Source organism: Cinclus cinclus, chromosome Z, assembly GCF_963662255.1.
Source record: "Cinclus cinclus chromosome Z, bCinCin1.1, whole genome shotgun sequence".
Taxonomy (NCBI): domain Eukaryota; kingdom Metazoa; phylum Chordata; class Aves; order Passeriformes; family Cinclidae; genus Cinclus; species Cinclus cinclus.
In genome coordinates this window covers 3,213,568-3,357,746 of record NC_085084.1, presented here as the reverse complement: position 1 = coordinate 3,357,746, position 144,179 = coordinate 3,213,568, and the positions used below count along the sequence as shown (strand labels likewise).

The 144,179-nt window shown below is 38.1% G+C and overlaps 1 protein-coding gene across 1 annotated transcript; it reads left to right on the top strand.

Moving 5' to 3' along the window:
• Nucleotides 1-85,637: 85,637 nt before the first annotated feature.
• SLC12A2 (solute carrier family 12 member 2) lies at nucleotides 85,638-139,978 on the top strand. Its single transcript, XM_062514080.1, has 27 exons — nucleotides 85,638-86,138; nucleotides 101,509-101,628; nucleotides 102,633-102,708; nucleotides 103,227-103,322; nucleotides 104,920-105,059; nucleotides 105,865-105,975; nucleotides 108,955-109,063; nucleotides 109,481-109,608; nucleotides 109,696-109,780; nucleotides 113,940-114,100; nucleotides 118,710-118,817; nucleotides 119,387-119,510; nucleotides 120,660-120,761; nucleotides 121,988-122,143; nucleotides 122,911-123,010; nucleotides 123,813-123,924; nucleotides 126,237-126,377; nucleotides 126,570-126,676; nucleotides 128,457-128,536; nucleotides 129,841-129,978; nucleotides 130,658-130,705; nucleotides 132,176-132,292; nucleotides 132,449-132,560; nucleotides 133,029-133,115; nucleotides 135,012-135,147; nucleotides 135,854-135,921; nucleotides 136,673-139,978. Exons 1-27 carry the CDS (start codon nucleotides 85,638-85,640, stop codon nucleotides 136,806-136,808), a joined length of 3,399 nt encoding a protein of 1,132 aa, XP_062370064.1. The 3' UTR covers nucleotides 136,809-139,978.
• The last annotated feature ends 4,201 nt before the right edge of the window (nucleotides 139,979-144,179 follow it).

The window sequence follows — 144,179 nt, the reverse complement described above, 5'->3', positions numbered from 1 at the left end:
TTCTCTGCTTCCTTATAGCTTGTTTTTACTGACCTGAATGACTTCAATTTCAAGAGAAAACTGCCACTCTGGCATCACTGCTCTTCCCAAATAATTTATTACCATGAGGAACAGCCTGTCCCGCGTTATTAGGACATATTCAGTTTGTTCATAGGAGTGTGAAGCACCTGTAACCCCATTTTCAACTCTCAGCAGGGAAAGGTCCTGAAATTCTCTCAGCACTGAGCTGTTTACACTGGAACAACTTCTTTCTTGGTCTTTACAAACTGAGCAGTTACCAAACCCAGCTGAAGTTGCACATGGTCCAAAAGTAACTTTTTTCCCTTAAGTATGTAAAGGAAGGATCACAGGAACTGAGGCCTTATCTAGCCACCACAATCTGTCTTATTATCAGTGTAATGGCTCTGGGAATCACTTTGCCCATAAAACACTGGCATAATTCAAACAGTCTCAAGTGTTTGATGCAAAACACACTTTGAAGTTTAATCATGACCATAAACGCTTATTGCTTCCCCAACGGTGCACGTGTTCAAAGATCACATATTCTGTGTGCAGTCCAGTGTGTGAAAGGACTGGCATAGGAGAGTTTTACCCACATTTTTATCTCATCTATGTCCTGCAAAGATTTCCTGCCCTAATAAGTTGTATTGATTTATTTTTGACTGTAGTACCCTTAAAAAAGTAGAATTTAGTGGTACTGGAAACTAAAAGCTTAAAAGGTGACTAGAGTGCAGAGGGAAGGCGGAAAAATCAGGGAGGAAGTGGTAATTTTACAATAGTAAGTTAATAACTTAAAAAAGCTTTAAAACTTATAACAGCCAAATATAATGCATATTTTAAAATTGTAATTATATTTCAGTTACAATGTGTCTAATTAAGTTGTAATTGCATAAATAAGGAATGTTTAGACCACTGAATAAGTATTTTAAACATTTGTTTTTTTCAAATATTAAACCCAACACAGGAACTTCAAAGAGCTGCCTTCTCTCACACATCCTAATGTATGTTACAAATTAGGAGTCTTTAAAGATCATGAATACAGTGGAACTGCATTTTCAACTTGAACCAAGTATTCAAATTCTTTTTACAATTTTTTTCAGCTCTGATGTGGTAACAAACTGGTAACTAAAGCACATGAGCAGAAAATACCCACAAAATTTTTAAGTTTTTAGTAGAACTTCAGAGTAGAAAGTTATCTACCTATTCACACCACCATTAATTTGTTTCTCTTTTCAAAGAGGAAACCTGGCTCAGGGCTCAGATTTGCAAGGTGGGCAGTCAGGATGATCAGAATAATATGGAGTATATATAAAATCTGGGGGCCTTATGTTTTACTACAGAGTGTAGAATTATGCATATCTCAAATTATCATAATTGTTATTAATTCCTACTTATTGCTGCTATATTTTTAACATACAAGAAGTTACAATTGGAAGAAATAATTATTTTTTGTGTTTGCAATCTACTGTTACAGTTGCTCAAATTTAATGGAAAGTCTGAGTGCAAACTGACTGACTGCATACCAGCTCAAAATAAATTTTTTCATTACATTCCCTTTTCTGAAGTTTCTTCTTCTCTAGACCTGTATATGCAGTCAACCCTTCTGTGTCATCAAGAATTTAGTGAAACCATGAAACCTTTTAGGAATTTTAAGTTAAACTTAATGTGTGCTAAGACAAAGCCACAAAACAAGTTAGTATATGACAGTAGCACACTTTTAAAATTCTATCACATAGAAACTCCTAAATTAAAAGCATCACAAGTGGATGGCAGGAGTTCTTAATACAAACTAAACAGGTTGTCTCTGTTGTCCTCCTGAAAGGCATGTATTCCATGAGGTATTAATCCAGGAGATAACTGGAAGTGTGCCATTCTGAACTACAAAGGTGGGACTTTTCCACAGAAATCCTCACTTCAGAGAGAAAAACATATTCTGGCTGAGAAGGATGACATTTTGATATACCTGTGGAGTGTCTTCCTTCACACATAAAATTCCTTCAGGTCCTCTTCTGTCCTACGAGCAAATGAACTGCACATTTTCCACCAAGTGTTCAATAAGAAGTATAATAGGATCCCCAGAGCTGTGCAAGTCTGCAGCACAAGTTACAAAGTTTTCATGAGAATGGCATCAAAACTGTCTTTTGAAAAATCCCCTCCAGTGTGTTCTCTCTGTGGCTTTTGCTGTCATGTTGCACTGCAGTGCATTTTTAGCTGAATTATCTGTGTGTGCCACACATACGGGAAGAGATGGGTCAGGAACATCACCATAGAAGAGAAGAATATGAAAATATAGAATTTGAACTACTTTCTGCCAGAAGCACATTAGAAGCTCTGCAGAGACACAATGACTTCAAACTGGAACAAAGCACCTTCATAACAGCAAATTTCCATATTAACAAATACTACTTTTATCAGTGTCAAAGAGCCCCCAGTCTTCACTATTTGCTGCTGCTTCACCATCTCTACCCTCTCAAGTGGAAAGCTTGAGACTACCAGACTACCAGAAATTACTGACAAGACTTACAAGACTACCAGAAATTACTTTGGGGAGACAAGTCTTCTTAGCATCCAGAAGTCATACTCACTTTCCTCTGAGATCTCTAGAGACCTGGATATTGTTTCAATTGCCTACAAATAAAATCTGGTTTATTTGGATTGAATGTATTGCATTACATGCATTAAACATATTAGCAATGCATGTGAAATTTTATGGGCTAATGACATTCAGATTTGAGACTCCTAGCAACCTGCTTTTCTCAATCCCTCTTCTTTTGAAGATTAAGTGTCTCTGCAGCACTATTTTATATTTCTTGTGGATTTGTGGGAAGGAAAGCTTTTAGCCACTTTCAACCACTCCTTTAAGCAGCAGTACATGAAACCATGGCCATTCATTTTAGTGTCAAAAATGGAAAGCTGCTGACAAATAGACCCTTTTGTTTCCTTTAGCACATTTATGCACAATAGGTTCTGTATTTCCTTTCATACTGTGATGTTTTGTATACATAGTGTTTATACCATGCCTTTGCTTTTTTTTACAGGGTATGGCTGGTGCAAGTGGTCCAATGCTGATCTTGTAACTTTGTGGAGTGGACAAAGTTATTTCCAAGCATTTTCCAAAATCTGGAAGTGTCAGTGGACAGTGTTGCCTGTTTCATTCATTCTAAAGGGCAAGACCCAGAATGTTGGGAAACACCCTGAAATTTGGGGCACTAATTTATAAATTGGATTCAGCTGCAGCCAAAGAAAATCACCCCAGCACAAAGTGAACATTTTGCACTGCATTACTTCAGAAAAAGGGGAATGTTGCTTTTGGAACAGAGGGCCATTAAAACTGTGCCAGTTAGAAGTCTGGCCTTTACATTATTTTTTGTGTTTTAGTGAGTAACACCTTGAGTTTGGAGGGAGCTGAATGTGGGGTCATATGTAAATAATGCAAGTATAGGATTCATTTGTTTGTTTGGTTGGTTGGTTTTGGTTTGGTTTGGTTTTCCACATAATAGCTATTTTAGATTGGGCCAGACACCCTGAAACCACTTTCTTGTCTCTGCATGCAATCTGTAAATTTTCCTTCTCTAATCTATGTAGGCGAGTGATTTTGGTTCTGCTTTTGTGTAGTTCCATAGTCATACTCGGGGTTAAACGCTGTGACTTTTAACACAAGACTAAGATTAAAATCCAGTGTGGGTATACAAACTGGGTCTTCAAGCTCTTTAAGCTAACAGGAACACTAAGGCAGAAGTTAGAGCTGTGCTGGACTCTGAAAAATCATTCTTGGCTTTTGTGACTTTACTTTAAGGACATTTAGAACAAAAGGAAAATAAACAAACTACTTCCAAAACATGTAAAAGTAAGGAGTGGATACATCCTGTAATGGAGATTCTTTGGGGAGGGGGGTTGGGGGGTATTCCTCTTTCTCACTATTTCCTGTTATGCATTAAAAATCTATATTGCTTAGACAGGAAAGAAAAATTGAAATATAAATATTGGTATATATCTTAGCAAAAGATCCAGATAATTATCTTCCGTGCTGAAAAGCTCTTCAATCTTTTTTTTTGTTGTTGTTCAAATTTACATGCTCCTAGAGAAAGGAAAGCTTATGTATTGTATCAGCATGTTTTAAAATTAATTTTCTTCTGATGACACACTTTACATGAATTACTAGAATCCACTAGAATTTTTCTGGAGATGCAGCATTGCCACTTTTACCTTGTTGTACCTAGACAACTTCAGCTTTAGAAAGAGAATGTCTGCACTAAATGTTGAACTGGTCTGCCTATGAATTCGGCAGTTTTCCTGTCATAAGTTCCTCTTTGGGAGAAAAAAAAAACAAAAACAAAAACAAAAATACTGAGTTTTAGCCTGTGATAAACTTACTGGAGAAAAAATTATGGTATATAATCCAGTGATAGAGTTTCTGATTTCAGGCTTTGGATGTATACTTTCCTCATTCCTCACACACTGTTTTTAGCCCAGCGCTTGAACTAAAAATTCTGTTTGCTTTCAGAATGTGGGGCTGTACCCCACAGCTTGATAAATATAAAGAGCTGTGATGCTTCAGCAAGGAAATTCCAACGAGCCTGGCCTAGCTACCAGGGTGTTGCCATGCCACTTCTGTGTTTCTTGAGGGTGCCATTGTAAAACACTCACATTACACAGGCTTCTAGCACTGCTGACATTTGATTTAGAACAACACTTATGAGAATTGGGAGGGGTTAGTAGCACACACAGCTTTCCCCCAGCCCTTCATTATTTGACAGAGAGGGTGTCCAATTGCAACCTAATAACTGCAATAAATATTCACCTGTTTACTAGTGGGTGTTGTGGCGCTCTGTGTGTTTGAATGCTTCTCCAAGCAGTTACCGCTTAGTTTTGCACAGCTGTAAATTACAGAAAAGCCATCTGAGTTATCAGATTATATCATTTCCTCTAATGCACTGAAATACAATGTCTGCAACATGTGGTGCAGAGATCCATGTTTTAGTAAGATGATTATATTGTGATTCTTTTGCAAATATTGCTCGGGTTTTTTTGCAAATATTGCTCGGATTTTTTTACAAAAATTTTTGTGCTGTTGAAAATAGGGAAATTGTGGGAAGGCACTGAAAATCTTTACTGCACATTTGGCTGAGTTAAAGCAGATCCTTGCCACAGTATTGTACAGCCAGTGAGACAAGTTAGCCCAGTTTGCAGTGCCACTTCACCTGGATATGAGGGTTTTATATGACAGTACAAAGACAAAAGGGCAGGATCTCTGACAGTATCGCTGAAATGAGAAAAGTATTCTCATAGCCTCTCCTTGGACCACAGATTACAATTGTTCTGTTTGATAACCTGCACCACAGCTGAGCAAACAGTGAACAGTGAACAGTAGGAAATCTTTATCAAGCAGCAGCTTTAACCACAGATTGGTTCTGCCACTGCCAAGAAGGAATATGATGGAAGAAAACAATTGGCCAGCTACAGCTGCAACAGGTTTTGACATAAAAATAATTGCTGTGAAGATACAGTGTTGCCTAAGCCATTTTCTCTGGGACTGGATATAGAATATATATTGATTTATGCAAATATAGGCATTTCACCTACGGCAGGGGCGAGCCCCATGTCACAGTGAAAAGATAGAACTAAGCTCTGTGAAGGAGACTCCAAGAGAATATGATAAGGTACTTGTAAGCTTTACAAAGTGTAAGGGTGGCTAAAAAGTATTTTTATAATACATATATAAGGAGATTCTGAGTTTTTGAATTTAACTTTGTGGTGATAATTCTAAACTGCAGCAAGCCAAGTCAGATCTAACATCTCATGTGAGTTAACATGCACAGGACATTATCCCAAATGCTTCCTTCATGGTGACAAGGATGTGTTGATTCATCTCAGGTTCCAGCAGTGTTTCTGCAATATCTGACACTCTTTGTCCCTAAGCACTGCTTTTTCTGTGAGGTTTCTCTTTGGCAGACACTCAATAACATTGACAGGATCCCTGAAACCCTTCAATAGCAAGAAAATCATAGGAGGCAGCCCAAACTGATCGTGTGGCGCAACAGTGCATGCAGGGGATTTAAAAAACAAAACAAAACAAAACAAATCAAACAAAAACCAAATGGTAAGATTTTAGGGAAAATCTTGATCCTGATCCATTTGAAATCATTAAGGCTCTTCTGCAGATGTCACTTGGAGGTAATGTGCAACCAGGAAGAGATAATTAGAAGATAATTTCTGAAAAGTTGTGCAACTGCTAAGCTATGTGTCCCCTTTTATTCCCCCCTTTTTCTTGTGTTCTTTAATCCCCTGTTCTCTAAGTCCAATTATATAATTATCATATACACAATTTTTTACTATTGCCCTTTTTCAGTAGAAATTATAATAATCACCATAATTTTGTGAATTATTTACTTAAAAATTCTTGTTTTCTATTTCCAAAACACAATAATTCAATATGCTTTGAACACAACTTTGTACCACAGTTAAAAGTGCACAGGAGTTTGCATAGGGTATGTTTTAATAGTGTTATGTCAATACTACTTGGATTGAAACCTTCGATTGTAAGCAAAAAAAAAATGTTTATTCAACTTAGAGATATCTTTTTATGTATAGTTTATATTAAACACATCCATGACTTTTCCATGACTTTTGACTTCAGTGTGAGCATAGCATCTTTGCTGTTTGAGACCATCAAAACTTCTTTCTTCTTGCCAGACAAATAATAATTCATTATGACAAATGGCCAATATCTTCTCTACTCCAGCTTGTGCATTTGTGTCATCTGAAGAATGCAAATTCCATCAAATCAAACTATTTACCTTCTTAAAGGATACATGTGCTAAAGTGCTTTACTGGTTAGTGTGTGTAATTACTTTTGATCTCTGCTAAGTTAAGGGAAAAAGCAAAGACTCTTCGCATTCCAGAAAAAATACCCAAAAACTACTAGTGCTCTTCCATTTGAACCTCTTTCTGTTTTCTGCTATTCCTTTCTTAGGAATAGGAATTTGTTTAGTCTGAAAGAAATCAGGAATAAATCAGATCAAAGCCCTTTTTTTTCTTGTGACATTAGACTAAAAGCCTGCCATTCACAAATTAATACATGTCTTCATCAGTGCTTACAGTATGCCAAAGACTGCATTCCAACTTGTGGCAGTAGTCAGAGATGTAAAATAAAATTGAGAGGGAAATGAGTAAAATTTTAGATTCTGTACCATTCTGTTCTATTCACTCTGATTAAAGACAGAGTTGTACCTTAATGAAAGTTTGGAGAAGCTCTTCTGCACTTACACGGTTAAGAGTTTTGTTATGTAACATAAATAAAAATTTGTGTTTTCCTGCTGACCCAAGACCATTCTAAGATGGCTCTTTGTCTCTGCAGAACACTACAGTACTCCATTTCACATGTAAGATTCATCACAACAAAACAAAGGCAAATAACATGGAAGTTCTTGATTAGCCACATTAATAGTAAAATCTAGGTGTCACAGAGAGGCTGCTTTAGGTGTGACTTACTTGTCAGTCTGATGAGGAACTAGACTTTGAGTTCTTTGAGCCTTAAGAAGTCTTTAAAATGTCATGTAGATGAGAAAGGCATACAGAGACCGTTGACATCCAACCCTTCTTCTCCTAAAAATTTAATCACTGTGAAAGAATTAGGTGAGGCTCGAAGAACTTGTTTGGCTGCCTAATGTCATCAACACAGCCTGAATTGTTACTTTTTGTCCTGGACCCAGACAGAAGTAATCTTTCATTAGAACAGGAATGCACATAATTTTGCAACAGCTTTTGTCAGTGACCTGACCTTTTCAGGTTGGTTTCTGTCTTCAGCTCAAAAGGTACTAGATGTTTTCAACCTATGCATTAATGTAGTTGTGCCATTTTATACTCATAGTGGGTCTTCATGCTGTTTGCCCTCTGGATAATTAATATGGTGTCCTGGCAGTAGTCTGTGGGCATGGGGCAGTTTCAGTGAAAAACCAAATTAAAAAATGACAGATCTGGAGCTGGTTACAGTTTATTATGAACTGAAGAGATTAATTTATAGCCATTTCCTCTCCTTCCTACTAAAAAAATCAAACCAAACAAAAAAAAAAAAAGGTAAAAATCGACTCAACCAACCAACCAACCAATAACAACTCAGCAAAAAAACCAAACCAACAAACCAAAACCCAAAGAAACAACAATAAAAAACAAAACAAAAGCAACCCAACAAATAACCCAACAAAACCCAAAAAAACAACCAAATAAAAAGCACCCCATGAAACAAACAAGCAAACAAATACAAAAGCAGGAGGTGAACTGTAACAATAATTAGTATAGTATAGTATAGTATAGTATAGTATAGTATAGTATAGTATAGTATAGTATATATGCAGTATATATTAAACCAATGTGGATTGATTTTGGTTTCTTTTCCCCCCAATTTATCATTCACTGAATTATGTCACAATTTTTTCTTCAGCAAAAAATGCAATGCTTCTTAGTTGTCTAAGTAAAACAGATGCAGCCCAAGGGACCCACAGGGGTTGTACTACTCTTTCTATCTCAAGAGTTGAATTTTTTGACACTACAGCCCCTCCAACGAGGTTTCAATTAAGTTGAGCTACATTCATATCCCTCAACTAGTACACAAAAATGCTTCCCAAGAAACTATGGGTCTACTGATGAAGAACTGTTTCTTGGAAAACAAACACCGACTCCCTCGACAGTGTAAGAAGCCTTAAAAGTCAAATTTTCTGGTCGTGCCATAGTAATGGCAGGACTGATTTACATTGTAATGCTTTCAGTAACACTCCAAATGTTTTGCTAAGGGAAAAGAATATACTTTGCTGCTTGTAGGCTCTGTGAAAATCATAGGAGAAAAGATCAGCCACCCTTAGTGCTAAAATTTTGGAGGCCTTGATTCTTCCTCACTACCTTTCAGGAGATATACAATTCCACAATGAATTCAGTAGGGATTTCCATTCTTTAAGGAGTTGTAGAAGTGATTGAAATGTATTATTGCAGCACAGCAGACAAACTGCCAGAAGAAGAAGAAATATTAATTGTGCTAGTATTTTCAAAGATGCCTTGGGTATTTTAATATTACATATTATCTGTTTTTTCACAGATCTTACTGTCAACTGCATTCCTACCCAGAGTTAATCTTTGTTTCAGCAATTACTGTCACTTACACAGTCATTTAATCAACTAATCTACTACATTTATTGCTGCTTAATGACTACTTTGCTAGTGCTTAATGCTTGCCCAAAATGGTATTGTTTCTTCACTGTAAAACCTTTAAAATTGGTGCCAAGTTCAATTTCCTGCATGGTTCAACCTTTCCTTCATCTCCTTGTTCTCCATCTCCCTTCAGACACCTGTAAATAAAAACACCTGTCCGAAGGGATATGCCAGACACATGAATTCAAGCTCAGCAATTTGTTTAATAAATTGTCAATTTCAAGATCTGGGCATGAAAAAAAAATTGAAGGACAACGTCAATTTCTACAATTTTAGCTGTAGTTACAATTCACAGTTCCCTTTCGGCAGGCTGATGAGGACCTAAACTGACAGATTTCTTGGTTATTTTTCTTTCAAGAAAAGGTGAGGAATCTTGTCATAATGTCCCTAAAAACATGTATCCCAGGTGCTGAGTTTTTATTTTATAGCATATCACATGCCATTCAGTTTTCATGCCACGCGGCTACATTTGCCTCAGAAATGTCACATTTTCCTTGCTTTTTCTGAAAAGTTGGAATACCAGCAATTTTTTGTTGGGCTGAAAGGGTAGCTGCATATTTGCTGAAGATCATTTTACAGACTTTTCTCCAGTACAGAGGTCTTCTTCCAAGCTTAAGGACTGAGTTTCCCATTTGGGTGTGATGGTTGAAACAGGTTTCAAAGTACTTGACTAAGCCAGGTCTTGTCTAAACTGTGCATTCAGCTGTCCCCTGCTCCACTCAACAGCTGCTTGGCCCTGAAATGCTGCTGCTTAGTTTCTTAGTTTCGTCTTTCTACCTTTCTTAGGGAAATAAATTACTTTTTTGGTGATTCTGAAGCTTCCAAATGGAGTCTTCAGCTCCTGTTTCTACCACAAGAAGGCCTGGAAGCTGCCAAGTATTGATATTTTAAATATGAATTGTTCTGTCCACAAAGCTCTTCTGCTGTAATTACTGCCCTAAGTGGTGGTTCCTCCAGCAAGCTTCTGATTCCACACACAGGAAATTAAAGTCATGACCACGTGCCACTGCTGTGGAAGAGAAAAATTAATAGACTCCTGCCAGAAATGTATGATGTTAAAGAATCTTTCAGAATCTTTGTGCTCCATAAAAACTGCACATGACATATATTTAAACAATTTCATTTTTTTTCATGGTGCTCAATCTGTGCCTGGGAGAGAGGAAAAATTGTTTTCTTTCAGTGAAGTGAACTTCTGCAGAGTGCACAAGGGATTGCTGTTCTTTGTGACTTTGGCAGCCACTTGGCAAGCCAACATTCCTATGTGTTTGCTTCCTTCATTGTTTTGTGCCAACAGTGATCCTGGTGGGTGAGTGGCTCACAAGATGCCACAAACACAAAGTCATTTTCAGGATGACAGAACTGTCAAGTTTGGAAATGACCTCTAAGATCACCAAGTCCAACCATGAACCAAGAACAGCTGTGTTCACCAGTAAACCCTGTCCCCAGGTGCCATATCCACACTTTTTTTTTTTAAGATTTCCAGGGATGGTGATCTGAATGCTTCCCCCAGGAAGCTTCTTCCAATGCCTCATCATCATTTCAGTGAAGAAATTTCTCATGGTGTCTGATCTAAATCTCCCCTTGCACAAGGAAAGGTCATTTCCTCTCATCCCTCGTTGTGGTTCCACTCTCCTGTCAGGGAGTTGTAAAGAACCAAAAGGTACCCCCTGAGACTCCTTTTTTCCATGTCAGGTAATGGGGTGGAGAGAAAGAAAAGGGCTCAAGAGTTGCCAGACATGATGCTATCTTTTTGCACTCCCCAGAACAGATTAAAAACAGAGGATACCTTTCTTTGCCCTGGTTGTCAGAACATCTTTTGCTTTTGCTGCATACACCTTCAGAAACCTCAGAAAATATTTTTCCCTACGTGGAAAGTTGATTTTGGAAAGAACTGGAGTGGAAGTATCCATATCCTTGCAATTCAGAGCTATATTTATATTTCTAATTGTGCTAAATTCTTGGCTAATAAAATAGTTTTGAAAATACAGCATACTCAAACATAGTCTTGAATTAAATTACAAAAGTAAACACACATTCATTATTACTTAATTTTCTTGTTTATCCAGCCAAGCTCATCAGATAGCTTACAAAGACAAGACAAATAGAAAGCAGAATATATTGTGTAGGCTTTACATTTTGTTTTTATCTAAAAATGCTTATAAAATTACTCCTGACCAGAAGGAAACTGTTTTACCTTTTGCCATTTTAAATTAACAGCAAGCATTTTGAATTTAAATTCATTAAATAATTTTAATTACTCTAAATCTCTTAAAAATTAACAGAAAAAAAATTTAAAGTAAAACGGCATCAAATTAGACATTTAAATGGATGAAAATTTCCCATACATGCAAGAAAATGTTTACTTGCAGTGTAAGACACAGGCAACATCTCTAGCATGCATAGCAACACTCAGTGAAAAGGAAAACATTTATTAAAGTCACTTAATGGTTTTTAGTGTGACAATTTTAACAGCTATGACTTTTCTGCTTAATTTCTTTTTCATCAGACACACTTATATAAAGGCTACCTCACCTAAATAATCTTCTAATTAGATGGTTATTGAAATACTCATTCTGAGTCATCATTAGAATGTTAACAGCAATGGTTTTGTTTTGGGGTTTTGGGGTTTTTTTTGTTTGTTGGTTTATTTTATTTTTTTTTTTTTAATAGAAAGTCCTTCAAGGTCAATATACAGTTCTGGGGTTTTTCTCTCTCCTGCCATCATCTGCCCAGTGCACCAGTAAATGACTCGGCTGACATAGATATTTCAGTGAGGGTAAGAGCAAATGAAATTTAGTTGGGAAATTTCTTGAATGTGAGAGAGACAAGTCCTGCTAAAAAAAAATCATAAGCCATTCTAAAGCATTTGTTCATCACAGAAATCACTCTGAATGTAAAAAAGAGCAGGAGAAGCCAGGAAAACTGGTAGGAGGAAAAAATGACCTCACAGTGATTCTGCAGCTTGGAGAAAGAAAGGGCTCTCAGTTCTTTCTCATGTGCACACTCCCACCAAGAAGCTTCTTATTAATCCTGATATGATTTGATGCTGATTTACCACCGAAACTTCAGTGAGGCTTTGATGCACCCAGTTTGCAGTAAATTGCATCTTCAGTTGGCTGACAGCTCAGGAACATTCACATTTTAAAATCTACCATAGGACTTCAAAACAGACTTTATGTATTTTATCCCCACCATTTTCAAAAGGGACCAATCTCACTTAAAAGTTTCTAGTACTGTAACTTTTAGCAAAAGAGGGGAAGCCTCCTTATTAGTTGCTGCTCATCAGGGTAAGGATCTAAGAATTGGGGTTTGGCCTCATCTTCTTGATTTTCGTCCTTAAACAGTGCTGATGCTTTCTAACAAAAACAGTTTGTCAGAAATCTGAATGTCTTTGAATATATAAGCATGTGATAATTTTTTTTAGTAAGTAATTTATTTTTTGTTTACAGAGAAGGTAAGATAATATTTTTTTAGTTGAGACCTCATTTTTAGGCATGTGTAATGAGATGTGTCAGGTCTTGATAGCCAAGTGGAAAAATGCCTTTAAAATTAGCAAGAAAAAAAAGAATGAAAAAGGAAAATAACCTTTGTGTGTTTCTGTGAATGGAATTCAAGCTGGTATGGGAAAGGATTCTACAGTACTTGTGATGTTTGTTTTGGCTACCATCACAGAAAATATTTCAGTGGTGAAACCAAAGGTTAAATGCAACCGGCAGGAAGTTATAAAGGTGAATTGCATAAGATGTTTCTGAATAACAGGAGTTTACAACTCCAGCTATTGCTTCTGTTCACAGTGCTTGGAAGCATTGTACAGTAGTAGTAGTAGTAGTAGTATATGAAATAAAAATTTAAGAGTTTAGGGTGAAAAGTTTTTCAGGGTGAGATGGTACAAATTTACAGGATTAAATTTCACTAATATAATAAAAGTTTTATAATATACTTACAATATAAATATAATATACTATTTAATTATAGTGTACTGTATAATTGTAATTATAATTAATATAAATTATGGCATTTCATCAGTTAGAAGAGTGAAGTATTATATACTGCTTTTACTTTTGCTAGACTTTCTTTTGAGATCCTGCTGTTGCAGCAGTTTGGGAAGAAGATAAGGGTACTTGTATATGCCTATTACTCTTGTTTGGAGCAGTAGAATGAAATGGCAAAGTGATTTTATTGACACTACTCTACCTCTGCAGTTTCCATGGTGAACACACAGCAGTGCTGCTGCTTTGTGGCTTTCTGCCCAAACCATTCCAGAGTTCACCTGCCACTAATTTAACTATTCAACTTTTGAAATCTGAGCACTGCCTTGAAAATACCCTGAATCATTGCTTTTATTTCATAATGTGAGTACAAAGAGAAGTCCTTTCTTCCAACATGGGCAGCCCTTAGGTTGAGTACTCACCAAGCTGACATTTAATGCACATCCTTGTTAAGGTATTCCAAAATGGGTGTATTCCATGTAGCTCTGTGAGTGCATGGAGGTGATATTTCTGGAGGTGACCAAGTTTATGAGCAGTGGAAGGATGAAAAGCCATGTCCCTGAGCCCATGAGAGGTGCATTTAGCTCACATGACAAGGCAATTTTAAAAATAAATGAGGTCCAGGAGTCACACTGGTTAAAGGGAATGCTTTTCAACAGTATGAGATGAAAAATTGCACATGGTGAGGTGTGTGACAGCTATTCAACACCTTAGAGGAGTAAGGGAATATTTTCCCACTGAAATTGGCAGAAGAAATTCTATCAAGCAGATTCAGCTTATTTCCGGGCCATCTGTAAACATAAATAAATAAACAAATAAATTATCACCACTTACGAGTCACTATAAACAGCAGGGAAGTAGTTTTAACTCTAATAATTTTTAATGTTTGGCTTAATTCTGACTATCATAGGCAGCTCTTCTCTGTTGTATTTAACATCTTTTTAATGCTAAGATTTTGCAGCTCTTCCAGCAAACGAGTGAGACAATCCTTCTTGGCATGACAGATCACACTGAAATTATACTGAGATTAATGAGGTGTAATCATGCAGATATCACATTTCCTATGGCCTTTTTCTCTCAAATACAAGGCCCGCTGGGTTTTCTACTTTGTCCTGAATCTAATATTGCCCATCATTTTACAACAAGGAAGCACAGGAAAACTAAAAAATATCCATGCAAAAGCAATCGTAAATAGCTGTATCAAAAGCTGTCACGACATGGTTGTCTCACAAATGTTGGTTCAAGTGCCTCATAATTTTAACTATCCTTTGATATATAAATTGATCCAAAGATACAGGTATAGATATACAAATTTCACATGGGCTGAATGAAATTGAGATTCTTGTTAGTTCCAGTGAGGATACTGGCACATGAGGATACAGTTGCACTGGCAGAAATTTCAATTTCAATCAGCAAGCTCAGATTCCAGAGAGGACCTTTTATTCAGAAATTATGCGCTGGACAGAATTACGTTTAGAATGCCACATTTTGTCTCCTGATGGGATTGTTTCCTATTAATTTATTTAAAGGTAAAAAAAATAAAAAATAAATAAAAATAGGTTCTTCCCCTAGAGGGAGGAAGGGAGGACCAGGGAATGGTCAGAACCCCAAGGCTCTAGAGCTCCAGGAACCTTTGGACAATGCTCTTAGGGATGCACAAGTTAGGATTTTGGGGTATTTCTGCAGGATCAGGAGAAGGAGATTCTGTGACTCTGTGTCTCCAGATGAACTTCAGAAAGAGGGGCCACAGCTCCAGGCATTTTCCAATTAAAATGGCTCATACAATGAAATAATTCCCAAGATTAAGTCATTGGGTATTTTTTTCCGCTGCTAATTTTTATGTTCTTTATGTGCAAATCATTGAGATGAATTTGTTCAATTTTGTTCAGAACTGGATTTGTCAAAAGCCACTAACTAGAAGAGTTGGTTAATAAGTATTTGCCACAAAGCACTTTGCTTACGTAGCAAAGTGTGGCATATGAAAACATAGTTTAACTAACCAAACAAAAAGTATTTATCACATCATGTATTTGGCATACAAATAATATCTAAAATGGTTTTATTGTCTATTTTAACTATATAATGTGTTGTTCTTTACTGTGTTTTAGCCCATTATCAACTAACAACTGCCTTTTAGTTTTATATAAAATAATACCTCATTTTACCACGTGAAGCTGTGAAAATGCACTTTTTTTTTTTAAGGTTTTAACTCTGGAGGCATTGCCAGGGAGAATAGTTTTCAAGCTGTTCATTAAATAGTACTGCTTATTACAACTTCTAATTCGGACCACAGCAACACAGGGAATTAGTTTTAAGCAGCACCTAGCAATGTAATGTTTAGAACCACTCACTAAATTCCTCTAATATTATCAGAAAGTGTACTTTTTACTACTGTTAACCATGGAGAAGTGGTAATTATATTGCTGCATTTCCATTCATCCATCATCTGGACATTCTGCAAATGGGTGTCCTTGAACCCATGGGTAACACCACCAGCTCTGAGTTTGGCTTTTGCTTGTGTTTGTTTGTATTTTTTGTTTTGTTTATTTTTTTAATTTGCTAAGTTGGTCCAATGTATTACAAAATCCAAACAGAATTACTTCTTCTGCAGACCTTTTCAGTTCAGGAAATACCATTTTTGTGCTTAGATATTTACTCTGCTTCTTGGAAGCCAGGCTTCTGCAGAGAAGCACTCTAACAGAGGCTCCTAATCTTGACAACACCAAGGATATTTTCATAGGAGCCCCACTATTTATGGGAATGAAACTGCATCTCTTTTCCTTAAAAGTAACATTCACCCCATTCATAGGATGATTTGGGGAAGTTCTGAGAGATTTTGCTTCTCTGGGAATGTCTTCTATAAGGTGTTCTACCAAAAAGATGCACAGGACTGGAGGTTTTTTAGAGGACTTGTAATAGATAAAAGATGATTGTGAATGATTCTGAAATTCAAAGGCTATGGTTAAAAATGGATGGAGGCAGCTGCATAAAAACCTTGGTGTTTGATAAGGCAAAGCAGAAATCATAAATCTCACAGAGGTGCTGGCCTGTCAGGAATTATTGCTTGTGCTTTGCTTGCCTGTTATCAGTGAGCCAGTTTGCAGTGAAAGAAAAAGATAAGGAATTACCAGCCATGTAGGTCTGGGGCCTGAACCACCCCAAGCATAATACAAAATAATTCAGGACAGAATGAGCCAGAGGATTTAGGGGCAGGACAGGAAATGGCTGTGAAAATATGGGCCTTCAATGAAATTGTAGAAAAAAATTAGGTATAAAAAGTCTGCATGGGACTGAAGGAAACAGAAGCCAAATTAAAAGCAATTTTGAAAGAAACTGAAGAAAGTAGACCAGGAATTTGAACCTGGTGAGCAAAACAAGACATGTCCAGTCCTTGACTGGAAATCAGCATTCCTCTCCAGGTGTAATGTTTTCTGATGTTTCTGCCTGAGGCTGTCTGGCATGCAGTTTATAAAACAGGTCAGAATTCTATCTTGCTATCATAGTAAATTCAAACTTAGTTGACAGCTAAGAGTCACCTGGTTGTTATATTTCTGCCCTTTATTTATTTTTTGCCATTTTAAGTAGTTGTTTTAGGGTTCTTATTTTTCTATACCATATCTAGTCCTGTTGATAACTGATACAATTTTTGCAGTGATATTCACCTTCAGTTCAAATTCATTGAATTAGGATTTTGTATCTTCCAGTTATGGATTTCACAATTATCAGGGAATTCCAGATAATAAGTGTAAGCAGAATTTTGGACATTTTTTGGGGCGGCGGCATTGAGCCAGTCTGCTTTTCCAAAATTAGATTGCAATTTTTTGGCGTTTGTAAGGAAAATATTTAAGAGAATCATTGCTCATTGTATTTTTAAGACATGTCACTGTCAGGCCTTGAAATTACTCCAAACTTTGTCCAAGACATTCTTCACCTCTAAAGCTGTGCTGAATCTTACCCGGTGCTCAAAAATCCGTACCTGTGTGCTTTTCTATCTTGTCAATTGCATGTTCACCTTATGGCTTTTTTTGTTTGTTTGTTTTTCTTTTTAAAAGAAATTGCAGTGTGCAAAACAAAAGTTAGAATATGGCATCACTGGGACAACTGAGCAGGGAACTGACCTTGCCACCCTGTAGCCAAAGTTAAAAGACTCTGTGATGGAAAGCAAACCCCTAGAGGTCACTATAATCATAAACATTCAGGGACAGATCTGGATTTGAGTAATGTCACGATTAAAATAAGCCATCTACAGAAAGGAGCTTACAGTCAGATTTCTAGCCTGTCCTGAAGCGACCCCTCCAAAGGCAGGGTGAATGTCACTGGTGATAGTCTGGCAGCACAATCCATCACTCTACATCAGGGCACAGCATCGAATTGACAAAAATTACCAGGGCAAAGCTGGAGCTCCGAGAGTTGGTCCTTGTGAAGGAAGGAGGGTGATGTGGAGGGGAAGGCAGGCTGGCTCTGCAGAAGGAAAACAGAAATAAGTGAAAAGTAAGCTGTGCTTGTCACAGTGGCTTGGACAAGATGGTAAAGTTTGCTAAACGTGATGGGCCAGCAACCCATATTAAATGGTTAAATGGGTGAAGGCTTTATATTAGTAACAACTGCAGAGCAGTTTTGCTCTGTGTTTTGTCTGTATATTCCAAACACTGGCTCAGAAGAGGTTTTCTCATACACCAAAAGGGAACTGGAATCTCATTCTGAAAATGTGGAGTAAAAACTCCCATAACTTGTAACAAATGAAAGGAGCAAGGGTAAAGCAAGGGTAAAGTAAATGTTACGTGATCTGTCTAAAACAGAACAAAATGCGTTTCGTAGCATAAACTTAATTGTTCAGTGTATCACTTTAATTTATAAACATTCCACACTACAAATGGCTGAGAAGCAGTTTATGATGCTGTGGTCTACCCTTGAGCGTGTTCATGGAAACAAAATCCAGTTTATACCTGTACTCAGAGATTGTATTAAAAAAAAAGTTTTATTCACTACCAATATTCACAACTATGATGTTGAACAGAAGCAACTTTGCAAATGCCACGGGGGCTGTATCTAATTATGCATCAGTTTATTTGGAGTTCTGGCTTTTACCTGGTTCTATAAGGTTCCACAACGTAGTTACATTTTTCCCCAGGGGAATGTTGTATAATTTGACAGCCAAGAGAAGAATGTGGCATAAAGATGCTGGGCCTTCACTGTTTTTATGTTTATGCTTTGCAGACCATGTGAAATTCATATAGACCACTTTCCAGTATATTGAAGCTTTTAAAGGGTGTGTCCCATATCAACAAAGTGTAAAGCTGATTTCTTTTTTTTTCTGGTGATGACAAGTGATGGATACACAGAGAGGTCTCGATTCAATTGGCTGAACAGAACTCTCCCATGTTATTTCAGACACTGGAGAATTTGCAGTCCTGTTAGATGTGATACCACAAGGAACAAGGATTTCTAGATTTGCATATCAATGCCATGTGAGAATTCCTAGGGTATCCCAAAAGTGTTTGGGCATCTAAATCAGACTTTTACTGCTCATACATACCCTTAACACCATGCTCGCTGATGTAGCATATATGAAATAAGTAGAGATTGTCCCTTTTGTTGGTGTGGACTTATTACCTCATTACAGTAGCTCTTTGTGTTAACTTCATTAAGTTTTCAACACAACTTCTGAAAACAATGAAAATTCCAAAACAAATTGTATAAGATCTTAGATAACAATGCCTTCAAAAGAGAGCATTAATCAAGACCTAGCCCCTGGTGCCTGAATAACATTCTAAAAGAAACAACAGTGTTTATTTTGCTTTTTTTTTTTTTCTCAGTTCAGGCTATCCAAACTGAACTTAAGCCTGGGGCAAAATGAGCTGGAAGAAAAAAAAATGTTGAAACTGAGTTTTGAAATGAAAAAAAAAAGGGAATAAGGAAAGAAAAAAATTAGATATGTAATACAATAACTCAGTCAAAAGAAGCAAGAAGACCCACACCAGGTCCCTCCCCATCTTCATAATGACATTGACTTCTGGAGAATTGTGTTGATCCAATTGGAAGAAGAACTTGTCCAGTGCATGATTCTGGCAAAGCCACTGAATTTACTTCAGAGGTGTTTTTAAATACAAAATTCTAAGAAATCTGATGTCTGGTTTTGGAAATGTATATTGCTGGCAATACACAGGAAAGGAAATTTTTTGTATTTAGAAACTTGCTTTCTTTTTTCCCATTCTTTGTGATTGAAATAAGTAATATTTGTGTTATGACATGACACTTGTTTCAGAAGCAAGTCAATATGGTTTCTATAAAAAAGGCTCAATAAGTGAACCAAGGGAATAAACAGCTAGAAAGAAAGCATTAAAACTGATTAGACTGAAATATTACTTAGCATGGGTAGAGGGCTCTTTCTATATACAGGCATTTATGCAGGGAAACAGTGATTATTTTAGATCTTCTAGCTGGGCTGCCGGTGAAATGGAATGAAAGACATTGATTAAAATCTCAAATTCTTCACTCACAATTTGAGTTATCAAAGAGTCCAAAGAATCTTATTTCAATATCTTCCTGTAAACAGCTATTGTATGTTACTACCTATTAAACTGCAGGGTGCTTTCTGATAATCTTTATATACAAAATAAATATACATAATAAGATTATAACAACAAGATATATTTCAAAATAAACAGAATTTTTTCACTGACATTATAAATCATGTACAGAGCTCTTCCTCTATCAGAAACACACTTTTTTTTCCCCTGAGAGCTAGCATTATCTTCATTCTGCCTTGTTTTTCTCAATAATTATTGCTGTATATAACAATTTTTCTTTATATATATATATATATAAAATTGCCCCATTTTACTAGGAGATTTAGAGTAAAGAATGCAAATAAAATGGCAACAAAGCCTGATTCCAATGAACTACAAACTTCAGTTTGCACATAAATCTATCAGGCAGAGTTAGAAGTCAACCTACTCTTTATATGTCAGCGTAAGAAACTGTGTCCCAGGCAACAGAGTCTGTATTCCTGTTATTTAGGTCCTGGCTTTTCCCAGGTGATTCCCTCTTTGCATGAAGCCCATGTTCTTTGCAAAGTTGTGCTTCCAGCAATATTGAAATGTAGACAGACAATTCCCTAAGTCTACTTCGACCATAATTTTTCTCAAAATATAGTATTATAATTATATATTATATTTTTATATAATATATCTTATATGTTGCATATAATATTTATTATTATTATTATTATTATTATTATTATTATTATTATTATTATTATTTATTTATTTATTTATTTATTTATTTTTCCCTTTTCCATGGAATAAAGAAAATAATTTGTCTTGACTATCTTTAGCAATCTTATAGGGTTTTAAAACTAATTGTTCTTGGCATTTATCAGGTAAATGTACATGATCATATTCGGATATGGTCTGATTGTACAGACAGGGAGAAGAGGCAGGAAGGCAAAGTCCTCTGTCACATTTCTTCATGGACAACTTTCAAACTCACGGCTGAGACCCATTTCAGTTTTCTGCTTTCCCCTCTATTGTCAGAATTATACTTCTTTCCTTTTTGGTGATATATATATATATATATATATATATATATATATGTATAATTTTTTTTTAAATCACATAGTTCCATTTACCACAATTTTTCACACACGTGATTCCTGCAGAAATCCCTCTCTTCCGGGTGCATCTCCCCATCTCCCTGGTGTTCTGCCTTTATTATTTCACAAGGAGTTTGGGCCTCAAGAGAAGGGAACTGACTGAAAACAGATGCACAAAATCTGAGTTTGCTGCTGCTTGTGAAGGTCAGTGACAACCACAGTGCCTGGGAGAGTTGATTCCTAGGCAGGACATGGGGTGACATTTCTTCGTTCCCACAGCTCATGGAATCGCTGGGAATACTGCAGTCATCTCCCCCTGTGCCTTAGGTCAAGTGCTCCAAAGGGAGCCCTTGGTGGCTGGTGCAGGTTGTTTTGCTAGGACAGGGACAGGGGTTTTGTTGATTCACACAGTGTGATCCAGCATGTGACAGTGGCAAAGTTCCAGGAGGATTTCAGGGGCACCGGCTGCTCCTGCCACTTCTCCTGAGCCTGTGACCTCTGCTGTGACAGGGAGACAGCTGAGTGCCTTCTGCTCTCTTTATCTGCACCTTTTCTTCTGCCTTCATCCCAGCTTCCTCTTGGTTAAATCATGTAAAAACTGTGGAGTCCTCATCATGGAGAATCTGCATTCATTGTTGATTTCCTGTAGTTTTTGTAGTACTGCTCTAGCAGTATCAGGATTTCATTTGCCATTGGGTAGGCTGATATCTTTTTTGTATTTGTCTATATCACCATGGAAGACTGGCAAATCTGACAAGAACCGCATCAGTGATCCAAGGCATTTTTCTCCCTCATCTCAGCACTGATGGTTCTGCTCAGGCAGAAACAGCAGAATTTCAGGAGCTCCTTACTGAGGATTTGTCATGTCCGTTTACTACAGACACTGGTTGGAGGGGGGAAAAAAAAAGAATAAATCAAGACAGAAGAATTTGCTGATTACTCTCAAACAGAGGTGTTTGTATTGACAGTTTGCACAAACCTCTCTCCACTTCTTTTGAGAGGAAAGATGGAGCCCTCCCTTGAGCACAAGTGAAACAATTGGTTCAAATAACATTTATTAGTTGTACAACTATAGAGGCCCTGATGCTGGAAAAAAATATGAGGCAGAACAAAATTTGTGAGGCAGTATATTCCATTAGACCAGCTAGTCAGGACATTTAGAAAAAGTCAACAAACTTGCAAGGACACAAGGCTTTCCCCTGATCTGAAACTGCAGTCTTGAGTTCTTTCCTGTGCCCATGAACTGTCCTTTAGCCACACTGAAACAGGCCTTGAATTTTAGAATATTTGTATGTCCCCTACATTTTCTGTTTAACTTCCATTTGATGTTTATTTTGTTATACAGTCAAAATAAAACCCAGAAGCATCATTATACCTACATGAAGATGCTTAGTCCAGGTTTGGGTTTGGGATTTTAGTTCTTTGCTTTATTGGGAGGGTTTGGTTGGTTGGTTGGTTTTTGGTTTTCATGGGTTTGGGGGGGGGAGGGGTCTTTTAATTTTTTTTCCTTTTCTTTCTTCTGATTTTTGGGACTTCTGCAGAGTTGAAAGGTGTTATAAATGGCTTCCTCCTGGGTTCAGTGTTCACTGAATAGGTTCAGGGATAAAAATTTCATCTCTTAATTATTTAGGATATTGTGTAGATATTTAACTGGAGAGAAAGTTCAGGCATGTGGGAGGACAGACTGTTCAGCACAGGGTGCTGGGGTACTTTTAAAGATTGATAATTTGGACAAGGAGAATTCCCTCCGCCCCTAAACTGGACTGCTGGATGGTGCTTTTTGGGGGTTTTTCTGCCCCCTCACAGTTTTCTTTTTGCTGAGGTAATCTGCTTGTCTTATACCTGTTTTAAGGCAGAAGTTCTTCACACAGGCTAGAAATCCCTGAAGTAATAATTATGCTCTTACAATGCCTGCAAACAGCTGTTGAAATAGGAGAGAGAACAGGTGAGGGTGCATGACATATAAGATTCTTGAGCTTGCTATTCCTCAGATTCCCTCAGAGCAGAATAAATGTTACAGCCCTGCTTATTTTTTTTTTTAATATAAGCTGAATTGCTTGTTCTTGTTTTTCCAGTGTTTTTTAGGACCTCTCCCAGAGGAAAAGCGTGGGTTGTTTAAATCTCCATCTGCCCCAGCTGTGATAACCTTCCTGCAGACACTCATAAGCACAGGACAAGAGCTGGGGACTGGGGGGACCTCAGGAAAGGCATTTGAAATCCTGCCAATTTACCCAGTTGCCTCCTACTCCTGAATTAAGCTGCAATCTTGTCAATCAAGGAGCTGGGCAGCATGACACTGCAAGAAACTGGGATTCAGGGAAGAAACTGATTAATCTGCTTTGAATTATTTGATTTGCAATTCTTTCTGCTAACTTTATAGGGTTACTTTTATGTAGGAGCAGAGGGACTAAAAAAGAAAAAAAACAAACCAACCAACCAAACAAACAAACAACAAAAAAAAACCCCAAAAAACCCTCACCACTTTTGAGTCATCTAGCCTGATCCTCCAAAAGAGAATTCTCAAGGCCTGAAAAGAGAATTCTCAAGGCCAAAAGCACTGAGCTCCACAGCAGTCTGGGCTCAGTTTCCAGCAGATGTTGGGATGAGTAGGAGGGAAAAGCTGTTTCCTTCACCTGGAAAGACAGCAAATATTGGAGACAGAACACACAAGTCTCCTCTCTCCAAAACGTTATTTTTTGGGGGAAAAAAAAACCCAACGAGCAAAACAAAACAATCAAACATACAACTATGAAAAGAAAGACACAAAAAACCACAAAACAAATGAACAAACAAAACAAAGCACAGAAAAAAAAAAAAAAAAACAAAAAGGCAAACAACCCCAACCCACTTCATATTTACTACTGAAAAAATGTTTCAAGAATTCAGAAAGCATCCAAGTGCCTATTACTCTAGAGTCTGAGGAAGTAAAGTGAGGCTTTAAATTACTCCTATTCAGAAGTACAAAATTATTATGAACATCTTTTGCTACCTCTGTTTTCTTGATGCTAAAACGGAAGCACAATGTGGCTGCTTCATGTAAGTCTCAAGTCCATAATTTGAGTAGGCAGAGCAGGGTTTGAGTTTCAGTTGACAGATGCTCAAAAGTCTGAGATCTGGTTAAAAACTTGATAAAGACAGAAGCTTGTTAAGATTTTTAGGGTTTTCTATCTTCATGTGAAGCAGGAAAGAAATTTTTTCATGTCTGTTCCCATTTTATCTGAAAATAATAGGCTACCTTTCCCTTCTTTGAGCTTTAGATTAATGCTCTTCCTTTTGAATTAAACCTTCTTCAGGCTGACTTTTATTTCAAAAGTTCTGCTATTCCATTTTAAATTCAACCGAAATCTTGAAAATATTCCAATCAATATAATAGGTAGATCAGACCAACATCTGAAACAACTCTCTTTCACAGGAGATAAAGAAAGCAGCATGATAAAAAGAATAATGCCTGCTTTTATTAGCTCTATGATATATTGAATATAATAAATTATTGCAAGGTAATGAAACATTCCCTTGGGAAGCAAGGAGAAATTAGATAATGTGGTTGTAAAATTGGCACAAGAAAAAATTGATACAAGTAATCACATTTTTTTTCTGTTCTGACATTTTAGATCTAAAATTGACATGTGATTTTTTTTAAATTTTTTTTTTTTTTAATCGAAGAACTGTAGAGATTTTGATGTAATTTAGGTGTCTGGCTATCTTCCCACTTTGTTGAAGAAAGAACAGAAAGACAGGTGTAGTGTTTCTGAGGTAAATGAGGTGGTAATTGGAGTAGGTGAAGTTGAACCACAACAATGTGGTTCTTGGCTTGTGGTAACCATAACAGATAATAAGGTTAAAGCTGATAGAATCATGTATATTTACCTTTGCTGCCTGATAAATGCCAAGAACAACTATTTTTAAAACCCTCTAAGATTGCTAGAGATAGACAGGACAAATTATTTTTTTTAATTCCTTAAAGAAAAAGGGAAAAAAAGAAAATATAAGGTTTTGTAATAAATCAATGTAGGGGATTTTGGGAAAAATTATGGTCTAAGTAGACTTAGGGAATTCTCTGTCTACATCTCAGTACCTCAGCATTAAAATAGACAATTAAATAATTGTGAATTGCATGGATGTTTTGTTTTGCTTTTGTTTTTTTTTAATATAACGGGCATCTAACTAAAGAAGTCTCAACTTTATTTTGGCATAGAAATGGGCTAAAAAGAATCACAGCACTACTTGCCAAAGTAGTGTCAGTTTTGAACTTATATTTGAGGATGGTAATTGAAAAATATGAGTTCAGAAATCCTATATCCCAAGTCCTGGACTCACTGTAGGATTCAGGAACAGATTAAATGGAGCTGTGAAGTGCAAGTAGTAAAAGACAATGGTCATATTACCAATTTTACAAATCTTCAGTTCGTATCTGGTAATCAGGATTTATTTTGAACAGGCAAAATCTGGCCCTGATTAGCTGAACCCATCACCAATTTTGAAACTTTGGTCTGGTGGGAAAGAATTAAATGTTGTTTTCCTGCCTGACAAAGACTGATGATGACTCACCCAACCCAAATTCAAGAGAGAGATAAGCAAAGAGGTGAGAAGAAGAAAGTTGGAGTGATTTGAGCAGGCCTGAGGCAAAAAGGTCTGGGGGCATTTAGGTCTGGCAAATATTAATTAGTTTTTGAACAAAGAAGAGCTCTAGGAAAAGGGCTTGGCAGTATTGAGAGTCACTGTGGGTGTGGCTTATGGAGACATGTCTCTATTTTCCACTTATTTTAGTGGCATTTAAACAGATGCTTAAATGTTTTGTTTAATATTGGCAACTTCCTAGAGCAGAGGCATTGGTTCCTTTATTTTAGGAAGATTTGGGGAAGAAGGTAGCAAGTTCATTTCTGACAGAAAACATTTGCCTCTGACAAAGGAAAGAAAAAAAAAAAAATTCCTCCTGACATTGAGTAAAGGGCTTAAATAGCTTTTTCATTAATATCTGCTCCAGGAGTCCTGGGTTGCATTTTCTTAAGGCTGCCTTGCCCTTCAGAACTCAAGTTCTTCAAAACCTGAGTTCAGAACACCTTGTCCCTACAGGCAGCCAGTGGGAAATTTTATGGAGCAAGGAGGAGTCTGGGGTGAGTAGGTGGCACTGGGACAGCTTTTTCATCAACAGGCAAAAATACTTTTATCAATAAAAACATTTTTCTGGTAAATTTTATGTTTAAGTTAGTTGGTCAAAAATCACAGAGTCATGGAATGGTTTGAGTGGGAACGGAACTGAAGTCCCACCTTGTCCAACACCTTCCACCACACCAGGTTTCTCCAAGCCCTGTCCTTGAACCAGGCCAGGTAAGGCTTAAAAAAAAAAAAAAAAAAAACCCTGAACATGGTAAAGAAATAATTCTTTCTGCTGTCAAAACAAAGAGTTGACAAGTTCTCACAAATTTCCTGTTGCCTGGATCTCCTGAGTGAACTTGTGGATATTGCAGATCCTTAAGGTATCCTGCTCAAGAATGAACTTGAGGAAAGAAAATAACAGTTTTATCAGGCAAAAATACTTAAGGGTAAAAGTTCTCAAAGCAGAACAAATTAATGACTATTTGTCCAAGCCCTCCTGGGAACTGCTTTTTATAAGTGAATGAAAAAAATCAGATGGCAGCAGATGACAGTAAATAAACAGAAATGCTCTCAAAAGAGCCAGGGATTATATTTTTTCCCCTATGATAATTGAAAGTGTTCAAAGAGCACTACAGATTATGATAAAATGATGCCATTGAAAAGGGTGGTAACATTATTGTTATTATTATTTTTTTTAAATTACTACATTGCATTTTTAAATTAAGTATTTATCTTTTTTTTTTTCATGAGAACGACATCAGGAAAAGATCTGCACTGGTCAAAATAGCTAAAATAAATTTGGGTATCACAGGCAAATTCTCATATTGAATGAAGGAGTAGGGTCCACTGACTAATGATTTATTACTGAGATCATTAAATAACGTGGATTCTTTTAGGAAGGAAGAGAAGGCTGAAAAAAGGAACCAAATATTAGTAGTTAAAATTAAACTTTAAAAATTTAAGGGAAAGCTTTTTCTTTGTGTAAATGAAAAATATTCTGTGTTGTGGTAGCTATTACCCAGTTACCCAGTGATTTAGATTTTTTTTTTTGTATTTTTATAAATAGATTGCTTTCTTTCAAAGAGTCATATCCTAAAGTATTGATTCATTATTCACCAGAAATAAATATGCATTGAAGCCTTGGCATGTTAAAAGGGTAAAATATTGGTGGAAGAAGAAGTGGAGAGATCTGAGAAAAAAATAACCCCCAAAGTACTCAACAATTTACTTTCCACTTTCAAGCACCGTTCATGTTTGATTTGCTGACACTGACACACCTTGCTGGACTCCGACCTCTACCAGTCCTCTCCCAGAATTTCTGACATTTTATCCTCCCAAAACTCATCATATTTGGCCCTGAGAGCTGCAAATGCTGCACCAGGTGCATGACACATGGCTGGGCTATCACACCATTCAGCACAGCTTTTGTATACATTAAAACCCCTTTATCTTAGAAAGGAAGGGGTGATAAGATTAAATGTCCTTCACAGAGGTCTAGAAAGGGTGTCTTTTCTGTGATTTCTGAGCCCTTTTCCAGGACTTGGCCCTTTTAGGTATTCATACAGCAAACCTTTCTCCTTGGTGTGCTGGGTGAACAGCTTCCAGACAATTGAACAAAAGCATGCAATCATTGTATTCTCTGGCAAGTCACACAATGAACCATCAATTTCAGAGTTCACAAGTGAGGACATCATCACTAACACACAATGACATCAGAGACAAATTGGAATTTATTTTTTTTTATTTGGTCCCCTAAATTACAGCAGTGCATGGGGTGTGTTGTATGTTGGTGCAGAAACATCTAAGTGGAATTACCTTAGTGCATCAATCTTAGTGGAGTTACCTCAGGAGGTATTTTTTTCAGAAAGCAGTGGCTGTAAGAGGAAAGGAGTATCTTGTTTTGGAGCCAAACTGTGTAATTGTTGCTTTTTCAGATATCTGGAGCATTGTGTGGTATAGCTGCCTTTGCCAAAGAGATGGGCTGCCCATTCCCTGGACTGTAGATTTGCATCTTAAAAGCAGTGGAAACTATTTCTAAATGGAATTTTACATCAGGAATGACTGTTCACATCCGTTGAACTGTTTTATTCTGTGGCTGTGGTGGCAGGAGATCCTCTCAAGGGCTAATTCTTATCCTAAATTTGCCATACACTGTATGGGTTATACACGTGTTTTATGTAAACATAGAGCGGTAAATGCACCTAAACACACAAGTATGTATATACATAAACATATATTCACTGAAAATGGGAAGAGGGGAGTGTTTGAGTCACCTTTCCTGTGAGTGCTCCAAAAATGTGCAGGTCTGGCACTTGGGGATGTGGTTTAGTGGTGGACATGGCAGTGCTGGGTTAGTGGCTGGACTCCATGATTCCAGAGGTCTTTCCCAGCCCAAACCATTCCACAATTGTCTGGAAAGCACACAATCACACATTTATATATTTATATACAAATATACAATTAGTATCTTGCATTTTGTATTTAAATTATATAGATTATGTGTACTTTAAAATTACACACACACATAGATGCAGGGCCTAATCCAATTGTCTTTATTTGAAAAAAACCTGGTGTGTTCTAAGCAGAAAAGGAGCTTTTTCTACAGTGAAGATAAAGAATTTTTGAGTTTCATGGATGACAAATATTTGCTAAGTGTGAATGGGAAGAGCAAGATACAACACTTAGAGCACCCACAGTTTTAACATTCATGGTGATTTTGAACCAGTAGATGCAGCAAATGCAGGACCACAATACAACTGGCAGGATGCATTCTTGAAAAGGTGCCTATTCCAGAAATTCCTACCTAGGAAAAAGCCACCTGAGAAACTCTGACAAAGGTTTTAAGTGCTCTCACATCCTTGTACCTCTTTGGCAGGAATTGAACCCACTCATGTCCACAGCTTATCTCAAACCCAATAAACTTCTTTTGGACAGTGCTGTTACCATCTGAAAATTTCCCTATTCCAGGTTCCTACAGGCTGACTACATTATTCACTTTATTCTTTAAAAATAATGCATAATTCATAACAACGCTTTCGAATCTGCTTTAATCTGCATTTATGAGATGAAGTATGTGCAGCTGTGAACAGTCTTTCATTTAGCTTCAAAATAATCTGGCATTAAGCAATAGTTTGCAGGGGTTTATTAACAAAAGTTACAGATGATTTTGATCAATTTGTTTGTCTGTTTATTACACAGTACTTTTTATTCCTTTAGTGTGTTATTTTCTTCTTTCTTTCTTCTGTACCAGGTGCAGAATTAAATCAAATAGCACATGCTATAAATAAATTAAAAAAAAAAAAAAAAGAAAAGAAATCTGCGTGCATTCCTTCATTGTTGCCTTCTTCCCAAGTCAGCACTGCCTTATTTAAACAAGTTTGGTCTGGTTAAATTCTTCCACTGTGAGCTTTGCAGCATGGACTGCCCATAGTGCTTCTTCATGTCATGCTAGTGCAATGTGAGAGTAATTAATGGCTGAACACTCTTGGTGTAACTTTACACCAGAATTCACAGGCCTTTTGTTTGTTGTGGTTTTGAACAGCAGTGGGAAGACAACTAAACCAACATCACAATAATTTATTCCTTGGTTCTGAAGAAATGACAAAACATCTGAGCTCTGGGGAGAGTGAGATTTGATTTTCTTTTTAAAGACACATTAATAGATGAAGAAGACTGCTAGTGATCAGCATATTATACTACAATCAAAGGTTTTCATCAGGGGAGAGGAAATCCTTAAAAGACTAAAATCAGTTACAAAGATGATTTTCCACCCTACTGAACATTATTTTATATCTAATTACAATATTCTTTGCCCAGATCTAAGTGCATCTAAGAGATGACGGTGTTTAAGGCGTTATCCATGGATATTCATGACAAAAATTTTAACCATTCCTGATGTTCAGAAGACAGCTCACGTATTCTGGGCAAATGCCTAATGTTCTCCCCTCTCCTCCTAGACTCTTGCAGAGACTGAAACTCCTGTGCCATGTTTCTAGTGAAAATAACACTGTAAGATTTTCTGAGCCAAAACCATAGAATAACAGCCTCATCTTCAGCACTGCAGCTTCATTTCTGTTGTGTCTTTGAAAATTAACATTCTCATTTAATTGGACTGATATTTGCATGTGCTGTGTGCTTTTTACCAGTAATGTTATTTCCTATTATGACTGGATGAAAATCTTCCATGAATTTTCTGCAGTTTCTCAGTGGAAAAAGGATTTCTGATTTGTTTTGTTGTTGTTGTTATTTTAAATCCTGTTGCTCATGAAAATATTCCAGTATCAAACTGCAAAAGTTCATGGAGGGAAACTCTTGGCAAGTGCCTGAGTTTTACTTTCAATAACCATCATGATTTCCATGCTAAGCTGGGCTTCCCAACCTGACTTCACTCTTCGTGACACATCACAGACTTGAGACCACCAGAATTCTTTTCCCCAGGATGAAAGACCAAAGTGAAGATTTACAGGTGAAACCCAAGTTGTCTTTAGGAAAGAAATGAGAAAGCTCAGCTTCTGAGCTAAAAGTGCTATGTGGAACACTGAAAAAAGATTGTTTTGGAGTTTTCCAGCCCAGACTGGAGATTTTCACCACAAATAAACAAAGAAGAAGCTGTCCTGCTCCCACCTAATCATCTTAAAGATAATATTATCACATTTTATTTCCAGCAGCACTGTTAAACAAAGGCAATTTGGGGAGAATGAGTGAAAGTTTCTTCATTTTGGTTCATCACCTCCAGACCAGTCTCATAAATTCTATGCATTTTGCAATCATCTGTGTAAAAGTTAATCCCATACCTTTGAGAAAACATGCCAAACCCAGTTCCATAGCTTAGCCTGATTGAAAAGAGTTATCTTTTCCTGACCTCTCAAAGGTCAAACAGAACACTAGAGATGCAATTAACAAACTTTTCATTCATAAACCAAGCCTCTGGAGACAGGTTAAAGAGAAATAATGCAGACAGTAATCCCAAACCTGTTTTTTTTTTTTTTTTTGAGACTTTTCAAGGCAGAAGATGAGTAGTGAATGACAGCAAGACATATCTTATGCTTCTGTGACTAGGACTTAATCATGACATCACAGTAATGTTAAATCTTTGATCTGTGTACACAGATGTGCCTGGTTGGAGCACCCACATGGTTTCTGCACTTCTCATATTGGGGAAGAGACAGAAACTTTGGTGTTACCCTCCTTAAATCTCCTGCTTTGGGGACTTTCACAAGGACTAGGAGTCATTTGAGTTCTGAGCTGGAAATAACTGTTGCTTGGCCATTCTGTGGCTGAGTAAAGGGAATTTTGTCTCCTTTCCTCTGGCACAGGTCAGCAGAGCATGGACTGGTATAGTGGCACTCAGGCATGACACAGCCTGCAGTGAGCTCCAAGCAGGCAGCAGTTCTGGCCTGGGAGGTCTGGCTGCTCCAGATTGCTCACTCCTGATTAGTTTTGCTCTGCTCTGTTTTCCCCATCAGAAGAGTTTTTTTGGTTAATTCACAACAGCTGACTCAAGCAAACTTCGCAGTTGTGTTCCCCACGCTCTCTCTCACACACACACACCTGAGAAGAAGGAGTGAAACAAAGTGCGGGAAGCTCAGGTACTGGTGCAGATCTAGATTGCATCTAGGCATGTGTGTTTGGAACGTTATTGCCTGCTTCAGCGTTTTAGAGAGTTTCATCATTGCTTCCTTTTGATGAACATGATATGGTCAACTTCCAATCACAGAGCAGTGATTTCATCACAATATAGCACAACATGACAAGGAATTAAAGCAAAGTTTATATTTCTCAAGTGCACATTTGGTTTTAGTTTTTTTCCCTCTGCATTTTCTTCTAGAAAGTTTTCTTCCATCTCATTGTCTGTGCTTTATTGATTTTTACTGATTTTTATCTGATTTTCCAACCTTTACTTCATGAGCAATAGTGAGTAAAGCACTGAATTTCTTTACTACTCTGTCTGGACCACAGACAGTGATAATGATCTCTTCTTGTGAAGATATCTCTTGCAGGGCAGCTGCTCTCCTTCGCTGTGAAATCTGCCATGCATTCCACCCCACCTGCATCCACCGGGTGATTAATAACATTTGGTGCCTGGCCATGGAACCTACACCTTGGACATATATCCCTCTCACCATCTTTTGTCTCTTTCACACTCTTTGGACAGTACTAGAAAAAATGTCTTATGGTCTCTTGTGTCATTTACCATACACCCCTCCTTTTTCTTTCCTTGCTTTTAAAATAAAAATATTGTCCATATGCTTCTTTTCTCTGTTCCTCCTTCCCACCATCTCTCTGTTGGATTTAGGGTCAGGAATTTGCTTTGGAACTTTCTGCCGTTCCCAGTCAGACCTCTATGTACATTAAATGGTATTTTTACTTTTTTTGTCATTGCGTATGCTCGCTTCACACCATTCTTGATGGCTGTCAGCCCAGACAGTTTTCCTTTTTGGTGACTTTTCTATCAACAAGCTGAATATGCAGTGGAAGCCTGGTACAGCCAATATGATACAGCTTCTGAGGCATTAAAACCTGTCCATTAATACTTTACCTTCACTGCTTTCACTAAAGCCCCCATTCTCTGAGGCTAAATGCCAAATGAAAATCTGAACTTTCATCTGCTGCATGTTCACACTTAGGAAAGAGGAGCTTGGAACATAAAGGTTACTGTAGGAGGGTAAAGACTATGATTTTTGTTAAAACTTTAGGTTTGAGAGTTTAGGAGGGTAAAGACTATGATTTTTGTTAAAACTTTAGGTTTGAGAGTTTAGGAGGGTAAAGACTATGATTTTTGTTAAAACTTTAGGTTTGAGAGTTCTGTTTCTGAAGGCATCTGACAATACCTTTGTCCTTGACAGAGGTTTCTGGAGGGCACTTGGCAACCCAAGCACAGCAAACACTTGTCTGTGACCGTTCCTGACACTGGTGCCTGAGGACCTCAAAGAAAAAATATCAAGGTATGTAAATAAATCATAGGAGCCAAAGGTTTAGATTAAAAAAAAAACATTGTACACTATAATAAAACCTTCCTCTTATGAGTGATGGGGCCCTTTCATATTTTATCCTCCTGAACTCCTGGTTAAAAGGGTAGCTGGGCCTCAGAAACATATAATGTACTTTCCTTCCTTTCTCTTCCCTTGTTCTTTATTAATGAAAATATTTAGATAAAAAAGGGGTCCTTATTTCCTAACAGTTCATCCGCCTCTCCTGTTTATTCTCTACCTGGTGTCACAGTCCTCTGAGCTTTGTGAGTGTAATAATTTCCATAGCAGTCCTGCTGGGATGTCACAAGCAGAGGATTAGGATTTCAGGTTCTTAATAAGCAAAAAGAGAAAGATGAATACTTAAACAAAGACTCCGTCTTCAAGTAAATATCCTCAATAATGTACAATAAGGAAAGAAAAACAGGGGAAATGTATAAAACCTACGCAGAACTGTACAAGAACAGTTTAGCTTTTTTAAACTTTTCCACAAACTCCCAGATGGGCTTCAGGAATGCCATTGCCTTTTGTCTTCATCCTCTGTTAGAAAGCTGCCTCTGTATTTTTTTTGGGCAGAAGAAAGTGCTTGGCCAAGTTTCAGACTGGACTGAATAAAATTTTAATGACCCTTTATTTGCACAGCTAAATGGCAGGATCCCACCTTAAATAAAGGCCTGGATTCCCAAAATAAATAGAGAGAAATCCTGTCAGATGGAGGCAGAGCAAGGTGGGTATGAGGCGGGCTGGGGAGAACCAGGCTGTGCTGCTGTTGGTCACATTGAGGGCTTGGGGCTGTGAAAAAAACATCAGATGTGGTTCTGAGGAGACCCTCAGTAGCATTTTAGGGTTATTACCACTTGCATGGTGGATCACACCAAAACAGGTACCTGGGTTAGACAAATTGGGTGGGTTAGACAAGCACACAAATAACTGAGCTTGTAAGATTTTAATCTGAACCCTACAAAGCAATTAGAGTTCGAAACCATGAGCACAAACCTCCAGGTGTAGCTCACCTACCTCAGAAGCAAGTTAAAATAATCACTGGGAGCCAGATTGTGCTGTCAGGATTCCCATGAGGAAGTTGTTTATTCTCCATGTAAATCTCCTTGAAACCCATCCTGTTTAGAACAGCAAAATCTGCTGTAAAGTAGCTACCAGCAAATGGCCATGTGGCAAAAAAGAATCCTCTGAAAAATTATGCTCCCACATCTTAGTTGTCTAACAGAGTTACTAAAATAAAGCTTTAGGTGATGTGCATTTTTACTGTTACCAGAATAATATTTCAGTGATATCCAATCACAGCATTCCAAGTCTTCGTAGGATGGTACAACTACAGTCCTTGAAAAACCTTCATTATTTTTCTGAGACTAAATCATACCCCAAAATGTTGAGACTTTCAAAAAATAGTGTGCTGTTTTCCATGGGAAATGTTCCACTGCAATTTTGCAAATACTGCAGGCAGATCATTTTATGCCTTGGTTAAAAGAAGCAGCACAGACTGGTATTTTAAACATTACATTTTGTTTTCCAACAATGATAATGTCTTAGGTTAAACACTTCTCTCCAAAGTGCTGGATTGCTTACCTATCTGTCTCTGAGGAAGTCCTAAATTCCTGAAAATAAAACCCAGAAATACAAGGTGGCCCTTGAGTACACTGGATAAACAGTCTGCTGCACTTTAGTGCAGGTTTTCAGGACTGCATCTGCATTTCATGTGTGTGTTACATGGAATAATTAGTAATACTCTGATGAGTCTTCTTTTACGTGCCTGCAGCAAGACATTGTGTAATTTGTTCAAACAGTGGTTTAATTTGCACATGCAGCCATTGCAGCTCTATTTGCAAATGAAGCATATATTCATTTACTACACAGGGGATAACCACAATCACTTCTTTCTTTTACCATTTGGACTATATTTGTATTTTCAGGTCAACATTTATCCAGTTTGCATAAGTCTTCCCCCTGGATGGGAACAACTGCAAAGTAATTACCTACCCCAGAAAATGAGTTTGCTGGCATTTTCACAGCTCCATCTCTACACCAAGTTGTAGAATATTGTGATGTCAAAAAACTCTCTCCACTACAAGTTCATTTCCTGATGGCTGGAGTGCAAAGCTCTCCTGAGCTGAGCTATTCCCTCTGGCAGTTCACCTGATGAAGCTCTGTCTAATCAACCACACATTTCCACAGCTTTTGGGGAAGATTTCTGGCTGACAGTGAATTCTGCTGGTGTAGGTGGATTTGCTAAATCTATACTAAAACAAGTTGCAAGCTATTCCCTTTTCCCCTACTCCATGCTTAACCAATCACACATTCAAAGACAGCCAGGAAAATTAGGAAAAATGAGATTTTAATGCCACTGGAGACATTTAGGGATTTGGATGGGTTTCTTTAGGAGGGGTTGTTTTTTGGGTTGTGGTTTGGGTTGGTTTGTATTTTTTTCCCCCCTTCTTTTATGAGAAATTAATTTCTTGCTGTGAGATGCTGTGTCAAAGGCAAGAGGAAAAATGGCAAGTGGGGTGAATAAGCAGCTCCAAATAATTTTCCCTGCTGTGCCAGGGTGGAACAATCTGTTACCTGTAGATCAATTACACATTGGCAAGTGGTGGCAGGTTTCAGCTGCAGGTATGGCCTTAAATAATAATAAAAACACTCTTCAGGCACCCACCGTGGATGAATTGTGTGTCACTCCTGCACTCCCTGGATTTTCAGGTGCATGGCCACCACTCATGCATTAACCAAAGCATGCTGTGGGATCCCTGGTGTGAAAAAACTCCTTGGGGTTGTTTCATGGGGGGAATTTTGGTAAAAAACACCTCCATTTCTTTTTTTTTTATTCTCTGCAGTATCCAAATTCAGGCAGCAGTAAACACTTCAAAGCCCCCATCCTTTCCAGAATCAGTCTTGGGAGACAGGATATGGGACCTAGCATGCTGAGTAGCAAAAAAAAAACAAAACCAAAAAACCAAAAAACCACCACCACCAACAACAACAAAAATAATAAAAAAAACCAACCTCCACTTTTATGTAGACAACATTAAAATAACAGGAAAGCCAACTTCTCATAGAGCCCAGGATCCCTAAGGATTTTAAACAGGAATTGTCTTTCTGCAGTAGCACATCTGCAGGTGCAGATGGAAACATCTTTGTGTAGGAGTCACAGAGTAGGTTTTTTCTCAACTATGGGTGATGGGAAAACTTGTGGTTTGAAAGCCAGAGGAGCTCCCATAGGATTTTAGGGTGTGTTTTGTTTTTTTTTTAACTGGATAACCTGCTACCACAAAATCCTACCCAGCTCAGGATTAATTTAATTCCTCTTTCCGGAAAGACTGGGCTTCAAAACTACTGCTTATGTCTCTGTGAGGCTGAGGGGCTACAGGGAACACAAAATCAGTTTAAGACCCCTCTGTAGGTCTGTAAGGACCTGCAAAGGTGCTAACAGGAATGCAGCTGCTGCAAGGATAAAATTGCTGCAAATATTTAATTAAAAAAAAAGAAAAAGAAAAAAAAAAGAAACAAAAAATCTAGGATTTCTGCAGGCTCATAATATAATATGCACCCCAAACTCAACTTTGCCTGCAGCTTCCACTATGTTAGCAGGCTGAGAAATAGGCAGAGAGGGGGATTCAGAGGGCAGGAGTCTTTTTGGAAAGTAAAATGGAGTTGTTACACGAGTAAAAGTTCAGAAGTTCTTTATTTTCTGACTGAAGAGTTAATCCTTGGACGGCCAAAGGAGCTGGCATTACAGCTGACAGCTCATTTTGGAATATTGTCTTTTTTTGTTTGTTTTTGGTTTTTTTTTTGTTTTGTTTTGATGTTGTTTGTTTTTTGTTGTTGGTGGGTTTTTTTGTTTGTTTGTTTTGGGTTTTTTTGTTTTTTGGTTTTCTTTTACTCCTTCTGCTCTCTCATCCCCATGAAGTCACATATTGTGATTGTATTGGAAATACAGCACCCCCTCTGTAATGGCTGGGTGGCTTTCATGTCTTTTTTTTCTTGTTCATTACTCATTTCTTCTCTGAATCATTGCCATAATTTTATTCTAAGCATATTTGGAGTTTGAGAAAAAAAGTATTTGTGTCTAAAAATTAGAAGACTGTGGAGCTTTACAGCATCAGGTTTGCTCTCTTTTATTTTAGGAGAAGAAACTTTTTTGTTGAATTTAGATGAATGAGAGATAATCAGGGTTCTGACATTTTTAGGATTCACTGAAATCCTTTCGTGGACTACAAGTTAATTTCTAGTACACACAACTATTATTTTATTTTCAAGCTTTTATCAAATGCACTGTAACTAATCAACCAATTTAATATCTTTACCATGGGAAGTTAATGGCCCCTCATTTTCAGCTTCAAACTTTCCTGAAAAAGTATTGGCTAAACTGTGGGTCAACATATCACCATTCTAAGCCATTTAATTGAGTTTTTATGAAAAAAATATATGCGAGATAAATACTTTCACAAAAATATTTTCTGGTGTTTTCCTTCGTGCAGACAATAAAATGTTTCAGCACTGTGCTGAAGAAGAAGATTTAGAAAACAAATTGATATTTTTTGTTTTCATTTATCAAGATGAAAGGAAAACCAAATCATATTTCTATAAAATTATAGGAATAACTGTTCAATTTCTCATGTATGTTTTCTTTTAAATTATCATTTGTAGAAGATATAGCTTTTTTAAGGCTTATGGGATGCATCTGGATTCAAATCTCACCTGCTGAGCTCAGAGGTAATATTTTGCTCTGTGGGAACAGGATCTGTTGCTACTGAGAAAAGAGACATTGTGAGTTTAGAGCTGGTTGGGAGTTCTTCTGTTGTGTGCAGATATTCCAGCTGATCTGAAATCACTAAAAAATACTAGAAAGATACTAACGATACTGGAAAATTTTAGCTTGGAATTTTCTTTTTTTTTTCTTTTTTTTTTTTCTTTTTTTTTTATTGTGTGTGGTTGACAGGCCACGTTGCTACTTTAATGTACTGTAATTCTTCAATTAGTCCTCTGCATTACCATGCAATAAAATGAAAGTCTGGACTGTGGCCAATATTAAAAATCATTGAAATATGAACACCAATTCATAGATTGTAGCTTTCCCTTACACATAGAAGATTTAAAAAAAAATTAAAATAAAAAACTCCCTCATGCGTGTTCAGTTATTCTTTTCTCCTGTAAAAAGTTTTATATGGATCTATTCAGATTAAGGCCTCTAAGGTACTGTAATTTTTTTGCTTTCACAGGTAAACAAACTTAATGTATTAAGAATTAAACTTATGATTAGAATGTCAGTGGGCTTTGGTGAGTTACCCATATATCCAAATACCATTCAATTAGATGTTTCACAGTGTGGTAAGAAACAAGTCATGCCTTTAGTAACAAAAAAAAATGCACTTTGGGAATGAATAATTTTATCAAAAGGAGGCAGCAAGAATACCAGACCTCTAAAGATAGTATTTTTGTAAAATAGGCAGAGTGTGTCTATCAGTAATTTACTTCAGTTGCCTACAGCGATGAAATTTTTAAAGCGTTTATTAAATTTTAAATGCATTTTAAAATTAATATATTAAACATTTTAAGTGTTTATTAAATCTGATGTGGAGGGACTGCTGAGGTTAGAAATGAATTAAGCTAGAGGAGTTACAAATGACCTCTGTGTGCTGACCAAGCTGTGATGGGGGTCCAAACACTTGTTTAACACTGCTGAATGAACCTAAATGAAACAACACATATTGTTTTATCAGCAGCAGCAGGTATGCAAGAGTTTGTCACACACTGCTCTGTTTCCCCAGCATTGTAAAGGGGAAGATAATTACTTATGTATTATTTATAGATAATAAGATAATTTCTCATATTGCCCTTTAATTTGGACTCTAACCTTCTCTTTTTCCTCATGTTTTCACTGTAACCTCTTCACTGGAAAACTGGATTTTTTTAATCTTAGAACTCCCTAATGATGCAAATAACAATACAGTGAAGGAATATCCAGAGCAGTAATTTTCTAATTTGTCTTAAAAAAGGGAGAAAGGGATCAAAGGCTGTAAAATAGCTTTAGCACACCAAACCACATAAGCAAAGTTACTGCTGCTGAGTAACAAGGTGGTTTGCACAGGTGAAATAAAACATGTATTTGACTTTGAGATTGTACTGAAACTTGATATTAGTGCAATCTTCCTTTGCACTTGTTGCTAACAGGGGAAATTGCACACAAAGAACAACAGTTTATTGCTACACAAATTTAACTCCACGTAAACAGGAAATATTTGCCACATAGGGACAGTGGTATGTTTGTATGTTTACTATAAAGGCTCAGTGCACATGGTGGGAAGGACACAGATCTGCAGCTTGGGGAAAGCCAGTTCCTTCTGGCAGGGTCTGGAGATTTCTAGGATGAGATTTTATAGCGTTGACTTTCATTTATGGTTTGCTGCCTTGTATCCTGTGTGATGAAATGTTCAGCATTTCTTCTCTAAAGCTCTGCTTCAACTATTGTGTTAGAAATAAAATTTTACCTAGAAAATTGCACAAATAATGTGGGTCTTTATTGAGTTTCCCACTGAAGCAAATTTATAGTGTAGATATTTGGAGGTTTTTTCAGGTGATATTGAAAAAACAAAGCATTAGTGAACCACACTGTTAAATGGTGAACTGAAGTCTACCATAATTGAATTATAGAAGGAATTGCACATGGAAATATAGGAGTAAAATATCTGAGGGAAACTGTACTTCTGTAGAGTATCCTTGAAAATATTGTCCCTTATTACCATGTGACTACTAGAGTAGCCTGTGACTTCAAAAATGAGTAATAATCTGGATTATGTTTTCTTCTTGTTATTGTGGTTTTCTGGGTTTTAAGATCCCCCAAGCATTTCCATTTCTGCTCCAAGTGTGTGAAACCTGTCACTAGCTCAAATAAATCATCACTCTTGTGGATTATCCAGTCCTGTCCTGGCTAAAACAAACTCTGATCTCACATTGATGTGGCAGGTCCATGGGACACTCCAGTGTAGCACCAACTAGTTCCACGAGATTCACAACATTCTTGACACTGCTCTGAGGAGCCTCCGAGTCAGAACTGGTTTCTTCACTTTTTTTTTTTTTTTTTTTTTTCAGGCAACAAACTTGTTTTAAAACAAGCAGGGAAAGCAAAACTTCAGAAATCCCAAGCATCAACCGATAAAGGAACTCACAAAACCCACCATGATAGGAACCATTTTTCAAGGTTATTCAGGTCAAGGTGGCAGCTAAAAAATTCTGTTACCCTCACTGGTTTAGGTGTTTAAGTCCCTTTAAAAATCTGGCTTACACCCACGTGTATTGTACTTAGACATCAGAACACTGGCAGTGATTCTTTTACAACCTACATTTTGTTTTTGAAGTTGTTTAGAATACATAATTTCTATGAAACCTATATTGACCATACTTCATGTGCTTTCCTTCCTGCTAGGCTTCCTCTTTTTGTTCCATAACTTTCCTTTATGAAATGAGTATGGGGAAAAAAATAGTTGGATACTGGATTTGAAGACCTTCACCTTTTTCATTAAGAAGCCAATAAATCATCAACTATTCAACTTCATTCTGTGGTAAACCTTAAAGGTTTGAGACCTGTTCCAAATTCCTCTCTCTCAGGATCATCATAGCTGTCAGCTGTTTGCAGCAGTGATAAAAAATCTGTCTTCACACAACTAGTATCAAAATACACAGTGCTAAAAATTATGGATAAAAGATAATTAGAACTCTTCAGACACAGCTGCTGTAAGTTTTAACTCAAGTTTTCCAGCAGGAACCCACACTTGTCAGCTTCAGTTGCAGCTCTTTAACCTGGGTTGTTGGGCTTTTTTTAACTTTTCTAGGAATATGAGTAGCAAAGTGGTTAGAGGAAAAGGAAATTTCTCACTTATGCCAAGTGAAATGGAACAGACCTGTTTTTAAAGTTTATTTTAAAGGAAAGTCTGCCAGAATAAGTCTGTAGAGATCTCACACTGGCCAGGGAAAGACATTAGGCTTTATTTCCTTCTGCTGTCATCTACTCAGATTTCACTGTAGCATTAGAAGATAAAGCAGCTGGAACAAGCTTCACAGCAAAGAGAAAAGAAGGTGCAGCAGCTGTAGCAGATTTGGAGTCCAAGGCTATTCCCCTTGCTAAATTCTCTTAGAAATATTTATTGGTTATACCACATGGTAATAATGGTAGGATAAATCTCACTGAAACTTCTGGGAAATTGAGGTTTCTTGTCTGAAAGTACCCACTTTATAATGTGGTATTAAGCCAGGTAATGTCCACAGAGTTCTCAGAATCAAAATATACAATAGTAATTGTATGTTGCATCCAGCAATAAACAGAACTTCTTCTGCTTAATTGGATCTTAGTTTAGAAATAGAAAATGGGAAAATTTCAAAGCCAAATCAGGAGGCTGAAGCTTAATGGTAAGTTTAATCATACAATTAGCAAGGTATGAATGACCTTGGGTGAGGGAGCCACCGTATCAGTGTTGGTTGAACTGAAAGGAATTCAGCCACCACACTCATTAGGGAAAGCACTGAAAAATAAACAGAAATTCTGGAGTTCAAAGTTACTAAGCAACTGCACTTAAAGGAAGAAATATTAGACTATGCATTTCTCTTTGTTTGTGCTACTTACTGGATTCACTGCAGAATTATTGCTAAGCAATAAACTAACCTGGGAAATTTTTTAAATATTATCTCAGTTTTATTACCAATGCCTTTTAATTTGCCTGGAATGCATTTCATTAACACTTTATAAACCTTAGTGACACTAAAAAAGACAATCTAGGAAAGCTGTGGTGTGATAATTCCAGTCAAGTGGGCAAATTCCATAAGCATGTGAAGACTACAAAACTGCATGAGAAAGCAAAAAATCTGTACTTTCTCTCATGTCTGTAGCTGGCTAAAAATAGGAAATGGAAATATCAATTACTGTTCTACCTCACTCAGACAGCATGGTGGGAGTAATACTTGTGGAGAGGGAAGAAGAAAAAAAAATTAAAAAAAGGAAAGAGAAAAAAAAAATTTAGAAATTTCAATAAATCCAGAACCACGCTGTGTCTGACCCCTGCGCAGAATGCCACGGGGCAGCCCAAGAGCCTCACAAATGTGAGGGATCAGCCAGAGCTGCTGTCTAAGCACTCTCCTTCTTTCCCTTGATGATTAAATCCCACAGGATGGACAGAGGTATGGTACTGACCACAGGTCATCAGCAGCTCAGGGTGGAAGAAAGGGGAGGGAAGTTACTTTTTGCAAATTAAGTGGGTTTTTTTGGTGAGATCAGGGAAGACTTTTGATTCTTGTTTCTACCATTTGGCTGAGTATAAAATTTATTACAGTATGAAATCTCATTCATTCTCTGAAGTCTGTCAGGACAATTTTTATCTCCAGGAGAGCAATCCTTCCTCACAACAACAGTGCTCTTTCTGCTGTACAGATAATTCAGGCTCCACAGACTCTCCTAGAGACTGAATTAATGTCTCCCAACTCCTGCTTGTGATCATATTTGAATCTTTTTTACTCGTCTACAAGTTTTTTAAGATCCGTAACTTATTTAATTGAATCACACAGTTTGGTGAGGAAAATCTAGGTAGACTTTGTATAATTTTAGGACACAGAAATTCAGTTGTGTGAAGGACATTATGAGGTATTAACACACTGAATGGACCCCATTCAAATGACAGTTCAATTTTGTCACATGCCATGAGATGATATGTCCCATTGGCCCCCTCTGGACTTTAGGAGGTTGCTGATACTGTATAGCATCAAATTGAAGGTTGGTAGCTGCTGTGACAGAAATTTCTTTGTTAAACAAATCATAGCACTTTTGATCTCTTGTTTGTTTTTTGGTTTTTTTTGCAAAAATAAATACTGGAAAATGTTTAAAAGTATCCAAAGGCCCATTTTTATATTTTAATGTATGTTTTATTCATAATTTCAAAATAAATATTTGCTTTTGGATTTTTTTTACAGTGTTTCAAAGGGATTTGAATTCCAAATAAAATGTTTTGCATTTATTAAATTAAAATACTTATGTTGATCCAGTTTGGTCTTTCCAGATATATGAAAGTATTAATTAACTTGAAAAATCAATTTTCTGACAAGGCATAACTATGATTTTAGCAGAAAATACGAATTCATATATAATAATGTAATGATTAGCAAGGTTAATAATCTTGCAAAAACCAGTGAGTCATTTCAGTTAGTCAAAGAACAAATACCCTGTAGTCATGTAAAAATTTAGTAAATTCCCAGTAAAGCAAGTTCAAAGCAAATTTACTTTCACAGAGAAGTAAAAACTATTTCAGTCAGTCCTTCTGGAGTGGAAAAAAAAATCATTTTCAAAGACACCGCCATCAGGTTATACTCAAATAGACAAAAAGATGTAAACTACAATTTCATTTGGTGGGTCTTGTATTGATTTCACCTTGAGCCTGAGAAAGCTAAGGCCCAAAGCAGGTGAAATGTACAGCACAAAGAGACCTTTAGGTTTCTATGTACTTGAGCAAGCATTAGGATTCCTGCTTGACAGACACAAGAGGTGGTGGCTCCAGTGAGGTGACACAGGCAGACTGGCAGCTGTGAAGCTGGGAACTGCTCTGGGAGGAGCTGCTCTGATGTTCCCATCAGAAATGAGCCAGCTGTAGCAGAGCTGAGGAGATGCTCAGGACAGCCTGAATGGGTTTGGTACAGCAACCCCACAAAAAAAAAATCCCAAAGCGCAATATTTAAAATTTTTAGAATGCATTATTGCTACTTATCACCTAGGCTCTGACAAGCACACAGTTTAAGAATCGTGTCTAATCCCTTTGACTTGAATGAGCTTTGACTCAGTTGCTTTTTTGTATTCATACCCTTTATTGTAAGTGTTTTCTGATGCAAAGTAGAGTCTAAGTTGGTTGTATTGCCTACTTGCATACAAATGCTGTGGTTGTTGTTTCATATGGTTATTTACCAAATCCAGAAGCATGGAACCTGTCCAAAGATTCCAAAGCAGCATCATATCACACTCCTTATTGGCCACCATCCCTTCTACACAGCATAATATATGTGAAAGTGTGATCCTGTGAGGAATTTGGTGTTTTAAAACATCTCTTACTCTCTGGTGCATTGCTTACCATTTGAAATATCTTTGGAGCAAAGAAATAAATTTTAAGAATGTTCATTCTGTTTTCTCACATGGTTTTAAAAAAAAAAATAAAAGGTATGAGTTTGTGACTGTGACAGCTTCCTCAGCAGAGTCCAGTGTAATTGCTTCATCAAGGAAAAATTCAGCAGGTTAAGCTAAATGCTTAGTCAGGTCAGATGGCTAAAAAACGACAAAACAAAACCACACAAAACCCCTCCTCCATCTTGATAGTCCCTGTATAGGGCATCTAGAAACTATCTTCAAAAAGAATTCATAAGAAAAAATATGTTAAGTTGAGCATTTCTGCACATCTATTTTATTTCACAGTCACAACTAGCTGAACGCAAGACATTAGGTTTTCTATGTTTAAAATAAACAATTGTTCTGACTATGCCCTACTCTTAATAATTTTTTCCTCTTTGTTCAGTGTGAAATGAGATCATCCCATACATACAGACATGCTAATGACTCATTTCAACACTTGAAGGAAGAAAATCTCAAATGAAAGCATTGCACAAAGAGAAAATACTTTGGCAGTAGGTCTCAACCACAGCAATGCAGCTATGAACATAATTTTGAGGAAAATAAAAGACACTTTTAATCAATATTTGGCTTATGATCTGAATGTTTTTCTCATTTATTTCATTTCTACGTTTTTACAAGGCAGTGAGAGAAAAAGTGAGAATGATTGTGTTATATCAGTAACCTTGGAAAATTAAGATAACTCATTAACTTGACAACTATTTTTTTCTACTTAAACATGATGGAAAAGTACCAATTCCCAAAGATGTAGCCAAATAAATGCTATGCAGAGGGGTTATATGGGAAAGGCAGTTGAGATACACAAGAAATATAAATGACTTTGCAAAACTTAGAAAGTGCTGTCTGAGTTGAAAAATTAGTGCTCTCATTAATACTGAGGTCCTAAATAGGGACCTCCTAAAGTTGCCAGATAAGTCTGAGAGCCACATAGAAAGTAAATGATTAAGCTTTTCCTGAGCCTTGGATAAAAGAACTGTTCATTTTTAAAGACTATGTCCCTGAAATGACATGTTTGTACAAGGGGACAAATAGCTTTACACTTTGCTTTGTTTTGTTTCCTCTGAAGAAAGTATATGCCAGTTGTGAGAAAACAGAACAAAAGCAATGCAGGAAGGAAGAGGAGACCCAAAAATGGCTTTGACGTGTGTAAAATTATCTGGTTTTTTTAATAAGCAAGCAAGTCCAGAGGAGGACCATAAAGGGGATCAGAGGGCTGGGGGTGTCCAGCCTGGAGAAGAGAAGGCTCCACAGAAAACTCAGAGCCCCTTCCAGTCCCTAAAGGGGCTCCAGGAGAGCTGGAGAGGGACTTGGGACAGGGGCTGTAGGGACAGGACCCAGGGAATGGCTCCCAGGGCCAGAGGGCAGGGCTGGATGGGATCTTGGGAATTAGGAATTGTTCCCTGGCAGGGTGGGCAGGGCTGGCACAGGGTGGAATTCCCAGAGCAGCTGTGGCTGCCCCTGGATGCCTGGCAGTGCCCAAGGCCAGGTTGGACACTGGGGCTGGAGCACCTGGGACAGTGGGAGGTGATCCCAACGTGGATGGGGGTAGAAACCACTGGAGCTTTAAGGCTTTTTCCAGCTCAGGTCAGTACATGATCCTGTGGAAATGATAGATTCACAAGGGTGGATTTCTGCTGACCACCAATGCCACTGACTATTTTTATACATTATTTATATTGATGTACTTACATTAAAGAAAATGGGGCCTGGTCTTTGGAATTTTGTAAATTAAGCAATTTTTTCCCTTTTTGTTTTGTATTCACTGGATTCATCTCATGGAAGGTAGAAGAACAACTATGGGGGAAAGCCTTGATTACAGGCTCTCTCCCAGACCCTTTCCAATTTTGGAGTTTTGCAAGCTCTTCTGGTGGCAAGGGTTTGCAATAGCTTTTTATAAATGTAATTTCCTCACTTTTGTATGCACAACAGTGCATCTCTTGCAGAACTCACAATGGAAAAGCCAATGCAGTAGCTACTACTACCCATGCTTTAGCCATCTTTATTGCTGTTTTTCTTTCAAGGCAACTATCATCTAGTTTTGTTTTGTTTTTAAGCCACTGAAATAACTCAAGATATGGATAGAAATCTCAGTGTGACTGTCAAAAGCTGACATTTTTCTTTAAATTAATTATATGTGCAGGGGGGTTGTAAATTCTGTGTAGGTGTATAATTTTTAGTTAATTTTTAGATGCCCTTAAAATGTCTCAATATCAGCATGTTAATAAATACCAGTATTGGTTTTCAGGGACATCTTTCCAGGAAGTAATAAGCTCTCCTTGTAGAACAAAATTAATTTCTATCTGACATTTATTGAACATGCTTACCAGTTTAAACCAATGGGTCATTTCAGGCCCTCTGAAATGTTCTTTTCCCAAAGTGGGAAAAACAAATAAGTTTGTAGGATTGCTGCCTCTTGCAGATTATGTAGAAAATAAAAATACATTTCAGAGGTGATTAAACATCTAAGCACTTAAGCCCTACTATCAAATGTAAGTTATTGAAATACATACACTGCCATTTGTCCAAATTAAAGCAATGTGGCAATGCATGGAGAATATACAGATTCAGTTTAATTTTTGTACTCTTCAAGAAGATGGCCTCAGGCAGACATTTTTCCCCCATGTAGGATGGAATACAAACTAAACAAACAGCTCCCATCAACTGACAACTTTAGTCCTGCTTGCTATCTTTGTGGGTCTTGTAGCTCTCAGGACATCTTGTCTCTCTCTCTGTAAACCCCTCCCCACACGAAGTCCAGTGAGTTGTGGGTTTTCTACTGATTTTGTATTCTAAACACACAAGTATCACAGCACCTGGAGCGAGTGATCGTTTCTGCTTTACCTCCAACACCTGTGAAATTATTTTCATTTCAGCCAGCCACTGGTGTCATACAGCTGTAAGTCAGTAAAGACACTCCCCTCTTGTATTCCCTCTTGCCCACATGTACTGCAAGGCAATAAGTCCCTCTCCCTTCTCTTCCTTCTCAGCCCAAGGCATGGGAATTTCACATAGCTTCCATCCTCCAGGGACCACCCACCCCCAATTGCCGACAACATTTGCTAGATACTGTGGATTTCCCAAAGAGGAATGAAGCCACATTCTTTGACCTTTCATTTGGCTCTCACAGCAGCTTTGTTCCACTGACAATGCAGGGCCCTGGGTTCTGCAAGACTGGCTGTAAAACCAGTTTTAAGGGTGGATGTTTACAAGTGGCATTGCTTGTTCTCTCATTAACTTCTCAAACAGTCAGAATCCAGGAACTGAGTATCACAGTTATGAGCTCAAAAATAAACAATTGTGATTATTATCCTGTTCCCCCTGCCCTCCATCCCCTCTGCATTCATCAAAAGTATTGTGGTGCCACAAGGTGAAGTCAGGAGTTGCCACATCCTGAATTCTGCATGCCGCTCTGAGTGCTCCATATTGAAAACCAGCAGGATGAGAAAAGGCTCTCATAGTCCAGATTAAGGATAAGATCCATGAACAGGAGTGGCAGGGAACTGGGAACATACTGAAGCCCCTCAGCAGCAGACCATAAAAGTCAGAGGGAACATGCAGGTAGGCAAATGACTTGAGATCCTCTTCAAATATGAGAGTTAGGAAACATCTAGCAGCACACTTAACAGAGCTACAGCCTTGCAGGTTCAGCTAAAACAAAAAGGAAAATATTAAAATTGTCCAAAAGTGACCATAAAAACTTAATAGAAGAACAATCCAGCAAGAAATATTAAATATAGTTGGAGAAGTCCTTGGGGTGGCAATTACTGGAGGTTGTGACTTTTCTGGGAAAGTGCTTGCCCTCACTTCTTATTTTAGGTACCCAGTGTTGAGGGCCGTTTCCTTTATTACTCCAGTTATTTTTGTGCTTTTCTGTAGATTTTGAAAAGACAACACTGACACTGTTTGTTGCTGTCATGTATTTTTTTCTTTTTCTAAAATTTCCACAAGTATCACTGCAACTACCATGGTGATTGCTGCCCTGTCACTGCAGATACACTAAATACCACATTTTTTCCCAGACACAATGGATGCCCAGCACAGCATGTTTAATTCTCTCACCTCCTTTGGCAACAACCATCTTTATCCTTCAGAATAATTGGGAAGTCCCCATCTCTCTCCTCCATTTTGCTACACTGGCCATACTTTGTATCTGACTTCTTTATGTTTATCTGGCAAAACCAGTGAAGCCAACCTCTCAGAGACAAGAGCTGCCTGTTATGGAACAGCTTCCCTTCACAAAGAATAGTTTAATTTTTTCAGCATACTTATTCTTACACATTTTGGGGGCTATTAAAGACTGCATGCAAGCAGACATTTCTTTGTACACCTTACACAGTGTGTTTCCTCCTGTTTAGAGGTAGAGCCAGAGAGTAGCCAGAACTCATCTCCTTGCCTCTTGGGCATCTTCCGTTCCCCACAGCCTGGAGAAAAGCAGGCTGAGAGGCTACCATGGAATCCACTCCAATCCCAACCTGGTATTTATTGTGATCCTACTAATTTACTGCGCCAGGAAGGGCAAGTGAGAAGCTTTACAAAGAGCTGTGTGACAGAGGAGCTGTCAAAGAAAAATAAATCTGCGTGGTGGTGGTGACTTCTGCTGAGTGGAGCCTTAGATCCAATGGAAAGAGGAAAGACCAAGAGCTGGATTAAGCAGAGTGGCAAAATAAACAAATCAGGTGGTAAAATAAGCAGGTTGGGGTCTTACACAGCAGAGCCTTCAGCATTTCTTATACCCACACACCAAAACCTATTGACTGCAAAGCCAGAAAGGAGACCTGCAGATTTTAACTGAGCTTCCCTGCACAAAACTAAGGAAAGACTTGTGGAACTGTGTCTGAAGTGAGTAGAAAGGGTCTAGTGATTTCAGCACAACACATGCACTCCCTCCTCTGTACTAACCTGTGCAGTGTTGGTGCCCAATAGATTGAACTGAAAGTTTTCTTGCCTAAAGAAAAGTGCAGAAATAAATCCCATGTTTAATGTCATGTAAACTCCTAATCAACTGCCCAGTAGCTATTTTCCCATTTTAATTTTTTTTAATCTGCTATGAACTTGGTAATAAAATTTTTCACATTGTATTTCTGTTTTTTCATTCCCTAAGGATATAAGAAAAAATGTGCCAGCTAACTGACTTAAAAGAGAGAGTGAGCCATTCATTTTACCTGCTAGGGACAAATACAGAAAAGCCTCCTCACTTTTTTTTTTTTTTAGCTTTGTAAAGGATCAATTATTTATATTTGTTTCCCATTCCTGTAAACTGAGAGTAGTAGCAGTCCCATATTTAATGAAATGGGCACAAATATCCAAAAGTCAGACTGAGAACAACCTCCAATTTTGACTTTGACTTGACAATCTTGCTCAAACAAACAGGAACCACTGAAAACCCTTCTCACCAACTTTTTTTCCTTTGATAAACCCTCATGTACATAAATACAGATAAACTTCATGACTATCCATGGGTGCAGCTTTAGGTCTCCAAAAGCAGCTGCATGTGGGGCAGGCACATTCCCTGGAGGACTGAAACAAATTCCTATGGTGGGATCAAAAATTGTGTCAGAATAATTCCCCCCCTTTGCTGCAGAACTCTTTGTCTCAGCCTTGCTCCCTCGTTGAGACACCCAGTCATGGGAAACAGCAATTAAAACCCTCCTAACATACTGTGGGAAGAGTCCTTTCAGCTGCTGCCATGGCTACAAGATATAAGCCAAGGTCATTGTTTGTTATGATTGTAGCTGTGTTGAGCCTGGGTTTTTTGTTGTTTTTTGTTTTTGTTTTTTTTTTTTTTTTTTGTTTTGTTTTGTTTTGTTTTGTTTTGCTTTGCTTTTTTGTTTTTTAAATCGGCAGCTGTTGCATATCAGGGAAATTAAATCATGTTTGAGGCAGACACAGAGTGTAGGATTTTTCTAAATCAGGTGAGTCATGCTGGTATTTCTGTCTTCTCTGTGGTGTAATGTCTGATTTCCATCACCACCACACTTTAAACACAGAATAGGACACCTTAATGCCCTGCACTACAGAAAGGATATCAGAATAAGTAACTTTGCATTAATAGCTTGAAATAAACTGATAGTTACAGGAGTAAGTTAAGTCTGGATGCTTGCAAACTTTGACATTTTACAGATGCATTCTCTATAACTAATGACCCTGCTGGCAATCTGTACTTGTGCTTTATTTAAGTCATATTATCCTCTGAATTAATCAGATTTATCAGATTTATTCTGCATGGATTTAGTATCAGTCACAAACAACTTCAAAAACATGATCAATGAAGAGACATGGTGAGAAAAATAAGGACCCCTATCTTAATAACTGCAAGGTTGATTTGGCTATTTTTGTGGATATTTCTATTTAAATAAGTTACTTTTAAGTACCTGGACTATAAGAAAAATCTCTCATGTACTTTAAATGAGATTTCTGTACGTAAGATCACTTCCATGCATGGTGAAACCATACCACAGGATGAAAGAAGCTGGTCCAGAGCCCTCTTGTTGGGTTTTTTTCTCCAGGCAAAAACAGAGGTAAACCAAATTGCTAATGTAATTTAAAGTAGATCCAGGATTGCTTTATTGTGTATGAACTGGAATTATTTCCTCAAGAGACTAAATGCAGCTCAAAATTGCTGCAGCAGTGTTGCAGGATTTTGATACAGAGCAGAAGCCAAAGCAGCAAATGTGACATGGTGTGATCCTGGATACAAAACTAATTTCTCTGGGTAGCTTTTCCTTAGCAAAACACAGAGAGCTAAAACACAAAAGGCACAACAGGTAATGGTTTGCATTTTATTTACTTTCTGTTTTTAAAGGCCCCTTTTCAAGTGTAGCCCTCTAAAATGGATAACGATGGTTATACAGGTATTCATCACAAAAGTGAAATATTGCCAAGACCTGTATTTCGCTGCAGGAAACTTTCCATACTTTTGTATTTTCCTTTCAAAAATGGTGTAAAACACAGTGCTTTGCATCTCTAGATGAAATATGAGTGGTCTTCAAACATCCACTTCCTTCCAAAAAAAAAATATATATATACACACATATAATCTAAACTGTGCTTATCTCGCATTTCATGTGGTCAGTCATGCAATACGTGTTCTTAAATGCATCCATGACCTCAGTTAAACCTTACAGAGCACGCTCCTATTTTCCATCATTTCCTTTCTGACAGAGTTGACGCTAAGCCAAGGGAGCAGAGAGAATCCCTATCTTGATGTATAAAGAAATAATTAAGGGCATTACTTTTCCGGGGCCAAATCATCCAGTTTCAGAAAAGCATATGGGATAAAACACTTCAGAAAGGATCTCAGAGCTAATTATCTCTTTGCTTTCAAGCCTTAGCATATTGCAATATTTCTGAAAGTAAACAGACTGAAGGTTTGTTAATAGGGAGAATACTGGATGACAAATTGGGTAAAATTATTTACAGGAAGATAGGAAATGAGTCAGGATTCTCAGGAAAAAATAGCTATCTTACAGGCGTCTGAAAAAAATGTCCAAAGGGTTTTTTTAGATGGAGAAAGGAAGGGGAAATGTATCAATAGGAGTTACAAATCACAAATTCCTAGCTTCCTTCTTAGCTGCATACCAGCTTTGTCTTAAGTTTTGTCTTAAACTTCTAGTACTAGGCACCGATGGGCAAAAGAGAGAGACTGTTTGGCTTTATTCTGTATATTAAGGTCTCCTTGATGCAGGAACCAAACAGAACTTGAATAAGTAATTTTCTCTGTTTCTGAAATTCTTTGGAAATACCAATAGCACTGCACAGAAAAGGTTTCTGAAGGCTGTTTTAGGAGCTTTTGGTATGCAATGCAGAATGCATTTTCATATGCTAAACAGAATAACAGTATAATTCATCTCATCTGTGGTGTCTAGAGTTTTGCATGCTCAGAAGAATCCAAAACATTCATGGAGAGAATAAGGAAGGTGTCAGAGCAAACAATCACTAAGTGACATTATTTAAACTTTGGTATTAAAAAAAAAAAAAAAAAAAGGTTTCTGGTTGAGGAAAATAAGATTTCAATGGCGTCATGCAGTACATTTTTGGGGGATGACTTGCCATTTGCACGCAGCAGCACATGAGATGGATGTCTTTCTGCCTCAACTCTCTTCTTTGCCTGGCTACCAAAAAATACTGATGAGTCTGTGAGACTCTTTCTAGGACCAAATGAGCCATGTTTCTTTCTAGTCACAAATCTGAGGTGGATGAAGGGCAGGGGAACACTGTGGATGCTTTTGTTCTGCTAAACAATTGAGAAGAATCCTTCCTTGTAAAACGTGCATTTGAAGGTGACTGCAGAGTGTGGATCTGCTGGAGAGCAGGACAGCTCTGCAGAGGGCTCTGGATCCATGGGGTGAGGGACAACCAGGAGAAGTGCTGGGTCACAACAACCCCATGGAGCAGTCCAGGGTGGGACAGAGGGGCTGGAAAGCTGGGACAGGCCCTGGGGTGCTGGGACAGCAGCTGGACACGAGCCCAGGGTGCCCAGGTGGCCGAGGGGCCGATGGTCCCTGGGCTGTGCCAGCCACAGGGCAGGGACTGTTCCTGTGCTGGCCCTGCTGAGGGACCAGCTCAGATCCCTGGGGCAGCTCTGGGCCCCTCAGGACAGGAATGGAGGGGCTGGAGTGTCCAGGGAAGGGAACGGGGCTGGGGAAGGGGCTGGAGCCCCAGGAGGGGCTGAGGGAGCTGGGAAAGGGGCTCAGCCTGGAGAAAAGGGGGAGCAGGGGGGATCCTGTGGCTCTGCACAACTCCCTGACAGGAGGGGACAGCCGGGGGGATTTGGGATCTGCTCCAGGGAACAGGGACAGGAGCAGAGGGAACGGCCTCAGGCTGGGCCGGGGGAGGTTTATATTGGATATTAGGGAAAATTTCTTCACCCAAAGGGTTGTCAGGAATTGGAACAGAGAAGTGGTTGAGTCACCATCCCTGGAGGGATTTGAAAATAGATGTGGCACTTGAGGACAGGTTTAGTGCTGGCCTTGACAGTGCTGGGTCTGTGATTGCACTCAGTGTTGTTCAGGGTTTTTTTTTTCCAGCCTGATTCTGTGCTTCCAAGAATGTGAACCCAGGGAGAAAGGGCTCGCTTTTTCCAGGTAGTCTAATTCAGTTTAAAAAAAACCACATTGTTCAGGCAAGTTTTACTGACATAGTGGCAGTAAAATTCTTACTGCCCTAAGAAAAGTGAGTCAGGGTCTCTGTGCAGAGGAGATTCCACGCTGCACAGAGCAGCTGCTTCCAAGATTTGGAAAGCAGAAGCAGGTGTGGGTATTTTTCAAAGAAATTGTTGTAATTTTTAATTTTTTTTAATTAACCCTTAAGATTAACCAGATCTGGTCTTACATTTTTATTTCCATTTTAGAAGGTCAGCTTATAGCCCCACAACCCACAAAACCATTCACTTAAATCAACTGGGGTACACCTCCTTCTCTCATGCCCAGGAGAGCCCCAGCTTCCACAACTCTAAATCACCATTCTCAAGCTCTTTGAAAAGGTGGTGATTCCCTGTAAAAATAAGTACCTGACAATCAAATCTCACTGACTAAGGCCCTTTTTTGTATAGAACCCATAACTTAGTTTATTACAATCTTCAGGTGCACATATTTCAGCAGTAAAAAAAACAGGCCAAAAGGCTTTAAAGAACAATAAATTTGCATAAACAAAGAAAATCCTATGCAGGTGAATAATACATTTTGGTTGGTTTTTTTCTTGGTTTGCTTGTTTGCTTGTTTGTTTGTCTTGGGTTGGGCTTGTTTTTTTGTTTTGTTTTGTTTTGTTTTGTTTTGGTCTATTTTATTGTGTTGGTTGAGTTTTTTTAACACAAGCCTGCTCAGGTTAAATTGTTATTATATCTGCTGCTGCACCCCAAAGGGGATGTTTAAATTCAGGACTGCTCCTGCAGTTATTTATATATAAAAATACCCCAACTTTGACTGTGACAGACACAACTTCTATCGTGTGATGGTCCCAGGTCATGATTTTGGAAAATAGGCAGAAAATTACATAATTCATTCTTTGTACTCTTATGTTATTCCAGATGAGGTTGCTTCTTAGATCTTAGTTCAGCTTAGGTTACTTCTTTCCAAAACTGCAGAAAAGTATTTTAGGTATGTTAGACATATTTTAGGTGGTCTGTGTTCTTTTGGAAATATTATTAATTGAAAATATTTTTACAGAGAACAGCTCAATCCCTTCTTTTGCAGTTCCCAGAACGGATGGTTATCACAAAACGAATATTTAGCCACTAATATTAAGCAGTCATTTGCATTATTTACTGTCCATCATTGATATTATATTGTACACACAGGAAGATTAATTTCCTCCTAGATTTTTTTTCTAGTAATCTCATTATTTTAGGACTTCTAGTATGACTTCAATATGATTTTTAATATGATTTCATCACTCTTCAAGGTCCTCTGTCTATTAGCTTTTGCAAGTTTTTTAAATGTCTATTTCATTTTTGGGTACTTACTACCTTATTTCAAAATCCTGAAAATTATTTAAGATACATTTGTATGTATCTATGTCCGGATGCAAATGTAAGCGTGTGTGGAGCCAAAGTCCTGGTCTCTGAAATATCTGTTTAAGACAAGTATTTCATAAGTTTTCCTTTTCCTCCTTAAATTAATGTCATGGATCACATTGTTCTTTCAGTCATGTAGGCTGAAACAACAATAGGTCTCATTAATTAATTAATGAGAAGGATAAGAAAGAAAAGTACCAGCTTATCACAAATACATTCAACAGTTTTGTCATAATAAGGTGCTCTTATCACCATGTGACATTTCAGGATACAGGACTGAGCAAAATAGGCACAGCTTTCTTTATAAAGGTCAGATGCTGTTGAAAGCTCTCTTCCAGACAAAACAGAATTTGTTTTACCCTCCAAGTTCTCACAAGGTGAAACTTTCCAACCAATTTCAGTTCAAATATCTGATTCTACAGGTGTTCCAACACTTTTTGCCTTTTTAGCTGAGAAAATCTACAAAGATTAGAATAATTTCTCTAAAGCTCCTGTGAAATTGAGTAATTCTCATCTATAATGACATTTCAGCCCTAGTTCCTACAAGTGCCAGAGTTCTCTTTTCACATATGATTCAAGAGCATGTTCTGTTTTTCCAGTTTGATTTAAAGGCCAGAAAGTTGTTTAAGACTGCTGAATACACTTAACCTGAATACATCTTAAATATGGCAGTGTGGAGGGAGAGCAGCTACATGGTAGTTTTAATGATATGAATAAAGTTTTTTTGAATCATCTTGGCTTATACCAATGGGGTTTATCCAGTACTATAGCAGCATTTCAGGACTTAAAGAAGAAGGACTGATTTCTTATTCTGTTACTGCAAACATGGTAAAAAACAGTCTGACCTCTGATCTAACCTGAAACAACAGGAAAACCATTAAGAGAACATGGAAAGTCACAGAAAAAATGTGATATCTAGTTGTTATACAGCTGTCTGTTGATGATAATGTATCTATATACTTATATTAGCTTTCTTGATATTTATTTCCCTTTATATATGGTTATATATATTGTCCATCCCTAACAACCATGCCTGAGCAGCCTTTCCCAGTATAATAACCTGCACAGAACTGTCAAATAAACTATCTGTTTTACAGATAACTAATTTAAAGATCCATATCCATGCTTGTCACAAAACAAACCAAACAAAAACAAAACTCAAACAAACAAACAAACAAACTGGGAACACTGAGGTTGGGTTTAGAACCTTATCTTACTAGGAGTAGTACTGTATGATTTCTGTAACATTCATTATCAGTGAACTCTCACATTTCTGCAGCAGATTGACTGGACCTTGACAAATTTGTTTCTCTTGAAAGATAAAACCTGTGCAGCTGGCAAAAACTATAAAAATTAGAAGATGTAAAAAACCCTCAGGTTCATCTTGGCCTTCTGCCTCTTAAGGAGAAAGTGAGTTCAGCAACATAAATTTTCCACAAAATTAGGACTACAAAATAAGGGAATCTATGAATCATGAAAGCTGTAGCTCTAATCTTTTATTATGCTTACATTTTCCCTCAGGACTGCAAGGCATTGTGCTTCTGGAATTAGGATACTAGACTCAAAAAAGAAAATGAGATATTCTTCCTGACCTCCTGCTCAGGAAGTTACTAGAATGGTATTTATTTTCAGTGACTAAACCCTGGGTTAACCATGGCTCAGATTAGCAGGACAAATCATCTCTCCCTGCTGAAAGTGTGTTGCTTTACCCTGTAAATAACCAAGCACATTTTTCAACACATAAGAACCTTGAATTGCAGTAATTAATTCATGAGACACTGCAGTTGAAGAAAACGTGTCCTGTTGATTAAATTCTTGGATGGGGATCAATGGCTTCATTGCTGGGACGTATCAACTTCCTAAATATCATCACTGTGTGTTCCATTGCAGGGAGCACAGTGGATTTCACGTGGCTGAGGGAGAGGATCACCCAGCACCCAGCCATTTGGAATTAACAGACAGTGCTCCCTGAAATCAAGGAACACTGCAGAGAGGAAGAGGAGGGAACATCTGAAGGCCCACACAGTCTGACCTCCCTTTCAAGTAGCCCGAAATGGAGATGACAGCCTTGGAGCTCCTCTACTTTCAGAAGTTGTACTGCTGTGACAAATTGACAGGAAAAGGTGATCCAAGCCACAGGAGGGAACAGGGATGTGTGGTTTAGAGGAATCAGATGATTTGACAAAAACTCTTTTCACTGGCAAAAGGGAGATTTTTGAAAATTGACTAGCAATGAATTGTCAGATATATTTTCCTTCTCTCTTTTCTTTCTGCTCCCTCATCCGACTACTCTCTTCCCCCCCATATAAGATAACATAGTAGTTAGAACTTGTTTTTCCTATTTCCATTTGAATCCTTTTCAAAGTAAGGGCAGATTGGTAAAAGACATAGATTACTTGTATTATTTTCCTTCAATTCTCATATTTTTATAGCTTGGGAGTCACCTACTCCCTGCCATACTGAGCTGGATATTCATGACATTTCCTGAATACATGCATATATGCAAATTATTTCAGTGGACTTCTTTGAGTCCACTATATGAGTAGGAGGTCTTTTGGGGGTCTTTGGTTATCATTTAATAACATCCCATTCCCCAAATTTCCCTTTTATGGTTCCAGATCCTCTAATGAATATTTTCTCTTTGAGAATATCTTGAATATGTGGGCAGGTCAAGATGTACTTCTGTTATCATTCTTTGCTCTGATACACAATCTCAAAACTAAGTCTGCTAGTACATTTTATTAATCACTGATATAGTACCAAACATTACTCTGCTAAAGTTAAAAGAATTTTCCAATGTCTTCCCCCCACTGCTGCACAGACTCCTTTTCAAAGAGCTTGTTGGGTAACACCACTTGTGTTGTTTTTAATTAGTTCATTGGTTTTGCATTTTTCCCCCTACTTTTTTAATCTAAAAATCATTTGTCTCGTGTAATGTTACTGCTTTCAGTGATTTTCTTCTGAATTTTTGTTCTGTGAGGAGAAAAAAACCCAAAACTTCTGAAACGAAGCTGAAATTGGTCAATAGTTACCATTCAGGAAGTATGCCTGGCTCACTGCACACATGTAGGACCTACTGATGTCCCCATTTGGTATGAGGTTGGTGACAGAAATGTTGTTTAGCTTATTCTGGAAATGGCTCCAAATGACCAAGCAGGAGTCTCCAGGATCCTGAAGTGCTCTTCAGAATGTCCTCCCATGGTCAAAGCACTGATTTTCTTATTAGATCTTCCACCCCATGGTGGGTACAAGCACATGTCCAAGCACTAGGAGTTCCTTAAAAATGTGAGTATATTCTCCCCTGGGACAATCCACAGTATATCTTTTTTTTTTTACTGTTTTTGTGGCAAGATTAGAAGAGCAAAGAAAACGTTTTATGTTTCCTAATGTTTTTTAAATTTCCTCTCCAAAACACTGCCTTTTCTATTACATTCCACACAAGTTTCCACTTCCAGGGCCAGAAAAACTTCTTTTACTTGGCATTATTTGGTATTTTGAGTAGACACGTGGTTAAAAACCTTTTTTTTTCTGTAACAAAGGAGGAGCTGGAATCCTGATGCTCAGAATATGCCAGAGTGTTGAAAAGATAAACACAGCTGCTCCATTAACATCTTAATGAACTTACAGAAAAGCCCATCAGATGTCTCAAACTCGTGTTTCACACATGCTGAACAGTCTTATGTTTCTTTTACATTCCCTTGAAGTCCTTACATGCAGAAGACCATCACAGGATTTTTTTTTTTTCTTTTTTTAACCTCAAACATTGAGAGCAGTTGCAGGTCTGACTCCAAGCACAGTGCTGACTGCTGATACATGGCACACCAGAGAGAAAAAAAGTGCCAGGCCTTTGTCATGAACACCACCTGCCTCAGACACTGTCAGCCTTTTGAACTTCTGATTTTGCTGCACACATAGCAATGAGAAGGAGGAAAGGGAGCTGGGGAAGGACAGAAAGATTTCAAGGCAAAAGCTCTAAAAACAAACTGCAGTTTCCTTCCAGCCTAGGGAGTACACCAGAAACGTCCCTGCCTGAAACAAAGAAGAGGGAGGAAGGGTGAGGTTGAATTTTGTGTTTTACAGTCTATCTCAATTCCACATGAGCATTTATTATAGATCTGGACTGGAACATAAGTTATTTCTGCATCAGCACAGAAGAGATCAACTTATTTTGGCATTTGCTTCACAAAATAGTTCTGCAGTTTCACAGGTACACTCTGAGATGGACCATTTCCAAGGTCCTTTAAATCTGTGAGACACATGACAACTATGAAGGAACATAATTTTCAATCTAAATGCTTCTGGCAGTGATTTTCAAAATTCCTTAAAAGACTGAATGAAAATTAGTATTTAACTCAAATTTTCAAAAATTCTTGCATTGTAATTTCAGGAACAGAATTTTGTAGCCTTATCAGACTCACTGTTTAATAAAGTGAGATGAAGAAATTTAATTTTTCCCAGTTCAGGTGGGGCAATTATCTGTAGGGTGATGATAAAGAAATTGCTCCTCTGTGATGTCAGTATACCACAGCCTAGAAGGCTAAAAACGTTTTATGGAAATTTTAGCTCCTAACACCAAGTCACAGATCCTGGGAATATTAATACTGTGGGTTGAATTTTAATTTTTTTAACACAACATCCCACAGGTCAGGGTTGAAAGACATAAACAATATTATTGCCCAGGGCAGAATGGGAGCTGCAGAAAGGATTTTTCAGGGAGAACCTCCCATTAAGTCACCAGGTGTGGAAGGGACCCCCTGGATTTCTAAACTCCTTCTCAGAGTGAGGCTGGATCCAATCCCAACCCCAGACTCAGCCAACAATTTATGTCTGAACAGTTGTATAGGTGTAATTGAATCTTGGATTAAGGATGGCAAACTAGACTTATTTATATGAAAGCAAGTTATTTATTATAGTTGTTAGATGAAGAATTGTTTGCACCTGGTGGGTAAATACAATGCTTATTCTTCAAAAATCACTGGCCTATGGAACCACACAATGCTCATTCCTTCTCAGGAATAAGAAATGGAAAGCAACCAACCCAGTTGTGCCAAGTTTTACCAGTTCACCAGGCGGTCAGGTGTGACTTTGGAATCACCGACCAGGGACCACCAGGGACCACCACAGAGACCCCCAGGACAGAAGAATGCACGAGAAGAGGGGAGGGAACACCTCCATGCCAATGATTTCAGGGAAATTATTATTGTTTGCATGTCTTTCTTGGGAAAACCTATGAATGTTTATGCAAAACACAGTTTATAAACAGAAGTTTTTTCTGTACTCAGACGGCTCAGTATTTCAGAGGAGATTTCATGCATCCTGCTGAATAAAGAATGCCAGCTTTTTAATTCTGTATTGGTGTTAAGGAGGGTTTTTTTAACCTATTTCTGGTAATATTATGATGATGATCAGACTACAACATCTTAATCAGAATTCTTGACTGCACAGTACAGGTAGCTGTAACTACTGTATAGCATAGTATGTTTTTTAAGCAATATCGAAGCAGTTGTAGTAAAGCTAGAAAAATCAGTTTTTAAGTAGAGGTTGGTGTTGCTCATCCACACCAAATGGTAAATCTCTCTCTTTAGCTTCAAGAGATAACCTGGAGGGGAATCCCCTCTCCAGGAAGAAATCTCTACACACACTCCAAGAAGGGGTGTGTGAGAATATTTTAAAAAGTGGACCTGGGCTTTTATAGTCCGTCAGGTGACAACAGTCAGTCAGATGTCCCCAGGCCAGCTGTGAGCTCAGATCAGATAAGTTATCAGCAGTATCACTTGTCGGCTCCTTTATCGGGTCCTTCACCACACCTGCCACATCCTCACCTCACTCTCAGGATGTTTGACTTTTGCCAGTGATGGGTCGGGCTGGTCTCAGCATTATTCAACACTAAAAACACCAAGACACTCCCTTCTCCACTCACCACTGATAGGGTGTTGTAAGAATTGTTTGACCCCTACTCCAGGCAGAGCATCCTGCTATAATTACTCTTAACACTCTTTTTTCCTCTGGAGAACCTTAAGTGCTGGATGTGGGTTGGAATACTTCTCAGCTGGTTTTTCTCCTCACATCCTGATTATATGGATGGTGAAGCATTTACAGAGGAGTTGTTTCTTTTGTTGCTTTTTTTTTGTCATTGTTTTTTTTTTTTTTTTTTAAATGGTCCTTATAAGCTGAGAGCAACATTTCCACCTTCAGAAAGCTCAACTAACTGGAGTGCATGGATCTTGGGACAAGAAACAGTGTTGATTTAATTACTTACAATGCTGTTGTCAATGTGCAAACATGCTTTCTAAATGAAGACTGTCATACCAGGAACTGGAAGCTGCTTGGCAGAATAAGAAATTGTATCTTAAGGACACTTGTACTGCTTAAGGTAAAGCAAGTGTTGTAAGGTACAATAGAGTCTTTGAAAAGCAGCGTTGGCTTGTTGTGATTATAATTCATATTTATGTCACTTCAGTTATCAAAGACTCAGAAAAGCCTCACAAACTTGAGTCATCCTGGATGACATCCAAACCTCCTACATACAACCTGTAAAAAATGGTCCTTTATAAATATATATCGTAAATATCCTACCCATTTTCTGGAGTGACTGCTATTATGTTATCTTTGTGTTGTAAGAGCCTTATGCATGGCAAATAATTTATCATTTGTTACTGTTTTTCTAGTAAGACCATAAAACAGGTAGGAGTCAGCTTCCTAATAGAATACACACTACTGAGAAAACTAAGAAATTATTAGGAAATTACTGCCATTCTGGTACATGGTGCATTACTCAGACATTCCTGTAGACTGGAATTCAGCTTTTTATATAAGCACTGAGTGAATATGAATGAAATATTGCTAAAGTTATTAAAACATTCCAGATCTGCCATTGACCAGTGGACCTCTTGGGCCATTTCCCACCAGTGACTCCACATGAAAAGTGGGAACCAGAAGCAAATCAAACTGAGAACCATAAGAGCACCCAGGATTGACATTTTAAGAGCTGTTGTACATGTTGAACAATAGTAAAAAAAGCACAATTTAGTTTTCGGATCGAAGATGGAGAACTGTATGTTTTGCTATGTCTCTACCATTCTTGGGAACACTGTTTTACCAGATGTTTTTCAAAATCAGAAATAGAGGCCTTATGTGTTTCCCTGGTGCATACCATGGACAATAAACCTGTAACTTGAAATCCTTTGAGGACCTAACAGGGTGAGCTTTATATCTCTTTCTTCTCCCTCATCAGGTACAACTCACTGCCAGCCCAGCTTGCCACTAAATGAGTTTGGGTTGTTAAGACATCCTGAAGTTCATGTTTGTTTTGTGGACACTCAGAGGGTGTTGTGTATTCAAATGAAATATGGGACCTTGGTAAAACTCTGACATCCAGCCTTATCAGCAGTGTACCGATTTTCTCACATTGTTTCTGGGTCTTCAAACTCTGAATAAAATGTGCTTTCATAATATCTAACACACAACTGATCCTCACAGCAGCTTATGACCTGCTGAACTCCTCTATAAACATACTACTTTCTAAATACTATGAGTAAAAATACATACTTTCTAAAAAGTATGCTGGCAAATATTTAAGGGGGGAAAGTGTCCTTTTTAGAGACTTGTTTGCTCACCTACTACATTGCCATAATCTCCCCTTTAATTGCAGTGTATTTACTGGATTCTGACACAGAGTTGCAAAATGTGCCTCTGATGATTGCATACATTCAAACACATTTAGATAGCACTTGCCTTAAGTAATCGGTGCTGTGGAAGCAATCCTTATGTAAAAGGGGTGAAAAAACCCTGTAAACTGAAGAGGAGACAATGTTCTGTCATCTTCAGAAACCCACAGTCAAACAGTAACACCAACCATGCTAAAACAGTGGAAAAACCCTAAGCATTGTGCATCAGCACTCCAGTATCTTTCACAAATGGTTCTTGCAGCTTTGTGACAAGAAGACACAAGGCATCAATCTTCTCCCTATCTGCAACAATAAGATCCTAAGCCACTTGGGACATGTAATTTATTTTTTTTCTGTCCCACGTGCTGGAAATGTTTTCTCATGCATTAAAATGCTCTGAAATACACATGTTACAGTGCCAGTGAAAAGCCTCATTGGTACAGTATAATAATAGTGATAAGTGAGGAGTAAGGTATGCCAGGGTAGATTTCTCTGCTGTATTTAGACATCTGGAAAAATGATTTGCACAGAGTCATCTAAACAGTTGACTTGGTTGCCTTAATGGGTCATCATTCTTTTCTTTCTACCAGGTCACCGGGATTCACAGATCACCCTGATGTAACCATTACTATTGGCACCTGGTTTCCTCGGACAGCAGAAAGCACCAAGGAGTTGCTAGTTATGCCAAGAGAGAAAGAATGAGGGGAAGGAGTGCAACACAAATTAAAACTCAGGGAAAAGGCATCAGAAGTCACCAATGTGATTAAACAAAAGAATTCCTCAGCAAAAGAATGCTCAGGGACCTGTTTATATCACAAGTATTTGTTAGGACACTGGTGTGTCTCAAAAACTGATCACTTCCAGTTCACGGTGGGTTCTGCCTGAAAGACCCATTAAATAACAATATCAGAAAGTGTGTGAGTGGCTGCCCAGCAACTGAGACATGTGTCCTCCTCTCTGCGTGCCTGCACTGCCTCTTGCTTGAATTTAGTAATGAAGAAGATTAAAGCTGTCAGTTACATACAAGGGTTAAGAACTCCAAAAGGATTTATGATCTCTGTGCAGTCTCCAGGGAGAATAAGCAGACTGCTCCCTGCCAAAACACTCCTAAGCTGCCCTGCAGTGAGGAGCATTACAGGAAAAGTACCAGTTAGACAGGGGGAGGGGGAAGAATAAGGAATAGGGAAATGCAACTGTCAGCATCTTACCTGCTGTGTGCATTCCCCATTCTTACTTCACTGTACTTCCTTTTTTCTTTCATGAAATGTGTTTAAACTAACTCAAATTTAATGCAAGGTTTAATTAATCAAGTTATGGAGTTCTACTATATCCTCTGCTGCATATAGAAACTTCCTTAGAATAATGAACTTAAGGAACTCAGAAATAATGAACTGCTAAGAATAGTGAACTTCTAATGAGGATGACTCCTTTCTCAATTTGCTTATTCATTGCTTGAGCCCATATTAATAGTTTACAACTGATGGATGACGAAATTATGATTGTTTTAGCACTCTCCTGGACAATAGTGTTTATCAAATTGCAATGAAATATTACAGCATTTTAGTATCTGAAAATCTGGAAATATAATTTGCTTTCAGCTCCTCTCCTTCCTCTAGGTATTAATAGACAAAAACCTTCTGAAATTATCACAGGCCACTGTCTTGTCAAAACATAATCATATCATCTCCCCCTGCCTTTTGAACAAATCTACCAGTCAGCAGAGGTCTTTCAATCACTGATTTCTCAAAGTCATCGTGAAGGGGTTTTTGAGAGGACAGAAACCTCAGATGAGGAAAAAAAATCTGTGATTTGACTGCAGATCTGCAGCTGAGGCCAACTGCTCGTGAGCCACAGCTGTGTGAAGCCTCCAGCTGGAAGAACACACACCTCTGTAAATATCAAAACCATCCCTCAAACGTAGTTCACCTCACCAAGCAGTCCACATTTCCACAGCTGCATCAGACTGTGGCAAAGGTGATGATAAAGGTTTACAAGAGCTTAAGCTCACCCACATGCTTAATCACGCAATTCGCATAATTTGGGTTGGCATTTTCAAAAACTGCCCAGCTGGCACCAAATCTGCTGCACGAGAGCACAGTCAGTAGGGGTCAACCCAACCTTGAACGTGGAGCTTGGGGGGTTTGTCATTGCACAGCTTTTCCCCGTTAGTGATGAAGAAGCAGAGTTTTGCCAGCCCCAAAAAAAGAGAAGAAAAGAAGCCAAAGGGAGGGTTTCACTCTCTGGCACAGGGAAGGGCCATGATGACTGCAGCTGAGTAGCCTTTTCAAGCATAATGTTGCATGTCCTCACTTGTGTAGCAATTTATATCTTGTTTGCATAAGGTGTGTGAATGAGATGCATCTTTCCTGTGAAATGGGAGCATTTCTGAACAGTTATGTAATAAAGGTATTAGCGTGCCTGTCTGCAAGCTTAATGCCAAAGGAAAGGAAGAATTCTTGAAGGTTCTCTATTACTCCATATGAAATTTCTGTACTTATTTTGGTCATCTTTTGGACCTTTCCACATCATAAAACACTGGCAATAGGGAATGCAGTAGTGTGCAAATTGTGCACAAACAACCTAACTGTGGCTCTGAGCCTCAAATACTACCAAAACTGGGTAAGGAGGGCAAGATTTTGATACTTGTGTATATTAGATTGACTCCAAAACATACATTCTAGCATGAAGCAATTTTCTTTTAATTTCATTGTTTTAATCAAATGACCATCCATGTGTAACAATTCATGTGAGTAAAAAAACCCAGCAGATCACTTAGAGATGCAGTACCTGGACTGTGCAGTTCAGCACAGTTTGGGTTAAATTGGCTGACAGAATGACTCATTGAACTTGGATTATTACATTGGAAAAGAGCTCTTCTGGAAGGAAATTAATGATCTGAAGGTATAATCTAGCAAGACCCAGGATACCAGTACCAGTTCCAAGCAAATAGGCGGCTTCTTTATGGAACACGTGTATTTTTGGATAGCACTAAGACAGTGCCATAAGGAACTGTAGGAGGAGAGCAGATTACAAGCCAGGATCTCAGAAAAAGTCAGAGGCAGGAAACAAGCAGAAGGAGCTGTGGGGAACCTGTCTAGATCCAAAAGTCTCTTTGGAAGGACTGAAGTTAGAAACTGAGAAGATACAGAAAGACAAAGACAAGTTAATGTATCTTCAAGTTATATAATGCTTCTATTGTTATCCCCATCCCTTCCATGCCAGAGCTTACTACTTCACAGATCTTACATCTCATTTTTTTCTTGTTAGGAAATTAACTGAAGCAGTACTTCTGCACCCCTTTTTTCCTTTTAGCTCCAATACTGAGCTCCTTTGTCAGTCTTGTCACTTCAACACCTAACTTGCTCCTTTTCTAGGCAATGCAGGACATTTTAGCCCTTTCCAGCAAGGCTCCTCCTCCATGTGGCCCAGAAGTCCCAGGCAGATGGCTAACAGAAGTTCATTTTGTCTCTAGCCACTCACTGAAGATGTAAAAAATTCAAAGCAAGAATAAATACAGTAAAGAGACAACGAAATTATCAGGAATACAGTTCCTTCCAGCACTCCACTGTTAGACACTAAAATCAGTGTAAAACAAGGAAAAAAAATCTTAATATTTCTTATTTCCTCAAGTCTCAGGATTTGATTTTTTGCTTAAATTTAGCAGTAGTCTCATAGTCAGGTGACTATAATTCCCTGTAATCCCTGTCAAATACTTCTGAAGTTTTCCTGCTCTGGAATATGTATTTTTCTAGGATTTCTCTCAACTAATTCTCCCTGTTTGAAAGTTAGATATCTTCCATAAAATCTAGGTGGCTTCTCCAATGGAAAGACATGTGCTTCCCATCTATCTTACATTTTTATCTTCAGGTGGCTGAATCATCCACTGGACATGCTTATCTCTCTTCATTAGTGCACTGTGAGAATAGGCAGGTAATTTAAAATTTGTATTTAAATTTAAATGGTTAAAATTCAAATAAATCAGTCTGTAAGTGAATAGATAAGAAAAAAACTGTGGACAAACACTCTTTATTAAAAGTATTTATCATTAACTTAACATTTATTATTACATTAATGTCCAGAATTTTTCAGAGTGCACTGACTAGACCATTTTTTTTCTGGTCAATATTAAGACCATTCTCCCTGTGTTGACAAGAGTTCAAAAGGGGAATGTAATAATTTTAAAATCAAAGCCCTGTTTATTGGCAGTGCTCCATTTCAGATGCGTGAGATTAAATTTCGTATCTTGAGTTCTGATACTACATTCCCATGTTCCTATGTTTCTATCCTAGGATGCTGTGTTGAATTATGCTGAATTCTGATACTCTGCTGAAATGTACAGGAGCCTTGACTACCACAGGAATAACAGTTCTTAGATATCTTTACTCGGCTTTTCAGGATCAGGGGATACTTCTGAAATCCCTGATATGAATGATAATTTGAGGTTACCTCCAAAGACACCAGCAAACCTAGGAACAAAGCCTACTTATTCTCAATCTGCTGTTTAATATATGGTGGGTTTTTTATGTTTTCTAGGATTAGCTTTCTACCATAAAACTGGAGAATTATAATCACAGAATGCCAGCATCTTGTGCAGCATGTATTCAAGGGAGTTCTGGATGCCTAGATGAAATTCCCAGAGGCATTCAGTGTAATACTTCATACATACTTCATACTTCAATACTTCCCATACTTCATACATGTTCTTTCTTTTTTATTTTTTTCCCTGTGATTTATTATCTGAAAGCATTATTTTCTTACCAATAATGAAAAAAAGCAAACATTATTCGACAATGACCTTGACTCACAACCTTGTCCAGGCAGCAAAGTGAAATCTTGGGGCTACATAACTAAAACTGTAGACTCAAGGAATAGAAAACTTCCATGACTTGACCCCTGCACAGAGAGAAGCACCGCAGCACTCAGGAAACACTTGTCTTTCCCAGTTTTGCTTGTTTGTGTTATTTGGAGCTGTCTGCCATCCTGGTACTAAGTGACTTCATCTGAGAAACTTCCAACCCCTTACAGCCAAATGTCAAAGAATGCAAACAGTAAGGCAGAGAGTGTGGAAGTTTAATATTTACTTAGCGCTTTAAAACAGAGCATCTATTCCAACATATGTAGGGGTTTAGATGCCATGGAAAAAGCAGAGCTCTCATCTGAGGAGCAGCACACCAGCTACTGTTATCCTGCATCTTTCCCTCATCTGCTTTTCAGATTTAATGAGATTTCACAAGCAATTCTGTTTCCACATCAATTTACACACTGCCATATCCTTGTCAGAGTAACTTTTTGTAATTTATTTTTTTTGTCTGGAAAATTACTGAGAGGAGAGATAATTGGAGGATGTGTGTAACTTCAAGCAGTTGCAGATCTGTATAAATTTCGATAGTTTCTTGTTTATGTTTCCCATGACTTACAGAATTGGGAAACAGGCCCAAATCAATGTTAGGTATATGCATTGTGTAAATATGGCCACATCCCAAAGAGAAGCATTGAGTGGCAGGGGACTGGACACTAGGCAGGTTTTTGTTGATATTTTGCACATGGATACATTCTGTAAAAAGGATAATTATGTATGTGGCACTCTCATGGCCTGTTTTTCAGAAATTAGAATACTAATATTTAGTAGGTTTTTAGTTGTAGTTAATCTGTTTAAGTACTGGTTTAGTCTTTTTTATTATTCAAGATCCTGGCAACAGATATTCAGACATTACTTTCTAAATCCATCCTTTTATGTTTCAGGCTGTAGTTCAGAATAACCCAAGACCAAACCACCATCTCTGGCACTGGCATTCTGATATTTCTCTTGGAGCTAAGGTTCCTACACAGTACTTGGGAAAGCTGTTTCTCAAAGGAATGGCCTTTCAGAAGATAAAGTGAGCATAAGCTTGAAAGAAAAGCTTAGGAGAGGAGCTTATGACTAATCTGATTCAGCCAGCTCATAGGCATGACTCTTTCTCAAGATAATCAGCCTCCAATGCTTTCCTGGTGGTGGTAATCATTCAAGAAGCTTAGTTTGGACCTGCTAAACCCCTGTACTTGTCATTCACTCGCACTGGCTTCCTCTTGTGTATTCCTTAAATTCCAAGTGTTTTCTGCACCAGTCCTCTGCTGTCTCTCACTATTATGGATCTGTCTTCCTGATGATTGTTAAGTAATAGTTATCAGGCATGTTGTAAGAGAGCCAACGATAAAGAAAGGCTGCCTGGGGCTCATGTTGTGAATAGTTCAGCTGTGGCACCCACAACAGTCTACCTCACATGTGGCTAGACTGAAAACTCCCGGGCAGTCCTAATCCTAACCTCAGTAACAAGGTTATGGTGAGAGCCAGCTCCACAGTCAGCAGCATCCAGCCCAGCCAACACCCAGGCTAAATCCACTGGAAGCTTGTGTCATCTGCCTTTGACCCCACAGAGCTCTTTTCTTTCGGCCTTTCCATATCTTTTCTGGATTTATTCAGCCTTTGTGAATACTTTGAGAGATGGTTCGTAACACCTGGAAGGTTGGTTTAATGAATTCTGCCTTTCCAGCCCAACTAAACAATCCACTTTGAGCCTTGGGACATTTGAATTTGGGTTTTCCATAATGTTTTAGTCCTGGGAAGGCACACTGTGGTTTCTAAATACGAAAAGACAGAAAGAAGAATGGTAGAGTCATCTAAGTAATTCTAAGGTTTTGTGCTGTACCAAGATGGGGAAAAAAACCATGAAATTGCTATCATAACTTGCATGTCAGCCTCAATCTATTTATTAATGACTATAAAATCAGCAAGAACATGACCTTGCTTATCATTGTATAAAATTAAATACATATAAATATATATTGTTGCTTTTTTTAGTGCTTTATATCTAAAGTATATTTGGAACCTCTCTGAGGTACATGATACCCTGCTTGCAGCCAGCCAGCCAGTAAGAAGATCAAGCAATCTGTGCAAAACTGACATTCTGAGAACATTGCACCTCCTAAACATTAGCCTGAAAGCAATTTACCAGACTACAAAACTGCCTATCATCAAATAAAAAAGATCTTACTTGTTAGTGTGGAAGTAAAATGATAAAAAAATTAGGGCAAATTCTAAATGACCAGAATAATTCTGTTTAAGAGAGATCAGCTTAATCCAAGTAAATTTCAAGTTTAAAAATGCTCTGCAGCACCTTATGTGATGTGATGCCTCAGATCCATCTTGCTCATATCAACACTTGAATATCATCCCGGGAAAGGGTCCCTGCAACAGGATTACAAAACCTTCTCAATGCTGCTTAGGAAAATTTTCAGAATATTTGCTTCTACCTCTGCTTCACTGATCATTTTGTAGGGCTGATGGAGGCATTGGGGTGGTCCTGCCTATGTGCATGGGGTGAGAATGGACACATGCTGCTTGCAAAGCAAAGACAGTGGCAAAGGCACAGAAAAGCTGATCCTGGCAAAAGTCTGCCAGGGAACCACTTGACCAAGGGGGCAAGGCTCTAAGAACATTTCATTGTCATTATTGCTGTCAAAATATGAGTGTCATTTCCAGCTCCCTGACTGCTGGGCATCTCCAGAATAGTTTATTACCCTCAATATTGCTACACACAGCTCTGTGAGCTCTCAGTCTAAGGGACATTCTTTTGTCTCTCTCTGTAAATATTTAATTACTGGCTACAAGCATAACATCCAGTTGACATAAGCATGCACACATCCTGGTGTCTACATTTCCATTACCTTACAGTCACTCAGTATTTGTGTGTATCATGCTGTGCTAGAAGTCATTTAAACATTATGCGCCATGCAAAAATCAGCATATATAATAATGGGTATTTTCACAAAGATATGCAAAAATCCACACAATCATAAACTGATAATGTTTGGTAAATAAAATCTAATTTAATAATACTGTAAATGTATTGATAGGCATAAGAAAAATACTTTTTAAAAAACCCTCTTAAAATTCAGAGATCCTTTTAATAGAAATTTGACTTAGAGAAAAAACATTCCTGCATTTTGAAATACAAAATGCATGAAAACACACTGCATTGTAACTCTGACCTCTGCTGTACTACATAAGATTTTATGAAGACGTGTCATGTAAATTGTTCATATCTGGATCACAGCAATACAGCAAATCTAACCCGAGAGTAAAAACACAGCCGAATGCATATAAAAATCTCAACAATTCTGCCTGAGAGATTTTTGTAAAGAAGTAGTTTGTTTTGATGTGGGATAGCTTGTTCCACTTTTAACATTTTCAGTAGAAAACAAATAAACTCAGCACTCAGAGGTTAAAAGAAATGTGAATGAACCTTTCATTTCATGACAGTGCAGAAAAGATAGCACCATATTTGGCTTTGTTTTTATAAAAATCACTGTTTCTGCAGAGAACTGCTTAGCCTCCTGTACAACAAACTCCTTTAGCAAATGCCAGCATTTCAGCACCAACAAATTCTATTCCTGATCAACAAAGCATCTAGCCAATTTTGACAGAGTTTAAATTTGTATAATAATTGTAATTTTAAGTATGCTCAAACCGACTGTTCTTCTGACAAAGAATTTCATGTCACATGAATGTAAATATCATAAATTAAACAGAAGCTGACGTCTTGCACTTTTAATTTTAACCTTAGTCATGATGTACTCAGTTTGAACGATTCTATTGAAATTAAGTTTTTGCTATCATAAGGGCTATATCTAAATTTTAACTTTAAAAATATTCCAACTGACAATATACTTCAATCCACTTCACAGAGAATGATATTTTTGTCTAATGTAGATTTCTAGCTTTTAACAATACAGAGGATACTGTTTAAATCTAAATTCCACCAAAACTTAGTAAGCAGCACACTGTAAAACAAAGAAAAATGTTGTATTCCTCAAAGTGCAAGTTGTCAAAGTACTTCATAGTTCTAATAATAGCTTTCTGGCATTAACAACATAGAACACAAATGACATCCGCTGAATATTTGTTAATTGTGCTTTTGAATTGCATATGGCTACACCAGAGGATATATTCCAGGCTCCGATTTCTATTAATAGACTCTTGCTTTGGAAAGCATAAACCTCCCTCTGTCCTATCCAACCTCTTCAGGCTAAGACAGCAAGTCCCCATCTTTTAGACCACCTACTCTTAATAAAATACAATAAACTGCTGCTTCCCATATATACAGGGTATATCCACGTGGATGCACAATGTGCAGTTCCGTAGGTTCTGTGAAACGCTTTGTCAGCCCTTAAGAAATGCAGAAGTATAATTAATCTGAGCCAGCAGTTGTATTTAATGCTTTCACAGACTCCAGCATTCTGTAATCCTTCAGGAATAGGTGAGGTTCAGTTCAAAGGGATGTTTATCACAGTTATCTAAATGTATTGAGATTAGACTCTACTGCAAATAGAATAAAGTGAACTTTCTTACTAGGCGTCTATTAATTTCTCTTTTGATCACTCGGAAACAATTCAAGTGCAATCAAAGCCCAAGCCAAAACCTGGAACTATGGAGCTATGAAGTTTACACAATGTTTTGATAGCAACTGTTGAATTTCAGAAAGTTCTGACAAAAACCCATGCCTGCATTTTAGCTCTTCAGCTTTCTTGAACTGACTGAATCTAAAGAAGGGCCAAAGGTATGTAAGTTTTCTCTCCAGTTTTGGGACCCTACAAATCTAACTGCTAGTCCATATTAGAGGAGCACAAATAATCTGTCAAGCCATCACTATTAAATCCCACCCATGAGGAAGAAGACACATGCTTCCACATGAGTGCTTCCAATAGAAAATGCAAGATTTATTTTTAGAAGTCAGAAACTGCAAAGAGGGTAACATGATTTAATCCTGAAAATGCTGTGGAATTACCTCCTCAGGAGATGTAGTATTGCAGCAACAAAAGCAGATATTCTAAAATTTTCAGTATTCATTAATAAAATATTATAATTATGATGCCAGTAACACGATTAAATTAATTTCTCTTTTGGGGTAACAAGGAGGTAGTCTTTTAAGAAGTATTACCCTGTTTTTCCAAAAATGTCCCTGAAAAGTACATACTCATTGCAGACACAAACATTTACATGTTGCAGCTTGTGGTACAGATAAAAAAAAAAATCCATGAAAACGTATTACGTAGGTATTGACAAGCTGGATAAGAATGCAAAGACTGATCCAGGAACATGTATCTGCTACTTTTGGCATGGAATAAGCCTGACATTACACCTGCCCTGGCTAGGTGAAAGATTGCCTAGATATGAAAAGGCAGAACAAACACCAACAATGACTCTTTCATTTGAGAGGCTGGAGAACGTTGTGGTGTGAGGGCAGGGCAGATAGAAATGTCTGCTCAAAAGCTTTCCAAGGGCAGAGAATCAAAGCTACTTAAACACCAGATGAGAGAGAGGCATTGGGAAATTTACCATTGTGGATTTTACTGGACAAACATATATATCCTGAAAGTCACTGCAGCAGTTGATTTGCCTTATCCCAAAGCTACAGTTGCACACCTTTGGAAAAATCTCTTTTCCTTCCTGCTCACCTTTTCCCATTACTGTTCTCTCACAAGTCGATTGCACATTTTTCTTGGTCAAATCTGCCTCTTCACATCACCTAGGGCTGTAATAACCCTACTGCTTCTTTTCAAGGGGGGTGGGAATCAAGAAGAAACATGCACATGCTGCATTCAGTGGCAAAGGTTTTACTGCCCAGTGGGTGAATCCTGTGTGAAACAGCTCTCTTCTCATGGAATAGGTGACAAAATCCTGCCTCTCCCCTCCTTGGCACCGCCTGATGGCATCAGCAGTCCTGACCTTCGATGCAGGCACTGACATAACCTCTTTAGATTGTGTGCCAGCTACCTAATTTTGCAAAGTTTAAGACCATAGCTGGCCTATCTGCTCTCCACAGCCAGCAGAAGGAGCTAGGACCCTCTGGAGGGAGGGCTGGAACTGCTGGTTAGGCTGACTGCCTTCTAGAAGTTCTCCCCCACACCAGTTCCAGGCTGGCTCTTGGGAAGACAAGGTACCTCAGCTGAACATAATAAATCATTTCATGTAAACTGAGGCTTCTGTGCAGTAAAGGAAATTATTTTCTTCAGAGAATAGGATTGCAAAACTGAAGGGTTCTTACTGTTAACCTTTAACTGGAACGGCTAACTCAGTGCTTTGTCTACTGAGGGCAGGCAAGTTCCTGGTGTTCCCATCAGAAGAGGAAAAGGTGCTTTGGCACAGCCAGACTGTAGGATGCTGGCAGTGGGAGACAGTCCTCATGGGAACTCTGGAAGAGGATGTTCTATTGCTGTCTTTGGGCAATTGCCATCCAGGCCAAAGAGAAATGAGGAATGCAAAAGAGAAATGAGGAATACAAGCAGCAAACTTACTCACATAGAGTGGATTTTTGCTGGCTGAAAGTCATATTTATGGTGGTGGCTTTGTAAGGTGGGGAGCAGAACAAGGACCTCTAAGTGACTGTGGGGAGGGAGAGAGAGAGAAAGCAGAGAAAGAAAAAGAACAGCCTTGTCCTGGCAGGAAAAGAATGGTGAGGAGGACAGGAAAGAATTTTCCCTGCATACTTTCCCAAGTAGAAACACCACTGAGGAAGCATCTGACTTAGTTATCTGAAGGTTGTTTGCATCCTTGAATCTTTGGCAGTAATTTGACATACAAAGGAGTTACTCCTATATTTACCAGCCAAGAAAAAGACCAAAGCACAGAACTTGTTTTGCAAAGTTAAGAAGACAACAAGTCTTCTTAACAAGTTCTTTGACAACAAGTCAAATTAGTCACTTGGCTTTTAACATTTTTGGCAAATATATATGTGTACATATGTAATTTTTAATATTATACTGCCTAAATCAGACTATCATCATTAATTTATATTTAACTAAAGAACCCCTGCTTTCATGTGTAATAAATAAATAAATAAATAAATACATACATACATAAATAAATAGGGTTTTGAGTTTTCATTTCCAGCAAAGTTTTAATTCAAGAGTGGTAATGTTTTCTTTCTCTTTCTTATGTATTCATAGTTCCTGTGAATTACTGGGCCACATTTCAGCTGGTGCATCGTGATGATGAAACTCTAGAACTTTTTCTGAAAATTGACTATTTTGAAGAAACACCATATTTAGAAAATAAATGTTAGGAAAATGCAACCAGCAGAAAGATATCAACTTACAGACCCACCCACCAGACCAAAGGTAAAGGTAAAATTTCTGAAAAGAATTTGAATAGAGGTTACAATATTTCCCAGACAGGTAAGGACTAAAACAAACAGATTGATAATGTATTTTGATCTGAGGGATTGTTTGGATTTTTTGGTTTTAATTTTTTTTAATAACAAGAGTAAATTAGCAAAGCATTTAATTTTTTTTACTCAATTTTTATCAAACATATTTTAAAAAGCAGCACAAAACAAATGTAATTTAAAAACAATCTCACTGCAGAACAATGGAAAAATTATTCAGCAGAACTTATATTTTTGCTTAGTCCTGTGTTTGTACCTGTTATCTGCAGAATAATTTGACTGGGAAAAAAATAGGTCTTGGATTTGACCCATGTCCAAGTCAGAAGGAAGGTGAAGAAATCAAGAGTGACTTCAGCTGTGTGTGTGAAATGTTTAGTGTTCAATCTGACATTAGCCAGATTAAAAATAAGAATTTTGGTACATCTGGATAGTACAGAAAAAGGGATGGCAACAGCTGCACAAATTTAAAACATACTATGTATCATATCTTTGTCCTGGATTTCTAAACTTTCTGCCTTTAGCCCTGACCTTTCCTTCCTATGCATACTGGATAAACAGAAAACAAAAATTTTGCTGTGGACTCTCAGTGAATCATATTTGTATTTATGAGTCAGTTATCTTAAAAGAATAGTCATTAATACGCTAAAATATTATTTACCAAAGAGTAATTATTTTCCAGAACTGCAAGGACTACATCATGTGAAGTACTCATAGCTAACACAGCAGTTTTAATGTAAATTTATTTTCTAATTTCATTGTTCTAGGTAGTAAAATTATTACATCTCATCAGGTTTAAAGTCACCCTGATTTCTTTGAGAAAAGTAATTCCTTCTCTTTGGGAACAAATTGGTATATTGTAGTTTTTTAATTGAAAAAAAAGTTAAATATTATCAAAAATCTGATTGAAGAGAAGATGGAAACACATGAAAAATTATTAGATTATGAAGTCAAAGTTGCACTTTTCACAAAGCACTGCTAAGAATAAGTTTTCAGGTAATCTTATTAGGCAAGGCCTTTCTGGTGTCTTAAATTATATTTAATAATGTCTACACTTTAGTATGAAGATAAATATTTTGCAAATTGACAAGACAACTTATTTGTAGCTAGTTGCCAAATGCTTGAGATGTCAACACTTCATCAACCTGTTGACAGAGAATTAAGGAATGAGTGAAGCGACAAGCCTTGCAGAATGCCAGTTACAGCATTTACCTATTTTACTTGTTAATAAAAGAGAACACCTGCTCTCCTGATGGAACATGAAAATACATATGTCAATATTCTACATAAATAGACATAATTGTCAGCTTAGCAAACTAAAGGTGCCATCCATATTATAATAAAAGTAGGAACTTAGAAAAAATACCCACATTTTTCTGTCTAATATATTTCTGAAGTGTATACTTCAGTTCCCATTAAATAAATTGCTGCAAAAGTTTCTCCCAAACAGTATGCAGAATTCTTCCTTACATTTAACACAAGACCACATCACAATGCTATGGATGGATGACAGTGTATGCTCACCCAAGGAGCAGGAGCTGTTGGGTCAAATGTGAAAACACAATATGAACCATAAGAGAAACTTCTGTGGAGGTCACTGTCTGTGCCTCTCAACTAGACTCTGTGGCTAGAAAACTAAATCCAGAGAAATTCAATGTAAGTATCATTACTCTGTTCTATTTCCAAATTGATAACTTCAGTGACAATATTTAAACATATCTGATGAGAGGAAAAGTGTTTCAATCTGGAATGCAGATCTCCTTGTTAGTGTCTACACTTTTTAACTCTTTTTTCCCCCTATGCTACAAATTGCAAAATGAGGGATTTCTTTCAGCAATCCACCTCTGTTTGGCATGTCTCTTAAACAAACTGCTTGTCCTTAGTGGGCCTTGGCAAGTTTAATGCTAAATTCATTCTTCAGTGTCTTGCTGAATAGTATAGGAGACAAACACATGTTTACATAATTTGCTAAGTTGAATATCTAGCTATGTATATAAAACAGCTATTCAACTGAATATTTGTTTCAACACAGTATAAGGTCATCATGATTTTTTTAAAATTCAGCGTACTGAAAACTTTAACCTGGGATCAGATACCTTTCAACCTGCTAAAGCTCAAGATCTATTACTGAAAAAGGCCAAGAGGAAAGACAGAACAAAACAAGGAATATAAAACAGAATTCTAGTAATAGCTTTAGGAGAAACAAGCAGATAGGGATTCAAAATTTCACATAAAAATGAGACAAGACAGTGGCAGAATGGAGGCGAATCTCTGTCTAAGTTGTGTCTTTTCTGTGGAAGGTAGCTGGTAACACAAGGAACAAAGTTTGCCTTTACAAAGCAAATAAGAACATTAATGGAATGAAGAATCAGTTACCATTTCAATTACAAAACAGAACAAAAATATTCTTTGTAGAGATCATACCATAACGTGATAGGAGGAAAAACTGCTGCTTGCTGGCAGAGTAAAGAGATAAGAAGGAGTACTGCCCAAATACAAAATTAGTTATTTTTGCATTTTGATGTTCCAGTTGAGAAGGATAATCAGATTTCAAAATTATAGGATTTTCAAAAGTAGAGGATGCGTAGAGGCAGCTGCAGGACAGTATTTCTACTGCATTTTCTTCCAGTCCATCATGAAGATTAAGGAGTGCCTAGGATATTAATTCCCTTTGACATAAATGGGTGATGACAATAGAATGCAATGTGTGGGGGTGATGCTTGCCATATGTTTTTTGACACAGTTGAAGGAGTTATTTTTGAAACTGGATAAAATAGATTTTACAATATGACATGTGGGACAGGAATGAGCTATAGTTACAGCAGAAGTTCTCCCTCTTGGTCTGAATGAGCTGTCTATGGGATGTTTTGAAAACATGAACCAGTTAATCGATCAAAGCAGCAGCAAGTCAGTGTCTGTTTCAATGGTGCTTTAGGTACCTTTCATCAAGGGGAAAGCAAATGATAAAAGAAAATTCTCTTTTGAACATTTCTACCAGAATTTGCATCAGATTTTGCGCTGCCAGTTCAGTTTCCCAGTATTTATAAAGGTACCTGATATCCATTTTCTCTACCAGATGCCCCTGAATAGGGGTGTTTTCCTAGGAGCAGAAGCACTACATGAGCTAAGTCAATGCAAACATCATCTGGAAATGCAGTCCCTAAAGGGACCAGTGACAGATACAAGCATGAGAAAATTCAGATAGCAACTTATACACCGATCTTGAGGAGGAATTCTGTCTGATCCTTGCTAAGACTTCACATATACTTTGACAGAAAATTATTAATAGCTTTAATATTTTCCTTTGCCAGAAAAGTGCTGATGTTTTCTTGGTCATTTGAATGGCTAGTCCTTTCTTCCCATCTCCTAAGTCTATGGTATCTGCATCACAAATCTTATTATACTGCACATCATACTTTTTTAAACTGAATTGATAATTCTATTATAGTTGCAAGATTGACTGTAGCTCCCTACTTTCCCTCTTTCAGTGACTTACAGCATTTTGCATACACGTACTAAGCTCCTTCCTATTCGATGCCTCATAAGAACCATAGACTCTCATTTTTCCATTTCTAAGCACTTTTCTTTCTGTTTTCTAGAAAACTTGAATTTTTTGTCTACTGTACTTTTTTTTTAATGAAAACTAATCAACCTGTACGATTTCAAATGGAGATGAGTGGCTGACTGAATATTATTATAACAATTTCATAGAATCATATGATAATAGAATCGTAGAATGGCTTCAGTGGAAAGGGACATTTAGGATCACCTCATTCCAACATCCTGCTATGGCAAGGACACCTTCCTCTATCTCAGGTTGCTCCAAGGTCTGTCCAACCTGGCCTTCCAGGGATGGACTTCCCTGGGCAACCTGTGCCAGGGCCTCCCTACCCTCACAGGTTTCATCCCTTTTTCACATTTCTGCACCATGATGGGGTTTTCATCTTTTTTTTTTTTTTCTTTTCCTTTAAAACAATCGTGTTTACTTGGAAGGATCATATACATGTTAGGTACATGGCAGCTTTTCCAATGAATTTTCATAAACATTAAATTTCCTTAGCAGTCCCAGAGACAAGTCATTCAGGTCACCCTGAACTTAACCTGGGGAAAGAGCTCAAAACCATTTTTAATGGTAAGAAGAAAAACATTTGGATTCTAGCCCTACACAAAGACATGGGGGTTTTGTTGCTTTTGCTGTTTTTTGGGGGTTTTTTAATATTTTGTTTTGTTTTGTTGTTTTGTTTTGTATTGTATTTTAAAAAAACTTAGTGTAATGATTCTCAGAGATTAGTGATAAAGTCTTTGAAAGGGTGAAGGTGAGTCACTATCTGAGCATTTAAAGACTTCAATGGCACATACAAAAATACCCCAAGGAAAAAGAACACTTGACCAAAATACTTAGCATTGTTCAGGAATACAATATACAGCAACTTATCCTGCCAACATATCTTTAAAAGTTATACAAAGGACCTACAGCTAGTATCTGTAATGCAATCTTTATTTCTTAGCCTGAAATCAAGAGGAAAACAAGTGCATTGCTGCAAAACTGTGTTTTCAGCTTCCACTACTTATAAGATTAGAATGGATTTGACTGCCTTCAGTATTAGCAATTTCCCCAATGAACCTGTGGGTGGAACAAAAATGTGGAAATGAAAACTGAGAGGGTATTGTGTGTTCAAAATAATCCACCTCCACTCTCACACAGTAGATTCGATTCAGGCTGTCATCTTTCTATGCCTCAGTTTTCCCATCTGTGAAATGGTTCAAGTCAGAATACGTTCTTTTACCACTGTATCTTCTCACACCTTTGTTCCTTTGTGCTCTCACACTAATTTCCTGTTCTGGAGACAAAAAGAGAGAACAGATATTAAAACTGCTTATGAACAAGCTTCCTTGATTTGCTCCCAGTGGCTGTATTCCAAAGGCTGGACGCATGCTGGGGCACAAGTGCCCTGTGCAGACATCATCAGGGATGTGGTAAAAGTTCATCTTCCCTGCCTGGGTTCCAAGGATCCCATCCCCTGATGCCAAATATGTACCATATACATCACAGTCTTATACCATACTTCCCCAAAGATCTGAATATTAATTAAAGTTAAGGAGTAAAAGACTACATTGGTGACATATGATAGAAGTAGCGCAATCCTCCTTTCCCATAATCTTAACTTCCTGAGCATGTAAACTCTACAAACTCCTACACTGACATGAAAAAAATCTATAATGACTGAATTAACAACACTTGGTGCTGATGGCATTTGGGACACATCTTTTTTTATCATATCAGAGGAGGGTGTCAAGATTTCCATTCAAACAATTGGGCTTTTCCCTACACCCTGAACCACTCTGTTTTAAGCTGTTATAGGGCAGGACTAGAAGTTTAGAAACTAGGAGTTTTCTAAACACTGAACTAAGTAGGCAAAATGACAAAACAAAACAAAACAAAACAAAAAAAAAAAAGTCCCAAAACTAAAAGGATGACTGTAGCATAAATTATTGCTAACTTCCACTCAATTTTGATAATGAGTGTTTATATAACATGAAAAAATAAAAAATATTAATGGCCTGACTCTCATAGTACAAGAAGAATTAAAATAAAAGGACTGAAAATTAATTGTATGAATAGAATGTGGTTGGCTGGCTTGAACTTCTGGAAATATAGATATCTGTGGACACTGGTGGGCTGCTGGCCAACCTGCCTCCTTTGGCTTCTTTACAAAATGGGTATTTGCTCCAAAGGACATGCATTTCTGGAGATAAGGAATGCAATACAAAGACATAGAAGCTATTTTATCTTCTAGAAACATATTTTATCTTCTAGAAACATTCTTCTAGAAACATGTTATCTAGAAACATAATGAAAAAAACCCAAGGAAACCAATTAAAAAAACCCCAAACCAACAACCAACCAACCAAAAAGAAAAAAAGAAAGCCAGCAACAAAACAATGAAAAACTTAAAAAAAGAAAAATGAGAAAAACAAATCTTTTAGCTATACCCCTGAAGGGTAATGCAGTTCCTTATCCCTGCATTCCAGCTACAATATATAGATTATAGGCTACAATCTTCAGAAGAGTTATGTCTGAGGTAACTTCTTGCCTGTAGTTCTAGAGAGCAAAGAGATGAAGTGATGAAGGGACTGAAATATGCAAAATGGACTTTGTTCACACAGAAGTGTCATAAAGAAACTATCAGACCACGTTCCTAGCTCACAGAGAAATTAAATAAGAGGATCTCTGGTGAGACAGACTGTATGGCCTCTGTCGTGAGCAGCTCAGCTGCTTGGTTTGGAATCAAAATTAGTCCTCTTATTCCCATAATTGTTGCAAAGAAGTTCATCTACATTCTCAAATCATTCTTCTACCTACCTATAGCCACAGCACTTTAAAATAATGAATTCCATCTCACTTTGAATAATTTCTTCTTCCTAACACAAGTACGTACACACTGCAATTTTCAAATGTTGGGCAAAAAGAGGAGTGAGTCAGACAGTAAGTGCTCTGAATGATATGTGATAATTGAAGTTTGTAATTATAAGGTCTGTCTTTGCATTTAATCTCACTGTGTCACATGTACACCTTGGCAGTGGTTTCTAGAGCCTGTGGGGCTTTGCTGGTCTCAACCAGACTGTTATGGGCACGGGATGAAAGGCAGTTTCTTGGGTACCAAGACAACCAGAAATTTAGAGATAAACCAGTACCCTAAAACGAGACATGGGAACACACACTCAGGGCAGGGAGCAGGTGCTGAATATCCTTCCTCCAGCTGCCAAAACAGCGAAGTGTCTTGCAAATACTTATATTTCTGGATGCACATGAGATGCACCCTGCACCTCACTCCCAAGCAAATGCATTGGTGACAGAGTATTAATACTGAGGCCCTTTGAAGAAGCTATCTAATATGTGTCTTGCATGTCAGTCTTTAGAAACACTAAAATTTTAGGACTGGAGTGATTATGGCAGTGGTCTCACTACCATCAGGTCCATAAAAACAAGGACAGTGAAATACTGAAGACACAGAGGGGCACATCTAAGGCATGATCAGAATAAGAAAAGCCCCCTGGAAGAGATTTTACACCACCACATCCGGCTGCCAGCAAACAGATCTCATTTCTAAGTGTCTTAATCAAAGGATTTATCTGGCAGCCTCTCAAAAGTGTTGCTGCAATTACCTTTTTTTTCTTGTAAGCTAGGATTAGTGTAATACAAATACAGGTAAGTTACCACATGACAATACTGTGTTTGTTAGGACTTCATCCAGATTTCTTGGAAAATAAAGTATTACTTAAACACTGATTTGGATGAACACCTGTAGTAATTATAAAGGACACAATAAATGGCACACTAGGAGAATAAAAATGTTAACTCTGCCTCTATTTTCTAAGGAGCAGTAAGGAAAAATAGAAGGAAATAAATCATATAAAGGAAGTGAAGAAAGAGAAAAGCAGAACAAAGAATCATGCTGAGTGTGAGCTGGGGAAATGAGGGAACAAGATGCACAAACATTTTTAGATCTTAATGATGATAGCATTAAGGGGCAACTAGGTAGATGACAATCCAAGAGGGCAAATAACCGTCATTGTGGTTCAAGTAGTACATGCACAGAACTTGCTCTAATATTTTAGTCACTGCATCTTACTCTACAGGACCAAAAAGCACACAAAATCCCCAAATCCACCTATGCGCAACAAAAAACAAACAAACAAACAAAAAACTGATCAAAGACAAAGCATGTGAGGAGACTAAAATTACTTAGATTCTTACAGGTGCCAAGAGCTGAAAAAAAATTATGGAGAGATGACAAATTTGTATCACCAAGCAAGAATGTCTTGAGAAAGGTTGAGAGGAAGTTGGCACAAACAAAAAGCAGGAATAAGGCAAGTTACTAGAGAAAACCTTTTCCATGCAAAAGCTGAAGTGTCGAAATGTATTAAAACCAAATCAAAACACATCATGAGCATGAGATGAATGCCCTAAACCAGAAAAAAATATAGGAAAAAACCAAAATTACCACATAGATCTGGAACAGCAAGCCCATCAAGAGCCTAAGGCCAGCGGATGATGATGATGATGATGATGATGATGATGATGATGATGATGATGATGATATAAAGAGATGAAGACTTGGTTCATTTTCCTCTTGCTGCTGTTGCCAGCTTCTCATACAGTGGTAATTCCTCATCTCTTTGAGACTTGTAATTCTGAGAGGCTGGCATTTTCCTCATCAATCTTTTTCTGTTGTCCTCCAGCCCATTGTCTTTCTGAGGGGCTTTCTTGGGGGCATCCTCAACTTTTTGTTTTCTTCAAAGCCAGTATTCAGTGCTATCTCACATTCTTAAAACCACAGAATCATAGACTGTTAAGAACTGACACCAGGCAGGTCATGAGCCTTGCAGACCAACACACATCCACTCATCCATGAAGATTGTCCTTTAAAATACCTAAATATTGCAATACCATCCCACCATCATCAACTGTATAACATCCATGGCATTTCACATGCTGTTTCCCTCCTCTGTTTTCACTTATTTATACAGCAAACTGACAGGAATTGCCATTTCCAAGTCTAAACTGCTTCCAGACACCTTATCATATGACATTCTACGCAGATGTTGATCAAGAACTGTTTATGTCTGCTTATGAGAAAAGTACAGTGGATTTTCTTTACATATCATCTCTTGTTTAGGTGCTGTTTCACTTTCAGTTGTGAACAAAAATCTTCTATTTTGACTCATTCCCTTCACCATCCATTGTTTTTCAAGTCCTTGCACCCTGACAAAAAGTAAAACCTTCACCACGGCCTAATCTTTCATTTTCCAGTTGGCAAACACATTTTATTTCCTTTACACTCTGAAAGTTTGTCAAATGTTTCAAATATTTTATCTTTTTTCTTTTTTATAATTTGTGAGTTTATCAAAGAACATCTCAAACTATTTTCAAATATATGATTTTTACTGTTTTTCTGTAACAGTGCTTAAACAAGGAAGGATCAGTGTATCCATCTTTTTAATCTACTGGGGCATCCTTGGGGTTTTTTTAGGCATGTACACATCCCTAGAATTGAAATACTTCTTCCTCTAATTGTTATGGAAAAGCAAGCTTTGTTTTATAGTTCCAGTCATTTTCTGTTGGATGACATCACCAAGTTTGTTGTTAATTGAAATAAAACAGTAGAGATGTGGTGAGCTAGAAAATGGATGTTGGCACTCAGAGATTGCTAGGCAGAGGGGGAAAACATACAAAACTGTAAATCAGGTGGGAAAAAAATATTTGAAACCCAGAAGTACCAACTAAAATGTCACTAAAATAAAGAGGTGGCATTGTTCAAGAGGCCTGACTGAAGTGAATGTTTGCTTGATGGTTTTTAGCACCGTAAATGAGGTGAAACTGTTTTGGAGACACAGCCCACCTCTTGTGATATTCTGTGAGCTGCTACCTGCAAGTATAAAGACAACTAAAATACACAACGGAAAATCATTGGTGAGTCCCTGTTTAAATTCTGACTTGGAAGCTGAAGTATTTTACTCCCATCTGAGGTTTCTTTTCACAACCTCAGAGCCAACTTCATATGCTTTAATGGATTATCCAGGCGCTTATTCTCCAGCAAGAGCAAGGAGGCAGAACAATCTCACTTTTCCAGTGAAAGAGCCATGTATGCTTCTGGAGAAAGAATAAATTTTAAGAGAACAGGAACAAAAGGCTGCAGCAGAGAAGACAGAAAAAGGCATTACTGTCATTAGATCTATTATGCAAGTGATTTTTACAGTGCACTTGGCAGAGATCCAGAGGCTGGAAGGTAAAAAGGGGGGGATCTGGGGTGGGGGGGAGTTTGAAGGTGCCCAGGGCTGTGAGGGGTTCAGGGGGTGTCTGAGGAACCAGGAAATGTTTTGGGACAATGAGGATGATGAGGGCACTGGAGCATGTCTCATGAGGACAGGTGAGGGAGCTGGGCCTGTTTAGCCTTGAGAAGAGGCAGCTGAAAAACAACCTCATCCTTGTTTATAAATATGGAGAGGGGGTTGCCAGGAGGATGGAGTGGGGCTCTTTTGGTGATTGTCAATCACCAGGGTGAAAGAAACAGCAAGCACTGTGAAAGAAACGTTTCACCTGAGCATGAAGAACTTCATCCCTCTGGAGTGACAGAGCATGGGAACAGATTGTCCAGGAAAGGTGTGGAGTGTCTGTCTCTGGAGACATTCCAGACCACTCTGGACACAATCCAGTGCCAAGTGCTTCGGGACGACCCTGCCTGAGCAGGGGGATCAAACCAGATGATCCAATGTGGTCCCTTCCAACCTTACCCAGTCTTGTGATTCTGTGGGGTGGCTGAGGAACCAGGGGTTTGTTGGGGGATCTGGGGGTGTACGTATGGGACCAGGAGGTGTGTGTGAGCTCTGAGGCTGTGTGTGAGGAACAAGAGGGATGTGAAGGGATCTAGGGCTATAAGAGGGGCCCAAGGGGCTGTGGTGGGAGGCACCAAAGTATGTGAGAGCTCCGTGTGTGTATGCGTGTGTGAAGGATCGGGGGTGCATATGAGGAGTCTGGCAGTGTGTGTGAGGGACTGAGAAGGGAACTGAGGGGATCTGGGGCTGTGTGAGGGATCTGGGGGGTGCGTGGAGGATCTCGGGTGTGTGAGGGGATCTGGAGGTATGTGAGGGGTCTGGCGGTGTGTGAGGGGATCTGGGGGTGTGTATGGAAGATCCGGGGCTGTGTGAGGTACCGGGGGCTGCCTGAGGGGTCTCGGGGGCTCCCGAGGGGGTCCGAGCCCTGTGCGGCACAGCGGCACTCCGAGTGCCCCCGCGCTCCTCTCGCGAGACGTGGCGGCGGCCGGCGGGGCTGAGCCGGGCGGGATCGCGGCGCGGCCCCCCCCGCCCCTCCCAGCGCCGCCGCGGGGCGGATGCGGCGGGGCCGCCATAGTGCGGGCGGGAGGAGCCGCCGCCGCCCGCCCGGGGACGCGCTCCCGCCGCTCCCTCCGCCGCAGCCGGGAGCGGGCGGAGCCTGCGCGGCGCCGCCGATTTTTCCCCCCCGCATCCTTCTCGCCTCGCCAGCCGGGGAAGCGACCGCGCTCCTGCCTGGACAGAGCAGGATCGGGCGGAGGGAGCGGAGGCACCGTCACCTGGCGCTGCGGCGGGGGCGGGGCGCGGCGTTGTGTGTGCGGCAGCCTCGGGGCGCTGCTCGGCCGCTTAAAGCAGCGGAGCCGCCGGCTGGGAGGGGCGTTCCGAGCAGTGGCGGCCGCAGAGCAAGGGGAAGGCATGGAGGGCAAGGAGCTGGCGGCGGGGTCCGCGGGGGATGAGGGCTCCAAGGATGCGCTGGGCAAGCCGCTGGGTCCCACGCCGAGCCAGAGCCGCTTCCAGGTGGACCTGGTGGCCGAGGGGCCCCGCAAGTCGTGCGGGGACATCGGCGCGGCGGGTAAGGGAGGCGAGGAAGCCAAGGGCAGGTTTCGGGTGAACTTCGTGGACCCGTCGGCTGGCGGCGAGAGCCCCGGCGAGCCCGGGGGAGGCAGCTCGGAGGGCGGCAATGTGAGCAGCGTCCAGAACGGCGGCGACACGGTGATGAGCGAGGGCAGCCTGCACTCGGGCGGGCACCACCACTACTACTACGACACCCATACCAACACCTACTACCTGCGCACCTTCGGCCACAACACCATGGACGCCGTGCCCCGCATCGACCACTACCGGCACACGGTCGCCGACCTGGGCGAGAAGCTGCTCCGGCCCAGCCTGGCCGAGCTGCACGATGAGCTGGACAAGGTGAGAGCGGCCCCCGGGCTCCCCCGGCGCCGGGGGTGCGGCGGCTCCACAGAGCGTGTCGGCAGAAAAGCTTAAAAAAAAAAAGGAAAAAAAAAAAGCCGAAGGCTCGCCGAGCCTCGAGGAGGCGCGGGTGCATAGCTTGCGTCTCAGTTCTTGGTTTTTTTGTGTTTTTTTTTTGTCTTTTCGTGACGCAGTGGTATCCATCCTCCCCCACACACACTCACACACGTGCTTTTGGGAGATAATCCCCCTGTGCGAGATTCTAGGTCTGTTTTCCCCCTCAGCGAGCGGGGATCTCTTACAGGTTTTCCACTTCCAAATCGTCTCCAGCACATAGGGTAATCGTTCTGGGGGCTTGCCATGGGAATTAGTCTGGGAAGGGGAGTGAAAACATTTGGTGTAGCCGCTGAGGGGGACCAAAAAAAAAAAAAGTAAATAAGGATGCTCTTGCTTTGGTAGCGGGCGGAGGTTTGTCTCTGCGGTGCCAACGCAGAGCCCGCTGGATCCGATGGGATCTGGATGGGATGCTGCTGGATCTGCACATGCACAAAGCCTGAGCAAGCCTTCCCAGGGCTGTTCGGTGGCCCCTGAGCCGCGGTCAAGGCTTGAAACATTTCGTCTCAAGCCTTTTCTATTTCGGACTACGAATCCGTGTGTTATTCGAGACGACTTGACAGTGAGAGCCTTCTTTGCATTGCCGGCTGTCTTGGCTAGAAGGCTAGCTTTAGCTGAACGTAGAATTAATTTCCTAGGCTTTTTTTTTTTTTTTTTTTTTTTTTTTTTTTTTTTTTTTTTTTTTTTTTGAAGACTAACGCTAGAAAAAGATCAAACTGTTGCAGCGCTGTTTTCTCACAGTTTGAAAATTGGTGTGTGGCTGTGCTCAGAAGCCGGTGTTTTAAGTAGGGTCTTAATGCTGGGTTTTGGGAAATAAAGGAACACATGGGCCACGTTCCAAGGAAGTGAAGAATATTTTGTTTCCAGAACTTTTTTTGCATCCCACATTTCACTCGTTATAAGTGGAGTTCCATGGGGAAATGTGTATTTTTTTTCCAAAATTACCTGTTTCACACCGTTATTAGGCTGCTCGGTGCATCAGCACTGATATGTGGGGTTTGGGGTTTTTTGTGGGGGAGGTGGTGGTGATTTTGTAAGAATATTTTTTGACACTGACTGCAGAGTTGTTCCAATAGAGATAACTGGTTGTTGTATTATAAAGATCCTTGTTCGTGTCATCTGAGATGTCAAATTTTAATTACTAACCATAACTCTAAATTACTCCTGTCTTCCAGTTCCCCTTTTGATGGAGCTAAATGATGACCTGTGGTCTGATTCTAAGTTAATATGAAGTCAAAATTGGCAATTTCCACCATATGTTTGGACTTGGGTAAACTACAGATCAAACACATATATGTGCGCTTGTAGTACATGTGAAACCACACTGGTTTTCTGTCCTGCTCTCCCATATTTCTGACTCCTGGTCCATGATGGGTTGACCAGGTGTTGGATACTCAGCTCTGTAAGCTTTTCTAAGGTGGTCAGATAGCTTTTTCAGTGCATTAATGTTAGAGCACTCTGGAAAGCTCTTTGACTCCATTAAGATATTTCAGTGCAGAATATAACATATTCTGGAGCTACTATTTATAAAATTGTAATATCTTTATTAAGAAGAAATTAATGGTGAAGAATTTTCTGTGTAGTGTGTGGCACAGAGGAGCGGTAGACAAACTGATTACAGGATCGTTATCAGAACAGTTTCACAATGAGCATTAAGTCAAATTATTAATTTCTTAAATGTCATTAATTTGTTCTGCAGTTGTGGATAGATATACATGTGAAGATACTTCTTTTTTTAAAGTCATGTCCTGTCTGCTTGGGATAGGACTCTACTCCCATAAAATAAATATTGGGGATGGAATATGGAATTCTGATTTTCATTTGATATTAAGTATTAATTTTTTAAAAAGGTCGTGGTATAAACTTCAGAATTTTAATTTTTTGAAGTTCAGTGGAGTAACTCAAGTGTTCATGTGCTGGATTTTTAATGTCCAAAGCAATTAAAATACCAGCAGCTACTTAGGCTTATATGAGGAAGGGAAGCCATTATTTTGGTTCCAACTTAGCAAAACACTTTCCAAGATAAAGCATTGGATACCTACATTCCTGACAATCTAAGGAGTACAAAATACATCCCATCTCTGATTATGTACTTGGTTTGTGAACACAGAGCTCTGATAACTTTTAAATCAAGATGCTGTGTACTTTCGCATGGAAGATGTTCTCAAAGCTGTTGTGCTTTTTTCTTACTGTTTCTAGGGGGCTTACTGTCTCCAGTCTGAGTGGCTTCAGTTCCTGCTGATTAGCAGGTCTCTACTGTTGATTAATCCTCTGCATTTGGGAAAGTATCTTACTGACTTTTGGTAACTTGAAGAATTAACCTTGTTCTTTAGCTGTGGGTTACGTACCAATTTATCAGTTACAGCCTGTCCATGCAAGGTAGCTGGTACAAACATCCTGGTACCCTTATGTAAAGTTTGCACTGTGTGGATACCTATTGTTGTGCTCTTGACCCAGTGCATTAAAAGTGGCAGATCATTCTTTGTGTGAAGAATGATCCAAAACTGTTTACCAGCTATATGGTTCAGTGCTTTGAATGCAGCTATTTTATCTGGCAGATAGAGTTTGTGCTATTCTGTTTGCATTTAATAGGTAGATAAATGTCAGGCAGTGTTGGAGCATTGTTGGTGCCAGTTATAGAACAGATTTTGCTTTTTTTTCCTTTACCTCTGTTTAGAAGCTTCATCTGTCTAACATTTCTACTAATTGTGTTCTCACAGAAAAGGACTATTGGAAGAAGAGTGACTGAGGAAGACACACACACATGTACTGGAGGGGTCCCATTTCACAAGGGTTTGTCCTGCAGTCCTGGTGGGATAGGTGTTTATGTGGTCATTCCAGCAGTGGCTTTTCTCTTAGGAAAGGGATTGTTCTTGAAACTGGCTGTGGAAACACAACTGAGTGATGCTGCATGATGTGATGAATTGCCTAACACTGGTCTTGGTTGCCCATATTTAACTTCAGGTTTGGGGTCTTGTATGTCATTGGCTGCAGATAACTAAGGTGATCAGTCTGTTCCTTACTCAGTTGTTATGTATTAATTTCCTTGCTTTAGAGATGAGGGAGGGAATTTGGTGATGCTATTGCAGGTGATAAAGGGAACATGTTGCAGGAGCTCTGGTCTCCAGAGGTGTTGAGGTGTGAGGATGTTTGAGGAAAAAAGTGAGAGGGAAGTCAGCATACCATGGCTGGAGGTTTTTGTTGTGGTGATGTTCCCTGCCCTCTTGAGGGGGGTCTGTCTTCAGACCATGGGAAGTTTAAAAGCATTCTTGCTTTTCTTTTTTTTTTTTTTTGATGTTGTACAGCTTTTCATGGGTCGGCTACATCTGTACATAAATACATAGCCTGCACATGCCTTTGTGCTCCTCATTTTATCAATACCATGTCATAATATCACAGACTTGATTGTTCTGACAAGTGTGTACTCTTAGAGAATTCTGACCTGTACACTGTAATCCTCAGAAATAATTTAGGATTCTTCTGTGTAGTACTGAGTTAATTGGGGAGTTTATGCTTTTTTCTCAAGACTAGATCTTGCTGTATACTAGTGGTTCTGATTTGTTCATTGTGCAGTCCCTCGCAGTGGTGAGTGGATGTGGTGTGAACCAAGCCCTCTGCTGGCAGCTCTGCTCTGCTGTTTGTTAAATATTCACCGGGAGCACTGACTGGGTAAGGTACTGATCCCAGAGGAAAATCCTTACACCACCTCCATCCCCCCGGATCAAATTATAAGTCAAAACAAAAAGAAATCCCAAGGTATCTAAAAACACAAGTGTGCTTTGCTTCCTCCCACACAAAAAATCTGTGCACCTGTCATCTGAATTTGAAGACAGGTCTAAGAAAAAAGGCGATTACTGGTAGTCCTGATACAAATTGAGGAGTTTTTTTTTTTTGCTTGTTTTTACTCAAGTTGGGTGACTATAATTATTTTCACTTATCTTTCTGACTTTTAAATATTTTCTCAAATACTACAGTTTTTCCTCTGACCTGATGACTGACTTCAAGTGCTTAATATAAGCACAGTGAAATGCTCTGTGTATGTCACTGCTTTCTAACGAGAATGTATTCTGTCTTGAGAATGTTAAACTACTGCTGCACCTCTAATATTTGTTCGGTTTTATTTTCTTCCAGTTTGTGGTTTAGGTTTGCTTAGCCTGTAACGAAAGCAGGACTGAGCTAAAATGCGTAAAAGGCTAAAAGATGATTGTAGGGTATCAAGTTAGCTGACCCTGTTACGTAAGGTCTATCTTTAAAGGCTCCTTCCTTCCCCTTTCACAGAAGATCAAGACCCTCTTGCAGATAGTTTTCATTGCACCATGTTGCTGAATCTTGTTTACAGTCTGTAGGTCTCTTTCTTTCTTGAGTCCCTGTTATTTTTAATTTAAATTACATTTCCTTCTTGCTGTCTTTCATATATGTGAGCAGAATTTGAATCTTCTTTCTGAAGTTCACTATACTAAAATTAAACAAGAGAAGCTCTCTTAGTCTTGGTCTCAGGGCTGTTGTATGTCCCAGAAGCCTAAAATTGGTAACTGTTCTTTCATCACCTTTAAACAGCAGTGACCTTAATGCACCTGTACTCAGTGAGGCTTTACTTGCATCATACAGAGGGATGTTTTTTCAGCCTGTGTTGAGAATACTCATGTTGCTTACCCTGATACTCCACTTAAGCACAACCATTTTTATCAGGGAAAAAATAAGTGTACTGCTCTGTTTGTAGCAGTAAGTAATAGTAGTGTTCCAGGGCTTGTATTTTGTAAAGACCTTGTATATTTTGTATTTTTGTGTTGCTTGATGCTTGTATCTCTTGAACCTTTGATAATTCTTTGGTCCTTAACACCTACAGAATGCTAAAAAACATGAACTGTGTTCAGCAAACTGTTAGTATTGTTCTTACGACTTTTTTTTCCTTCATGTCCCAGGGAAGCTGGAAATAACTGAGCCTTTAGCAGCTTATATAGCTCACAGCACATGTGTGGACTGCTGCTGAAAGGGGTGAACTTCTTGCTGTCACAGATCTTAGCTGGATCTCATACAGATCTGATCTGGTTTACAGAAAGCCAGCAGCCCCTCAACTGCAAAATCTTGCACTGCATGTGGTGATTGAGTTCCCTCATCTGATACTCAAGGCATCCCCACAGTCTTTTCACTGCACACAGGCATCAGTAAAAACATTTCAGTGTGCCCTCCTAATTTACATATATTAATTTACTTTAAAATTTTATACTTGTGCTACTTAACAAATTATATGTCTAGTACAAAGTAAAACTTCAAGTGCGATATAAAGATGAAACTAACACTTCCTTTTTTGCTCTTTATTAACATTACAAAAAAAAAAAATTCACATTCCCAGTGGACTGTTCCAGAACTGGTTAGAGAGGAAGGTATTGCAGAATTAATCTTCAGATAAACTTTTCTCTTTTGGTACTGCACTTGATTAGACCTCAAATGATTTTCATTCTTGAAGAACATTCTTGCAGAGGAGGAGCTTGGCAAGATCAGTATCTTGGAGTAATTTAAACCAGTGTAGTACATTTTCTGTTGAATTCTTCAGATTTCTTTCCGAAAACCTCTTGTAACACTCATTCATGAGCTACCACAAACCCATTTTACCCACTTTTTGGTGTAGGTAATAGTGGTTACAGTATGGTAGTTGGTTGCTACTAAGAATTGTTTTAATTAGTTAACTTCAAATTATTTGCCTTTTCAGAGTTTTGCAAACGATCCAGTTTTTGCAGTTTAAGTATGTGAATGGTCTTTGACTTATTTCTGCACTTCACCATACTCATTATACCTGACAAACTTACTGAAATTTCATTTATGTACAAAAAGTAACTCTGGATATATTATCTGTACCTTGTAAACTTGACTGATTTAAGGATAAAGTGATAAAAAGAGTAAAAAAACTCTGAAAAGTTAAAGTTCCACTTTAATAAGAAGGCTTATCTCTTGCATCTTCATTTTGTCAGTTAACTTCCCTTCTTTGAATCTGCTGCTCCTATTTCAGATTATTCAGTTGTGGTTTTTTTTTTTTGGTTTGTTTGTTTGTTTGTTTTTTAATTCAAATAAAATAGCTCTGTCTGTTTCAGCTGTGAAGGAGCTGTGATGCTGGTCAACTGGGCCTGTCATTCTACATGGCAGAGACTCCTAAGACTGTTCTGAGTAATACTGCTTTTGAACTGTAAGCAATTTGGCACCTTTGGCTGAAATGTGGTGCTGTGCTGGTGCAAGGGAGTGCTTTTCTGTGTGAAAGTATGGTCATTTGCTCCTGTCTTCTATTTCTTGAATAGAAACTGCACCACATTTTGCAGAAGTAGATCAAAACCAAAAGCTGTTAAGAGCAAGAACGCCTCAAATTAACATTAGTTTTGGGGTGGAGAATAGATAGACTTGTGTGCTGGTTTCAGTTGGGGTAAGTTAATTTCCTTCCCAGTAGCTGATGTGGGGTTTTGTTTTGGATCTGTGCTGGACACAGGGTTGGTCATTTAGAAATATTTCTGTTATTGCTGGGCAGGCCTTGCCCAGAGCCAAGGCCTTTCCTGTTCTTCCTGTGGCCATGCTGGTGAGGAGGCTGGGGGTGCATGGGGTGGTAGGAGGGGACACAGCCAGGACAGGTGACCCAAATTGACCCAAGGGATGCTCCAGGTCAGGTGACATCATTCTCAATATAAAAAGTAGGGGCGGGGAGGGGGGTGTAAGGAGGAAGGGGGTGTTGGAAGTGATGGTGTTTGTCTTACCAAGTCACCATGAGGTGATGGGACCCTGCTCTCCTGGAGGTGGCTGAACACCCCTGCCCAACCATGGGAAGCAGGACATTAATTCCTTGTTTTACTTTGCATGTGTGTGTGGCTTTTGCTTTCCCTGTTGAATTGTCTTTTTCTCAAGTGGTGAATTTTTACCCTTCAGTTCTCTCCCCAGTCCCACTGGTGGAAGAGGGGGAAAGTGGCTGCTTGGAGCTGGGCTGCTGGAGTTGAACTATGATGGCTTGGAAATCTGATGTGTCCAAAACAACTTATTGACAGGACTGAAATGGATTCTCTTGTATTTAATATCAGAATATTGTACTTCTTGGACTACACTTGAGTATGCAAAACTGTACAGGAGGCTTGCTAATTGGATTTACTTCAGCTCTTATGCAATCAAGTGCTACATCTGCTTCATTCTGGAGTATATCAGGCTTATGTGTTTCAGATACTCATATGAAAACTACCCATGTTCAAAGGCTGGATCCACTTTACTGTGAAGTGTGGTTTCTCGTTCTAGGACAATGGATATCCAAAGGAGTATTGCATTCAATGCATGTGGATCATTGAGAGTGCAGTGGTGGTTCTGTAAGGGGTCATATGCATCAGTGCAGAAATGAAGGTGCATTCTGGATGTGTGAGGTAGACTACATGGATTTCTTTCCCTTAAACCTGAAGGGGTTGGTTTCCCCCACTCTTGTGCAGAAGGTCATGCCTCCTGCAACTTCCTGTTAACCAGAACTGGAGAGTGGAAAAGGAAGCTGGACTTTTTTTGGGGTGGGGGGCGTGTGTTTCTGTTTTGCTTTTACAGTGGCAGAGACCATGTTGACTACTCCTTGACAGGAAGACCTTATTTCAGTTCCAAAATTTTTGGGAGTTCAGGTGGGTCTTCCATACTGCAAAGCTGCTGAACAGAAGCCTTTCCTCATTTGCTTCTAATTTTTATGATTCATTTGCCCAGAATTTTCATACCATCCTGTGCTTGTGGAGGGATGCATGAATCAAGATTTCAAGGTGTGAAGTGCTCTAATTCTTTAATTAATGTTTTTGTTAGTGGAAAAAAAGCAAATATTATTTATATTTCTGATAGGGTATTGGTCTTGCATACCTTTTATATGTCAACAAAATTTTGCTGCTTTATTGCATGTCAGAATTGTTTCAGAAGGATGTAACCTTCACGTAGTAAGCTTAGAGATTTGTCAATAAAACTCTGTTCATGTAAGACATTAAAGTAGTGTTAATCTTCGTAAACAAATCTCCTGTTCATCCTTTGTAAGTATATCACGTTGAAAGAAAGGATTTACTCATAAGCTGAAATCAATTGCCTGAATAAGTTTCCTAATCAAGTCTTGCTAATTTAGTTATTACGTCATACTGCATGTAAGAGTTGGAGGATGAGTGGATGATTATCCCTTAAAGAGAATTAAAATAAAAGTGGCTTTTAAAATCATTATATATACAAAAGGTATATATATGCACATACATAAAAAAAACACATGTTTAATGTTTCTCTATTAAAAGCAGTGTGGAAGACAAATAACAAGCTGATGGCAGAGACACACAGCTAATCCTTCAGTTGACATGTTAATTACAACTATAAATTTCTTCTGTTTAAAATTGTTCTGCTGCACAGTACAACACTCTTTAATTTCAGTTTAAGATAACATTAATGTTCACTACTTCATGCAATCTCTTTTAAAAATCTCTGGAAGTAGGTGCCAAAGGCATTTGCTGTGTTTTAAAATGTGTAATTGTAGAGAAGGTAATATGGTCAAAGCCCTTAAGTTTTGATCTTTTGGCTGCAAACCTGCACAGGATTTCCTTTGAATGAGATGAGTAACCAATGATTGTAGCTGTTCATGTTTGATTCCAGGGAATCCCATATTTTAAGAACTGACTGTGTTTTATCTGGGCAATTTATTTCCTGCTGCTCTAGGTAACTTCTGGATGCCATTTAATGACTTAGTAGGCTTTTTAAAGTTATGACTGTAAAGACAGTGGAGTGGGATTTATGGCAAATTTGCTAATAGAATTTTTAATTCTTTTGTATTTTATAACCAAGTAGTGCTCAAATTTTTTGACTGCTCAAATTTCTGAACTGCTGTGAGCAGCAATTACTAATCATTGTCCCCTAGTAGTATTCATTTTTTGCATTGGTTCTTTAAAGAAAATGCTAAGAAGGTGTTAGGCCGACTGAGGTATCTTGAACATTTCTTTGTGCCATGTTTTCTTTTCTATGTGCTGCCTGACTGGGCTTTTTTCCCCACTGGGAACAATGCTGATTGGTCAAGCTTCTTGAAAAACTCCTGAAAAACCTAAGCACCTGAATCTGTTTTGTTAGCTTGGTAAACCATTTTTAACTAATAAATAATCAGAAATATGTCAGTTGCTCCACATGTTCTGTGGAAGATACTGGCTTTCTGAGTAGCAGTTTCTAAGTGAGGGGTAACCCTGTGTAATGTACCAAAGATTCAGACTATTACATCTGTTTTAGAATTTACACTTTCATTTTTCTTTCATCAGAATGAGGCCAGTTACAAAGTGTTATTTGAGAGTTGTACATGCTTATTCTTGCTTTCCATACCTGTCACCATTCTTACTCCAGCAGAGCAGGACTAGTTTACAAAATACTGTCGAGTCAGACTGTTCAAGAGAAAGTTACATGGAGTAATATATTTTAGAAGTCATTACCTGTGATACTTCCTCCCTTTGGAGTTACTTCCCTTGCAGGAAAAAAAAAAAAAAAACCCACTTGAAAACTTGGCAGAGGTGTTTTCCAGATTTAGTATTAAAAACTCACCGTGATTTGTAGCTCATGAGCTAAGTTAGACATAATATCCCAGCCTCTTCTGGGCAGTGGTTTTCTGAAAAAATGGTTACAAGCAGTAGTTAGTGTCTCCAGCTTGAGTCAAAGTCTGGTAGAAACGTATATTTCCTCCTGTGTCTTTAAGTATTGAAATACTCTGGAATCTCAGGCAACCCAAATTTGAGGCTGTTCTTGATAAGTGGTTTATCATGACCTGTCTGGTGTCCCTGGACAACAAAATGCTTAAAGCCTCAGTGGAGATTTAGATGTTTTGGAAAGGAACCTCAGTCCTCTTGATATTTCTGATAACTGTGTAGATAAAACCATTAAAAGATAAAAATAGCTTATCAAACTGACCTGTAGACAAAACCTGGGAATTCTATGACTGCAAACGTCAACATGCTGCAAAAGTAATGTTTAAAGAACAGATATATTTCATATGGCTTGCTGTCCTTCAGACAACATTTAATACCTAGCTTATTATTTTTTTATCAAACACCATCTTGCTTGTACCAGTACATATTGTTTTCAAAAGTTCTGTTATATCAGAGATAAACACCATAGCAGCAGGATTATTCTGTGTAGTTATTCTATGCATGAAATCCATCAAGCACTTTGAAAATCCTTTATTCAGCTTCTTGGAAGTGTCGCAGGTGGTAGGAGCTAGAGTCCAAATATTCATTTGCTCTTTCAAGGAAAAGAGCTTTGGTAGTGTTTAAAAATCCTTTGAAGTGTTGCCATCATTTGAGGCAAAGTGTCTAGTAATTCTTATGTAACTTGATAGATTTCTTTATTGTCATTTTTATTCTATCTATGCTCTGGCTAAAGTATTCTGTAATTAGAAAAGTAAAAAAAACCAAAAAAACCCCAAAAAAACAAAAACACAAAAGCAATTGTTTATAAGGATTTTTTTCATGTATGTTTTGAACTGTTTTAATTGTGGAAAGAACACCTTTTGTAGCCATAATTTTAATAATGTGCAGGTCTGGAGTTGGGATATTTGAGAGTATAATCTCTCCAAATAATGATTCTTCCTCTGTTGAGACAGATGGCATGCTGCATCTGGATTAATACATTTTAATTCTTGTTTCCTTCCACAAAATAAGGAATCTTAAAATGGCAGTGCCTATGAAATTAACCTTTGGGAGATGAAAACAAGAAATTGTGATTGTAATGACTGTGAACAGGCTGTTAGTAGTGCTGTGAGCCACAATGAAGGGCTGCAGAAGATGTGTGAAAGAGTGAGACTTGTGAAGAAGGGTTCCTGCAAACATCCCCAACCTCAGCTCCTGAGGCTGTGACTGGTGTGGGCATAGAATTGTTTGTCAGTGTTCTTTAGGCAAAGATGGTTCTCATGTAGCTTACTTTTTTTTTTTTTTTTTTGTTCTCAGAGACAACTATGCTCAGTATCAGAAAATAGGTATGTAATCAGAATAAAGTATGTATCAGAATATAGTTTTAGAATGGAGGTACAAAGCAGTTTTAAGTGTATGCAGCTTGATTAAATATAGTGGAAGGCCATTTTTTTTATTTCTTTCTAGAAGCTGCAGCCTGAAAAGATTAGACCCTTGATTTTTAGCATTATGATAATATCAGCTATTGAAACCAGCTTCAGTACTGGATCCTGCCAAGATGGGAAGCTGCTGTTGTGAAGCCTTTCTAGGGAGTTCGTGTGAGAAGAGCCTCATATTACATGGCATGTGCTAAACCTGCAGCTGGCCAAACTTGAGGAATGGGAAAAGCAGTTAAATGCTGTACTCTGAGGTGCTTCTCTTGCATCCTCTTTTTGCACAGGACTAATAGCAATGGGATGTATTAGCTAAAGAAGTCAGTGACTACTTGGAGCACAACAAATCAGGCACAGTTCACAGTGACAACAATCGGCCTGGAGATCCAGCAAATAGTCTTACATAAAACCTTGGTGGTGGTCCTGTCCTTTATTTGTAGCTCCCAAGTTGTGATTCTTGATAAGAAACAAGACTTCATGTGTGTTTATTCTGGTATTACCTCATAAGGCTCAACATAGCCCAAGTATATAGTCATTAATATGGGATTTAGGTAAGTTCACCGTGAAAGAATTTATGCTGCATGGCATACACCACTATCAAGAACTCTCAAATAAAGCAATTTTTACCCACCTTTTTGATACACTAGTGTACTACAGGCTGCATGTGAAAATCTCCAATCTCCTCTACCAAAATACCAAGTACTTTCTAATTACTAATCTACTTCTAATAGATGTGGATGGAAGCTATTCACAGTTGTCACAAATAACTTATTGTTATGATCCAGCACTGGAGATGAAATAGTAGATTATCTGTGTAGGAGAAGAAATTAACTGTTTATTGTCTGAAGTCCTCTCAGTGGATGATAGAATTTTCAGCTTGTAAACATACTTTATTTTTCTTTTTAACAGCACAAATGAATGCCATCACTGAGTATTTTTGGACTGATTATTGTGTTTCAAGAGTTGCGTTACTAAGACTGTTTCTGATCTGAAACGCTCAGCCCCCTTTTCTTACCCCTTTTGTTACACCCCCTCCAAATCCACAGTGTGTTAGTGTTTTTTACTGTTTATGAAGATCTTATCGTACTTGTATTGGCTGTTCTGAAATAGTGCTAGGGCAGTTTTTTCCATTCAGTGTCTGACTTGAGTAGAAGCATTGTTTCCTCATGAGCATGAAAAATACTATGCCTGCTTGATTTACAGCTGAGACCACAGTGGTGCTTTCTTAATACTGCCTTAGAGGGCTGAACTTGGAGCCTTCTGGAGTGAAATTCTTTTGTGCCCACACACTGTAATATCTGTTCTCAGTGGTGCTTTATTGGGCACCCACCAGCACTGATAACCAGGAATAACCTTTCAGTTACTACATTTTGCTTGTGCCTCAAAATGTTTTCCTAGGAAATATTGCACGGTGTGGAGAGATGAGACATACAGAAGAAAACTTCCCTGTGTTCAGAGTGTGCAGTATCTCAGAGCTAATCTGGTAACTGATAACTCAGAATACCAGTTGTGAGCCATTATCTCCTCCCCAGAACACAACAGGCTGAGCTGTGGGCTTGTTTGAGCACTGCAGTAAAATGTGTGGCTGCCACATGGTGGTTGAGGTTTTGAAGTGACCTTTGGGAGTCACCTTGGTCATGTGTGCAGGTTTTACCAATACTTGGCCAGCCATGCTCACATGATGATACATGCGATCCATTCTTAGACTAGATACAAAGGTATTCCTCCACCTTCCTACCAAACCTGAACTTGCAAACAAACTCCAAGCTTGTTTAAAAAAAATAGCCACTTTAGTCATTTCACTATTATAGACATGAAGATCTAGATTCCTTGTACTATTTCTTGATCCTCCCTGACCAGTCTTCTCAGAGAACAGTTTTGTTATTACAGACGTAATGCATGTTGTTGTAATAGCAGAAGATGTTATGTGATGTTGGCATGGGTTTTTTTTGTACAAAGCTTAAAAATTGTTTAGATAGTTTGAGTGCGACTCCCTTTATGTAATATTTTAAAATAGGGTTTGTTCTAGGTATACTGTGATGGTTTTCTGTGAGGGGTTAGAATGGGTTGTATATGAACAAGTAATAAGTGGTTATACTGTCTCATGCTTGATTGGAGGTTTTGGCATAGTTGTGAACATGTTTATAATCTGCCCCTTGTTTTAATGCATCTTTTTTCTCTTTGTTTCCTCCCCACTTCTGAAAGAAGTCATAAAGGGAGGCATTAATGCTTAGAAGAATATTTACATTATGTTCTGCACTTCTAAGCTATTGGAGAGGGGTAGGTGATCAGCTCATCCTCTTCTTGCATGAGCCTCAGGCTTGAGTAGAAGTTTTCTTAGTTCAGGTTCAGGCAGGTCAGCATTTCTTAAGTGTAGCACATTGTAATTCTCTTTTTGGTCCTCACTGTTCTTACCACTCTAAATGACTGCCACTGCTTGATTTGGCTTGAGTGCCTGAATACAAATAATCAACAATCAATAGATTCATCTGGTCAAAGACTGTGCAAATCTCCCAAGATTTACAGCTGTTAGTTCTGTCCAGGAAAGCTGCAGTACAGCAAACTGGGTAACTCTGGGTTAGGTTTCTATTTGTCCTTTGTTTAGTGTATATAATAGAGTATATAATACGTATACACACATACATGAAAGATAATATCTAACACATAAGATGTCTGTCTTTGTTTTTTTAAAATTGTAATCCTTTTTGGAGATAATATAATGTACTCTTCGAAAGAATAAACTGTTAAAGGTAATGATCTGGAAACTGATCATGATCTGCCTAACAGTGGAAGGCTCGTACCTTACAGGATCACCACGTGTACTGCAGGTGAATCTGTTTATATGAGGATTTCATAATTCCGCATCAGTGAGAGAGGCACTGACATGAGTGTGCTGCTGACCTTTGTATAAGGTTGACATAATCTGCTTTTTAAAAAAATCTGGTTGTATGTTTACTGCAGATTATCAGAGCATATGGATGACACCATTCGTAACTGACAGGTTTAGAAATATTTCCTCTGGACTCTGTGTTGAGGCTGTATCTGGTACTAGTGTATCAAGGGGAGGAAGAATTTGGGAAAATATGGCACTCTAATCTTAACTCTTCTTTCCCTGCGTACATTTGAAAGCCTTATTTGTGTATACTCTATTTTGTGTCTTAATTAGCAAATGTGGGTTTTGCCCTTTACCTCATTGGGATTGAACCTCTAATTATTTAAAGTGTTTTCTAAGCCCTGGGATACAGGCTGCTGCACAGTATGCTGCTTGAGCTGGTTTGTTGAATGTTTTTCAGGATCTTTTTAGTGTATCCATTCTTAATACTTACTGCCTTGAACAAACTAAGGTACTCAGCTTAGAGTGCTTCTTGCTTTCTTACAGCAGTTGTGGGAAATGGTTGAGTCTATATGTTCTGGTGTTTGCCTGGCTTGGCAAAACAAAACAGCCTTTTAAGCAAGTATATATGTGTGTGTATACGTGTATCTTTTCAATTTATATGTAGAGTTGACATTTTCTGTGTTTTTGAAGTTGAGAGTTGAATTGTAAATAAAAGATGCAAGTTGGCCTTTGTCCATGGGCTGATGTTTCCTCCGTCTGTCATCCTTCCCATTTAAATGGGGAGCAGTGTGTGGGGAGGGACTTCTCTTCCCTCCTTTTCCCTGAAATGCCAATCTCCCATTCTTCTTTCTGGCAGCATCACCTTACAAAGAGTAGTAGAATAGTTTACAGGGAAATGAATAATTTATTTACTGAAAAATTGATCAAATGGCAGCTAAGTCTGAACTACAAGAAGTGCTACAGCAGAGACCAGTAACTTGTGGTGGAACAATCCATGCTTTCAGATTAAGAAGTAAAAGTTGATGTGCATTTGAAATCTTCCAGCTCTTTTTCTACAGACCAGGTGTTTGACTTATTTAGGGATCTAAATATTTAGGGATCTGTAAGTTTTGCTCTTGTAAGTTTGTTTTACCTTCCTTGAAATCCAAGATGTGCATCATGCAAGGGATGTAAAGGAGCAGCTCAAAACTTCTTCTGTCATGTCATTCTTTTAATTTTTCTTCTTTACAGAAGATAGGTGGTTTTGGTTTGTTTTTTTTGTTTGTTTGCTGGTTGGTTGGGTTTTTCTTTTTCAGTCTATGTTTCACATGCCTACTCTGCTCTGTTAGTCACACAAAATACCAACTCTTTTTATGTTTTTCAAGGAGCCCTTCGAGGATGGCTACGCAAATGGTGAGGAGGGCACACCAGCTGGGGATGCAGCTGCTGCTTACACGCCTGATAGTAAAGGGGTGGTCAAGTTTGGCTGGATAAAAGGTGTACTGGTAAGTTTGATATATGGCTCCTCAGTTTCTTACAGATGCTCATCTATTCTAACAGATCTTTCCAACTACCTTCTTTTTTGACAGGCATTGTAATAATGTAGTATAAAGATTATATGAATGAGAGGTGTGATAAACGTCATAATTTTAAGAAGGGTTGCTCCTATTTCAGCTGAATTTTATACTTTGTTTACTTAATTAAAATACTTCAGGGACTTAAGTTCTTACGGTTTTATGGTTTCTTAATATAAATTTTAAGAGTTTTTAGATTGCATGATTTCCAAGAAGGAAAAAGATACTGTAGTAGAAAAATGCATACTGTACCTCTGTTGGTTTGGAGAGGTCCTTATCTCATTTTTTTTGTAGGATTGATATCTTATTCTTTAGGTAAGAGAGTGACCCAAGATCAGGTTCGAGTCTCCTGTGTAAATTCTGTGCAATGCAAACTCTGTTTTTATTGAGATCTCGGAATTGTAAATACAGGGATTTAAAAGAAAATGCACATATCTTCATCCTGTTACTTTTCAGGTGTCTTCTAAGAAGCAAAAGTTGTAGAAACGGAAAGTTGCAGCCGTTTTTGTTATTTTAAAAAGAGCAAGTTATTCAGTAGGGTATTACTTTAGTGCATTTTTTTTGGTGGGAGATAAACTGAGGTTGTAGACCTCATGGTCATAGATTTCTGTCTTATCTTAAGTCATGTACTCCATAGTGTGAATTTTGGATCCTAAAAGTTAGGATTAAAATTATTATTGTTCAAGACATCCTGCAAGTGTCAAATATTGAAGTACTCTTAAATCTGTATTTAAGATAGTAACTTTTTAAATCATACCCCTTTTTTAAAATCAGACTTAAACTTGTATAATAATATCATATTCTTGTAAAATAATGTGGAAAGTGAGGAAATACAGCAAGATAATTTCAAGAGCATTAAAAACTGAAATGAAGAATTAGTGAAAATTACTGCAGTTGCAAGAACTAATGAGTGTTAAATTTTTGTTTTATCCTAGGTACGATGTATGTTGAATATTTGGGGTGTGATGCTCTTCATCAGACTATCATGGATTGTAGGACAAGCTGGAATAGGTATGGGTACTAATGCTGTAATGTTATTTCAGTGTCTTTCAAATGTGATTCACAAGAGGTTTTGATCCCTGAGCTTTTACTTCAAAAAGGAATAGGAAATTATCTTCATATTGCCAATTTTTATGGTAATTTATCCTTATCAAAAACTTCAACCAGTTACTTAGACTTTTTCACTTAGGAACAAGGGAAGTATTTTAAAATTGACATTTGTAAGTCTTCAGTGAACTGTAGAGAGAGGTAAACTTTTTATCTCTGGTCAATAAAGCCTGCATATAGACTGTGCAGTAAGTATATGAGCATTTCTTTTCAAAGGCTTAACTTCTCTAGAATACCTTGCTGATTTAAGAGAATCTTTGCCCAGCTTTATTTGTATCCTGAGAGTGCAAAGAGGAAGCCTTTTGCTTGAAAGTAAATTTGTGTTGTATATGCAAGACTGAGTATTTAATTAAATTAAGTTGAAGGTTTGTACTCTTTTTAAAACTGCTGGGCTTAGTGTTTTTCACTTTTTTTCCCAAAAGGTCTATCTGTCTTGGTTATTGGAATGGCCACTGTTGTGACAACTATCACAGGACTGTCTACTTCAGCAATAGCCACAAATGGGTTTGTAAGAGGAGGTAATGCTATTTTCATGAAGGTTTTGAAGCTTTCCTCACTCTGGAGTGCGCACTTTAATGTTGCTGAGGAGCAAAGTCTTCCTTGTGTTCTGTGTGTGATTAAACAGTCACATAATTAACAAAAAGTCAGCAGGTAGCCTACTAATTAGATTTGAACTAGTACCTTGCTTTTCTGCTGTAAAAGAAATTTTATTGGTGTAAATTTTAGTAATACAAACATTTTTAAGGATACATATCCAGGAGTGAGTGGGGTCTTAATACTCTCCTGACCTGCACCGGTTTGTTAGGAGTGTGCTTGTATGTGTTCATGTCCTGAAATAAACCTTCACACAAGTAAACTCTCTAAACTCTCAGTTAGCTCCAGCTTTCCCAAGGGTCATGGTTTTCATTCTCTACCATGATTAATGTAGTGTTGTCAGCTATTTTTGGAAATGGTTGGTGCCTCTGACACGATCACACTGCTTCATGACATTACAAGACCATTACTAGGAAAAAAAAATATGGTGGAATTAAAGTAGGAACTTAAAAAACTTGCATTCATTAAGATTAAGAGCGAAGTGAGGAACTTCACTATCAGAGTAAACAGACCTAATGGGAAAGATCAGCTATGAGTGTTAGCATTATGTGAAGCTTAGTTTCTAAATGCCCTTTCTGTTTCTTAGTTCCATTATGTATATCAGGTTTTCCCATTCTTACAGGATTTTTTTTTAATGAAAGATAGTACTTCATTAGAAAATTAGAAGAGCTGAATTGGAAGAATTGTAGCATTTCATTGGAACAATTGTTCATATGAAAATGTTGTATTACAGTAAGATTTTTTTTTTTTAATGTTACATAAGTAATACAGAGTATGGCTAAGCTGGGTACATGTATAGGATTTGCACAAGAAGTCTAATGCAGTGAATTTAAGCATTTTCTGTTGCAGACTTTTAACATGCACTCAGTTGCTTCAGACTGGAGCTGGAGGATTTTGTTTCTTCTAGAAAGCTTACCCTTAAGTTTGGGGAATATGCCTTTGCTACATTTTCTAAACTTTACTTTCCTGTAATACTCCAGATATTCAGATTTTCATTTGTCATGTGGGATTTGAGATGTTTTTGTCCAGCTCAAAAGTACAAAAAACAGGCTCTTGAGAGTCCCATTGGAGGGCAGAAAATTCCTTTAACAACAGAGCTTTTTAGAAACATATCTTGGAAGTTTGGAACTTCAGTGGGTTTATTGCAGTCTGCTTTTCCAATTTCTTGATCTTGACTGCACAAGTGGTTTGAGCAGTTTGTAGTAAAAAGCCCACTTCTACTGCAGCTTGTGTTTTACAGTTCTTTAACCACAGAATTGGTTGCATACCTGAATAATATGATGTGGTGCATGAGTCATGGTTATTTCCAACTGGTCTCTTCTCCTAAGAACTTGAAATATATTCCTGAAACTTCAGCATGTCTGTCCCTAAAATACTGAGTTAACAGTTATTTTCTAATACATCAGGGAATAAAGAGTGAGTAGATTCCGGCTCATGTAAATGTTAAATTGCCGATGACTGTGTGTTTTAGCCTCTATCATGTAGAGAGCCTTTTTGTAATTTGTACTTTTTTTCTTTCAGGAGGAGCATATTACTTAATTTCCAGAAGTCTGGGGCCAGAGTTTGGTGGTGCCATAGGTCTGATTTTTGCATTTGCCAATGCTGTGGCAGTGGCAATGTATGTTGTTGGTTTTGCAGAGACGGTTGTCGAGCTACTCAAGGTACATGGATGACAGTGTTTATATTGATTATACTTTATATACAAAGCTTTATACTTCAAATAGAATGCTTGAGTATATGAAGTATATACTTTATATGTAAAGTTAAATATTATGCTTGGTTTTTGATCTAATCATAAAATGGTGTGGTTTGGAGGAGACATTTCAAGGTCATGTAGTCCATCTCCCATCCAGATAGAATTACAGAATATTTTGGGTTGAAGGGGACACTAAAGAGAACTCAGTGCCACTCCCTGCCATATGCAGGGACACCTTCCACTATCCCAGGGTGCTTCAAGCCCCAGTGTCCAACCTGGCCTTGGGCACTGCCAGGGATCCAGGGGAAGCCGCAGCTTGACTGGGCACCCTGTTCCAGGGCTTCACCACTCACTGTAAAATCTTCCTTACATGTAGTCTGAATCTGCCATCTTTTAGTTTAAAACCATTATTCCTTGTTCTGTCACCACAAGGCCTATCCAAAAGTCTGTTCCCATCTTTCTTGTAAGCCCCCCTTTAATAAGTATTAAGTAATGGCAGTAATGTCTCCGTGGAGCTCTTTTCTCCAGGCTCAACAGCCCTTACTGTTTCCATTTTGGAATATTGACTGATTTAAAAACAAGGCAAAGCCCCAGTTACTTGTGTCCTTAAAGGGAATTTACAGTCAGTAAGTTTGTGGTGTGCAGGTTATTATACTAATACTATGCTAATACTAATTTATACTAAAAAAATATAGTGAATGAAATGTTGTTCTTTAGCAGGGAAGGTATTTATATGACAAAGTATATGACTGTGTTTTTTGTTTTGTTAGGAAAATGGAACATTGATGATTGATGAAATGAATGATATCAGAATCATAGGGGCTATCACAGTGGTTATACTGCTGGGCATTTCCATTGCAGGAATGGAGTGGGAAGCAAAAGTAAGGAACTCCCTTTTTTTTTTTTTATTTTTATTCTCTGCTTCATAATTTTGATTCTGTTTTTGTACCTTAGCTGTCCGATTTATTTTCAGTGTATTCAGTATTGCATGATGTTAGAAGTCAGTTCACTTTTATGCAGTAGATCTTGGTCTGGCACTAGCATGTGCAGCTCTGAGCAGTATTTCAGATCTTAAACTGCTTCACTGGAAGCTTAAGCATCTATGAGAGCCTAAACTCCAGCATAATCCATTCTTAAGGACATTGTCAAGTAGATTAATGGTATTTTCCTCTTTTTTCCTCTTATGCTCCAGTTACAGCATAAGAGAAGGCAAGAACTTAAGCTTGGGAATTTTCCCTTACTGTCAACTTCAGGTAGATTCTGAGGGTGAAGAACACAGGTCTGGTACCAAAGGCAGCCTACAGCTGTGTAGTTTCTGCTAGCTCAAACACAGTACCCTTGCCTCCTCTTCTATTCTCTTCTGGTTTGTTTATCACCTGGAAACAGCCAAACAGTGGGATGCATTCACTTGACTCATCATGGAGAAGGATTTTGAACATTTGTGGTGATGAATGTGTAGGAGGGAAAACCTCCTTCCCTCATCTTGTGGCTGCACAGTCTTAGGTCAACTCTGAAGAGATCTTAAAAGTACCTTAACGGAGAAGCTGCCTTACCAGTTTTCTGCTTGGCATTATGAGGCAGTGTATCTTGCTCTGTTTCCTGCACCTTGTAAGCTTTTTCTGAATATCTGTCCATAATTTGCTCAAAAAATAAAAGAAAAACTGAAAAAAATATTGAAGACCTCTCACTGGGGCTTCCTTCCCAACTTGTATTCATATCATAGTAGCTCCTATTTTCTGCACTGAGAGGCAGCTGAAGGAACCTCTTTGAAGTGCTGTTAGTTTCTTATGCTCCTGCTTCAAGAAGATGATGGTATTTATAATCAGAATGAGAGAGGGTATTTTATCGCTGTTGCTTCAGAGAAACAGGGTTCCTGGAAGTGAGTGAAGATTGAGTGCATTTCTTTGATCTACTGGGGAGAAAAGAAACTTTCAGAATTGACTTTGGCAAGATCTTCTAAACTGAACTTCTGTAAAAACTGTTTACCTCTCCCAAGTAGCCCTTCACTGTCTATAACGTGAAATTGTGATGCTATCTTTATACACCCAACTGTAAGCAATGCTGACCTCCTTATTCTGAACTGTTTTGAAAGAAATATTTGTTATTAATCCTCTTGCCACTGCCACCTGAAGTCATGAGAAGTATCTCGGTTTTGCTGTGTAGCATGAGCAGTTATATAACAATCGTTTGCATGAAAAGACCCCTGCTTAATGTTTCTACATCAGGCCTGAATTATGGTATTGCTGCAACGTCATCCTTATTTTAAGGGTAGCTTTCAAAACTCCTGTCCTCAATGTAAAAGTCAAGACTTGGTTTCTCTGTCATGGAAGGAGGCTGGTGGGTGCAATGATAGGCAACTGAACCTGTCAAACAAGCATTTCATGTGGGCTAACAATAACTCAGCATATCAGAACTGTGATGTCTCCATCTTGATCTGTGGTGTTCTCCCATGCCTAAGCCGTGTCTTAGGGAATGCCTTGGAAAATGGAGCAGAGGAATCTATAATAATACCTTTGAAATAGATCTAAAAGTGAGGTTGGACTGGGATTTGTTCCAGGTATTTTTTTTTTTAAAATGGCTTTACAGAGATTGTGGTGTTTACTGCTCAGATCCTTGTGTAGAAGCTCATTCTTTCAGACTTTGGAATTTAAGTAAGATATACAGCAAACATCCCTAGCTTCAGGGAGAAGCCTAGGTTAGTTACTGGAAAAATCCACTTGTGGCAATTGTTCTGTGATAACTTCATGTTTATATTTCTGTCTTACTGAAGACTTCTGTAAGCACCCAGCTACAATCCTTAAACCTTTCACCTGTTCTCAAGGCTTTACAAAGATCCAGATACAGGGCACAAACTTTATTTTCTTCAGGTGGACTTTTAAATCTCCTCCAGGCCCTTTTGCTCTGTTTATTGCTGTTCCACCCTGTTTTGTTGAAGAGGATATGTGAACTGAAATGACATAAAACTACTGAAAACTTTGTTTTTGTAGGCATCAACAGTGCCACAGTGATAATTGCATTTTAACTCCTGATCCTAGGCCTAAAAAAGGTCTATGAATAGCGTCCCCAAAGCTACTGGCATTCCTTTCTAAGGAATCAACCCAAAAGATAACAGCAGTGTGATTGGTTATTTTAAATGGAAGGCCTGAACCATCCCTACAATGCCTAGATTTATCTTTGTTCACACTTTTGAGGTGTTGCATGGTTTAAAGTACTTGTTGAACTTGTAGGGCTTATAATAGTTACGTGAAAAAGTGACTAAAAACCTAGGCTGTCATAAAATAAATCTCAAAACTAGGAATTAATAAGTAATTTTAGTTTGCAGTTTAATTTCCTAAGTAAGGGTTGAGAACATGAGAGTGTAGCAAAATAATATAGTTACTTGCATAAAATAGGAAACAAAAGCTGTTTGATTCTGGATGTAATAAAATTTTTAGAAAACATCACATACCAAAATATTAGACTAAGTTTGACAATGGCTAATAATGCAGTAGTAGCATTTGTGTTGCATTTGGCTATTTTCATGGGAATTTCTTGAATCTCCTCAAATGCATTCCTTCTGGAAGGCTTATATTTAGAGAAATAAGTCCTTTTAAGCATTTTGTCTTTAGAACTATAATTTTGAGGTGTTTGGTAATAATAAACCTTTTTGATTAGGCATAAAACTTGGAATTTATTCCTATTTTTTAATTAAAAATCCTGGTACAAGTTTTCTCCAGCTTTCCTCATTTTTTTTGCAGAGAACATGCTGAGAAGGTGAAGCTGAATTTGGAATCAAGTAAACATTTACATTTTATAGCACAGCACTTGATACTGTGAAAAGAACAAGTTCTCCTGTCTGACAGCAGTTCATTGTGTTTCAGGCACAGATAGTCCTGCTGGTGATCCTCATACTTGCTATTGGAGACTTTGTCATAGGAACATTTATTCCCCTGGACAGCAAGAAGCCCAAAGGTTTCTTTGGTTATAATGGTATGTGGGAACAGTTTACAGTAGGGTAAACAATATCTTTGTTTTGCAAAACAAGCTGTTACAGTTAAATTAAACATACAATATATCTTGTAATCCTGTTTAACTATGGAGGCTTTTTTCCTGATTTATTTGAACTTCTGCAATTGGGTCTAAACTTGAATATTGCTTAATATTGAATATGTATTGTAAAAAGCTGGATTGTGCTGTAAGTATTTTTTCTGCCTTTAAATCTGCTTAAGATTACTGTGTTGACTTCTATTTTGAGTTGAAATAATGAATTAGGGCTTAAATGTCCTACCCTCAGTTTTAAGAGGGTCCCATGACTGTCAGCTTTCTTTATTGGTCTGATAGTGGCTGGAATGGGTTAATACTTCGGCTTCCAGGTGAATATTGACAAACTGAAATCTTCTTCTGCAGCTGAAATATTCATGGAGAATTTTGGACCAGATTTCCGACAAGAGGAAACTTTCTTTTCTGTGTTTGCTATTTTCTTCCCTGCTGCAACTGGCATACTTGCTGGTGCAAATATCTCGGGGGACCTTGCAGTAAGTAGTGAATTAAAAACATTATTCACAACCACTCGAGTGTGCGTTGACCTCTGTCATCACTGTCCACTGACATTTTTCTTTCAGGATCCTCAGTCAGCCATACCTAAAGGAACGCTGTTGGCCATCTTAATCACTACGTTGGTTTACGTAGGAATTGCAGTATCTGTAGGTAAATAGAGAATGTTTTTAACTGTATCCTTTCACGTTCATTCTGAGGATGTATCTTGATATGGTTTTATGTAAATCTGTTATGTAAAGTCATTATGTAACTGACTTTCCTGCATGGGAAGGTAATAGCCAAAGGTTTCTGGTTTGTACCGTTGGGAGATTCAGTTTTCAGCTGGTTTTATAATTTTGTGAAATGACTGATGCTGTTGTAAGAAAAGTGACTGCTTCAGACTAAAGATGACAAAAGACTTCTGTCAGTGTTTCCTCATTTGTTGCAGTTATTTACATTAAAGGATTTACAGTTTAGCAGTGGGATAATCCCTGGATTATAAAAGCATGTTTTCAGGAAATACCAACTGAAAAAACACCTGTATTGTTTTGGGGATTATGGTAATCAGCCACTTACCTGCAGTGAGCTGTGGGATCATCAGACAGCACTGTGGGGGAGGATGTTTGAGCAGTAATTCCCCTGTTGAGGGAGGAGACCAAGAAAGGCCTTCAGTTCTCATCAGCCCACTTTTGGAAGTGTCATGTTCTTATGTAAAGAGATGTAATCACAGACTGATCTGAGTCTTCCCAGTCTTTCTCACCCTGCAGTTGTTTGAAATCCTCTGTAGAAGTCACCCTGAGGTTGATTATCAGTTTTGCTGTAGAGCACCAGTGGTTAACTACGTTTTTCCCATGCATAAAATAGTTTTAGTAACCTTCAGATTACAGGATTTTAATTGAATCATGAACATTTCTTCCCTGTGATTGAAAATTTTTTACTCATGTCACAAACTAGTTTCTGACAGCAGTAGTACTTTTTCTTACATGAAAGACCTAGTTTTAAAACAGCTATGGTGCCTTTTGAATGAAATTCTCGTTTATAAGAGTGCCATTGATTTTACCACTAATGATACTTCCTTTCCAAAGATACTAATCTTGCTAGTCTGCCTCTTGGCTAACGTGGGAGTGTAGTTATGCCAAATAGTTGCTCTGTAGTGATTGTACTTTATGCAGCATAATGAGCTGCACTCATTTCCTAATTAGATTGACTGCATAGACCTTTTGCTACCAGATTTGAATTCTTTGGAACCTCAACCCACACAAGAATAAAATTATTGTTAATACTAGCTATTAATGGAATACTTTGATCAGCTTCCAAACATGAAAAATGCAGTACAAAAATTGACAAAAGAAGCAGTTTGCAAAACCAGCTGGATGTGAAATTGATTCATCAGAAATGTTCTGCCATGTACTGACTTATGGTTTGAATTCTGCTAGTTAGATAAAAGCAGCAGGAGTCAGAGATTGAGTGAAATTTAGCACTTTTTGAGGCACTGGAATAGGAATATTGAACAAATACAAATATTCCTGTTCCTTCCCCCAGAGAAGTGGTAAGCAAGTCACTAAAGATTTGAAGGGGCTAGTAAATTTTGCAGAGTAGTCATATATGAAGAGGAACTTAGCTCACTTTTTGTATACTCTGTAGTAAGTAAGAAGGCTAAACTGAGTAGAAAAGGAAGTAAGAAGGCTAAACTGAGTAGAAAAGGCTGAGCAAAGGAAAATGAGTGATTCTGATGCTAGAGCTTAGCAGCTATGTCAAAAAGATAAGTGTGAGACAGGTATGCAGTTTCACAGTTTAGCAAAGGACTAATGCAGACATGCAGGTGGCATGAGGAGGCAGATTACACAGGCAAGTTTGCATCAAAAGTCTTGGAAGATACATTTCAAGGAACTGCATTTATCACTTTATAAACAAGGGACGCTCTAACAAAAAAAGAATAAAAAAGCCAAAGTTCTGAGTAGCATTAAGACCTGCTTCCTGTAGCTGCTTCCTGTAGTTATGAAAGTAAAAGTAATTGACAAGAGCCAAAGTGTAGGTGCTTACAGCACTAGTAAAACATTGAACTGCAGTCTGAAGGGCTGCAGTACCTCTGGATTTCATACATTAAGGAGATAACTTGGTAGAGGTGGCTGTAAATTTCTCATGCTTAAAGCATGGCAAAGCTCTATTTCACTTCGGCAGGAGCAAGGCTTATAAATGCCTGTGAAAAGGTGAAATTTTATTTTCACAGGAGGGACGACTTAGAGACTTTCAGGGAAAATGCTGCCAGAATCATATAAATAAATGAAAGTTTTTTTTCTGAATGAGTGTTACAGAAAGTAACATTTATTATTGTTACATTTATCTAAGTGTCTTCTGAGAATAGAGCCTGCCTGGCTGGCTTCTGTACTACATCCTTTATACATCCTCTCACTTCAAACATAAAGTTTGTTCCCACTGCCACATCGTTTTCTGGCATATTTTGATTCCATGTCTGAAAGTCCTGCCAAACAAGCTGAGTTTGAACTTTGACAAAATGAGGAAGAGGAGAGCTGTGATAGTGCACTGTAGGTATTTAGTGAGTTGTTCAGTAAAATGGGCCTGCCACTGCAATCTGTCACCAACAAAATGTTATTTACAAGTAGTTCAGCTGAGAAGTGTGTTGTCAAATCCATTATATACTGCTTGAGTGGCTGGGGCAAATACTTGTGTATTTGTATTCTCCTTCCTTGAGGAAGGAGAAATGTTTTCCTCTTACAGAGCTTTTAATCCCAGTAAAACAAGAAAACAATAAAAAAAACCTCAGCTCTGCCACATACTCAAAAGAAAAGCATAAGACAGGTGCTTAGTGTAGGAAAGTTTTACTGTAATTTAACCAATTAAGTATAATAAGTAACTAAAAAAAGAAGTGAGAAGTGGAAGGTTTAATTAATGTCCACCTACTGGGACCAGGTGTTGCAGTGGGCTGTTAATCAGGTTCTGATAGCTCACAACAATTTAAATATGGTATAGCTAATTAGGAATTCATTTTTCCCCCATGGAAGAAACAACAGACGTAGATGCCTAGGAATATTACTGAATAAACTGAAACTTGCAGCAGATCTCTGCCTTCTTCCTTTCTTTGCAAGTAATTAATTTAGGTCCTTGGCTGTAATGGGGTTCTGTTGCAGGGCAGTTCTTGTCATTCAGGTTCCTAAAAGATTAAAGTAAGGGAGAGTTGTTGACTCTTTTGACTTTTCCCCGTTCCTTGTTTAATTCCAGTTCCTGGAAGTATTTCCTGGTGTACAAACTGTTTGATTACCTCTACTATTAGACCACAGGATGTTAAATAATACTTAGTCAGATCGACTTTGTCATTCATGAGTCAAAAACCCCTTGTAATAGAAGACTTAATGGTCATTTAGAACTCTTCAGGTTTTCTTAATACTTGCAGGCTGAAATGCTTTTTCTCCAGCATTTTCTTGACCAACGAAATCAAAAGTAATTATAGATAAACTGAACACAGTAGTTATGATTATAAAAAAATGTGGAAAAAATGGTATTCTGTGTCTGTTTTTTTCACCAAGAAACCAACTGAAAAATACCATGGTCACATAGGAGATGGCTTATTTAAACACTGGGAAATGACTTGCAACAGGCTCTCATGGAACTTTTTTTTTTAATGGTTAAATCATAGTGACTGGAAGAAAAACATCTGCAGCAGAATGTATACCTGTCTGCAGGCATCTATACATACAAAACAAATCTGCATTCCTCTAGGGAAATTTACCAGAAGAGAAAATATGAAGTCATAAAGCTGTAAAATAGCTTGGGTTGGAAGGGACCTTGAGGATCATCCAGTGCCATCCCTGCCATGGCAGGGACACCTTCCACTGTCTCAGGCTGCTCCCAGCCCCAATGTCCAAACTGGCCTTGGACATTCCAGGGATCCAGGGGCAGCCACAGCTGCTCTGGGCACCCTGTGCCGGTCCTGACAAATCCAGTGGTCTTGGGTAATACTGATTACAATTCAGGAGATACTTGGAAGCCTCACACTTCAGAAAAATAGTATTTTAAGCTAAAATTGTATTTTGAAACTTCTGCTAGTCTACTGACATGATTTCCCTCTGTGCTAAGACTTTCAATTTCTTCCAACAATCAGGTATATTAAAAAACTAATGATGGTTTCACCCAAGGGAGCAGTTCTGTTTGTTCTTCATAGCAAAGATAGGTTTAGTATTTAATCTGTTAAAAATCTAAATTCTGTGTTTTAATGTTGCTCTGTGAGATTATGCTTACATAAAAAGGAATTAACACATACCCTTAAATTCAGGTTAAGTTTTTAATGCTTTTTTTATTGTGTCCATTTTAGGTTCCTGTGTAGTTCGGGATGCCACAGGGAATGTTAATGACACCATTGTCACTGAGCTGACAAATTGCACTGCAGCAGCCTGCAAACTAAACTATGACTTCTCATCCTGCCATTCTCAGGCAGGGGAAGGGTGTCACTATGGGCTGATGAACAATTTCCAGGTATAAAACTTCCTCCTTAATCTGTGTATTGGGCTTTGTGTTTCTTTTCTTTTGGTTGGTTTGGTGTTTTGTTTATCTGTTGATTTTTGTGGATTTGTTTGTTTGTTGGGTGATTTTTGTGGGGTTTTGTTGGTTTTTTTTGTTTGTTTTTATTTGGTGTTTGTGGGAGCGGTTTGGGTTTTTTGGGGGGTTGTTTTTGGGCTTTTGGGTTTTTTTTGTTTTTTTTTGGTTGATGGAGGTTTTTTGGGTTGTTGTTGTTTTGGCAGGTTTTGTTTGTTTTTTCCTTGGATTTTCTTGCTTGGGTTTTTTTTTTTTAGTTGCTTATTAGGAAAAGTCATAGGCTAAATATGCTCACCTCCATAAATATAAGCTTTGTCTAGAATAGGTACGTGGTACACTCTAGCTGTTATGTAAAAGAATGTATACATGTTGAAAACTCTTAGGTGTTTATATGCAGGTGGTTTAAATATTTACTCTTTTTCTGAGTAAACTGCTTAGATTTAGGTGCTGGTGCTGCAGTTTTCTTTAGGGACCTGAATGTCATCATTCACTGGTGGGGGTATATGTACTCATTTTTCAGTAGTGATGCTGAGTAATCCTAGGTAGCCTGTGTAAGCAATTTGTTTGCTAAATTTAAAATTTCTTTAGAGAATACACCGGGGTCTTTTTTTTTTTTTATAAGACTGTTCTACATATTTATCACAGCCTCCTCTTTAATGGGAATAAGGTAATGGATTTTCATGAGACATGATGTTACAGTATTTCAAAGTCCTCTGCAAGTTAGGGGTAATTCATAGTCTTTCACCACAGCCAACTGGGTTGTTCATGATCTACTGGTAGGGTTTGAAAAATTCCTAGGAAAGTTAACTTACTCCCCTCTTGATTCCAGCTTGGTCTGTGGTAGTCCTGTCTTCGCCCAGAGTTTTACTAACAGGTGTACAAGAAGTTGGCTGGAGATTGAGCTGAAATCCAGTGATAAAATTACAGTGGAATAATGTATGTTGTATGGTGTTAACTTTGTTGTTGGTCAGAGAGTCAGAATTGTTCTTGTGGGATTGACAAAATTGCAAAATCTGATGTCTTTGTTTTAAACTCAGAAGAACCAATATAATGGTCAGGTCTATAGCTGTGGATAGCCTGTAACTGTTTTCCTCTGATTGTGTCTTTAAGTCATGACTTTTGTAAGGTTTTTAACATAAAGGTTATTTGTACTTACAGTATCTCTGCCTCCCAAATTATTCTTGCTTCTCTCTGTGGAAAAAAGAGTTGGTGTCAATGAGGAAAAGTCACTTCTAAAGCCAGAGGCAGCACAGAGAATGCAGCGCCCCTCACATCCCCCTGCTTTGTTGTAGTTTTGAAAAATATTCTGTGTGAAGTTTCATTTTTCTAATACCCAGTGGAACCTCTCCCTTGCTGTTTTTTTCACTCACCCTCCCAGCTTTTGCTTTGCATCTCTGAGAAGAGTCTGATCCTGTCTTCTCAGAAGATGTCAGAAGGAAAATGTTTGTGTGAGAGGCTGTTTATCTAACGAGAAATGTCCATTTTATATCTGAACTGCTCACAACTTATCTCTGTCAGGTGTAAGGAGACATATTTCTTTTCATATGCAGAGCATGGTGTGTGTGGGAAGGGAGGTGTCCAAGCTTGTGCACTTCTCAGGCTCAAACTCACAACTCTTTTCTGTATGGTAAAAAAACCAAAACTTATCTGTCTGGAGAACAAATAACTGCACAAGCTAAAATTAATCCCTAAGGCGAGGGAAGATTATTTCTCTTCCAGCTTGTAAGCAGGTAGGTTCTGGGGCAGAAAGTGCCAGTTTGACTTCTGTGTAGTGACTTATCATTTCAGGACACTTTGCCAGAAGTACTGAGTGCTGCAGAAAGAATTGGTCTGAAGTTCTGCTGGGGCAGTTCAGGGTTTGGGTGTGTTCAGGCAGCAGATGGATGGCTTGTAGTATGATTTACCTGTAGAAATTTTAGATTAGAAACTCCAAATGAGGACAGTAGATGAGACAGGCTTAGTCAGACCTGCCTAGGAAGACCATCAGTAGTTCCTGTTACAGTCAGTAAATTACAGGTCCTCACGTATTTCTGATATTTTTTGTTCAGTTTCAATAATTCTATGCCTAGGCTGTCACATGGTAGAAGAGTATTTTCAAATATTTGCTCTGGGCTCTGTAGCATCAGCCTAGAGCTTCCCAACAAAAAGTTACGGCTTTGGGTAATTAAAATACAGATTTTTATTTTATTTTATTTTTTTGGTTGGAAGTTGAAAGTAGCATGAAACTCGGTTGTTTTAATACAGCATTTTTGTTTTGCTCCAGGGTGCTGGACCAAGGAACGAAATAGTCAAAATACAGTATTTCATTACCCCAATTGTTTGAAATTTAGGAAACTGCCTTAACTGTAAATGCCAGGCAAGCATAATGAGGCCCTTATCAGCAGGAACTGTATGTCTGTGTCTACACACCAGTGGTTACAGGGCCACTCCACCCTATTTTGCATGATTTTGCAGGCAAGAAAATTTCAGTGCCATGGGTAGCTGCCTTTGTGAGCTCCTTGGTTTGTGTTCAGGAGGTCTGGATAGTGCTGGGGAGGGAGGGAGGGGAGTTGACACCACAGAACACTGATTCTGCTGGATCTGGTTCCCTCTGTATTCTCCTACCTTAGAGAAGCTTCCTAAAGTCTCCTAATCTAAGGCTTAGCTTGCTAGCTTTTAAAATGCCAAATACTAATGGCATAGGCTTTGCTGGAATATTGCTGAAATTTATAAAAACAGTGTAATAATCAAAAATTGAGAATATATATAATGGGAGGCATTGGACAGAACCTAGAAAGAGCATATAAAATAAGAGGCAGTGTAGTAAAATGAAGGCATCAAAAATGTTTTGCATATGGGAAGAAAAGTGATGGAGACTTCTACACAGATTCCCTCTATAATGAGGGAAGATTAATTAAGACATCCTTGCAGGGAAAAATTTTGCATACTGCTTCAGTAAAAATTATTCTGCACTTGTTAATTATGTTGCTATGGTAAAAGTTTCTTTCTACAATAGTAGTAAAGCATTTACATCCTTAAGTTTTATTCTGTAACATGTAGGACTATTAAACTGCCATTTAAAACTGTAACTTTCTCTTGCTTATAAAATTAAAGTTAACCAGGGCATAGGAGAGATAGCTTAATAGATGTGCTGTTAGTTTTATAACATGATTATAGGCCTGGCATGCCTTTGTTATTTGTTATAAACTTGCAAGTACGCTTCAGGAAATCCTCTCCTTCATTTATCACACTACTCTTGACAGATACTTTTTTTGCAACTTCCATTTATTAAATTTCTCTTTTCAAGCAAGACATGCCTTGAACTGACCAGTGAAACCTGATGTACTGCACAGATTCAGCTGACTGAGAGGACCAGCATGTCAGTCTGGTCTGGAGAAATTCCACTCAATTTTGCCATGAATTTAGCCCTGAATTTACCATGAATTTAGTGAACGAAACATCATCAGTCATCTGTGCATTGTCTGAGAAGATCTAACCTAGTAAGACTTACTTAGACAGCAAGATTTTACAGTTTCAGGTGACAGTAAAACCAGAGACTTCTGTATGTTTTTTCTTGCCTTCCTTCAGTCTCTCTCCTAATAATTTAAATGAGATTGCCAGGGTGAAAAAGGCAAATAAGCAGTGCAAATAATGCTTAAAAAGCACCCTGCTGGGTTTAGTCTGCTGACTAAAATTCTTCAGCACTGGCTGTCTTAAAGCTATTTTAGCTTTTAACTGGAAGGAAAAATATTCTATTAAATTGTGAATGTTTTTAATCACCCAGAAGTGTATCTTAATTCGCATGATAGATGCAAAGATGGATGCATCTATGGTACAGAAATAATCAGTATAATAGTAGAGTCCTAGAGTAGTTCAGGTTGAAAGGGACCTTAAAGATGATGATTTTCCAATCCACATGCTATGGACAGGGATGGCACTCACTTTTTATAAGCTCCTTCTTTTAAGGGCCCTTGAGGTACTGTAAAGTACCAGCTCATTACTCATCCATTTTACCAAGGTTTGCATATTTGGCTTCTGTCACTGAGATTACAGAGATGTGCTGGGATTTGGTCTTGGGGAGATAAGGAGCAAGTTTGTCTTGACCTTGTGGTTTTGATTGGTGAAAAAAAATCCTAACTTAAAATGATGGCGATTCTGAGAAAAGGCAATGAATTTTCCCAAAGATGTTCCCCAGTTTCACTGTTTTTGTCACTTGGGCTTTCTGAGGCCGTGTTAGCCAGCAGTAGGTTAGTTGAAATAGGTAACACATTCCTAAGTACTTTATTTCCTTTACTTCCTTCTGATCTTATGAGCCCATGAAGACTTCTGCCCTTGATAATTTGAGCTGCAAATTATAGACACATTGTGTGAAAAGCTACCATTTCTTGACCTGAAATCAGGATCCATTTATATTCCCTGATCGGTCTCTAGTTCATTCATTTATATGAATGTATGATATTCAGACAGCATTAAGAGTGCATAGAATTTTTTTTTTTCTGTTTGTGTAGCTAATGGTGCCATCTGATTGTACTTTTTCCCGTATTTTAAAAAAAGTTATCTTGTTTTTCAGGTCATGAGCATGGTATCAGGATTTTCACCTCTGATTTCTGCAGGTATTTTCTCAGCCACCCTGTCATCTGCTTTAGCATCTCTTGTGAGTGCCCCTAAGATCTTCCAGGTAAGTAAGGGAAGAATATTTTGAAGAATAAATAATTTTGAGTAATGATTTTTGGAAGGGGGCTCTGACATACTGCCAGTCATGATCCATATCAGATTAATATTTACCTGTTGTTTAGAATGGGAGAACAGTTTTAGTGTTTCTTGAGGTTCCTGAGTGTGTATTGCTCTACTTTTTTTTAACTATTGAATCTCCTTTCTTTAATTGGGTTAAAAAATGTTCAGTGCGGAGCCAGTTCTGTTGATGTGGAGAACTAGTGTGTATATTGGGCAAACTTTCCACTTCCTGAGAAAATATGGTCTGTAAAAAAAGACCTCTTGTGATTGTAAGACAGTAGCCAAGTAAAATAGACAGCTACTTGCAGAAGAACAAATCTGCTTTCTGCAGGTGGACATTACTGAGGGATAGAACAGTGGAAATGCAAAATGTCAAGATGCAAAGACAGTTGAGAATAAAATTAGTCCATGATGGCTGTGTTCAGAAAGATTGTATGCAGTGGAAGATGGCATGAGCAAAATGCATGCTGACTCTTGATTTTTTTGGCTTTTTTTCATTTTTTTTCCCCTTAGGCTTTGTGCAAGGACAGCATTTATCCAGGATTTCAGATGTTTGCTAAAGGCTATGGGAAGAACAATGAACCACTGAGAGGATATATTCTAACATTTTTAATTGCTCTTGGATTCATACTAATTGGTTAGTTCGAATTTTTAGTGAATCTCAATCCCCTTTTGTCCTTTAGGAAGCATGCCAGTGCATGTTCATGACAGGGTCCTAGAGATCTAATGCACAGCTTAATTCTAAGCCAGCATGCTAAATCTGGTTATTTTGAGGTTTATTTTCTCCTAGCTTCCAGATACAACTATCTCAAGAACTGCAGTAAATTTTACCTATGCTTAAAAAGAAGCGCAGTTATCTGTCTTTAGGTGCTGTCAGTCAATGGAAATGCACCCTTTGCTTGAGACAGTGTTAATATCTTGTAAATATGAAAGTTTGTTTCAGATTGTTAATAATGACAGACAGCTTCAGTAAAATAGGAACTTGCATGAGCAGTATTGTTTAAAATGTGCTTTCCTGTGAAATTGCAAGTGGTAGAGCTGACTGCTGACATTTCTGTTACTAAAGGTTGTCTAGGTATAATTAGCTGCATCTGTTCTCTGTAGGTGGCAAACTAATTGTGCTGTGTCCATCTATGTGCCAGTGCCTTGAACTTCTTTTCCCAATTTGCTCCGTCCTCATTCCTCCTCATCTGCTTGAGGCAGAGCTGCCCATGCTGGCTGAAAGCTTGATTGCAATTAGAAACTTGCAGACTAGGATGGCACATTCTGCATTTTGATCACTTTTGTTTTTTTTCAAATGATAGTGAGAGTACTCATACGAGTGTTTTGTACCATGCCGCTTCGTGGAAAGGGGAGAGAGCAGCAGGGTTTTCTCTGTCACTGTAGGGGATGTAAGCATCATTGTTGTGATGGTGTTAGTTCTATAATATTAAAATCTTCTGGCATTCTTCAGAACCCTGTGCATTAGTGCACTGTTTGATCCAAATGCTGTTGGGAATGAAATTTTCTCAATTAATGGTCTTGGGAAAGTATGCAGTGCTTCTGGTGCGCATCTAGAACACTTGGTAGTACTTTTATTTTGGAAATTGAAAGCTACATTTCCTAACTGTTAAAAGATAACTTGGTAAATACGAGACCATTAACATAAAGCTCTCTCAGCAAAAAGTATTTTTCCTCAGAGTATATCAGAAAATAATATTCCTGGTAGCAGAATTTTTACTCAGTAATCTGCAAAGTCATTGGATGATACCTTTGATAACAGCTTGCTTTTTTTTCCATTTTACAGCCGAACTGAATGTCATTGCTCCAATTATTTCTAATTTCTTCTTGGCCTCATATGCCTTGATTAACTTCTCTGTATTCCATGCTTCTCTTGCAAAATCTCCAGGTAGGAACTACATTTTAGGGGTGGGAGTTTAGCCTTGCAATTCCTTTATGCATAGATGCAATTTAAAAGGTTTTAACATATGTTAAGGCTTAATTTAATTATTAAATTAGTATTTGATTCTCATGGCATTAAAAGCTTAATATTGTATTAATGGGTCTTCTAAAATTTTGAGAACTGTGTGATCCAGTAGGGTTTGGGGACTACTGATTTTGTCACCTTTGTTGAGGGAGCACAAGATAATTCAGACTTATTTAGAAACTCAGAAAGAAAGCTTTCTTGCTAATTCATTAGCTGGTGCTGGCAAACCACCCTTTTGTCGTCTTCAGTTTCTGTTAATGAATTTCATCTTCCAGTCCTGAAGAACCAGGAATTGCTCGTGGCATTACTACATTTTTGTAGTCTTTAGTGTGGGAGGTTGGTTAAACTACAGAGGAGTAGGCCAAAACCTGGTGCCTGCAGAACAGATGTACGTTATACCCAGTCCACATGCAGCTGCACTGGAATAACTCCCTATAAAAGCTCCTTAAGTTACTGAACTGGTAGATATTTTTTTTTTCTTCTTAGAGGGTGGGTATAACAGTTTGCACAACAGTTCTAATTTTAATAACTCTGTATTTAATAAACTTGTTAATCTTGGGTATGTTAACGGAGATGTGCATGTGTATACCTGATTCTGGATAAACTTTTTGCAAATAATATAAAACACTGCAGTCGAGTATTTTGATGTACCCAAGTTCTGTTTGGATATACCTGTCCTTTTCTTTTTCATGTAGTGAGAATTCCTATGTGAAAACAGTAAAAATGCACAACCAAAAGTAGTAGTAGTAAGAAACCAAGGTATGAGATAATGATTTATGTTTTACTGCCTTTGAAAGGAAAAATCAAATGTCAGGAAAAGCTATTGCCAAAAGTTCTCAGAGCCTGACTCAATAGACATACTGGCAGAAGCATCCTTCTAAGCTGTGCTTTTAGGGTGCAAAATTAGGAGCATTTATATATATCAGTGTGAGAATGATACAAAGTCACGTGAGAGGTGTTGGAAAATGGAAAGCATAAATGTGCCAGTCTGCATTTTGTACATCACTGAAACCCAGATGTTCACATGTTACGGATGCAGACTACCAGGGAAGGGAAGAAAGTACAGTGCCTTCCTTCTCTTGTGGTTTTGTTTAAATTAATTTTCCCCCTCTTTTTTTTCTACCCTCGAAAATTTTATTTTTGACTAGGTTGGCGCCCTGCTTTCAAATACTACAATATGTGGATTTCTCTTATTGGAGCTATTCTGTGCTGCATTGTAATGTTTGTCATTAATTGGTGGGCAGCACTTCTAACCTATGTCATAGTCCTTGGGCTTTACATCTATGTCACATACAAGAAACCAGGTATGTATAAGGAACATTTTGGTTCTGGATGGGGGAAAGAAGGGAAAAAGTGATGACCTTGACAGGGGAAAAACCCCAGCAACTTCTTTCTGTTTGGACCACTAGATTAAATTTCTGTTTTAGCCTTTTTAGTTGTAATTAAACTGAATTTTTCCTGCGTAGTTGCTGCTGTTCCCCTTCCTCCCAAATTATGAAGATGCCACTAAGGCATAAATGTCTGAATGAGAATTGATGGAAAAGGTGCATATGCAAAATGGTAAATTCATTGTGGCTATCAGAAGATGTGTACAGGAGCAAAAAGATTATAGTGGGATCTTGCTTTTCCTCATAAAAATAATAATGTGAAAGGATCTGCTTCCCAGTGAAGGTATCTGACTTTGTTTAGGCAATGTTTTGAGATTCAGAGATTTTTATTTGCTGTGGTATAAAATAATTCTGCACAGCATGTTTTTTCTCAAGTGTTCTTCTTTTGACTCTGAAGTTGTTCTGGTCTTTGAAATGTGGAGATAAGGAAGTCAGTTACACCCTTCTTTAACTTTTTTTGCTAAAACTTCTGCACTATGTTCCATTTATGTTACATATAATGTTACATTTCAGTATCGTCTCCTGTTAAGACCTAGGGTTTGGTTGAATAGTATTGTATAAAATGCAGCAAGGTGAAGCTTAAATCTGTGGGTTTAGTCCGTGTCCAGCGTTTATTTTGTGATCATGTTGTTTTACAATGGACAGCTGTAAATAACACGCTGGAACATCAAATCTTTCAACAGATGTGAACTGGGGATCCTCAACTCAAGCCTTGACTTACCTGAATGCACTGCAGCATTCCATTCGGCTCTCAGGAGTGGAAGATCATGTGAAAAACTTCAGGTAACACTTAACAACAGGGAATTCTGTGGTCACTAGGCTGCTGTCATGAGGTTTGCTGTCAAGGTTTCCATTAAGTCCATGTTCATCTCCTGTGATTTATCCAAGGAAATGGAATTACAGATTGAGTGGACTTCTTAGTACAGTTGCCATTCTCTGAGGTTATGGAGAGCCAGGCAGCAACACTTGTTTTCAACAAAGCATCCATGAAAATTAAATGGAGCAGCTAAAGAGATTGAGAGGTTACTGTAGAGGCTTTTGTAAAATATTACGTATTAATTATGATTATGAAAAATTATCACCTGTAACGAGTTCTGATGTTTGGACACTTGCTCTTTTAAAATAGATTTAAAAGTTGCCTTTGACTTACTTGCACTAGGTTGGCTGTGCCCCCTCAAGCAAAGTAATGTAAAAATGAGTATATGATTCCAGTTTTTCTGCTGGACACAGGAGAATCTAAGATACAAAATACAAGGGATGTGATTTACCATTGGGGAAGAAACTTAATCCCTCTGCCCTAGTCTTGTCTGAAATCTCTTCTTGAACTTTTTAAGTGTGTAGATTTTCAGATTTAATGGGATTACTGAATTTTTATGCAATTAGTCATAGGTCTGCTGACAGTTGGGTAACAACTAATCTTGTCTTAATTTAACATAGTCTTATAAAAGTGGATGAGGTTATTACATTTGCAGTGGTGAATATGTTATGGCCAATATTTGGAAGAAACCTTTCTGTTAATAAAAAAGGCTCCAGAAATCCAAATTAATTCCAATTCCAATCTTCTTTTTTCCCCTCATAATTCTAGACCTCAGTGCTTAATTATGACAGGTGCTCCAAATGCACGTCCAGCTTTGCTTCATCTTGTCCATGCTTTCACCAAGAATGTGGGCTTGATGATCTGTGGTCATGTACATATGGTAAGTTTATTCTGTCTTTACTTTTCAAAGTTACCTTGTTGGTATTTTACTTCTCTGCTTTGGGTTTTGGTTTGGTTTGTTTAACCTGTCTGTTTCTGGCTCATGTTTAAGTTCTGGTTTGATTATTTGTTTGGGTTTTTGTTTTTGTTTGGTTTTTTGTTTGTTTTTTGTTGGTTTTTTTTTGTTTGTTTGTTTTTGTTTTTTGTTTTTTGTTTTTGTTTTTTTAATGAAAGCATCATTAGACATTAAAAAGTGCACTAAGAGATTTACTGGTAAATTTTGGTAATACAAGGGTCATCACTATTCCAGGTAGGTGTACTACAGGGGAAAATTTGTAAAAAATCAGTACCTTAGATAATTTGATGCTTAAATGTTGAAGGACTCTTTACTTCTAATTGAAGTGAACATTGGGAGATGATTCCCTTGTAGAGTTCTTGAAAAGCCTGGGAGAAAAGAAACCTTCTTGAGCGGGGAAGTCAATATGAATTTAGTCAATAGCTAAAAATAGCTTTTAACCTTCCAAGTAGCTTTCTATTCTTTCATTTATCAGATTCATTTAACTGTCAGGTGTTTCTTCTTCCCTTTGTGAGCAGCCCTTGATACTTCAGTAAGTATCCTTGGGTGTTTTTGTCAGAATATCAAGTGAAGATGTTTTTGCCGAGAGGGTTTGTGTGGTGGTGGTTCTGCAAGGATATGATTCTAACAGTTCTCACTACTTAGTGTCTTATGTGGCAGCTTTTAGAGGGGTTTTGTCATGGTGGGAAGGAAGCAATTTTCAAGTAACTTTTCTTCAGAATCAGCTTGTCAAGAGTCGTGTTGGTTGCCATGTAGGGTGTCTATGTGATCATACAGTGATCTGTACCAAAACTTCCATTTAGCTACAGAGAGGCTGTGGCATCTCTGATAAATTTAGGTAAACGAATCTTGGAATTTCCACACACTTTGGAATTGCGTAGTTTCGCTTCATATCTTAAAGCCAAACTTTTGTCACATCACTAAGAACATTTAAGCGAGTGTGGGACTAAGATGTAATCCAGGACTGACACATGTCACCTACCCAGACTTCTGCAAGGCCTTCACGGTCCAGTGTGACATTGACACCTCCAAATTGAAGAGACCTGGGTTTGAAGGGCGTAGATTCAGTGGAGGAGGAGTTGCCTGGATGGATGCACCCACAGAGTTGTGGTCAGAGGTCTGTTTTTCCATGCCCAGCTGGAGGCTGGTGATGAGTGGTCTCCCTCACGGCTCTGTCCTGGGTCTAGGGGTCTTCAACACCTTCATAAGTGAGAGCAGGACCACCCTCAAAAGGTTTGCAGCTGATACCAAGCTGAGGAGGCTGGTGACACACCTGAAAGACTTTTTATTAAAACGCAGGTTACTCTTAAATGTGTTTAAATTTATTACACTTACCAAGTATGACTTGCTTCTGATCTAACAAACAGATAAGAGCAAATCAAGTTAATGCAATCCACATACAGATACTGTCTTAAGTACCTTTTATTTTCTGTCTATATGGACTTAATGTTTGAGTGAATATCTAAGGACAAACTGAGATAAGGTATCACAGATGTAATCACTGCCTTTTAAAAGTAGGGCTGTACAGAAAAGAATAAGGTGGTGTTATCCTTCTCGTAGGAAAGCAACTCTGAAGATTTCTTTGGAGCATCTGCTTTCCCTGTTTAAAATTACTTTCTTACAGGAAGGGTGACACTGCCTCATTCTTCAGTAGCTTTGGCCATTTGGTCAAGTCTGTGTACTTCTACAAAAACTGGGCTTCTGTATTCCTGGTTCTACCTCGTCCTGTATTCTGCATTTTGATGTCTAGGAGGAGTACAAAAGATTCACTCCAAGAGAAGTAACATAAAAGAGGTATTTAAAGAGGAGGTGATTTTAACTGCAGGATAAAAATACTGCCAAAAAGTATAATATTAAGTCATCCTGCATCTCTGTATATTTCTTTGCAAAGCCCTTTTCTTTTAAAAATATGTTGATACTTTGGAGGACAGGCTCACCCCACCCCCTGGGGAAGAGGGTTGTGCTCTGCATGAACAAGATGGCTAAAGTTTGAGCAATCTTCTTCCTAAAAATGGTAAAAGGTTTTCAGTGCTGATAATGTTTGGTATTTTGTGGTTTGGGGTGGTTTTGATAGTGTGCAAGTATGTTTTGAGGTTCTCAGAGTTTGAGTTCATCTCTAGCAGTGGCACTAAAAAATTGTGAGGGGCTTTTTTACTCCCATTACTCATATTTCTAATTCTTGTTCCTTCCTCCCCTCTTATTGTTTCTTTTTTTTTTTTTTTTTTTTTCCCTGAAAGGGTCCTCGGAGGCAAGCCATGAAGGAATTGTCAACTGATTTGGCTAAATATCAGCGATGGCTAATTAAAAACAAGATGAAAGCTTTCTATGCCCCAGTGCATGCAGAGGACTTGAGGGATGGAGGACAATACTTAATGCAGGTATCTTTAAAATAAAACTTAAAGCACTCAAGATGCACATCAAGATCAGAAGGGGCTTTATACTTTGAAACATACTCCTTTTGCAAAGTTATCTTAAAAGCTTTGAGAAGTACTTTAGTATTGTCTTAATTGGAAACAGAACCTTTAGTTCAGTAGCACATTATTTTATAAAATCCTTCTTGTTCTTCTTAGGCTGCTGGTTTGGGTAGAATGAGGCCTAACACCCTTGTTGTTGGATTTAAGAAAAACTGGAGACAAGGTGATATGAGAGATGTTGAAACCTATATCAATTTATTCCAGTAAGTAGAAAATACAGAGTTTTAGCTGCTATGTTCCATTTCAGTATGTTTGTAGTAAGAAAGATCTTAGTTCCATGAAGTGTCTTTCAATTGGACTTAGATTTTCCATTGAGCAATCTTCAATACCTTGGGTTTTGTCTGATATGGAAATGAACATGCAAGCCTTTATAGTTAAGCAGAATAGAAATCTCCATAATAACTTTCTGTATCTAAAGAGTTGTAGCAGAGGTCTGAGGTTTGAGAGCTACTGTCTGAAAAGGAGGAGAAATACTTTACTCACAAGATACACAGCACTGACACCCAGGCTAGTCCAGGAAGGAGAAGAGAAAGGAAACCCCAGAGTAACCTGAGAGTACTGAAAGGCAGACAAGTTGTGGCTGAAAAATTTGGTAGAGTAACTTGTGTTGCTACCCAAACAAGGTAAAAACTTGTTTGAGTAGCACTTCAGGAAAAGAAAAAAAGCTTATTTTCCTTATGCAGAGGTTTTTGTGTTCAGCTGAAGTGTTGGTTAACCCACTTCCTTTGTGCTTTGTATTTCTTATTTTCTGTGCTTTTAGAAGAGAGAGAGGATGGGATAGAGGATGGGGAGAGAGAGGCAGATATTAGAATAGGACAAAAAAAGTCATCTCACCCAGGTCTTTCAGAGAAAAGCAGGGGCACCAAATACAGTGGAAAAATAAGGAAACACGTTGGTTAGTTTTTCTTTTTTTTTCCTATTTTATTTTGGGATGGCTTTTGCAGGAAGATCTGTCAAGGTCAGCAAGTCATGTGGTTCTCCACATCCCTAAAGAAACCTCAGGAGGTAATAACTGCAGGTCAAATGTATTTCTGAAAAACTAAAAGCTTCTGAAGCACACAATAGAAGCACATCTAATCTCTACAACTCTAACACATTAAATAATTAAATTAAAATGTTCACTAATAGACAAAACAAATCAACCTCAATTTTTCTTGCACTTATAATAGAATACATTGATACTTCGAACATTTCTAATCAAGTCTTACTAGTTCTAAAGGGAAGTATTTAATTAGTGAAATCCTGAGAAATTTCTGTCTGTGGAAATTATATGGGAGGGAGTTCTCTGATTTGTGGTTGTTTGTACTGAATGAGGTATTTATATGTAAAGGATGGTGATTAATGACTAATGCAAAATATATTATATGGTTAAGTTCATCTTGCCATATATTTTGGGGGTGGGGTTGTTGCCAACTTCACTTAGCAGTTTTTTCAGGGTTTTTGCTCTTTTCAATGAAGAAAGTGAAGTTCTGCCTCTTGGTTTTTGACTGGAGTGAGTTAGTGAGTTTCAGCTTTATCAGATATAATGGGACTAGGCACATCATAGCTTACTTGCAGCTAATGTGATACTAAATTATATAATCTTAGGTGTTTTTAATACCCAAATGTTCTGGGAAGATGCCAGATCAAAACGATCTATTCAAATCCATTTTTTGATGGATTGGAAAAAATCTGTATTTCTTGGTGTATCTTACTATTTGTGCAGAACTTGAGTGACCTATTCATGTTGATTTTATTTACTCACTGTTTACATAGCAGAGAGAGGGAGGAGGAGTAGTAGGTATCCCTTCTAAATACTGTTTTTCCTAAAATGATGCTCAGTTAATGTTTTGGAGTTGAAACTGATGTTCTAAAGCAAATTTTTAATTTGGGACTTCCAACGGCAGTGCTTAATCACTGGAATTTGTTCAGGGAGGGTGCATTTTTCATTTGGAAGAAAAAAGAAAAGCTGTAAAATCTTCTAATTTTGTCCCTTTTGTTTAGTGATGCCTTTGATGTTCAGTATGGGGTGGTTGTCATTCGCCTCAAGGAGGGCCTGGACATTTCCCATCTTCAGGGCCAAGGTATGATTGACTTTGTTCCATCTGGTGAATTTGCTGCTCTAAGTTCCTTGTAAAACTGCATTCTAAAAAGACTAAAGCCCATTTTAAAAAAACCAACAAACCACCACTGTTGTGGTACAGTAAAACTCAGTGAAATTGGTAACTCTGAACTGTAAGATAGTGACCCATGGTCAGGAGCAGAACCTGTGTTTCCTGTGTTTCACTTCTTTTTTTGCAAATTGCATACAGCTGCTTCCAGGAGATCTGCTGCTTTCCTGATATAAATTCATGATGCTGGCAAATTGGCACCAAATATTTGGGGCTCAAGCCCAGAAATTGTGAAAATCACAACAAATACTGCACTACGCAGGAACGCCATTGAGTTTGGTGTGGGTTGCCAACCCCATACCCAGATTAATTTAGAGACTCTGAGTAGTCTGTCTCAAATTTGGAAAGATTTTTCTATGTAGAAGACTTGGTTATGCTTTCTGAGTAGTGTTCTTTAGTGGAAAGGTGCAATTTTAGTTAAATTCCAAGCCTGTGAGCTTTGGTGCGGCTGTCCTGATTTGATAATGTGTAATTTGTTCGTGGCTTGCTCTGTGAGGAGAAATGGCACAAGGAGGGGCATCCTCGAGAAAGAGGAGGTTCCTTCACTGGACAAGATGAATGTTTTAAATATTAGGAGAGAGTCAGGGAGCCTGTCACCATGTGCAGGAGGGCAGAGGAGTGTGAGAAATGGCAAGGAGTGAACCTGCAGTGTGGAAACAACACTGCTGAGAAAACTGGAAATGTAACACCAAGGTGTCAGAAGGATCTTGGTACTCACTGGGGACTGTGTGAGTTTGCTTCAGCTCTTGACAGCTGCATTCCCACAGAAGCCAAATCTGGAAAAAAATCTCACTTGGAAGTGAGACAAGACAAACTTGGTCTGTGCCCTGCCTAAGGCTCATCTTCCTCTTGGTGTTAAAAGCAGAAACATAAAACATTTCACCAAGTGATTATTTTTCTTTATTACTCTTCTAGTTGTAGTTCCACAGTGTTACCTAGCTCTGTTTTTAGACTCTGGGCATGCAATCAACAATCACAACATGGAAAAATAACAGAAAATGACTGAGCTCTGCTCAGAGGAGGAGCCTTTTGTGCTCTGAAGTTCACAGAGTACTTTGGTGTTTTGGGTTTTCCCCCTCCTGACCTCTTTGCATGGTGTAACAACAGTTGCAGCGCCATGTAATTACTTCCAAACCCACTCAGTATAGTCAGGTACCTCTGTTGATACTGTTTGTAACAATTCAGTGGTTTCTAATAGGTTTTTTGCTTTCACAAAGATTTGCTATCATCCCAAGAGAAGTCTCCCTGTGCCAAGGATGTAATAGTAAAAGTGGATTACAGCAAGAAGTCTGAGACAGACACTTCCATAGCTTTTGCTCCATCATCCAGTGAAAGAACTCCCACTCCACGCAAAGGTAACTGCTAGTTGGCAATGAACCTTGAATTCTCATTCTTTCTCTGTTTCTTTCTCAGTTCCTCTCTCTTTGCCCAGTGATTATTTAGGGGACTTCTTCATCTGTGGAATGAAAGTGTTATGCTTTTATAGATGTTGATGTCTGTCTCTTAAGTAGTTAGTTCAGATCTTGCCAGTATGTAAAGTAAGTATTTGTTTCTAGTCCCCCAAATAAACCAGGTGGTAGGCAATGACTTAGAATGGATTTTTTTTGTTACTGAGTTTGATAGACAGTAAAAAAATGCTTGAGGATTGTTCACCACATCTGTATGTTACATATGATTGGAAGGCTGCTAAATTTATGGAGGTTTGTTCATTTTGGACTAGAATATTATGTGCCTATTAACAGATACAAATCATTCAAGATACTTCAACATGACAATAAAAAACTTCACTCTTCTCTTACAAGCAAAAGCCTTAATAATTAGATGGGTAATGGTATTTATAATTTTTTTGAAGTACAAATTAATCCTAGGACTCGGTAGACTGCATTTGTGTGCTTTTCTCTGCAAAGAAACCTGCTTCATTTCACTTCTCACGCTTTATTTTCTAACATTTTTTAAAATCTACATTTGTATTGTGTTCATTAGTATCACAAAGGAAATTAACCTTTTTATTTTGTATCTTTAAAAACCTTCCAGAGGAGGATGACGATGGAAAGACTCCAACACAACCACTGTTGAATAAAGGCAGGCATTTTCCATCTTTTTGTGTTAAATCATTCTTTCACATTGTTGATTTCAGTTTTCCTTTTGTAATTCTTTCCACACCTAAGTACCAGAGAGGAAAATACCAACCATGCAAAGCAATTTGTTTCTTCATGTCTGCTTTAGAATGTGCTTCATCCTTAGTGACTAGGCTGTGAAAGAAAAGCAACATTCTGGAAATTCTCAGAAGTTGCTACTGAGAAAGGACTGTGCATAAGTGTTGGAATAAAAAAAAATAAATTAAAAAGCTCTTCTCTTAAAGTAATGTTTGAAATGTGTTCAGAACCTTTCTGTTCCCTCAGTTCTGTGTCTCAGGTGTCCTTGCTTGCTTCAGGAAATACCCTCTGATGGTGCAGTGGAAGTGCTCTCAGTTTATTCAGTGTATCTTCCAAAGTCACAGTTGTTGCTCTGTTACTTGGAAATAATTCAATATCCTGAAAATTAAGGCTTAGTGCAGCTACTCAGTGAGATGAACTTGTTGAAATAATGCAAAGTAGTCCTTCAAATCAGCATTTAGAGAAATTAACTGAGCAGTTTTCGCTTCCTTGTTTATTTCACACTTGTTCTGAGTTAATCAGGTATTTTTGTCTTAATTGCAATTCATCTGAACTGTTTTGACATTTTCTTCGTAACTTCAGCAGCAAGAAGCTTTTGTGTTTTATAATGGAAAGTGAGATTATATCTTGAAGCACAAGATGGCAGTTTGGAAGAAGTCCCAGTATGCAATAAAGTAGTATATTAATGTAAATCAGTCACAGATGTGCTCTAAATTTTAAAAATTCCTAATAAAATAAGGACAGAGATGAATGTCAGACTCCTGGCTCTTGCTCAGACTGAGGTTTTAATTAAGAGAAAGAGCTTAGAGTTTTTTTCCGTGCTGTTCAAAAAAAAAAAAAAATCTGTTTTATTCTAACTGAATATGCTGTTATCTTGTTGTCAGTAAATCAAATAGCTTTTTGATGCAAAACAGTACTATTTGCAGAAAGGGCCCAATATACACAAAATAGCTTTTAATTTTACCACATGCTTAAAGAAAACTGGATTTAAGGAAAGAATTGCTCAGGACATGACATTTATTTGTAAAATGAGTCACCAACATATTTTTAGGGAAATTCTGTCAATTGCAAGAGGTAGAGTGCATGACCTAAAGATGGAGCAAAGTTAAATTGTCCAGGCAAATGTCTGTATAAAGACCTCAGACGTCCTTTATTTCTCAGACTCCTGCTAAATGACTTCAGCTGCTGAAATTACAAGTCTCTAGACACCCTAAATACATCCAGTTCATCTTACATCCAGTCAATCAAAATTTGGACTTGAGTTGGGAGGCATGAAGGAAAATTTTTGATTTTAAAAGTAGGTGTATCGCAAAATATTGAGAGTTACATTTGATGATTTTCAAAGTGATTAAGAAAAATGCTTCAAAACCAGAATTTCACCATAAAATTTTTACAGATTCAAAGAGCTCTCCTTTAAACTTGGCTGACCAAAGACTCCTTGATGCCAGTTCTCAGTTCCAGAAGAAACAAGGCAAGAGCAATATTGATGTCTGGTGGCTCTTTGATGATGGAGGTAATGTGCTTTATAACTTAAAAAAGCTTTAAATGTTGATATTGGAGTGGTTTTGATTTAGTTGTTAATAGATATCTGTCAGTAAGTTCATACAAAATCTGTACTAATTTTAAGTGCAGTTTTCTTAATCTATCTCAAATTCTGTTCAAAACACAGGTTTGACACTGTTGATTCCTTACCTTATCACAACCAAGAAGAAGTGGAAGGACTGCAAGATCAGGGTATTCATTGGTGGAAAAATAAACAGGATTGATCATGACAGAAGAGCGTAAGTTTGCCTTAAAAATTCCATTTCAGATACTATTATAGCATGTTACACATTGTATTACTTTCTCTTCCTACTTGCCTTATTTCAGTTGTTCTTTGCTGCATGTGTGATCATATTCTATTGCCTTTCTCAAAAAAAGGGTTTCTCCCAGATCGTTTTCGGATGAGTTACCTCAGACTAATTTTTCTGTTATGTTATCTGACACTATTTTCAAATATTTTCTGAGATTATCTGCAAGAGAGAGCTCTTCTGTTATTTTAAAGCCATAAAACTGTTTGGTTGTTTTTTCCAAAGCATGTTGTTGATTTATAGTCATATGCCAAGCCAGTTTGATTTTTGTCATTGTTGCATTTAAGATACCTTTTTTTCTGTTTTTTAAACCAGTGTTTTCTTATTACCAAACATCTGTTTAATCTGTGAAATAGTTAAAACTATGATCATATATAAAGGCTTGTTTCTCTGATTCAGGATGGCTACTTTGCTCAGCAAATTTCGGATAGACTTCTCAGATATTATGGTCCTTGGGGATATTAATACTAAGCCAAAGAAAGAAAAGTAAGTCTCAAAACACACCTTGTTTGTTCATAGAATTTGTGATGTCTTTAATTTAGAACACTTCATTCTTATCCTCTGTAAGTTATGGTACAGAAGTTCCTGTGTTACTCAGTTTTTCACAAAGATCTGGGAAATTAATTAACAATAACTTCCATGTCCAGGAATATAGAAATCTGTAGTTTTTGAATCTCTGGCCCTTAGATTATAATACTAAATTCAGAAAAATGAAGTTTAAAAAAAAAAAAATACCTGAATTGTCTGGAGCAATCTTATTTAAGAAGAGAGATGTTCACCAAAACCTACATGATCTGAATCTCATAAAGTATTGGTTTAGGGTAGGTCTTGAAATAGCCTGATAAGGCTTTTTTTTTTTTTTTTTTTTTATTTGCTTCTCTATTTTTAACTTGCTTGGACTTTTAATGTACACGGGAATAGTCATTCATATGATATTTCCTACTTTCAAGTTCAAAAAAGCATTAATTGTAGATGGATTCCAGCACAAATTTAGAATAGAATGTGTATGATCTAAAAATACCTTCCTTTGCTATTATCCTCCTTTCCCTTCAGGCCTTCTTGAGTATGCTGAAGTTGTAAAAATATCTTTTTGTATGGGCTTGCATTTATCTGAAATTCTTGATACAGAAGTTGAAGTGTTACTTTAGAACTTGGCTAAATGCTAAAGTTAATATGAGTTCTTCTATACCCTTATTGATAGTTTTGGTTGGGTTTTTATTATTTTGGGTTTTGGTTTTTTTTGTTTGTTTTTGGTTTTTTGTTTTGTTTCGGTTTTTGTTTTTTTTAATGTATAAAATATATTGAGCAATTAAACCAAATATTTCTGGCAGTCTGGTGCTCTTGGATATTCAGCTTCCAGGGGCCTGCTGCTGTGAAAGGTGTAAACTCTGATGGAGTAGCTCCCATTTATGCATCATAGCTGAGATCTGAAAATCATGTGGAATTATTTTTTTTTAATAGAAGTGATCCATGAGTTATTTCTTTTGAGAGCATTTTTCTTTCTGTCTCTATGGATACGTCCCCACAATATACCCAAAATATTTCTAAATACCATTTAGGTATTAACAAGAGCTGGGAAACAAGTGGATGAAGATGAATTTTTAACAGTTGCTGTGCTGTATAATAATGTTATTATTAGATCTCCTTTTTGCTCAAACAAAGAATAGCAGATCACATTTGTTTTCTTTATTTTGGTAGAGGTGAAGTCATTGTACAGTAAAGACCAGCAAGGGTAGATATAAAGATGTTTTGTTTGTAATGGGAGTATTTCCTGGAGAAACTCAAGGTGGGAAAAGTAGGTAATGTGAGTTCTTCTTTCTAGCAGAAATTAATTCCTCCCTGATCTTCAGAAGGTTTTATTCTGAAGTTCTTGCTCTAAAGTCCTGGTGAATTCAAAGTATTCTTATTCTTACAAGTGCAGCAGGAAGACTGAGTTAGATATCTGTGTTTTTTTTCATTTGAATGTGGCTCCTGGACTGTACTGGAAGGAGATAAAAGAAGCAAACTAAAAAGATGAAAGCCAGAAACCTAACAGCAATGGCATGAGACTTGATAACTGGTTTTTACTGTAGCATCAAAGTTAGTTCTGAAGAACCTGTTCCTAGTTATTGTCCCTTTTTTAAGACTAGTACTCTTCAGCTTTTAAAATTTGAGGTAAATTTCTGAATCGAGTAAAACTTTTAACTGTGTAGTGAATTGTTTGCTGAATCACAATGCCTGCATGTGCAAAAAGTTGATTTGATGTTCTAACTGCACCAGGCAGGGGAAAAAAAACAACTTCAGTTTGTTTTTACGTAGCAGTAAAACTTAATTTCTGATACCATTAAAATATTTTTTGATGTAAAAACTCATACCTGCTCTAATGTTAATTTAATCTTTTAGTATTGCAGCTTTTGAGGAAATGATAGAGCCCTTCCGACTTCATGAGGATGATAAAGAACAAGAAGTTGCAGATAAAATGAAGGAGGATGAACCCTGGAGGATAACAGATAATGAGCTTGAGCTTTACAAAACAAAGGTTCTGGTTTTTGTAGAATGTTTTTGCAGAACTTCTTTCCCCTGCTGCATTTGTCGTTGTGATAACAATGAGTTAATTCCTGTTACTCTCTTCTATAGCAGTTTTTTATGAATAGCAAATAAAAAGTAGCATCTAAAACCATTTAGATGGTTCACCAAAGCAAAAAAGTTCTGCATTTGAGTATGAGCAGGGGCCAGACTGTTTTCCTTCAGTATTTCAGCAGTTAGTTTAGAATAATTTAGTCTATAACCAGGTGTTTGTGACCATATTTTTTTCTTTTTTTTTTGATCAAGCTGATGTGTTTTGCTTCATTATTTTTTTAAAAAAATGCCACTAAAACCAAACTACACTTTGTAGTGCAGAGGAGCAGTTAAAGGTTTGACATCTTTCCCAAGCTGTTGTGCACCATGGAGACAAAGAAGTATTCCTTCTTGGGTGTTTCTTTGCATGAGAAAATAAATTACATCCTGTAAATAAGGCAGCACTTGACTTCCTTGCACCTTCTGAGCTTGCTGCTTTCTTTTTTTCCCAACCTTAGAACCATAGTTTTTTTTGATAATGAGAATGAGTTTCCACACGGAGGTGGAAGGTACCTCTTTTCATTAATTACTCACTCCACTTGGTCATACTGGTTTTATTTTATATTTAAAAATTTCACTAGTTTTTAAATAAAAGCTGTTCCTAACGAGTTTCTTTTTATTTACAGACTTACCGACAGATTAGGTTAAATGAGCTGCTGAAAGAACATTCAAGTACAGCTAACATAATTGTCATGTAAGTAAATTATTTGAATTTGTGGTGTTACCTGACTTGATATGGAGCTGTAATTCGAAATATAAAAGTAATTACAGATCAGGAACAGGACTTTTCCTTGACATTGAGGTATAGAAATATTCAAGATTTCAGTGCTGACTGTATTTATTTGTTAAAAGTATGGAGCTGCTGTACTGTTGAAGAAAAAAAGTACTGGTTTTAGTGTTGTGCTTTTGATTATGCTGCTTTAGTTAATCACCTCCACATTTGTGGTGCAGCTCGGTATTCTCACATTCTTTCTGCTCCTGGGTGCAGTTACTCCCCCTCTTTCTCAAGTCCTTCCTTTGCTCTCCTTTTTCAGAGGATCTCCCTAGATAAAATTAAGTCATCTTGCTCACAGATTTTTTTGGGGAATGGTTTTGGTGTGAGCAAACCAGAGGCAGATTGTAGGTTTCATACTGCTGTATTTTAAAATGTTGAAGATGTGGAAAATGTCCTCAGCTGAGGAAGATTCTGCATGAAGCTGCCTGAGTATTAAATGGTGTTGAACAGGCCAGAAGTTAGGGGGAAATAAATGTAAATGCCTGTGATGTTTGAGATACAAACTCTGAATTCATTAATTCTGAGGGGGGCAAAATAAGATTAAAAAGGCTAGGAAATCTGACTTAAAATCTAGATCTTTCTGGAATCATCTGTCATATTTATTAAGATCCGACCTGTACGTGGCCAGGTTTTTCTGCTCAGTGAAAGTTGTTTCCCTTGTGGCTTGCAGGAGTTTGCCAGTGGCACGGAAGGGGGCAGTTTCCAGTGCACTGTACATGGCCTGGCTGGAAGTTCTCTCTAAAGACCTGCCACCAATCCTCCTTGTTCGTGGGAATCATCAGAGTGTCCTGACCTTCTATTCCTAAGAGTGCTGTCCATGGCACAGCTGTGATGAAATGGTACTGCAGTGCCCAGGGGAGAGCAGAGTGACTGCCGTGGTCTCTAGTTCATTAACATCACAAAGGCAAAAAGTGACTCTTCTTTCACTATTTCACTGACTTGAAAGCACACAAGGAAAGTCACTGTATTTCTAAAGTTGTGACATCTTCAGTTTTATTCTATATTTTCTGTAATTTAATCTTGCTTAATGGGGGAGGATTCCTTGTTAGACTGAAGAACAAGACAAGCTTTTTGTTTGCTATTTGAATAGCAGCAATAAAATGTTGTATTTTTGATCAATGAAAGGATTATAGATTTATAAAAGCCTTTTAGCCTTGAGGTGCCTTCTGAAATTAACCAAATCTCACCCATACGTCCTATTTTGTAAATTTATATAGAATGTCAAAAATCTGCCTTCAACTAAGTTTCGATCAGACTTCCTTTAGATTTTAGTCTATTCCATATTACAATAAAAATGAATGCTGCTTTTCAGTCTTCCATTGAGCTATTAGTTCTTAGTACTGTATGTTTTCTATCATCAGGAAGTTCTATGGCTTGTTGGTTTTTTGTTTGTTTTTTTTTTTTTTTTAATTATTGAATCTGTTAGATTTGAAGGTGAGAATTGGGGCAGGTCAGTTGAACTAAAGCGAATCCCTGGCATTACTGTCACCAAGGTTTGTAACAGTTAAAATAAAACTTAATTCTGCTTGTAGAGAGAGTTCTTTTCCTCAAATTTGACAATGTGTTATACTTTGGCAGTAGTCTGAAACAGCTAATTTTGTCTGCCTTGGCAGAGGGTAGTATCCTCTTAGTCTTAGCTCTGCTGTGAAATCAAACTCATCTTGCTGGCTGAGGCTTTTTATCTTAATAGAAATTGGAAGAAAATAAAAGACCTGTCCTGGTTCTTGGCCTCGTTACATTTTAGTGTCACTTTCAACTTACTTTTGAAACAAAACTCGACTTAAGGCTTGAATGGGGATAATATAAGCAATGTGATGCTATCTAACAGAAAACAGTAAACACTATGTGGAATTGTGCTATCCAGTATGAAATGTAAAAGCTGCAGTTCTCTCGCATTTTTCAACAAATGGTTAAATGGACCACTAAGTTTTTGGGGGAGATGTTTTTAGGTCAATTCGTTCAGTTGTCAGAAAATAAATTTAGTCTTGTTAAATAATACTCAGGTTTGATCGTCTAGCAATTTTGATCTATTCCATGCATCCTACTTTATACATTTTCTATGTAAAAAAAAGAAACTGCCAGTCTTATATGCCCTTTCATTGTATATTTTGGAAACTTCTTAATTTAGTCTACTACAAACACCTGCAAAAGAAATTTCACTTGAGCCTTTGTATAAAGGTTAGTAATATGAACTGGTTTTTAAATTCCTAATATTTTTTTGGATAGAAAGGATTGCCTAAAAACATTTCACAAGCTTTTGATACTAGCATTGGACTTGCTACTGGATCAGTTTACCAGTGGGTGAGTGACTTTCATTTAAGGATGCACAGAAAAGGTTTTTGGGATTTTTTTTCTTTTTTGGTTGATTGGTTTGTATGAGGGGTTTTTTTTGTTTTGTTTTGTTGTTTTTTTTTTCTTTTGCTAAATACAGGATCAAATTGAAATGTAACTGTTCCTTTTGAAAGATGAAGTATAATCATTGTGTGGCAAGGTAGGGTTTCAACTTCTTGTGATTAAAGGCAAAAAAATACACTGTGCCAGTGTACACTGTTGTCAAGTTCTTGGTAAACTGCAAAAAGTCCTTTTTATTTTTCTTCCTTTTTGTTTGCTGTTTCTGTCAGTTAGATTTGAGACTATGGAATCATTTCTCTTTTGAAAAACTTCTAAGAAAAACAAAGATGCATGTCTTGCTGCTAAGTGTGAGATAACTGATGCCAGCATGAACCCAGCTTGTTATGATAAAACATTGTAAGACAAGACAGACAGTGTGGGGTCAAAGCAATGCTTCCTTCCAGGTGAGGGGATGTGGATCAAATTTACCAACATAAATATCACAGGTTTTACAGTGTTTTATAGGGGATAAGGTTGTCACAATGTGCATATGGAATCATTACCACATTTCTCCTTGTTTTATGGGTAACATTCTTTTGAGCAGACAGACAGTATGGCATGGACTTAGTGCTGCTATCTTTACAAAACAAATACAAAAACAAAACATGCACAGGTACACTTAAAAAGGTTTATTTGCCCATTCAGGAAACCATTGCTTGTGATCTGTAACACAACACAGAAACCAAATTAAGTATATGTGTATACATGCATATATGTGTATAAAATTATATAAAGTATATCTAAATATGCATAATGGGGATAGTTAAGGTCATGTCTGTGAAATATCATAGGATGCTTTTCACATGCACTCTCAGGAGTCCACTAATGCTAGGCATGAGGGCAAGTTCCAAGATTATTTGCTCACTTAAAATTTGAACAGTTAATGGTTAATTGTCTGCAACAGATGTCAGTGGCAGTCACTCCAACTCCTGCTTTGATTTTTTGACACCAAATTTACTTATGTTCCAATCATCATTAATTATGTGGAAAATTAAATCACACATGGCAATTCATGCCTTCTTATAGATTAGGTTCCTTTGTATGGGTTTAGAAAGACAGTAATAGCTGGTGGAAATCAATTATTTATTTGTTCACTTGTATCTAGGTTTCCTTTTACATACATTCTTTTTATATGCCTTTTTTCTGACATTACATATTTAAAAAAAACCTAAAAATAATTTAAAAGATTTGAGTGTTAGTGGGTCATGGCCCACTTGGTTTGAGGTTGTAAGATTTGACACTGTACTGTAACTGTCCCACACAATGCTTTTCTAATGTTTTAACGTAATTATTGCAGTTAATACTTTGTACCAGGGGGATGTCACTGCAATAAAAGTTAATTCAATACAACTCTTGTCTGACAAAGCCTTTTTTCCCTTTTTTTTTCCTTTTTTTTCCTTTTTTTTTTTTTTTTTTTGGTGGTGGGAAGGGAGTGATATTCATAATTCAACAGGTTCATTCTGAATTTGGGTCGTGACATGAATATGCTTACTGCATCCATCTGATAATTACCTTTGCAGTGGGATTTGCACAGGACCAAAACCATGTTGTTTTTTTGGGGAGGCATGTTTCTTCCAGTAGGTCTAGGAACAGCAGTCATTGTATAAGAAAATATCCTTGTAGGATTTGCCATGGCAGCACAGACCCATCCTCAACCCCTGTTGTGTCTCAGCTGCATGTGTGGTACCTGAAAATCTATTCCAAATAATTTTGCCCCTGAATACAAAGACTCTCTTAACTCCTCTTTCTCCCACTAAAATAGAAGTCCACTGGGACATGAAATGTGTTGGGAAAATAATCTTCTCAGACTGTTGCAAAGTTGCTTTGTAAGCAAGACATGTTTGTCCCTAAGTTCCATACGCTCTACTAAAAAGTACTGAAAATTTCAGGTTTACGAGCATAAAGAAAGGGTGGGTTCTGCCCTTGAAATTCTATAGAGCACTGAAAAATTTAATAATCTCACCAGTTTTGGTATTTAATCCCTGCTCCATTCAGAGCTCTTCTGCATATGCATTGTTAGTCGTGTTTAAGTCGAAGCCTTTGGAGTGAGGTCTGGAGGGAAGGGAAAGCTTGTTAAAAATGCCCTGCCAGGTCCCATGGCATTGGCTCTACTCTGGTTTATTCTGTAAAGAGACAGAGAAGGTTTGTAGCAGCTTTTTCTAGATCCTCCTGCTGGCTTGGAGTAATGTGAAGAAGAGGAGCTGAATAATGACATTTCCTTGTGCTGAATTCATACATTAGTGACACCAAGCATGTGTTTGAAGGTAAAATACAAGGATTTGATCCTGGTCAATCCCATCACTTCACAAGAGAGTGAAGGCTTACACTGCAGAGAATGACTGCTGTGGTTTTTGTTTTACAACAGGGAAGCAGGACACCCTTTACCAGTGTAGTTACACTTCCCACAACACCCTTGGGGTCCTGTGGATCCCAAAACCTGATTTTGTTCAGCTGGTGTGGGAGTCAGGCTTCAGGTCAGTGTGACCACACTGTCACATGTGGTGCATCATCAAATCCTTCCTCCTGTTCGCCTTTGTGTGGTGCAATACAGGTTTCCAGAGTTAACTCGAGGAGGTAGATGGAGGCCGCTGCCTGTGTTTAGGACAGAAAGAGAAGGTCTGAAGGTCTGAGTGTTAACATGGAAGGAGAAAATGGTGAAGGACAGCAAGCAAGTTCTCCAAACAGCAGCAGGAATGAGGTTTTCCTTGAGGTACAGGAGGTGTTCTGAAGTACAGGATGCCCAGAAGTGCATCTGGTGCTGGCAGACTCTGCTCCATCTCGGTCTCCTCTGAGCTTGCTGGCAGCTGCACAAACAGGAATCACCAAGGCAAGTCCTGCTGACTTCCTACACCCAGCAGAAGGAACCTGAGAGCATTTTCTTTGTCTCTCTCCTGTGATCTGCTTGCCTTCTCTTCCAGAAAATTTTGGTTTTCTGTGTCCAGGAGCCCCCTCTGCACTCTGTCTGCACAGCCAGTTTTAATTGCACCTCACCACGCAACAGGGAGCAGGGAGAGGGAATCCCTCAGGAATTAAATTGTCAGGCCATGTTAAATTCTTAACGTATCTTCCTTGGAAGATCTCTCAGTAGTGAGACAACCTCCAGAGAGCAACAGCAAAGGCCTGCAGAGAAATGTCAGCCTGCTCTGCCTGGCTAACAGTGCTGTAAAAATGACTGTACAGCAGCCTGTCTTGTGACACTCACAGCCCTCTCATCCCTGTTGACAGAAAACTGATGGCAGTAGCCCCTGGCTCTGAGATTTCCTTCACCATCCCTTCCTGGGATCTGGGGAAAACCGACCCTGCTGAGCTGCAGCCAAAACAAGCTCCAGTGTGAGGTTCCATGTCCAGGTCCATCCCCTGGTGGTCCCTCAGATCCATCCACAGTGACGACTGAACTGCTATAGGAACATCAGAGAGGGAAATCCTAGTTCTGTACAGTTTCTAGGAGTTCCAACTAAAATTGTATCAGCAGGTGGCACCACTGCCTTTTCAGCATTTTGTGTAATGGCTGAAGCTGCACTGTCAAATGCACTCCTGCCCTGTTCCATTGCTTCCATTCATTAAACAACTTAGCACTTTGAATAAACAACAAATACCAGCATAATAACATTGTTTTCCATATCTATATTTTTAATAATTTTGAATGGGTTGGTGAAGAGTTTAATATTAATTTTGCAGGGCCCTGTGGGAAAAATTACTGTGTTTTTGCTCCAAAGAGATGCAAGAACCTTCAAGCAGAGGATGCCTGACAAATTCAAGCAGCATTTTTACCACTAAGTAACCATTTCTTAGCACACTGGGTGATTGTTGCTTTTCTCAGTGTCTCTTTCCAGCAGTGTTAGCCTTATGGAGCAGAGGGAGAAATGCTGCAAGCAGAGAGAGAAAAGAGATGTTAGAACACACTGGCATGTCCCATCTAGTTTCAGAGGGATCTGTGACATTCCAGTAAGGCATTTTACTTCATAAGCAGCAAACAAGACAACTGTCTGCCATTTCCAACTACAAAGGTGGGAGCTGGATGAAAGCAAATGTTTTGTGTCATCCTGAAATATTCAGGTACAGCTGTTTAAAGTACTGAAGCAAACTGAATCCTGTAGCTAGACACATTTTCATATTTAGATTGAAAATAACTTTATGACACTGTTGAATAGTTTACAGCTACTAAAATCTTGGAACAACTTTGCAATTAAATTTGTCTATGCAAAACAGATGGTAACATGGAGTCAGTCACAAGCAAAGTACTTCCACAGGCTCTGGCTGAAAATTAAAGAGCTGGGATTAGCCTTGAAATATCCTCACTCCTGGCCCTGTGAGATTACTCATTTTTTCAGACGAAGATATCTGGCTGGATGGTTTAACCACAGCATTGCAAATTATAGGGACTCTTGAACAATTCCATTCTACTGCTGTTACAGTACTGCATACAACAACATTTGGAGTAGTATTAAATAAAATTGCACATCAAGTAACTGGGGAGACACCTGTGCAAGAGAATTTGCCAGATAATCCAGTGTTAGCCCGTGTGTTTTATAAACCTTGGGGGCAATTTAATGCCACTCCTCTCTCATGGGTAGCAGCGTTAAAAAAAAAAAATGAATCAAAACCGTTTGATAAGGTGCAAAAATACCAGCACAGAAGTCAGGGTTGTAGTTTAAATACCTGGAAATCATGGCAGGTCAAAGCACAGTTCCTGCTAAAGCACTCTGCAGAGTCAACCAAGGACAGCTCTTTGCAGAATTAACAGGTGAAATCAAGGCTAACCACACACTAGTGCGGGCTTTCACGCAGGGTTTTGGCTAACCTCATACAGATTTCATTTTATGGAGCGTTGTTAAGAGTCTGTTCTCATTAAAGTCTTTCTGTACCCTTCAAGCAGTAATAGTAGTTACTCAGGCATGGCAGGATTTATGAGTAAAGTTCAGCCTTTGGCAAGTACATGACAAACCTCGCTGAGCACTCTTTATTCATGGCATTTTTATTTTCATTGTATTGCAGGGCTTGGGGGTAGCTTTCATGTTCTTTCCATGTTTGTAAGGATCTAGAAAAATGAGGCTTGATTCTCAGCTGTGACTTGGAAGTGCAAGGTTAGGATTTCCTCTGTAGCCAGAGCACAGATCTCACTTTTTCCATCCTGTTGGCCAACCCTCAAACCCATCAGTTGTTCTAGAGAAGCCATTCTGCCCTGGACAAAACATTCCAGCATTAATTTGTGGTTTGGAAATGCATCTGTGTGCCATCACTCCAAATGCATCACTGTTGAGAAATTTTCACTTTCCCAGGATTAAACAAGGTTAGTGATAAAACCCATCTTCCCCCACTGTAGCTTTGGCTTTATGTAGTCAGTCTCTCAATACAGGGCAGTAAGCTCTGAGCTGTAGTTTTGTCCATGTTCTGAAAGTAATTAATCATCTTTCATGGCAGCTTTTATTGGTAGATTTGGGATTCAGATCAAATTGTTTGTGTGTGTGTGTGTGTTTTGCTGTGAATAATAGTAATAGTTTCTCTTCCTTTTAATGGGGAAACACCTAACTTTAATGGCTTTCTGTAATTTCTTTAAAATAACACTTTAAAATTACTCTTTGTAATCTACTTTAAAACATTCATGTGGGATAATTAATGGTTTCTGATAAAGAAAAATCAAATACATAAACCAGCTTGTTCCTTCAGTCCCTGAGCATAAGGGAAGATACTTCCCAAACCTAAACAAAAGCAGGGACAGATGTGTGGTTTCACTGGCTTCACTGCAGTGTATGTACAGACCTTTAAAACTGACCTATGATACAGGA

Bases quoted from the DNA above. Each gene is read 5' to 3' on its own strand.
- SLC12A2 (XM_062514080.1), top strand. From the start codon at position 85,638: ATGGAGGGCAAGGAGCTGGCGGCGGGGTCCGCGGGGGATGAGGGCTCC. The intron at 122,144-122,910 runs GTATGTATAAGG...ATCTTTCAACAG, and splicing joins TGTCACATACAAGAAACCAG to ATGTGAACTGGGGATCCTCA. The intron at 135,148-135,853 runs GTTCTGGTTTTT...TTTTATTTACAG, and splicing joins TTGAGCTTTACAAAACAAAG to ACTTACCGACAGATTAGGTT.